This window comes from Ptychodera flava, chromosome 16 (assembly GCF_041260155.1).
Source record: "Ptychodera flava strain L36383 chromosome 16, AS_Pfla_20210202, whole genome shotgun sequence".
In the NCBI taxonomy this organism is placed as follows: domain Eukaryota; kingdom Metazoa; phylum Hemichordata; class Enteropneusta; family Ptychoderidae; genus Ptychodera; species Ptychodera flava.
In genome coordinates, this window is record NC_091943.1 from 39,132,191 (window position 1) to 39,263,039 (window position 130,849).

At 37.9% G+C, this 130,849-nt stretch overlaps 6 protein-coding genes across 7 annotated transcripts in view; 2 read left to right on the plus strand and 4 right to left on the minus strand.

Moving 5' to 3' along the window:
- The window catches only part of LOC139114809 (angiopoietin-related protein 7-like), a 14,686-nt gene extending 2,131 nt beyond the window's left edge, over positions 1-12,555 (minus strand). The window contains exons 1-3 of one of the 2 annotated variants that reach the window (XM_070676744.1): positions 11,806-12,555; positions 10,238-10,468; positions 9,160-9,311 (exon numbers count right to left, since the gene is read on the minus strand). In XM_070676744.1, coding sequence (XP_070532845.1) covers positions 9,160-9,311; positions 10,238-10,468; positions 11,806-12,541 — 1,119 coding nt within the window. In that variant the 5' untranslated portion in view covers positions 12,542-12,555. The remainder of the gene's footprint in view (positions 1-9,159; positions 9,312-10,237; positions 10,469-11,805) is intronic. The other variant, XM_070676743.1, reaches the window with a different exon arrangement.
- Positions 12,556-24,430: 11,875 nt separating this feature from the next.
- On the minus strand, positions 24,431-29,611 carry LOC139115036 (uncharacterized). Its single transcript, XM_070676943.1, has 5 exons — positions 28,941-29,611; positions 27,463-27,693; positions 26,709-26,860; positions 26,130-26,394; positions 24,431-25,089 (listed from the first exon to the last, which is right to left on the minus strand). The coding sequence occupies exons 1-5, from the start codon at positions 29,548-29,550 to the stop codon at positions 24,836-24,838; spliced, it is 1,512 nt and encodes a 503-aa protein (XP_070533044.1). The 5' UTR covers positions 29,551-29,611; the 3' UTR covers positions 24,431-24,835.
- An 11,937-nt stretch (positions 29,612-41,548) lies between these two features.
- LOC139114810 (zinc finger CCCH-type with G patch domain-containing protein-like) lies at positions 41,549-78,574 on the minus strand. The gene is made up of 13 exons (XM_070676745.1): positions 78,412-78,574; positions 73,939-74,041; positions 73,047-73,198; positions 67,703-67,954; positions 66,980-67,077; positions 62,491-62,553; positions 60,637-60,797; positions 56,726-56,919; positions 55,773-55,832; positions 55,165-55,332; positions 54,506-54,621; positions 50,835-50,917; positions 41,549-42,110 (listed from the first exon to the last, which is right to left on the minus strand). The coding sequence occupies exons 1-9, from the start codon at positions 78,457-78,459 to the stop codon at positions 55,806-55,808; spliced, it is 1,098 nt and encodes a 365-aa protein (XP_070532846.1). The 5' UTR covers positions 78,460-78,574; the 3' UTR covers positions 41,549-42,110; positions 50,835-50,917; positions 54,506-54,621; positions 55,165-55,332; positions 55,773-55,805.
- LOC139114013 (zinc finger CCCH-type with G patch domain-containing protein-like) lies at positions 50,430-55,635 on the minus strand. The gene is made up of 5 exons (XM_070675486.1): positions 55,626-55,635; positions 55,165-55,332; positions 54,506-54,621; positions 50,835-50,917; positions 50,430-50,478 (listed from the first exon to the last, which is right to left on the minus strand). Exons 1-5 carry the CDS (start codon positions 55,633-55,635, stop codon positions 50,430-50,432), a joined length of 426 nt encoding a protein of 141 aa, XP_070531587.1.
- Positions 78,575-88,940: 10,366 nt separating the features above from the next.
- Positions 88,941-93,855, plus strand: LOC139115037 (BMP-binding endothelial regulator protein-like). Its single transcript, XM_070676944.1, has 6 exons — positions 88,941-89,131; positions 89,637-89,673; positions 90,861-91,468; positions 92,106-92,350; positions 92,950-93,242; positions 93,599-93,855. The coding sequence occupies exons 3-6, from the start codon at positions 91,456-91,458 to the stop codon at positions 93,606-93,608; spliced, it is 561 nt and encodes a 186-aa protein (XP_070533045.1). The 5' UTR covers positions 88,941-89,131; positions 89,637-89,673; positions 90,861-91,455; the 3' UTR covers positions 93,609-93,855.
- Positions 93,856-111,153: 17,298 nt separating this feature from the next.
- Positions 111,154-120,967, plus strand: LOC139115038 (uncharacterized). The gene is made up of 6 exons (XM_070676945.1): positions 111,154-111,308; positions 111,840-111,876; positions 113,439-114,047; positions 115,910-116,154; positions 116,677-116,969; positions 119,683-120,967. The coding sequence occupies exons 1-6, from the start codon at positions 111,237-111,239 to the stop codon at positions 119,690-119,692; spliced, it is 1,266 nt and encodes a 421-aa protein (XP_070533046.1). The 5' UTR covers positions 111,154-111,236; the 3' UTR covers positions 119,693-120,967.
- The last annotated feature ends 9,882 nt before the right edge of the window (positions 120,968-130,849 follow it).

Genomic DNA, 130,849 nt, shown 5'->3' on the forward strand with positions numbered 1-130,849 from the left:
GTGTGGAATTATAAGCATTCATGTTCAAATAAAGTTTGCGGTCATCTGGCATACTAACCTAATCACATGTTCATAATGCATATTCCGTCGTCAGATGGTTTTTAAAGAAATATATAACTATCATATTCATAATTGTAAATTACAATAATAAAATAATTTGGCTTGTCATCAGGGTTAAAGTCCTTTTCTCTCCTGCAAAAATTACGAAGTAACTTTATTTGTCAGACCATACTTGACACTGGAAGCACTGTAAGAGGATGTCAAGTCTACAGTCTTACTAAAATTATCGCTGTGTAGAAGAGAAGCTTTATGAAATGTTAATTATATATTCATATTGCATGATAATAAAAATACTGTAATCATCTTAATACCAGGCGCCAAATGTAAAAAAATTAATTTACACAATCAAGCTTTTTTTAGAGATAGAAAAGATGGAAAATGTATATATAGAGAGGAATTATATATATATATATATATATATATATATATATATATATGTGTGTGTGTGTGTGTGTGTGCGTGTGTATACACACACATACAGATACATTGCCCCACACGTTTGCGTATGCATACATATACATAGTAAAAAATACGCGCACGCATATAGCGTATTCATTCATACATGTAGAATACATACATACATACATACACTCATACATTCATACATACATACATACATACATACATACATACATACATACATACATACATACATACATACATACATACATACATACATACATACATACATACATACATACATCCATCCATCGGACTTTGATACCGCTCGAAGATTTTACATCAAGCCTCGTTTTCGAGGCAGCTGCTGACGTTTACAGTATCTGACAGCGCTGCAAAATCTTATATACACAGCCTCGTTCTGAGGAAGTATCAGAACGAGGTTCTATATGTGAGAAATTTAGTCAGCTCAGCACAGCTGCAAAAAGTTTATATATATCAGCCTCGATCTGATGATACAACTACACACAGCAAAATTTTACATACAGTCTCGATCTGAGGGCACAGCTATAGCTGGGAAGTTTTATACACAGACTCGGTGGGTAAATTTACACATACAAACTCGTTCTGAAGACACACCACGCTGGGAAGTCTTATACACAGACTCGGTTGGAAAATTTTACATACAGCTAGCTGGGAAGTTTTATACACAGACTCGGTGGGAAAATTTTACATACAGCCAGCTGCGAAGTTTTATACACAGACTCGGTGGGAAAATTTTACATACAGCCAGCTGGGAAGTTTTATACACAGACTCGGTTGGAAAATTTTACATACAGCCAGCTGGGAAGTTTTATACACAGACTCGGTGGGAAAATTTTACATACAGCCAGCTGGGAAGTTTTATACACAGACTCGGTTGGAAAATTTTACATACAGCCAGCTGCGAAGTTTCATACACAGACTCGGTTGGAAAATTTTACATACATGTGCAGCCAGCTAGGAAGTTTTATACACAGACTCGGTTGGAAAATTTTACATACAGCCAGCTGCGAAGTTTTTATACACACACTCGGTTGGAAAATTTTACATACAGCCAGCTAGCTAGGAAGTTTTATACACAGACTCGGCGGGAAAATTTTACATACAGCTAGCTGGGAAGTTTTATACACAGACTCCATGGGACACTTTTACATACAGACTCGTCTTGATTGAGTGTAATACCTGGTGATGCTTGTGCTCAGAAAGCGTGATTGAACTCTGCCCGGTATCGTACGCGGCTAGACCCTGGCAAGACGAAAGCCAATACACGCATAGTGCTGGCGCTTGTGCTATTAAAGTGCATTTGAACTTTCCGGTTTATTTTGATCTAGTAAGGTATAGCCACAACAATGATCGTGGTATTGCTATCAGGTGAGATCACCACTGATCTTGGCTGCTCGCAGCCTAGCCCTGTGTACATGTCTGTGTGTTCCCCCGGGTGTGTTCCCGGCGTTATACGGCCGGGAACACACAGACCTGTATGCAGGGCTACTCGTCAACCATACAACGGCGTCAACCATACACCGATCGTTCACTGAGACCGCTGCAGTCCGTCAGCTGTGCAACGAACTTTCGCGGTCTACACAGTTACGAGAATAAAGACAAAAATTTAATACTGAAATCTTGGTGCAATAAACCCATGCACAATGATGGATGAAGGTAAATTTGAGTAAAAAAGACAATTCTTGGACTTTACTCGGGCATTTGACACAAGGAGCATGGAGGTACACGCGAGCATGTAGCTAAGGGACTAGTCAGTTGCGTAGCCAGGGGGGCGGTGGATTCATGGGGGTCACCCTGTTTTTGACTTTGGTGATGGGAGCACCATGTTTTTGAAATGCCCAATAAGGGGGGGGGTCAGTGTGTTTTTCAAGTTCAACAAGGGCTCATACTTGCATAAAATGCATTGTGCCAGCCACAAATTTCAGCATTGAGTTGCATTTTGGGCGCCCTTCGGGCACGTTCCTTTAATAATAATAAGACATATTTTTAGAGCCCTGTCCTAGTGCACAACTTTAGATATTTGACATATATATATTTGAGATATCTGTATGTTTAAAATTTTTCGGCGCGCCCTTGGGCGCATTTCTTTAAAATATCAAACATATTTTTCAGCATGCCCTTCATATGAAAAGCATGGCAAGTTCTTGATACTTTCTGTTTTCTCTATAAGAAGCAACATGCACTAATATTTCAATCACATTTTCCTTACAATAGTTTCTGGACATCTGCTTATGCATAAAGAGAGTTGGAATACGTACAGCTCATTCAAAATATTGTACTCAAACTTTAGAATATGACATTAAACTGGTCCAATAATCATTTTCATTCAAGGTAATACATAATTGACACTTTTAAGTTCCTATCTTACAACTGACATGACACCAATTTCATTAAAACACAGAATGACTGATTGTTGAAAATATACCCCCAAAATTATATATAGGCCTATATATATATATATATATATATATATATATATATATATATATATATATATATATATATATATATATATACTGAATTATTCAATTTATATTCCACCTTTTGTTAACCTTTGTTTCACACAGGGGGTCACCCTGTTTTTGAAAGTTGGAATGTTGGGTCACCCTGTTTTCGAAAGTTGGAATGGGGGGGGGGTTCAGCCACTTTTTGACGTCGGCAAAAAATAATCCACCGCCCCCTAGGCCGAAGACACTGACCAGTCCCTAATACAACGGTTGTGTTTACGAGAATTAGAAATGATCAGACACTCAAAACACCAGTAAATCAGCGACGCTCAACCGACAGAGTATATGAGATTCATTGAAGACGGCATGGAGCTAGGTCGCAAGAGATCTCTTTCTACCTCCATGCCATCTTCAATGAATCTCATGTACTCTATCGGCTGAGTGTCGCTGATTGACTGGTGAATTGGAATATCCACGTCGCTCGAGAGCTATCAGCTCTGGGACTATTCGCCCCATAGACGAGTATACAGAAGCGAGAAATACCCCAAGTCAGGAAATGAAATGGCTATTTCGTATACAAATATGCAGTCTGAAAGGAGCCTATGATATTTGCATAAAAGTTCGTGTTGTAGAGCCTCGTTTTCGTTACGCTGACCGCCACTGCAGTGAGGGATAAAATGCGGCGAAAGGGCGGGCTTTAAATATTGACGTGAAGCAAAACGTACAATAGCTAGAACTATAATTTTTGCTTTCAGTTGTAGCATACATACTAATGATCTGTTTTCCTAGGGTAAACTCACAAAAGTTGAGAAGATTTTATTTAAATCGCTACAAAGTGGGTGGCGAGGTCGACCCGCCAAATGCGGAAGTAAACTTCACCTTTTTCGTAAAACAGCTCGATAATGACCTTAGAGGTCTTAAGCCAAGCCGAAAATTTCAGATAATATTCATTTAACTATTATCAACATTTGGTGAAATTTTCATGACCGTGCGACCATGGACATGTATTTGCGGCAGTGTTGAATGTTTGCATGCAGTTACCATATCGCTGTATACGTAGATCTCGAGGGTCTGTGAGTATACTAGCCCTGCGTACGATGCTGTGTGTTCCGCTACAGCTAATAGCCCCGCTCACCGCGGGGCTACTAGCTGTAGCGGAACACACAGCATCGTACGCAGGGCTATGAGTATACGAACACCCGTCACGCTACGTACACTCCACGCTGTTTACTGCGACCAAACCACTTGTCGTTCACACGGCGCGGGCGTTACATGATTAATCTTTCATTTTTTTCAAAGTTTACTCCTATAATCGGGTCACTGATGTAATATATAAATGAAGTATATAATTAATGTCACATTATGACCATCAATACCGGTACTTTAAAAAAAACCAATTTTTTTGCTAGGGCCTACATGAGTTATAAAATGTGCCATGTCTAATTCGAGCACGCACCGTTGCCGGCAATGCTAGCAGGGACGGCCGCAGCGCGCAGCTGTTCACCGGCTATCATTCTAGCCGCATCTATATATTCACGTACTCGTGTGCGGGATACAGGGTAGCCGTATTTATCCACGGAGATTTTTTGCGGCCGATGTTATTTCCTACAGTTTTTGTATGATTGCTAGCTACTAGAATGCGAAAACGGAAAAAATCACTCATAAACGAAACAGCACTGCTAGTCAGTACGACGGGTGTCTTCCACTATACTAAGTGTACGGCCGCATACAGTGATAAACGTAGCCCTTCTATCGCGGTGTCACCGTAGTGTTTTTTTTTCCATTTGCGCTGTCCACGACTTTACCGAGAAGCCAGCCAGGCAGATTGTGTTGGCCAGTGAGGTAACACAAGCTTGCAGTCTGGCTTCCTCGTCACAATCGTGCAATCATTGAAAACATAAATAGAACCGAAAAATCTGCTAAGTTAGCCGGTTTAGGACCGAGAAAGAGCTGAGAGAGTCTACGTGTACACCTCACACTGCGCTGTACGCTGGTCGCCATGTTAGATTTAACACATGAACTGCGCTGCATAGTCAACTTCAACGAGACGTGTTTCAAAAACGGAGGCTTAAGCCACTGAGATTTTTTCAGATCGTATGGACCTACTCAAGATACGTCTCCTCCCTACTTCTCATGGAAATTTGACTTTGGATATGCTTTTGCGGCAGTGTTTAGTGAACGGCATTTTCGGTCGCTCGAAAACCATGAAAATAAGGCTAACGCAAAAACGAATCGATAAAATCCCACAAAAATTCATCGGCGAAAACTAACTAAGAGTACAATTCAGCCGCTAACTTGAAACAGGACGGATGCTAAACGAAGGCTGAGATATCTGCGGATAAAATTCTGGCGAAAAATGCCATAACCGTCACTCACTGGCTAGAGGGCGCTGTTCGAATTTGAACTAAATCCCTAATTATGCATGCAAATGAAGTACCCTCCTTTCAGACTTCGACGTTCGATTTTACCGTGAAAAGTAGCAAGTTCATGTATCATGTAACCGTCGACCGTTCCCTATCATTCTCAAATTCATACCTGGTACTTGATTTGCTTCACAAACGCTCGTTTTGTGTGATTTTCGGCCGAATTCGACGGACATGTCGTTAAAACATACGCGTGAGCAACATTCTGGTCACCTTACAGTGGACGTTGGGCACCTCCACTTTACTGACATTAGCGCCGCGTACCCATGAGGGGTGACTGGAAGGTTGTTCATGCCTTATGTTTTGGCGACGTGTCTTCTGAATTGGGACGAAAATCACACGAAAATTCATACCTGATACTTCATCTGCTTACAAAATGCTCATTCCTGTGATATCAGCCGAGTTCGAGAGACACCTGGCCAAAACATAAGCGTGAGCAACATTCCAGTCATCCCTCATGGGTAGGCGGCGCCAACGTCAGTAAGTGGAGGTACCCAAGAGGTGACCGGAATGTTGCTCACCCCCAGGTTTTGGCGAGGTGTCCGTCGAATTCGGCCGAAAATCACACGAAACAAGCGTTTTTGAATCAGATAAAGTATCAGGTATGAACTTTTAGAATGATAGGGAACGATCGACGGTTGCATGATAGATGAACTTGCTAATTTTCACAGTGAAATCGGACACGGAATGTTACATGGCGCGGTTTTTATATTTTATAGCCATTCTGTTTCCTGACTTGGGGTATTTCTCGCTTCTGTATACTCGTCTATGGGGCGAATAGTCCCAGAGCTGAATAGCTCTCGAGCGACTGTGGGAATATCTGATCATTTCTAATTCTCGTAAACACAACTAAGCACCATGCTCTGTGTACCGCCATTTCCTTGTGTCGAATGCCCCGAGGAAAGTCCAAGACCAAGAATTGCTGTCTTGTTGCACAAATTTGCCTTCATCCATCATAGTGCATGGGTTATTGCACCAAAATTTCCGAATTAAATTTTTGTCTTTATTCTCTTAACTCTGTAGACCGCGAAAGTAGGTTGCACAGCCGACTGCAGTGACCTGCAGTGAACGAGCACTGTGTGGTCGACGCCTAGCGCATGTCCTTTCTTCTAGGAACAGCCCAGATCAGTGGTGATCTCTCGTGATAGCAATTACACGGTCATTGTTGTCGCTAGCACAAAATAAACCGGAAAGTTCAAATGCACTTGAATAGCATAAGCGCTAGCACTATGCTAGCTCTTCATGGCAGAGCTGTGTGTTACCGGCGTTATACGGCCTCCCATAGTGGCTCTTGTGGTGGGAGGCCGTACAGCCCTGTCATGCAGAGCTAGCACTATGCGTGTATCAGCTTTAGTCCGGCTGCCATGGGTCTAGCCGCGTACGATACCGGGCAGAGTTCAATCACGCTTTCTGAGCACAAGCATCACCAGGTATTACACTCAATCCAAGACGAGTCTGTATGTAAAAGTGTCCCATGGAGTCTGTGTATAAAACTTCCCAGCTGGCTGTATGTAAAATTTTCCCACCGAGTCTGTGTATAAAACTTCCTAGCTAGCTGTATGTAAAATTTTCCCACCGAGTCTGTGTATAAAACTTCCCAGCTAGCTGTATGTAAAATTTTCCCCACCGAGTCTGTGTATATAAAACTTCCCAGCTGGCTGTATGTAAAATTTTCCAACCGAGTCTGTGTATAAAACTTCCCAGCGTGCTGTGTCTTCAGAACAAGTTTGTATATGTAAAATTTTCCCACCGAGTCTGTGTATAAACTTCCCAGCGTGCTGTGTCTTCAGAACGAGTTTGTATGTAAAATTTACCCACCGAGTCTGTGTATAAAACTTCCCAGCGTGCTGTGTCTTCAGAACGAGTCTGTATGTAAATTTACCACCGAGTCTGTGTATAAAACTTCCCAGCTATAGCTGTGCCCTCAGATCGAGACTGTATGTAAAATTTTGCTGTGTGTAGTTGTAGCATCAGATCGAGGCTGATATATAAACTTTTTGCAGCTGTGCTGAGCTGACTAAATTTCTCACATATAGAACCTCGTTCTGATACTTCCTCAGAACGAGGCTGTGTATATAAGATTTTGCAGCGCTGTCAGATACTGTAAACGTCAGCAACTGCCTCGAAAACGAGGCTTGATGTAAAATCTTCGAGCGGTATCGAAGATGGATGGATGTATGTATGTATGTATGTATGTATGTATGTATGTATGTATGTATGTATGTATGTATGTATGTATGTATGTATGTATGTATGTATGAATGTATGTGTGTATGTATGTATTCTACATGTATGAATGAATACGCTATATGTGTGCGCGTATTTTTTACTATGTATATGTATGCATACGCAAACGTGTGGGGCAATGTATCTGTATGTGTGTGTATACACACGCACACATATATATGTATATATATATATATATATATATATATATATATATATATATATATATATAATTCCTCTCTATATATACATTTTCCATCTTTTCTATCTCTAAAAAAAGCTTGATTGTGTAAATTAATTTTTTTACATTTGGCGCCTGGTATCTTAACAAATCTCTTGAGACAAAATATGTCTAATGAAAGCCTATTTGCATGTTATAAGATTATTATAAATGTGACACAAAACTATCAGAGCTCTTTTTTGTTCTCTAATTCGTAGCCACCAAGAGTATGGCAATGTTGTATGGACGGCACATTCTAAACGAAATCTAGAAAGAATCCAGAAGGCAGCGACTAGATACATGCTCAATTATCCTACTGGTGTTGATTATAAACAGAATTGTTTCTGTCAACCTTTTACCACTGTCATTACGCAGGGAGGTGCCTGACCTTGTGTTGTTTCATTAATGTATTACTGGACTATATTCTATGAACATACTCACAAGTTTGTTGAGTTTTCATCTTCTAACATTCACACCCGCCTCAGTGCTTATTCAAATACACTACGATTAAATCGCTATAATACTCTTTCTTACCGTCACATCTTTTTTTAATCGCATAGCCAGTTTAGGGAATAATTTACCCAGGGCATTACGGACCATCAATTCAATGCTTGCTTTTAACCGAGCCATAAAAAATGAATGATATCGGAACAAATTTCATAGTTCCTTTGATCCTCAAAACACCTGTACATCATGGACAGTCCACTGCTTTTGTAGTAAATGAAGACCTACATAAACATGGTTTTTAATATTTTTTCATCGTTGTTTTTTTACTTAAAAATGTATATTTTACGTCAGTTTCTATTTGCTTTTGGTGAAGTGTGATGTCGGGGACTGACTTTGTATAGGTGATTTGCACCTGTTTTGGTCACCCAATCCTATGCAGACCTTTTTACAGTTTACGTTGGAAAAATCTTAATAAACAAAATAATAAAATAAAATAAGATACTGGAGGTAATGCTTTTCCATGCCATATTTTCACAGACGCTTTCAGATTATTACTTTCAACATATTATCGTTTTTTCTGCACAGTGATGAATATAGAGGATCTTTGTGCGGGAAAGATATCAACTTGAAGATTGCTAAATGCGTATTTCGATTCATAGCATTGCAGAAGAATATTAATTCAACACGGAATTTTATATTGGTGAATGCGTAATTCATTGCATCAAAAACACTTTAATTAAGACGTTTTTCAATCAGAGAGAAGTTAAAAAGCAAAGTAGGATGCAAACTTGGATAATTCAAACTTCTTAAGATGGAAAATAAGACCGCTGAAAATAGTGTTCCTATAAGCTGAAGCTTTCTGGCTATGTCAAGTGTCAATATTTATCCTTACCGTCCATCCCCCTCCATCAGTATCCATGTCACAGAAAACATCGAAGAAACGGTAATCTCTCTCTGGTCTTATCGTAAACACACCGGAGCTCATACCTAACACATGATCACGTTGACTGTATTGTTGAATATCGTAACAATCCTTAGCGCCCTCTGCAGATGAGAGAGAGAGAGAGAGAGAGAGAGAGAGAGAGAGAGAGAGAGAGAGAGAGAGAGAGAGAGAGAGAGAGAGAGAGAGAGAGAGAGAGAGAGAATATTCAGAATAATTTGACTTCAGCCTGGAAGTTCTGCATTTGCTACCCAAAAGCTTCTCTACAACTACACTGTGCTGTAATATTGATAGACAATAAAACTAGTTACTTATAAAGTCCGTTCATGAAATCGGTCGAAGAATCATCATATTGTCGTCGTCATAGTTGTAGTAATCATCGTGTGTATGTCATATCTGATAAGGTGTAAGGAGTTGTGAAGGAGTTAGCCTAAGGTTTGCAATGACATTCAGAGTTTAGGTAGCTTTATGTCTTATAACTAGGACACTTCCTTGAACGGCAGGAGGTGGAAGCTTAGGAAGCTTAGGAAGAGAAAACTTTTCGTCCATTCCCCCTCGAGGATAGCAGAAATTTTCAAAGCCCCCCTCTGTTGGAAAGAATATTTGGAGCCTCTGCCAATATAAAAATGTAGAGCCCGAACTTCTTTTTCCCTGGCTCATTGTCTACCTTTTAGTACATCCATGATAGTCAACTGTTGCTGTCCTTTCGCTTGTCTACACTTTTACAATCAGCATTATAGCGTTTAGAAACACAAATTGCTCATGATCGTTAGACATTGAAACACCCCTGCTTCATTGAATAACTTCAGAAAATTAGTTTGTGCAAGAATTGTGAAAGAATTGTTTTCTGCTCTGTTCAGATTTATCGGTACGATGTGCATTGAGTGAAAGGTTGGAGCCCCCCCCCCCTCCCTCCCCAATGGTACTCTGGAATTTTCAAGGCCAACTGAACACCAAGTTTATTTTTCATGCCCCCATATTTTCTTCCAACTCCCCTACCATTAATTGTGTTCGCTCCCTTAGCTTTTACCTTTGATGTAATGTAGTTTGCTGTACAAGGAACGCGTCACGTAGTCAAATTCTTCGCTGCATATTTTATTTTCGTGCCAAAGTTGCAATATTTTTCGTTTCTGCTCGGCTGAAACGGACCGGAAACTGTCTTTCAGTGAATTCAACCGAACGATAACATCGTTGAGGACTTCAATGTCAGCCATGAAATCTTTCACCGTTATGTTCAAGTCCAGCAGCTCGTCATAGTATCCTATTGAAATCAGAAAACGTGATACGGTAAGATGTGCATCGCATCGGGGACAGATATATGTCAAATTGGTACTGTAAAAGTAGTTTCAGTTCTACCTCCTCGGGGCTCGTTGTGAAGCCCTTTGATTAAGAACAGTCTTCACCGTCATAGTATTTTGATTTTCCCCATATAGTTAACGCAGGGATGGCGGCCATTTTGAATTTCAAACCTCGATAAATGTTAGGCAATTTGTTTTTCTAGTACCAAATTTTGCTGGGTGACCCCTGATTTGTATCATTGATTGGATAAGAGAATGATTAAAAGTTTCAGTGAAGAAAGTTTGAGCAAACATTTCAGTCTTTCTCTTTCAAGCGCGCACTACTGTAAACTCTAATATGTAATGCAAGCATTAATTTTTATTTTACAAAATAACCGAAAATTTTGAAAAAATCTTCGATTGCTTCGTCTTATCCCCAGGGCCAGAAGGGAGCAAACTAATCGATAATTAAAACGAGCTGTATGTATTCCATGCCAAGGTATTTCAAGCAATCGTTCGCATCATGAATTTATCCTAAATCTGGTTATATTTATTAAGCTAGAAGATTTCTTCTTTTTTCAAGAAACATATTACACTCCAACTTTAAAAAGTCAAGCATATACGCGTATACGCGTTATATTTAAGCAATAAAGCACACCCAGCGATGGTATACCACGAGATTTTTGACCAGTTCACGACATCTATGTACGAGCGATAGCGAGTGTATATATGAAGTGAACTGGTCAAAATCGAGTGGTACACCGTCGATGGTGTGATTTATTACTATTATATCATAACAGTATATTGAAATTCTGGCGTGGAACATAAAAACAGATTTTTACTCAAACTTAGAGCTCGCGCGTATGCCAGCTGTGTATAATGCCAATCAATATACCACGGTTCTTTTGCGTCTCGACCAATCAGATCGCTGTATTTGCGTCATCAATATACTGTTATGATATAATACAAGATGTCTTTGCGAGATTTTTCTTCCGAGACAAAATGCGATGATTAATTGTGGATATACCTCATTGACATTTACAAATGTTAAAATTATGATATTGCCTATAGTAATCATCTGAAAGCCCTATTAACTGATTCAAAGACAAAATATTTTCAGAAGTATGATGAAAGGCAAGTCTAATTTAATTTATACCATGATATTATTTATATACCATGATGGTAAATTTCTATATGGTCTTTGGAATGTCAGAGGTCAGTCCCAATACAATCCTTTAACAAGCTCCCGTAGATAAACAGAGCTTGAATGACAGTTCTGTATAATTTCAATGCTATTACAATTGCATTTATGTTATCTTACCAGTACTCTGGTTATTTACATCCTCTGCTCTTTTTTCTAGTTTCTCATTTTCTTTTCGGAGATTGTGTTTTTCCGTTTGTGCATCATCAAGTAGTGAAAGCTGTTGATGTAAAATGGCTTGCAGTTCCTTCTTTACTCTTTCGTCTGCCTTAATTTGTTTCGAAATCGCTTTTAGTCCGTCCGTATACCGGCCACACAGGCATATGTCGGTGACTATATCACATAATTCTGGGCACTGTTCATCCTGTCGTACTGGAACTGAAAATAAGTAGGAACAGCTACTACCTACATTGTACACAGCGACCGCACTTTTACTATCACTGCAATCACTTACATTGCTCTGTATTTGTAACAAGAGATCAACAGCAGCGCTGCCACATATTCCATTCACTGCTTTACACAATGGAAGACAGTCGTCATCACCATAACCTCCTCCATCTATTGATATGGCGATGGTGTAAACGCAACTACCACGCTGTTTAAGAACGCCCTTATAAATGTCCCGCGTGTAGCTTATTTGGAGAATGTACACGGTGACAAAGAACAGCAAACAGCGATTTTTACTGGAGATCGTGTCCATACTTGTACACCAACTTACAAGTACTTGCTGTGTCTCACTTGTTTGATAAATGGCGGCTTGAAATATTTTAAATAGTGGGAAACAAAATGTCATGGGAACAGAAGGAATTAATTTAAAGGATGTATGAGACACATGGCCTGCTTGAAAGTGTGCCATGGGTCAGCATAGCATTGGAAATACACTTAAACAGGTTCTGAATACGATAGGAAAAAGTAATACATTACAGTAGATGTTTCGACCACGGGAAGTCGGCAAGGCAAAATAGAAACGGTCCTTAATTGTCTTCAGCAATGTGGTGCAATTCTTAACGGACCCCGCTTGTCGCAACAAAAGATTGTCAAATAAAGGAAACTACACAAGTTATCGATAGCATTTCCTTTTTCTTATTTGATTAAAAGAACGTCACGTGATGACAGCAAGGAAATAACTTTACAATATTGAAAATAATCTATACTTTAAGCGTGACCAAGTAACAAAAATATTTTAGCTTTAAAAAAATAACAAAAAGTGTCCATAGGCCCGACGACGAGAGCTCTCTTAACTTGAAACACGCTGGTCCACCGTGCCAACTCCGTCCGGACGCGTCAGTCCATAGAGAAACAGCCACCTAACAGCTCGAAGCACAAGTACAATTAAAGCTGCAAGCAGCGTTGGCGGGGCCCAAGCGATTAACATGGTTTCCAGTTCGTGCAGTGATTTTATTATGTGCAAAATTTCAGCTTGAAAACAGTCAAGTCCTTGTAAAGAAGAATTTTGAACATCATCTCATATTTACTGTCTGTTTCAATCGTAATCGTATGTTTTATGCAAAATACAATATGGCGGCAAAACCACGTGACCGATCAAATTGCCTTTCACAAACTTGAAAGAGCTCTCACTACGAATGACAAAAGTGGAATTTCATTGCCATCAGTGTTGTGGTTCTGGAGAATAAGATTTTAGAGATAAATTGCGATTTTTGCAAAATCAAATGTGGATTCTGAAACTGAGCACGGTGAGCTACCAAAAATGTCTTTCAAAAGTACAAGGCATATGATTAGATGCCACTCAAGGCTGAAATATTCCATCAAATTAATGTATTCATCTCTGAAATTGTGAGTGTAATAATTGCAAATTTGGTTGTAATTCCATTTAGTCATATATTTTTTCATTTCATCTTTAGTGTTCAACGTTTTACTTTTGTATAATTTTATGACAAGAATGTGAAAATATAGAAAATCAAGCATGGTGACCCCATCTTTTGTTTGTAATATTATCTTTGATAATTTTGACAATATTTATGTTCAGTTATACAACTGCGTTCGTGTTCTACTCTCTACAGCATGTTGAACTGTCCAGTATTCAGCTTGCTAGCACAGCCAGTGTACGTGTACCATGCATCAATGCTAACAACTGACTGTCAGTCTGGACTCTAATTAAACTATCACCTAATACATATTTATAATATATACTGTTTTTGTCGAGAAAGTGAACATTGTGTGTTTGAGCATGCTGTAGGGAGACAGCAAGAAACTGTAGTTGATATATTGGATCGAAATATTGCAAAAATCATCAACGGTTGGAGCTTGTGCCCTGTTACTAGGCTCAAGTCTGATTTTTTTACGACAAATCAAACATGTTTAGATTTTTGTCGAGATAAAAGTCATGGAATGTGACAAAATGGTTGTAGATTCTGTTAAATTATTACTAACATTACAACATTTGAATGACATAAAAATGGTATTCATTGTTCATTAAATTACCTACAAAAACTTGGAATCGGAAAATGTAAAACATAAAAGGAAACCAAAACATTTTTAAGTGCCCCCTACAGGTGGGGCAATATTTCAAGTTCCCTCTCTACTACCCTCAAAATTTTCGAATCACCGTTCCTGAATTTCTCCAGCCCCCCTCCCCTAACCGTTTTTTGTGAACGCAGCCTTGGTAATAAACCTGCAATCGCTATCAGTGCTGTACTGTACATGTCGCGCTTTAACAGCACGAAACCTGCTTCAGCACACCAGTTTTTCAAACGAATTAGATATCCATTTTCATACCAGTTCAAAAGTAAAATACTCATAGACTTGAGATATTTGTGCATGTCAGACTTTCGATACATTTGCTTTACGATTGAATTTAGCATGGAGCTTTGGTAGCTCCATGAATTTTAGCAAGCGATGCTCGGACGGTGTCCGTGGGGACTTATAGGTTTGGTCGTGTCCGTGCGTGTGTGCGTGCGTGCGTGCGTGCGTGCGTGCGTGCGTGCGTGCGTGTGTGCGTCCGTCCGTCCGTCCGTCCGTTCACACAGATATCTCAGAGATGCAAGGAGCGATTTCATTCAAACTTGGTACAAGAATTACTTCATATGTCATACAGATGCACGTCAATTTGTTTTGTGATACGATCCAATATGGCCGCCAGGCAGCCATTTTATTACGATTTTTTCATGTACAGAGCCATAACTCAGACACGTTTCAACCGATTTTATTCAAAGTTGGTACAAGGACATTGACCAATGTCATAGATGTGCACGTCAATTTGTTTTGTGATACGATCCAATATGGCCGCCAGGCGGCCATTTTGTAACGATTTTTTCATGTACAGAGCCATAACTCAGACATGTTTCAACCGATTTTATTCAAAGTTGGTATAAGGACATTAACCAATGTCATAGATATGCACGTCAATTTGTTTTGTGATACGATCCAATATGGCCGCCAGGCGGCCATTTTGTAACGATTTTTTTCATGTACAGAGCCATAACTCAGACATGTTTCAACCGATTTTATTCAAAGTTAGTACAAGGACATTGACCAATGTCATAGATATGTACGTCAATTTGTTTTGTGATACGATCCAATATGGCCGCCAGGCGGCCATTTTCTAACGATTTTTTCATGTACAGAGCCATAACTCAGACATATTTCAACTGATTTTATTCAAAGTTGGTACAAGGACATTGACCAATGTCATAGATATGCACGTCAATTTGTTTTGTGATACGATCCAATATGGCCGCCAGGCGGCTATTTTGTAACGATTTTTCATGTACAGAGCCATAAGTCAGGCATATCTCAACCGATTTTATTCAAAGTTGGTACAAGGACATTGACCAATGTCATAGATATGCACGTCAATTTGTTTTGTGATACAATCCAATATGGCCGCCAGGCAGCCATTTTCTGACGATTTTTTCATGTACAGAGCCATAAGTCAGGCATATCTCAACCGATTTTATTCAAAGTTGGTACAAGGACATTGACTTATGTCATACATATGTACGTCAATTTGTTTAATGATATGATCCAATATGGCTGCATGGCAGCCATATTGGTTACAATTTTTTCGTGTCCTTAGCCAAAACTTGGGCACGTCTCAACTGATTTTATTTACCGATTTTATTTAAACTTAGTACAGGGACATCGACCTATGTTATACATATGCACATTGATTTGTTTTGTGATACAATCCAATATGGCCGCCGTGTGGCCATTTTTTCCGATTTTTTCATGTCCGGAACCATAACTCAGACATGTATCAAGCAAATTTATTCAAAGTTGGTACAAGGACATTGACTTATTTATACATATGTATGTCGATTGGTTTCACGAGATGGTCCAATATGGCCACATGGTAGCAATTTCGTTATGGTTGTTTCATGTCGAGAGCCATAACTCTGGCAAGTCTCAACTGATCTTATTCAAAGTTGGTACATGTACATTGACTTATGTCGTACATATACTTGTTGATTTTTTAAACAGTAAGATCAAATATCGCTGCATGGCGGTGAATTTGTTACAATTTTCTTATGTACAGAGCCATAACTCAGACATATTGCCACCAGTATCATTCAAAGTTGGTACAAGGACATTGACCTATTTCATACATATGCTCCTCAATTTGTTTCACGTCATGTAGCAGTAACATGTCAATTATTGAAGTTTCGTAAATAGGCTGATATGTCAAGAAATACTGCATCAAATTCATGAAACTTTGTACAGATGTTAAGCTCACATTGCTTTAACATTGAAAAAGACATTTATCAGTGTCATTTTAATTAATTTGTAATTGCATAAGTAATGAACTTTCCTAATTAGGTGATATAGCCACAAATTAATACAACGTCAAATGTGATGAAACTTGATACAGATGTTGATCTCATAGTGTTGTAAATACTGCATCAAACTTTATGAAATATGGTACCAGTGATAATCTGTTAAGTGTTAGGATTGTATGCAAAAATGTTTTGCAACATCCTGTTGATTAATTCCTAGTAGACTCATTTTATGAACTTTAGGATGGTGGCCTACTTTGGTTTTATGTTTTCATCACCATAGAACTCATTCTTGGCCATTGAGTGCCATCTGTATCAAAGTATTTTATCACAGACCTAATTAATGAAGAGGACTCTATCCTCTCTGAGGACATGTAATCAAAGTACCCATTAACAAGTGGGGACTGTGTCATCAACGATGACTTGATATACATGAAAATTTCGTGTCAAAGATCATTTTCCCCATTTCCCATTTACATGACTTTAAAAAGTGTGTGTCATAGACAAATGGGAAATAGTATTACAATAAAAGTCCATTAATTGTGTGGTCACTTGTCAGCCATACAGACTGATGTGATGACAAGAAAAATAAAGTTTTTTTTCTTCCTCTGCGTCCTATTTTCTGCTAATGAGGAAATACATGAAAAAACACTGCAAAAAATACATCACGATAGTGCATTTATAAAACAGAACCGTACAAATAATTGACACTAACATTCAGATTAGAACTGTATACATATTTCACTCTTATATTACTCTGTGAAAACTGTGCAAATGCTGCACTTAAACCGCTGAACTGTTGCTGTACAAAAATAATAAAGCAACACTGCAGCTGTACATTTATCTCTGCGTGCATCATGATGTTGTCATTTTTTCCTGCGTTGTTGATTGAAGAATGAAAAAAGAAACCCGCGTCACCACATAATTTTTGAAATATATCTAGAATAAGAAAGAAACGTTTTATTTTCTTGGCGTAGTACATAGTTTTTTTAATGACCTGTACACTATGAATTTCAAAATGTTGGGTAGAACAAAAGGTGTTCTTCAAAACCTGAAAATTCCAAATATTAAAATGCAAAAGTTACTGGCAATAACAAAGTATGGAGTTGTTACTCAGGAAAACAAATGCTAAACATCGTGGTAAAAGTTGAAACTACAGTCTCTTTTATAAGATTACACGTTTTGCAGTAGAAGAGTGGGTAGCTGAACAAATCATAACAGCCTTGAGTACGAATCCTCCTTTTTAAGTGTCAAATAATACTAGTCCTGAGGCAAAAGTTAGGCGTATGCGATGCAGCTATATTTATAGTTACAAACCTGTAATCGCTATCAATGCTGTACTGCACATATCGCTATAGACAACGGCACGAAACCTGCTTCTGCATACCAGTTTTTCAAACGAATTAGATATCCATTCTCATAGCAGTTCAAAAGTAAAATACTCTTAGACTTGAGAAATGTGTGCATTATAGACTTTCGATAAATTTGCTTTACGCTTGAATTTAGCATGGAGCTTTGGTAGCTCGATGAATTTAACAAACGATGCTCGGACACTGGCAGCGCACAGCGCATCGATGACACTTGGGTCAGGGGTCATCATCAAAAACGTCAGTGCCTATTCACGGCCAGCTTGATATGAATCATGCCACGGATCGCGAAAATCACGGATCATATATCCAAATGTTCATGTCTAATACGTAAAGAGAACCCTAAAATATAAAACACATAATGATTTGATATGGAGAAACATCATTTTGTTTCACTGACGGTCAAGTTAAATGCTCAAATATCGCGACAAGACTTGCACATTTGCACAATATGAATGCGGAAGTACGTCGACTGTACTCTGCGGACGAGCGAGCGCCTTCTCTGAAAATCTGTTTACAATATCACGTCACAATACACTGAAAATTCTTGCGAAATCATTTTTAAGGAAGCCAATTCACACAAGTTCCTAACGTCAGTACAGATATTTTCTTGTTGGCAGCAATACACCACCAACATTTTCGTCGTTCAGGAGTGCCTTACTCGCTCTACGTTGAAAAAAAGCCGTATGCTTTTAACCATGCCGTTCCTAACTTTGCAAATTCCAGTCGACTTTCCTACTCTGATCATAATCTTTCTTTCCATTTCATAGCTTTACTTGCGCTTACAACCTGTGTTAGGGGTGGTTTCTCCCCAATATTGGTGGAGCTGCCTAAAGTCAAAAACGAAAGTTTGCCGTTTTGCTTAGTTTCACCGTCACTGCGATCCCCGCAGTGTTGATGATGACACTCACAGGCGTGCTGTTTGCATGGCAGGGCTGTGTGTTACCGGCGTTATACGGCCTCCCACCACATCGTATAACGCCGGTAACACACAGCCCTGTCATGCAGAGCTAGGTATTTGTATAAGTGTAGTTTATGCTATGTTCTGACGTTCTACGGAAGAGAACGTCGGAACGTAGCATAAACTACACTTATACAAACTACCAAGTAAACAGCACGCCTGTGACGACGTTGTACTGCACAGTGCACGGAGCAATCTGTAGGTACATTGTGCGAAGTTGTCCAACCCAAAACTTAGTAACATCTTAGTCAAATAGTCATGGTAAACATGGGTACTTTTGTTTGTTAGCTATTTCGTAACAATTTTATTCATTACTGTATGTGTTACAAATACGATCTTCTGACGCATAAGGTCGGGGATGCACAGAGATAAAGTATTACTTCTCAAGTTGAATGCAGGACAGCGCGTGGACAGACAAAGTGATGACGTCATCTGCAATTTTCGATCCGCAAGTTTGGATAATTTTTGCCTAAATCTTCTCGGCAAACGCTACTTTTTTCTCGCATTTGCGATTTTGCGAGCAGGCAGCGGAAACACTGCCTGCGTCATTGCGAACAAAGGAAGGCCACAACGCACTTATTTTCAAGCAGGCGATTTATGTTTGTTTTTCAGATTTCGTCCATTGAAAATCCTACCAGCACGCGAACGGCAAACAAAGAATTTATTGTATGGCACCTAATGTAGAGTGTTTGGATAACATACACAAGAACGTTCTAAATTACTCATGGAGTTGATCGTTGAAACTGAATAGTGACAGTAGTGGTACTTGGAGCAAAAGTTTCTAGCATTGTTGTTTCAGAACGTTGGTGTCACTCAAGTCCACGTGTTTAAATATTCAAACCTGGAATTGAGGAAGTGCATATTTACTGAGTGTTTCCACTGTAATAAGCTGCGCAAACAAACATTCTGAACAGCTACACTAACAACTGATATGGTCGCACCTATTTAGACCTAGAACAATGGCAAGAGCGTCCAGCTCTGATTAACCATTTTACCTGCAGGCTGTGAGTGACGATTTTGCAGTTCGCCGGCATTGAGTCGATAGCCTGTTATTTCAGCAACAGTGACGCAATACATTTTTCTACAAGTATTTTACTTCTCACTTTCCGATTTCAAAATGTTTATGACAAACAGCCTATAATGTTTATCATACCCTTACTTCATAATATTGACATTTTAGTTTCAATTAGATCTCAACGTCACCACGAACTTCATTACACAAGGTGTTGTTTTAATCGATGTGTATCAGCAATTTTGATGTGGTCTTGTTTACATTTTTAATCAGCTACATGCTCTCCGTTACACAACACACCAGGGCCATTCCATGCATGTCAGATAGAGAAACATAAAAAAATCACCACACCTTGCAATGTCATATATCTTACTTTTTTATTCGTGATGAACAAGTGAGCGTGCATTCAGACACCTACATACAAAATTACCCGAATAGCTTCATTTATGATCCTTGACACTCACAAAACAGCTGTGTGTAGACCCCAGTAATTGTGGCAGGACCTTGTCCCGCTCTATTTCAGTCAATCACAGCAGTCGGCCACCCCTAAAGTTAGTGGCACGCTCTTCTAAGTACTTCCGTGGCAGTATACTTGACAACGTCATCCTGGCGTACAAAACCTGGGCGCTGAAGTTACTATACACAATGGGCCGAGATTAGGGTTCGTGCGACTGCTAGTTGAATTTGACAGCGGGCATTGCAGTCTGTTGTTCCGTCTTTGACTCTCAAGTGTACAATATAACATACATCACTGATCGATCTTCTGACTGACGAGGTTTTAAACTGCTGCCTTATGAACATTGGGGCGACTTAACCGATCCAATACCTTTCGCAAACTTGAAAGTGCTCGCACTAAGAAAGATATGAAGTAACATTTCAGTTAAATCTGTGTGTTGGTTTTTGAGAAGAAAATTTTTAAGGATAAATTGCGATTTTCGCTATATCCACTACAGCGAACAAACCTCCTGACTGACCCAAACGCCTTTCGGAAATTAGAAAGAACTACCACTAGGGATTATGAGTGTAAAATTTTAGTTCAATCTGTGTATTGGTTCTGGAGGAAAATATTTTAAAAGATTAAATTACGAGTTTTGCAAAATCAAATATGGCGGCAAAACCATGTGACCTATCCGAATGCCTTTCACAAACCTGAAAGAGATATTACAATAGATGATACATGTAAAATTGCAGTCTACTCGGTGTGTTGGTTCTAGAGAAGAAGATTTTTTAAAGATGAAATTACGATTTTCGCAAAATCCAATATGGCGGCCAAACCACGTGACCGATCAAAACGCCTTTCACAAACTTGAAAGAGATCACTGTAAGCATGACATGAGTAAAATTCCAGCTTAATCAGTGTTTTGGTTCTGGAGAAGAAGATTTTTAAAGATTAAATTACGATTTTTTGCACAATCCAATATGGCGGCCAAACCACGTGACCAATCAAAACGCTTTTCGCAAACTTGAAAGAGATCACACTGTAGATGACATTTATTAAATTTTAGTTCAATTGGTGAATTTGTTCTGGAGAAGAAGATTTTTAAAGATTAAATTGTGATTTCAAAAAATCCAATATGGCGGCCAAACCACGTGACCGATCGAAATGTCTTTTGCAAACTTAAAAGAGATCACTGTAAGGATGACATGAGTAAAATTTGAGCTTAATCGATGATTCGGTTCTGGAGAAGAAGATTTTTAAAGATTAAATGACTATTTTAGAAAATCCAATATAATGGCCAAGGTCACGTGACCGCATCGATTTTATTTGCAAATTCTAGAGACCTTAGGTCATGCTTACTATACAAAAAATTCAAATCGACTAGACCCCTAGGTCTTCTGGAGAAGCCATTTTTTGGTTTTTGGAAAATCCAATATGGCCACTAGGTCACGTAACCAACCAAAATTTCAAGGGTCAGTGCACGAGTACTAATTGATACCTACTAGCCCTGCAAATTTTAGAAGTTTTCGTTCAGCCGTTTTAGAGATCTAGGTCGACAAAGAATCGGCAGAAGAAGAAGAAAAAGAGGAAGAAGAGGAAGTAGTAGAACTTGAGCAATAACAATAGGGTCCCAGCCGGTCGCCTTGGGCCCCTAATAATCTACGTACGTAGAAGTCACAGCATGGAACTCCTACCACTAGGACTGTAATGTACTCACAGGAACTCTGATACCAGAACTTCCTCAGGCGTTAACAGGCACACAAAGTTTCTAGACTGCAGTCTCAATTTCGGCACCAGCAGGAAAAGTCAATAAAGTCGGCTCGGTCTTCAAAACTGGGAAAACTCAGTGGACGTGGACTTCCGACGATCCCAGCACTTACGGAAAGTCAAAGTGACGTGCAATGCACGCGTATACATACGAAAAAAATGCATTATTCATTAACACCTGGTCACGCATCGCAAATAAGCAAAAGAAAACGAAAAGAATTCAAACTATGCTACCCGGTCACTAGAAAAATGACAGAGGGAGTTCCCTTCTTAAGAGTAGAAAATACTTTACCCGTCTCAATAATGTTGATAATTGAACACTTCATTTATTGTTGCAGCAAATCTAATATAATCTATTATAAAGCATAGAGATCTAAGTTAACGTAATGAGACACACTGAAAACTAAAGCGCCTTTAAGGGATGGACCAATTCATATCCAGGGGGTCTAGAAGATTCACTTGGCAGCATTTCTACTCCCTGTTTCACTTGAAACTGTTTTCAACTGTACGTATTCTGGCAACTTTTTTTTTTTTTTTGCTTTCCCTCGCAAAAGAGGATATTTCCCCTCAGGCAAGCGCGCGCCGAACTGTTCGTGCTGTTTCGATGGTTTTTTTTTATATTTACTTGATGCAAGCGAACATGGAAAAGAAATGTAGGCTACAGCAGCAGAAAGTTGGCATGTACTTATAGGCATACGGAATCTACTTCAGGAAACTTGAAAGTTTGAAAGATAATAGAAACAAACTGTACTTCATTAGGATTACTGATAGAATGCTACAAAGAAGTCACTGAGGACTTCCAAAAAACCATTACAACTGTCAAGCGATTAAGTTTGCTCTAAGTGGTGGGCTAAAAGCAGTCAGAAGGAACCCAATCGGGTTTTGAAAGATTCTGTACTGTGCAAAGAGGGAGCGGAAGGATATTCACTGAAGTGACACAATTTTTCCTATTACTCTTGGAGGTAGAGCGGATGTCCGCTCCTCACACAGAAAAAATTGAATATTACAAATGCAGTCATTTGGTGGCCATTATGGAGTGTTAAACATGTCAACATAGAACAGTAAAAATCCCTACTGGGATTGAGAAACTGTTTAGCATCGATCCCTTTGTTAATGCCAAGCAGTCGCAATACAGTTTCTGTGTATGTATATGGTATAAAGTGTTTTGGATATCTAAAGTATAAACACGATTGGAACTAATTTTGGATAATTGGATCTTCATATTTTTCAAGTTTCTCAAAAGTGTGAGGTGCCATATATATGAATGTGACAATATTACAAATTACTCATAAAAACAAGTGTGCAACTTTAAAGGAAAGCAGATGAGCTTACATTTGCAGGTTAAATCGACCTTACTTCTCCATTCAATTATCCGAAATTAGTTCCAAAGGCGTTTATATGTGATAAATGGACTCAATTTCAGGGTATGGCTATTCATTTTGATATGCAGCCACTAGTTTTGAAATTATTACGTGTATCCTGTAACATGTTTTGAAAGACAAAACCAATCATTAAAATAAGCATATTACGACGTTTCAGCTATTTGAAGGCAGATGTTTGTGTCTTAAGTTGTTAGAAGAAGAAGAAATCCGGAAACGTTCAATGTTGACGGTAGTTGCGTGAACCCCCTAATGCACAACAGAAGAGGGTATGTTGACCTATTTGTTGACCAGTCATGATAAGCAAGGTCAATAATTGTAAATAACAACAATAAACAACAGATATCCTGTACAGGCTACTTAGACAAGCGGAATTGAGTATTTCAGATGTTTTAGGGAGTAAGGGTTAGAAACTGTAGCACAAACAAAACAAACGAATAAATAATACTACTTAATGTGTCAAATTGAAAACTGGGTAAGTTCTTACATGTAAAAACAGGTCTGGTGTTACCGATGCAAATACCAGGTTCATTCCACATTTCATGTCAGTTATACATTTGACTTTGATTTGTCACAGTGACGCCATTAAAGTCCTGTACTAATATGTAACAGCTGGTGATGTGTTACCATGCTTTAAAAATTGACAGAAAGTAATCTGAGTGATTATTTTTGTACAAACCGATGTTTTGCTCCAATAATCGGTGATTTTCCGCAATTTACTTCATTCAACGATCAACAGTCTCATTTTGTACGAGTTACTACAGTCTCTGAAAAATCCCAATCAATGGATTTTTTGCGAATAAAAATCTGTCCGGTACATGGTACATGCTTGTGTCAAGGAAACTCTAGACTGAACAGTTGCAGCTGGCTAAAGGCAATCTATCTTACGGCCAACTAATGCTGATATGGTGAAGGGTTATCCTGACACCGATTAAGGCCAGTGCATACGCATAACGTAAGCTGTACCACGATCACCGGCCAATCTCAAACCACAAAATAAATTTACCCTAATTGGTTTTTCACGAATGTGTACATGTAAGTTAATGAAAAGCGCGTGTTTGCGAAGAGAGTGAAACAACAAAGTATATTTTATTGTACTTGAGCATTTAATTCTTCAGAGAAAAAAGATGTAATAATACTTTTGATATATCGTGAGATGTAGACAATCTGATAACGGCAAAGTCTTGCAAAAATTACAACTGTCATTTCAAGCACACGGGTAACAGCTACTAAAATAGCTTTTTATATGAACCATGAGGCATCTGTATCACGGTAAAATTTTAGTGTTCGTCATCAGAAAGAGTGAAGGTATTCTTATGTTGTCGATATTATACGTTTTTTTCTAATAAGTGTGAAAAGACTCTGGTTTTTGTCACTTTCAAATTCGTGACTACATTTATTGGTCACCTGTAAACGCTTCAGCCATAAAAAGGTTTCATAAGTCGGTTCCTTCAACTCGCGGATCATACAAAATGCGATATCAACTCGTACGTTAAAAGACAGGTCGTATTTTTATTTCTGTATGCTTAAGTGAGTAGTTCCAACCTTGGAAATCGTACCAGAATACACCCTTGCCGAGTTGTTGGTGATATCCGTGCAGATATTGACCATTGAGATTTGAGAAACCACAGTCACTAAACCACCATGCTCCACTACGGTTAGTCTCAGCACAGTTACCACTGCTGATATCGTTGTCTCGGTCTTTGGTGCTGAATGCAAGGCCATTGTCATTCCGCAAAGAATTCCCTAAAGTTGGAAAGACAGTGAATACGGTATAATGTTATTCTTCTGTGCACAAACAGCCAATCGGCAAAGTTTTATTTTTCCGTCGATTTTACCACATAATCATAGGATAAAAAAACATCTGTAAAATTGTTAAGTCCCACCCCCATCTTACAAGATTCCTTATCATCTTAGACAGTGAATAGAAATACCAGAATATTTGAAGTTGAACTTTCTTTCGTCAAAGTCCTTTCCAGGAAACATCCACCTACCTATTTTTTGTTTTGCACATTCAATTTGTATAGACTCATTTACAGTCAAAAGTCGATTGAAAAGAAATCTAAATAAAATGACGCTTCACAGGGATATATATATCAGGCAACTGTAGAATAATTTTTGATATATTTGTATTTATGTAATAAGAATTTGACTATGACGATTGAGCAACATATCAAGTGTGTGAAACCAAAATAGATAATGGGTGTTAGGACTGGTGTTTGGACAAAGTTATATAAATCTGTCAAAATTATAATAACGTCATAGCATCTTGGGTATTGTGATTGTGAAAGCCACGTTTAAGTACAGTGTTGCCAAATACCAGTAACAATCATATCCCAAATAAAATCATAAAATATATAAATCGTATAATGTAGGTCATGTCATATGACATATCTTAGATAGGATTACTCACAAATTAAGACATTCATCTCATATATATCAAATAACTGTATGCTAGCATTTCTTCCTGAGATATACACGACATTCATCGGTCAGTGGTAAAACTTTACAACCTCTTGATGAACACGAGATTCAATACAAAAACATTGCTTAAATTATGGCAAATCTGTTGTCATTAATTTCATGTATATTGACCGATATGACCTTCGAACAAGAACATCCCAGCATGCTTTGCGTGGTCCAGGAGACATTCTGCATGCATGTCCATTCATGTAACGTTTGAAATCTCTTTTACACACGTCACAGAGTTGAATTTTCTCATTGCGTATTCAGTTTTATGTGAACTTGGCACATTTTGAAAAGTAATTAATCTTAAACTTCCTAACCTGCATCTCCTGTGTATGAGCCAAGAAACATACTGTATTGAATATCTTCGTTACCAATGGCAAAGTCATCATACTTTGCAAATCTTGTTTCGTTTTCAAAGTTTTCCAAATCCGCTCTGAGTTCGTATCGTTGTCCCTGATTGGTCAGACGATGAATCTTGTCATTACCCAACCAGAACTCTCCGTTCAGATCACCGAATCCGTTCTTGTAGTCTTCCCAGCCTCTGTAGAAATCTACAGACCCGTCTTGACGTCGCTGGATGATCTATACAATTACAATTGGCACAATGTACAATTGATATGTACAATCTGATACGATATCAAGTATGAAAAAATGACCTGTGCGTGGGAATTCTATACTTATGTCGGTTATATTTATGTGAAAAGAGAAACCACTTCGTGCTCACGAGATTAATTTTTTTTGACAAAATTTCCACTATTACGGGCTTTCATACACAATCCACCGATCTTGAATGAACATAAAAGTTCTAACCAAACATTAGCTCGACGAAATCTTAAAAACAATACAGCTTGTAACAAATTTCAATAAACTTTATGAATGGTTGGCACATTTCTTACCGTCCATCCTCCTCCGTCTGTGCTCATGTCACAGAAAACTTCAAATGGTGCTTCATCGTTATTAGGGTTGATCGTGAAAATGCCTGAATAGACATCAGAACCATGAACTCGACGACCATTGACTCTGATATCTTGGCAGTTTGTGGCGCTCTCTACAGAAGTGGCAGTCGGGCAGTCAGATATAAACCGAGAGACAGAAAAGGTGAAAGAGATAGAGAGACGGGTGAGAAAAAGCTATTAAATATACCAGAGAAATCATTTTTCATCGAAAACGCTATTGTTAAATAGTTGATGGAGATGGAAAGTCAGATCGTTGCAATCTTTAGGACTCTCGTTAGGACTTTCAAAAAGTTCGATATGACGACATTGTGACCAAATATGACACCTTGGTCACTGATTAGCGCTAGCATTCCCGGCTTTGACTTACTACAGTGATTCATATCCTGTATCTTTTCATACAATATTTAGACAATTTGGGGATCAATCCTGACGGGTGTAGCATGCTAGCAGGGTACGCTTACCCATTCCGGACACCTGGTACCACCACTAACTATCAGTGGTTCAGGATAGCCCTACTTAAATTTGTAAATCACAATTGTCCCATGGACCTGGTAATATATTACCTTGAATGGAATTTTTTTTTTGGGACCGGTTTAATGTCATATTACACATTTGTAGTTAGATCATGTTGTATGTTAACCATACTGTGATCATTAGAACTAAATAAAACTATCATTTTTACTTCAACGCTTACCTTCAATGAAGCGTAGCATAGATTCTTGTCTACTGTTCACTTGTTTAAGTGTCCTTCTACACATGTCATGTTTCTCTCCAAGTTTTACGATTGTTCGATTTTGTTCGGCAACAATGAATTCAAACCGTTCCTCCAATATATTTAACCCCGCAATACTGTCATTCAGATCTTTGATGTCGTTTATAACGTCTTTGAAGGAGGTATTCAAGTCGGTTAGGTCTTCGTAGTACCCTATAATATTTCAAAACAATTCATTGTCTATTGGTGAGTCATTGCTTCTAAATAAGAAAAACACGCGACGTAATCCGGGATCCTTTTTAATGAAGGAGCCAGGGAAAATGGTAAATTTGAAACTGGTTTTCTCATTGACAAAAGTTGTGCTCATGCAACATCTTTCAAGTTGTGCGAAAAAACTGTACAATAACATGACATAACGCGTCATGTGACATCTAGACCCCTCTAATAAAACATATTTCTACCAGTCACGAAAAAAGCAATTTCTACAATTGTTTAAAACAAGGTATATCGGAATACTGCGAATGTCATTGTAAGAAAAGATATCTACGCTTTCTAATTCGGAGATATCTGGTTAAGCCATAAGAACAGAATAATTCAATAAGTCAATATCATACTAATTCCACAATTCTAGCAATTAATTTCAAACCGGGTCAAACTACTTGAATGTTTTCACAAGCCTTGATTATTGAAAACAAATAGTCTTTGCCAGGATCACAGTTGATATTGTTGGCTTACGATTACAGACCTGGTTAACGTTTTGACATATTTCGACTGTGCTATCTTTGGAGACGGCTCTAATCAGAAGTCTTGATTCTAATTAATCTGAGTCATTTCTTTCATTATTATAATTTTGACTTGAGACATTAAACGAAACGAAGAAACTAATGATGTAAATTCAATATAAATCTTATTCGCCATCAGGAGAGGACGAAATTTCCTGTCCCAAAATTTTCGAATCCAATCTACAATATATATATATAGCTATATATATATATATATATATATATATATATATATATATATATATATATATATATATGTGTGTGTGTGTGTGTGTGTGTGTGTGTGTGTGTGTGTGTATGTATGTATGTATGTATGTATGTATGTATGTACGTACGTACGTACGTACGTGTGTGTGTGTGTGTGTATGTATGTATGTATGTATGAGTATGTATGTATGTATGTATGTATGTATGTATGTATGTATGTATGTATGTATGTATACAGATATATACAGTATACAGATGTCCTCTTGGGACATTACAGTGCTCGATGCTAAGCAGAGCGTTATAAATTCTAAATAATAAGAATTATATATATATATATATATATATATATATAATATAGATAGAGAGAGAGAGAGAGAGAGAGAGAGAGAGAGAGAGGAGAGAGCGGAGAGAGAGAGAGAGAGAGACACATAGACACACACAAAGGTTTTCGACCTGAGTAAATCAATTTACCATAAGAAACGTTCTGTCTGTACTCCACAATGGATTTCCAGTGGTCAATACTTGATTGAAGATTGAGTTTCTCTCTATCTATATCACTAAGCTGTGCTTTATGATATTGGATTATTCCTTGAAGATTCTTGTTTTCTTTTTCAGTTTCCCCGATCATGTTCCACAACTCACTAATATACTCATCACACAAACACAGGTCCCTTGTTGCGTCGCAGACTTCCGGACACGTTTCTCCTCGTGGACTTGATACCAGAAATACGTAGGAACAACTGTTAAGATCTGCATCGATCCAACCAGAGGTGACTTTACCCTTGCCACAGTCGTAGATATTATTCTGGATGTGAAGTAACTGCCAAAAGGCTGCATTACCACTATCACGACACGTCTCGTTAAAAGTTTGACACAATGGAGTGCAAAAGCCATCACCATTGGCCCATACAGGTTTTGGTATCAAATGCGTACACACGCATGTGTCAGACTCTCCATATCTGTTACAGTGATCGTCGGCAGATTTGCAAGTTAATGCCAGATAGACTGTAAGAATGAAAAGAAAGCGACGACAGTAGATAGGTTTTGTTTCTAGCCCGATATGCATGTCTGAACTCTGCATATACTCTAAGAGTATAACTGAATACAGAATTAGGTGAACAGCTTGTCATACCAAGCTTGAAAGAAGGTTGGTGACAAATGTGATAAGCAAACTCGCAATTACGCAGACATAAGGAATCAATTTAAATGGTGTACCGAGGATGTGAGGTCATTTTTCAAGTTTGTTTTGGTGACGGTAAATACATTAGGGGTAGCCATTTGATATTTGGTGGTCTATAAGACAACTCTTGAAAAAAATCCTTCGCAGAAATCAATGTAAATAAGCACAGTCAGACGACCTGATAAAAATAGCTGGCAAGCTAACACCCTGCAAAGGGAAAACATCATTTGAACGAACCTTCCGGTACTAGCCTTAAAGTTTTCATAATCGACTCGCTCTTCGTTATTATTTGCTGAAATAATTGTAGACTAAAGCGGGCAATTCAAATCAGTTAACAAACATGGATGTCAAAGAAACGTAGCAGTAATTAGAGGATGACAGTCTCGGTTTCGCTGTAGGGTAATCTACAAAACGAAGACCTAACAGGGGGGGGGGGAGTTTTAAATGCAACAGGGGTGAATTAACTTTGAAATTAATCCAAGCTTTAGTTATACTCAAATCTTGAGAAACATTGATACAGTTAACTGTAACTAGTTACGGTACTTATCAATAATTACAGTAAAATGATCATTGAAGCCTGACCTTGCGGTTTCTTAATAATTTACCTTCACTATGAACGCATGGACTTTGTGTACGAATATCGCCCTAGAACGTCAAATAACTGACGGGTTGCTACCATTGTTACTAGAGATATCTTTGTATACAGTACTCGTGCTTTGCGTAGTAATGGAGAAAACAACCCTATTTCTCAGGGATCTATAAAATGACCAAACGTTGGGAGAATTGGACCTTGTAGCTTTAACGAGATGATAGTCCCTGAGGCTAAAAAATTAAACTGTGCTGTTCCGATAACATGCTTTTCAAAAATAGCGTAGGTTGGTCGACAAGGATTTTTTTCCAAAAATATTTTTATTTTTAAATATGCTTTTTCAGGGATTCAGGGCGATCTCAAACACTGGCCACAGCATTTCCAGCAAAACGTATCATACATATAAAAAGAACATATAGGACGTCCTCGTTCAAGCAAAATCAAATGCCAAGTAATGAACACGTGATTTTACGGGTTTTCTTTCTTTTTTACTTCCGTGTTTACGTAGCTCTAAAAAGTTTAGGGTCAGCAGGCAAAAAATAGGGTAGGTCGGGTTATCGGAACAGCACAATTTTTTTCTTTGGCCTTACATGGATGAGATCAAGAATCTCAGGACAAAACCATGGAGCGGCCTGTACTTTTTCAAACGTCTGACAACATAAGGAGCGTGTGCATCACAAACATTATTGAAAGTACTAGTCCACTCGACGGTTGCCGGGTGGGATTGATCCAAAATTGGCATTGTCCGTAGATCGCAGTCTTTGAGATATTGGACAAGCTATTGTTTCTAGGCTGCAGATTTCCATGGTTGTGATTTCAAAGCAGTGAAACATCTGGTCGAGGCGACTGGGAGCATACGTCAGCATTTTCCGCAGACCTTTGACACTCAGGTAAATGTCATCTCGATACAATGCTGATGAGTGTGTCAATTTTATTATCGCGTCATTGAAATGCATGCGTTGTCATTGTCAACAAAAGTAGCATGTTGACGCTGGAGAGCACTGATTTTATCGATATGTGCTCGTGAATTCGCGAGCATTATCTGTTTGAGGAGGAAAACTGAGAACAGTTACGTGGTGATTCGATTTTGAGCTCTCAAGAGTGATATAAATTATAACATTCCGATATGACGTCATCGGTTGATTTGCCATTGCTGATGTCATTTGTACCGACTTGAATGACAATTTCTCTGTAGTCCCTGTTTGGGATCGATAATTGAGAACGAATGTCTTCAATAGTAAGCACCAGGTATAGATCTTACAGTAACATCACGACTTTAAGCTGATATGAAACCAAGTATATAATAATTCACAATCAGTAGAGTCTGCTTTTGAAATGACTACAGCTGCATTCGTTGTCACGTGAAGTCTGTGTAACTTTGTCATCAGTTTGTATTGATCATGTCGTTGTTTGATTTCTAGTTTCCGGCATGTTTATAGCAGCATTGTCACGTCAGTTCGAAGAGTTCGTTGCAGTTCGAAGCCATGATTTTAATTCAGCATTCTCTTCGCGTACCATAGCTAGTTCGTCCTTCAGACTAGAGTTATGCAAGAGATCGGCGTTTGGGTTTGGAAGTTCAGGAAATTCTCCTCTTAGGAGAGCGATATTTTTTATGATGAGTTTGCACTCTTTGCAAGGCCAGAAATAACGATTTGTCTCCTCAACCACCACATTCCTCCACACATGTCAAATGGTACCACTTAAAGCACAGACAGCATCTTATCATGTTATCGTGGCCAGATCTAGCTTTTTTCTTCTTGTTTGTGGTGGAGTGCATTTCGATCTCTGAGTTTTTGCTTCTATCGGACATTTTTTCTTCGATTTGCGTGACTTTTAACAGTATGAAGGACGTGAGTATCTGAAAACTGGTGAGCAAGACAGGGTTGCTTCAGTCTCGTCATCAGAAAATTCTGGTTCTGAGTTACTAAAAGTCTTCATCAGAGATTGAATGGAAGATGTCAATGGAAGATGTCAATAAACCAATGATAGAGCTTGATGGATTTATTTCATTCCAAAATCCACTCCGTATGCCTCTTCTTACCATACGATTTTCTCGTCACATAAAAAATGCTCAGTCCGATCACGACAGGCCTGTACTGATCACTTCATCATAAATAGCTCCTCCGAACCACACCGCAAAGGTTGTACGATTCTCCACTCGAACACAATTCAGCTTCTGGCCATCTTGATTTTTTCTGGGTTACTTATCTTACAGTGAAATGTTGCTCCCCGCCTCCCCTGTGAAAGGAACGACTGCTCCTATAATTCTGCTCCAAAGACGTCGTCGGTCTGCCTGCAAGGTGGATGGGAATTTTCGGTCAAATCTAATGAATAATTTAGGGCTCACATTTTACAATTGATAAATTGGACGGGGTCATATTTAAGAAATGTGATTTTGAGGGAGAAGGTCGCTTTTTTGCATTTCATTTGTAGCTTAAGTTTCACCGACCCCCCCTCCCGTAAAAACGAATGCTCCCTAACTGAGCATTAGTCAAACAGTGTGTTACTTAAAGCGTCCCTCCCCAGCTGAATAAATTTAACAATCGATCGAGCATTGCTCTGGCAAAAATTCATCCGATTTCAGGTAGCTTGCATCTCCTTGCAGTATAGATCAGGAAAATTTATTCCAGTAGATGAAGTTCTGATATTCAGTTACAGTCATGTCAGACCCTCCATTGCTGCAAATGTGAACGTTTTAACAAGAGTGGTCATAATAGTTGAGATATTTGAGGTTCAAGGATTGCTCTAGTTTAGTTTCCTTGTTAGTGAGTTATATCTTGGAATGTCTTCAACAGTGTATACGTAAAGTAACGAACCGTCCCTCGGTAACTCATAGATCGATCTAACAATGGAACTCAAAGGATAAGTGTACCAATCACAGGCGATGTAGCGATTGAAATTTTTTGCAGCCGAAAATCGAATGCAACGGTAGAAGGGAATGGCCGTTATGATTTGATTGCCCACGATATACTTTGATTATATGAGAATTGAATGAATCAACAGCTGCAAGATCTAAACATATTGTTGGTAATGACGGCGTAAAAAGTGACTGGCCTGTGAGACAAAATTTTGAAACCTATTCTCGACGATATTCCTGACATAGATAGCATCATTGTCTAACGTATTACAAGCTGGAGAAAGCAGCGAAGCGAGCATTCATTTTTTACGGGGGGGGGGGGGGTCAAATATTTCAAATTTTACAAAGGTTTGTATGGAAGTGTGGCAAAAAATAACAACAGGATTGATCGACAAGTATATAAAACAGAATACGACATGACATTATTGTGTTTGAACAGGTGATAAAAGTAGAATGAGCACTTTTGTTCACAAAATAAAATTTTCATGTTGACCAAGAGAAATAAGTACCATTCGAATGTTCGCTATACAACCTTCATAACACTTTGAAAAGTTTGGTAAACAGCGCCAATGTTTGAAAATATGGTGTTATATGGAGTGTTGCACAGATTTTTGGACTTTGTGATTATATACATTTAAACAACCAGGAGTATAACAAATATGAATAAGGGAACAAGTGCTTTTTAATCAGTTATTCCGACGAGCCACTTTGACTGACTGTCGAGTTCACTGAGGTAAACCGCATCTTTCGTACTACTCGGTTCTAATGGTTACTTTGACTGATAGATAGTAAGTCAGTCTTCTGTCAACTATTTATTCACCAGTCAGAGGACAATGGTGTGCCAGTGACTGTATATCAGTGTCAGAATCGACAAACCAAAACAGGAAAGCAAACTAGGTTTCATATACAGTACTTTGAAAGCACAATTATACTGCGGGCATTTCTGTTATATTCCTCAGTGTAACTGTTATTAGATGGAAAAGTAAGGCATGGGGACGACATTGATACTTCAGATAATGACAAAATACAGCGCCATCATCAATATTGCACTTTTTTACTTATGTACACGCAACAAATATTGAGCGATTGTTTACATTACACTGTTAATGGGGATTTCCTATCAAAATTACAAACACATGGAAAAATACATATTTTATATGTTGGTGGCCTTTTAAAAATATTAAATGGGGTCGCATGACCTTACTTTGCATATTTTGGACAAGTGTTTCATGGTGATTCTTAAACTATATGGTTATGAGAGATAGGCTTTGATTATTTTAGAAGTCCGACGTCATGCAACATGGTACTTCCAAATATCAACTCCACCCCAGGGACTTAGGGTGCAACTGGTTAATCAATAAAATCAATGAATAATTGAGGGTGGGGTCACATTTTACAATTGATAAATTAGACAGGTGTAATATTTAGAAATTTAATTTTGAGGAAGGGGTATCTTTTTTTGCATTTCATTTGAAGCTTAAGTGCCACCGACCCCCTCCCCATAAAAACGAATGCTCCCTAAGTGAACATTAGGCAAACAGTGTGTTAATTAAAGCGCCCTCTTCCCGTAAATAATAAAAGATTACCTTCCCGTCAATGATGAAAGCTTCCTTCGTCAAACAGCGTGTTATTTATATCACCGTAGGCGATTTGTTCTACTTGAAGTATAGACAGTGTGGTTGAAATACTCTACAATCTCTGGTACCGAGTGTACACAACTGCCTGCTGTCTGTTCATTAATGAGAGCACTTACTTCTGCATGCTCTAACCACTATTTTTACCTTAAAAAGTTTGATTTATTTCAAGAAAGCATGTGTGAATACAGAATTCAACTAGACATATTGACAAGCAGAGATATCATATCATCAAAGCAAAGCTAAAAGGAAATTTAATAAAAGAGAAATTAAATGTTTTACGAGATGTTGGAAATATGCTGAAAATATTGTGTTGAGATTTGAAGAGAAATATGGTCTTTATTCGACCATAATGGAGCAATACATAACTCGGCCATTTTTAAAAAAAATGCAGTCTTGCTTTTTTCCAAATACATTATTATTTCCTTTTTGTATATTGTCAACCAAACGTTCAACTGAGAGGGAATGTACTGTTTGAAACCTGAATGAGTTTCTCTAAACCAGTGTTCCATGTCTCGGCTCATATGATCAACTGGGGAAGCAATCCGGTCACTTTTTGAATGTTAAATTGCAGTTTATGAAAGCGTACGCTCACTTGACCGCCGCTCAATAGAAAATTGAAAAATGTACTATCCACCCGTTCGTTTTCACCTCTTCCAACACCCCACTAGGATATCTCTCCGCCTTTCCCTGTGAAATAAATTCATTCTTAACCAAAAAGCTGTTCACTGCCCTTCTTTTGCGCATCTGCTTTTGTCCTCTGAATCGGCTAACTCTAAAAAAACTCCAAAGTTATTGTAAGTGCGTCACCCTTCATTCCTTCATACTTGTTCTCGCAGGCAACATTAACGAACACGCCCTTTTTCCAACTTGCTTGTAAATGTTATAGGGAAGCCATACAGTCTCTCGCATTAAGAACGGGGTATTGTCAGGTTTGTTGGTATTACATCAGCAATACAGGGCTTCAGCGCCAAGCAGTAACGTTTACCTTTTGGTTTAGGAAAGACATATTAACGAGCTCGGGGAAGATAAGCATTTAATTTTGCGGCTTTCTTCTAACCCTTAGCCATATAAAGTGAATTTTCAATGCGTAATCCATATCTTACCACTTAATAAACTTTCAATAGTGACAATATCCCCATTAGGTTTAGGGCTCCGCTGTCCGTCGTCGTCAACATTTTTCATTCCAAGCGTCTTCGGAACTGCTCGTTCGATTGCATGGATATTTGTATGAAGCGGTGACTTCAGTCAAATTTCTTCAAATTATGGTAAAGAGGTCCCTCAGGATGACCATAAGGGAGCCGTCATTATTTACGGCCTGGCGGAGGGGGGGGGGGGGGTCGGAGGAATTTCATCGGAAACTCCGAAATTTCGAGTAACCCCCCTTCCAACCATGGTGAATTTGAGTAACCCCATTCTCTAACTCAGAAATTATGACTGACCCCCACTCCATCTAGAAAAGTTAAATACCAATACATGTATTTGCAAAATTTACAAAAATACAGCAATGGTCGACCTTTCATATCCTGGTGTACCCTGCTAGATTATTATAAATTGAAAGCAAAATCAATTCCAAATTGTTTCTTTTGGCACGCATCAAAAAATTTCTTCCTCTCCACTCACGCAAGCTATTTTATTACTGTTTCATATCACTACAAATCAATTACTGTTCTAATGTTTGGAGCTTTACTTCCAGTAGCAATATCTATGCATTAGAGCGTCTTCAGAGACGTGCAATGAGACAAGTTTCTTGACACTGTTCCGCCTCTTTCCACTTTTCAAATGTATACTCAGCTTCATTGGCTGCCCATTAGCTTGAAACTCCGTTGTAACCGTATGGCCCAAATTTACAGAGCAACTCACAATCTAACCCCTGGCTATGTAACCAATAATTATATCCCTTCCAGATCACTTCGTTCTTCCAATCAGAACCTCCTTAGGAGGTACGCTACCATTCCAAAAAATGTTGGGACATTATTGAAGTTGACTTTTCTGAAATAATCTTATGTGTACATTGCAAAGATATGAAAAAATATGGGGTACCCATACAAATTTTTGAAAAAACACATGCCAAGCCAGAAGAATCTTTATTTTATCGCAAACGATTAACAGATCCCAGTGTGCTACCACATTTTTGCATTGCCAGGACAGCTGAATTAGGACAATCAACTAAAATTTGTGATGTCTTGTCTTAAAATTAAATATTAGACCCATAATTTATCATATAAATGTAAAATTATTCTTTTTAAAAGATAAACTTCATATAAATGCACAAAATAATTTTCAAAATGTTAAAAAGTACAGCAATATTTATCAAACAGACAGTGTTCTTTGATTTAGAAGCATAAAAAGTTGGGGTCACCACGCAAATTTTCTTACTAAACAGCAAAAAGTGACGAAAAAAGGTGATTTTGTTAGACCTGAGATTTGACCCTCTAGCTTACTGATATTATGTCAGAGCTACAATTGTTATTATTCTCTACTGATCTTTCAAAATAAAAATAACTGTCGATTTTTCAGTGCAAAAATATCATTTCGGTTGTTTTGATTCATAAAAACTTCTGAAAAAAATATAATAAGGTCACTAGCATGATTTTTTGCTATTTTGTCCTGTTATTCACGCTAACCAGGTTAGGTAGTCTGAAAGGAGCAGGTACACTTCTTTATTAAAACATCTTGTCTGTTGCGGGTGTGGATCAATACAACAATCTCCCCAAATCAATCATAGTTTTTAGGAAATCTTGTGAGGCAACTTTCTGTATTCTATTTACTTGTCTGATGCCTCTTTGTATTTTTTTTTTATATTTGTACTTCTGCGTTTTTTGTGTTTTCAAGTTAGTGCTGTAATATGATTTTCTTTTGTCTATTCGACCTCCATGAAAAGAGCTGTTTCACCTATGGAGTTATCGAGTTTAAATTAAGATTAATTTAATAATAATAATTATTAGTTATCTCATGACGGTTGAAAAAAGGTGAAACAAACAAAATGAAATCCAAAGTGACAACAAAATACAGATATAAAAGCTCATGCTATAACCAGTATCAAACCATATACCATAGTATTGTTTAATTCGGATGGGTATCATGACACGGTTTTCACTAGGATATCTGATTGGGCAGAATTTGAAAGTACGGGGGGGGGGGGGGGACACGCGAGAGGCTGAGGGGGAAAGCGTCAGAGGGGTCCGTTCCCTATCCTGCATGGAAAATTTGAGAAATAGATATGTGCAATGGTGCAGTCTGAGAGGTGTTTTCAATCTGTTTTTTACTGAGTAAAACTTATAGAACACCCCAAGGGGAGAGAGCACGAGAGGGGAGTGTCCCCTTCCTATCGAAAAATTGTGAAATTAATGTGTGTAATGGTGAAATCTGAGAGGTGTTTCAATTTATTTTGCACTCAGTAAAATTGTTTGAAAATGACATTGAACACTAATATTTTTATTACATTTTTGCATGATTAGTGTTTGAGTAACAATATTCAACAACCAAACAATGACAATACATTTTATAAAAAACAGTTCTCAGTTTGCCAGAGACTGAAGACCAAAGAATATGCAGGAATGGAAAATGTGTGACCTTCTTGTGTCATTTCTCCATCTGCCAGCTTCTAATGAAAAGCCTGATTACGGCGTGGTTAAATTTCAAAATGGTAATTGAACTGAAGTCAATTAAAATATATGATTGTGTAATAATAAAGGATGAATTCACAACAGTTCAGTTTTTGCTTGATCCTGTGGAAAAGTTATTTTATTGTACTGGGCCAAAGTTCAGACAAATGATAAAACAGCAGGTACTTTGGATATTGGCCATGAGGAAATTCCTAAAAAGGCATGAAAAGTTGCCAGAATTCTCGAGTTGAAATCATAAACAGCAAGAGGATCAGGTAGAAAAGTAGCGCTACGTATCTCATCAATCTTCCCACTCCTTCCCCTGGCATGGAATGGTCAATCCCTAAGCTGAGTTTCCTTTTCTTTGCTGTTTGCATGAACCTCCTGTCGGGGAAACCCATCCTATGATTACAACATTGAAGAGCATTCTTACCAGCCACACCATTTCTACTCCATGAGATTTGAAGTTGAGGTCATGCCAATTTTCAGCCAATGATCGGCCTTCATTTGTTAACCCCATTGGTTAACTTTGGGGACATCGTTCTTTTGAAAACCAATCATGTATATGTACTGATTAAAAGTACAGTTCGTTTGCCATCTGAGCACTAGGGCAGCAAGTCAACTTCGGATACGCACACAAGCTGACTATGGTGAGCTTTATACAGTGGTCATCCCCAATGATAAAAGTCCATAGTGTGTGCTTCAATGATCAAGGTCCACACTCAACACCTTACAATGTAAACAAAGCCAGAAATCAAATGTTCACAATGTCTGTTGCCATCACTTGAAATAATTTTGGATAAAAACCTGCTATGGTAAAGTGATTCAAAATTTGAAATCAGCAAACTAGACACTTAGTGTAGTATTCATTGGCTTACAATGCAACATTACTGTTAACAATCCCTGACATGAAACCTTAGTTTATGTCAAAGGCTAGGAGAGATACATTGCATCAGACATTGCCACATGGTCCTTGTGTTAGGGACCGTCTCAGATTGTCGCAGAAGTTCAAAAAGCGAAATTATTCGTTTAGGGGGGGGGGGAGGGGGTTTGACCTCCATTCAATTAGTGAACTTCACTTTCGCACTTTTATTTTGTGATCACAAGTTTTCGTGTGTTTATTTTAAATTAAAGAAAAACTGCACACTCGTGCCAACAAATTTGTAACTGTTTCCATCTCGTTTGTGCCCCAAACACAATTTACCGATAGGAGCATTGTATTCTAAACATTTCATTCATCAAATTATACAAAGACAAAAAGTATCATTTTTTTAAAAAGTTGCTATTTATAAGCGTCTGCTCTAACCACTAGATGTCTTTATTCTCACTTGTTATGCACCTGGTCATAGTCGTTTTAATATGATTGAACATGCCTGGGCCCCCTTGTCAAAGTTTTTCGCTTATTTACCGCCCTTACCAAGTACAAATTGCGTGTTCACAAAGACAAAGAACAGCACAAGAGATGCAAAAAGGGAAAGTAAAATAAAATGAAACTTTTATGCGGTAAAATGCCCTGTTAGTACTCAAATCTGATCGTTTACTTTAATTGTAATGTGGCAAGGGGAATACGTCTTTAGTAGCTATAGCAAAATGCAACATTGTACTCTCAGGCAGACATGAACATTTCGCACTTTTGAAGTTTCGTTTAGAGGGAGGGGGGAGGGTTTTGATCTAAACGAAGAAATTTCGTTTCTTGAACTTCTGCGACAATCTGAGACGGTCCCTTACAGATGCAGTACTGATGTAACGTAAGGAAAGTTGACAGCAGTACATGACACTTAGCACTGGATTTCATGAAATTATTGACTTCATGGGGCCACAGAACCTGTAAAATCTTGATATGTCAGCTTTATGTATGTTTTAAGGTGCAGAATTGAGTAGAGTGGTCAAGTATGGTAAACGGAAGCTTGTCACAGGTCAAACTTATCAATCTAAATGTTGATTTAGTGACATTTTTGATGATTACAGTGATTTGCATAGAATGGAGGATGAAACCACTTGCATCCCTTGTCTGTGTACAGGGAAGAGCATTATGGGTAACCATGTTTTACAGTGAAGTATGAATTAAGATGCAGTGAAGTATGAATTAAGATACAGTGAAGTATGAATTAAGATACAATGAAGTATGAATTAAGATTATGAACTGCAGATAAAAATCGATTGATTATTAAAGGGGAAGTTCACCAAGGATGATTTTTACATATGTGCTAGCTTTGTGGTCACTTACCCCGGAAAAGCTATTTTCGCCATTTATAACTTGCAAGATTTTTTACAAAAAACGATTGAAATAGTACAAGAAGTTGCCCGTGTAATTTGAATCATGGGAAAAAGCGCCAAGCTTGGAGCTTGCATAATGTGATATGGAAGGGACCATTTTCCCATGGGTATGGCATTGTCCACTCATCCATGCTTCAACCAGGCTGTGCGTATTTACATAATTTTTGTTTATACTGAGTATCCTTGCATAAACAATGAATCACTTATAATAAACTTTCCACTGTCAGATTTTGTGTTGCTGTTTACTACTGTGTTACTGTGAGTGGACAATGTGGGGGCCATACCCGTCCGAAGATGGTCCCTTCCATATCACATTATGCAAGCTCCAAGTTTGGAGCTTTTTTCCCCATGATTCAAATTACATGGGCAACTTCCTGTACTATTTTATCGTTTTTTGCAGAAAATCCTGCGAGTTATAAATAGTGAAAATAGATTTTCCTGGGTAAATGACCACAGAGCTACCACATATCTTAAAATCATCCTTGGTGAACTTCCCCTTTAATTCAAATAAGTCTGTGGATTCTAATTCATGATACGAAAATAATAATAATAGTAATAATTTTCAGTTTCTTTTTCATTTTATATCAACTACACACTCCAAGAAACTTATAATTGTATGACTACAAAGATAACAATGTGAAAGCAATGTAATGACAGACTGATGTTTTGATAACACCTTGGTTTTATGGCACCATGTGAATCAAACAACCATAACTCCATTGCTATGGTATACCCATAGACTTGGCATTGATCTTCATCAAGAAATGGACTACTACAGCATAGAGTATTTCAAGGCTGACAGCTCTTCCCAGAAACAAAAATACACAGACAGACAGGTAAATACACAAAGGAATATAGATCTCCTGATCACAAAAGTTGTTGCATTGATTAGGAAAAGACAACATTGGAAATAATCACACATGGAACACTGCTCTGCTTTTTAAAGTGGTTTAATTCAGAACATTCTTGATGCATCACAAAGAAAAATTTCATTGGGAATTCCAACATATCAAGGAATACTGAATAAAATTTGAAAAGATACCTACAACCAAGGAAATGAAACTGGCTGTGGATCATTCCTTCCCAACCATACAACCCTCCTCTGGAACACCCTAGCTGCTGATACTGTACTGTTTATGTTTGTTTGCTCCTTACACAAATCATTGATCCGCTGTCATCGTACTCTTTAATGTAAATCACCAGTTTTATCTTTAATGATGACACAAAATGGTATCACAGCAACAAAATGAATGTCAATTTTCTCTGTCTTTAAACTTTATTGTATATTTGAATATAGTAAATATCTTGGATAGTCCAGTCAACAATGTACTGTCATACATCAACAGTAACCTTGGCACTAAAAAATAGTCAATTTTTTATGTTCTTTTCTTGTGTGTTGTTGCTTTTTAATTTTCTTTTCTTTTTCATTGAGTGATATCATCAGCCTTTCTGTAGCAGCAATCTTCTCATCCACATGGGTTGTCATGGCTCGGTCTCTGAAAAACAATAATTTTAAATACTGTAACCTTGAAATGACTTTCATATACATGTATTGCTGATTACAGCTTGGTTTCATGCGATCACCTGGTTGCACAGCCGATGTCAATGAATCTACATCACAAATCTCCTTTTCATACAACAGTGTATTTCTCCTGAAATGGCAATATCGCCCTCAAGTATCAACCATTTAAAGAAAAAAGAAAGATTTGTGCATGCACACTACTTCCTTATCCTAAATGGCTGCAGGCTGTGTGGATGCATGTAATTTTGAATTCATATTTGACAAAACCTTACGGTACAGTCATGTCATAGCCGGATCAATTTTGTGCAAAGGTGTCTAGAAAAAAACTCAAATCCATTTCAAACGGAAAAAAGAGGATGCATCAGACATAACCTGAGAGGTATCAGCTTGAGGACATTACAAAGCTTTGCATATTGTCAGTTACCCAGACTGCTTTGCAGGGTTCTAATCCAGCCACCCCTGCACAGTCTGTGGAAAGCCCATTCAAAAATCTATGAGCAAGATGGCGCGATATGGAAAAAAGCAATGCATCCTGGGAGCAAATGATGTACAATGCAGTGTTCTCCCCAGGATTTTAGAAAAGGACGTAGGTAAAATTTGCATAAATCTAAATAAAATTTGAATAGTTATTTGCATAAAATTTGAATATATTTTCAACCAGACAAGAATAATATAATAAAAACAATATAATAATTACATCATAGATCAGTTGCTCCAAGGATGCATCAATCTTGTCTGTATCACTCAATCTTACTTGGAGAGTTTTTGTAAGGGCGGTTGGATGAGAGTCCCACAGAGCAGTCTAGGTAACGAAGACTAAGTTTTGCATGAACACTATTTTAAACAAGTGTTCAAACAAAAAACCCCAGCAATATCTTTGAAAATATCAAAATATTGGACAGTGAATCATTGAATTTGGATTCTAGCATTCATGACCTTACAGATAGTCATGTTACCAGGCAACACCCTGTAAGTGAGTGGAAGCCTTCCAAAGCTCAATCATACGCCACTTTGATCCAAAAGCAGATAAAGTCATGTGGTTACCACCAAACTTGCAATAGTATGTTGACAAATACTTAATCAAGTATGTCAACGATCAGACTATAAAAGAAAGCGTAATGGAACCCAGCCAATTCTGGACTCTGTGGTGTTCAAGGTATCTAAAGTTGACAGTTATATTGATACCATTTTCCAAGCCAAAGGCCACAGTGTCCTGGGGGTATCAACAACTACAAGTGTAAAACCAGACAAAAATGGTTGAATACCATGTACACATACCATGGGAACTTTAGCCCAGTTATGGAATACTACGCACTCCATCAAAAGTGATGATATAGATAAGTCACTAAATCTAAATGATACAGTGGATTTGCTGGATAAAACAGTGAAGCTTGTTGGACAAACAAATGCAGCAATACATTAACCACAGACAACCTCAATGCTTATCAAGCTAAACCAAGAACATCAAACAAGACAAACATGTCACAAAAAAAGTACAGTGACTGTCTGCAAAAATTGGACAAAGGCCTTTTTTGGAGAAAAGTCTCAATGGGTCATAAAAAGTGGCAAATAAAGGAAGACAGTATGAAAACTTGCTGACAAACTGGGCATCATCTGGACAGTAACTTTAAAATCAAAATAGCGCCAATGGCACTTGATCACAACTGGCACATTGTGAAACTACTCATAATTAATGAGGTACAATATGTGGCATCATGCGGTGTCCCATCATACCATATATGAAGGTGTAGCACTTGTGGTTACTGAGTTATGGACAAATATGTATATTTCAGGTCCAATGTCACTGAGGTCATGTGACATTTTGTCAAAAAATTGAACTGCTAAGTCATCCCTTTATACCAAAAATCAGACCTCGAGCTCTATTGGCTCGCTCAAAATTAGATATGCACATAATTAATGAGGTACAATATGTGGCGTCATAAGGTGTCCCATCATACCATATATGAAGGGTGTAGCACTTGTGGTTACTGAGTTACGGACAAATATATATATTTGAGGTCAAAGGTCACCTAGGTCACGTGACATTTTGTCAAAATATTTGATATATCTGCGTGAACGGAGGAGGGACATGACCCAATCTATAAGGCCCCTGGACTTCATCCGTGGGGACTAAAACTGTGTCACTGAATCCTTTTTGCAATATGAATATGATGAGAAACTAAATTTTTATTTTACTTGGCCTTATACATGGGATTCTACAGGTATCTACGACCCCTTATAAACAGGAAGTGAGATGAATATGAGACTCTCAAATTGAAGAAGATACTAAATGCGACCTCATTTGCGATTATATCTGAGACTCTCATTCATTACAGTAAACAGTAAATGCGACTTGATCTGAGACTGTACCTGAGACTCTCAATTACCTTTCACATGACAAGTGCGACTGGCGCTGAGACTAGAACAAGTAGCAATCGAGACACCAGACCACGGTTTGTGGAAGGACCGTGCACACAGGTCCTTGAAAAAAATGATCACGGAGTACGGCGTGTCGACATCGACGTATGCCTTACCTCAGCTTCTTTCCCCTTCATTTCTCATCTTACTGTATATTATGGAAAATAAAGGTCAATAAAACAAATACTCTTTATCAATCATGTATATTCGAACTACGCGGTTGCATGACGCACCGTATAGACACGGTCCCTGGAGGACCGTGGTATAGAGAGTAAGGCCTATGATTACGGAAAGGTAAGTCAGTTCTTACAATCGATTTAGCTGGTGTATTTATATAACACATTGAGAATATTGATAAAATATGGCGAATAAAACCGATAAATGGGTACTAAGACATAAAACTAGCGAAAATAGAGAAAGACTGGACTAACGTCAGATACGCACACGCCGTATCGGCTATTGTTGATGCCATACTGTTTATCGAACCTTCAACGTCACGCCCAGTCATGACGTACTTTTACCTTTGACCTTCATGAAGTTTCACATTCATTTGAAAATTTCGTATTACTTTTTGACTTCATGATGTCCAGCTTGCTTTGTAATTCGAAACATATTGAAACACTTGCTCATTTTGCTGTTGATTTCCATAATAGTTCGAAGAATTCATACATCGACGAATTTGCAAATTTCGTGTCGCGTCGAACAGCTGCAGTCGCGTCGACAGCTATCGAGCACGAACGATGAAACAAACAAAATTTCATTTCTGTGAGAAACTCCACGATGACGTTTCGGAGATCAAATGGGAAATACCATATTCTCTTTGCTCCGATTGATCCGCCAATTGATGGTAGATTTCACCTCATCAGATGTTCGGAAATCTATCGTCAGTTCACGGAGCTTTTTTCGTCTTTCATTTTACTTTAACAAAAAATATTTCGAGTTGTATAAAGAGTACCAAGGAAGCGTGAAATCACATTGAGTGCGTTTTGTCATCAGCTGTCAGCTAGTCGTTTTCCAAAAGTGGCTTTTTGGAGTACATGACTCTTTCGGAGGGCATGAAAAGGATAGGTGTGTATAACTCTTGAACTATTCCAATAACCGTTGTTAGTGCGAGAATGACGTGTATCAGCTTAAGCCAATCACTGATTGAGCGCATATTTTTCATATGGAAGGCCCGGGAGGCTCAAAGAAAATGTACGTCATCCATTAACCTCAGTCAAAATTAGCACTTTCTCACTTGTCAATGGACCCACAAAGCGAGATCGCCTGAACTGGGAAGTGATATGTAAATGAGTATGACTCGATGACGTTCCCGTCGGCAAACGTTTCATCTAACTAATAACAAAAGTTTAGTATTTTCTGTAAATCGATAAGCCTTTCGAACACGATTGATTCGGATATCTGAACCTCAACAGTAGCTACGCAGCTCGAAAGTTATCGTCCGACAGGACAGGAACATTGGTCAAAGCCGGATTTCGCATGGTAGCTATGGAAACAAGCTGTTCATTCTCAGAAAGCATGCAATGTACTTCGTACTGCTGATACTGTCATGGTCCGTGGGCTGTAGCCGTCCCTACACACCGTCAATTGCCTAACAATCACAGGATTCAATCACGTGTGTCATCAAATTTTGATACATGAATTCTACCAATCATCAACATTAAAAAAAACAATGGTTGCGGCTACGGGTTCAAGGACATTCACGACGAGGCACCATCATTGTCGCAGAATTGTTTTGACTAGTTTTATATGGGCGATCTGCGTACTGTCGCTCATCAAACCGACAAATGTTCGCTTAGATAAAAATATGATGTACGAAAAGTTTTTTTATTCAACTAACTGAGTCATCGCCTTTGTTACTGCCTAAACATCCCCGGGTATTTTTTCGGAGAGGCTGCAACATGGATATCCTCTAATGCATAGAGTACGGCTGTTCATCCAATGTATTTATTCACTGTTTCGCAAAACATCTCGTCAGATATGTGCTTTGGCGATCGGACCAAGTTTTTGTACGTTGGTCAGAAATAAATGACAATATAGGTTTGGATATCATCTGTAGAATGAGGACATAGTATTGAAGATGAAATTACTTTCATCGATCGACAAAGAAGAGAAAGAATGAGTCAGTGAATATCGATTCATAGACGGGAGAATCGAGACAGTCCACTGTCTATAGTTTAATCAATTGTGAACAAAAGTATTTCGATTAATTGACTAATAATGCAAACAGAAAGGAAATTTCATTCAACTTGAAAAAGTCACCGCTTTTCCTTGACATCGGATTCCATGGCAATGGAGCAACACACGATGTCGTTTAGGTCCTCAAAACTCTTTTAAAACGGCAAGACGATAATAATTAGAGGTTATAAACGACAGCAAAATCTAAAAGAACTTGAATCTGAACTTTTCATGACAGTTCTGTGGAAGAAACGATTAGAAATGGCGGCGTTTCTAGGTACAGCGTCTACGCAAGAACGCGCTATGGCTTGAGTGACATACCAGCGGGCACAGGCGCTCGAGCTGGGTAGTCTGCTAAATAGATCGCTTTTCGGCTCGATCTATCGATCCCGTAGTCGACATGCCCGCACTGCAACCTAAATGAGTGTTTAGGTTGCAGTCGTGGGCATATCGACTACAGGATCGATAGATCGAGCCGAGAATCGATCTATTTAGCAGACTACCAAGCTACAGAGCGCCTGTGCTTGCGGGTCTGCACTGCGGTCGTTCCATCTAATTACAATGCTGTGCCGCGCCGTATCTAACATGTTTACATCGCAAACGTTTACCGATTCACACCTGTATCGCGTCCTTTTTTGATTGACATCTTACAGACCTTTGTTATCCAGCAATCCCGCACCCCACTCGTCTTTGATGGAAAGTAACTCAAATAATCACCGCAATTCCGACACGTCTGAGACAATTGCAAATCAAGAAAACGATCAAAACTTGTGAAACGCAGTCACTACCCTACGTAACTAATGCCTTCATGTTTGTGTTTTGCCGAACACTCAGTCCCTGGCAAAACTGATCTTTGGATGCGCCAAAAGGTGTTAACTTGCATGTTGTTTTAGGAAAGTATGTATATTATAAAATAAAAATGAATAGATGAGTATTTTCTATAAAAGCTCGGTTACATTTAGCTTCGATCAGATCCCACCCGTCCGTTCAGACTGTTGTGAAACGATATTCGTCATGTCTTTTGAGCTGAACAAGGGTGAACTTTTGAGCTGGCAGGTTCTCCAGCGTGTGCCGATGCCACGCGAACGACGGACCTTCCACATTACGTCAGGAAGTGAGTCAGTCACATGTCAGTAGCAAGAACAGTCGCACTTGCTGTTTGTAACGTTAAATGAGAGTCTCAGACACGGTCTCAAATTCACTCGCAAATATACATCCCCGAGCGAAATGCGAGTCTCAATTACAGTCGCAAACGTGATCGCACTTTGACTCTTCTATGAACTGAGAGTCTCAGAATCACTCGTATTTCTTATTCATTTGGGGTCGTACATACCTCATCATTGATTCTATGGACAGCTGACTTATACATGGTAGTCTATGGTGGTGTAAACTAAAAAGTCCTCTAACATGGCCAAATTTGATGGCATTGTGAAACAAATCGACGTGCATCTGTATGGGGTAGGTACTATCCTTGTGCAAAGTTTGAAAGAAATTAACCAGGGCATGTCTGAGATATCTGCGTGAACGGACGGATGGACGCATGCATGCACACACAGACGCACCCACGGACATGACCAAACCCATAAGTCCCCCCGGACGGTGTCCGTAGAGACTGATTAGACAGACCACGAAGTCAATGAGCAACATATAGCTGAAAGACTATTTTTCACATTGCGATTTTAAGCCCATTTTTATGAGAAAAGGGACATGTATATGTATATGGAGCAATAAGCAGAAGACATATTTGTAAATTGTTTGTATAGTGACAATCATATATGCATCTCTTGAAATTTTGTGGTTATAAGGTATAACAGTAGTGTAAGAATAATTAGGTTAGAATAAGAGACCGTTCAGTTTTTACAGCCCGGGGGGGCAAAATCCAGGGGGGTTCATCATAATTTTGGAATCCGCGAAGGGGGGGGGTCATCACTTTTTACTGTTCAGTAAAGTTTATTTCGTGCAATGGCCATGATCAACCCTCTTTTTACCAGCGGGCCACCTTTGGTTGCCCACAAGAATAAAGTTGACTTTATGTAATGGCCCATGACCCTCTTAACTGGCGGGCTAATAAAGTTTACTTTTTTTTTAGTCTATGGAAATGAAGTTAAAAAATTGCCTTACAGTTGTCCTAAGTAACAGACGTTTGCATGGATGTGGCTGAGAAGTTTGTGCACTGGCATCTCTGCTACACGAATAAAGTGCGCCGCGTACCGGAGTTCAAATCCACCGTGCGGGTAAATTTGACATATGGTTTTGGTTATTTTTCAGCGGGGGGTGGGGGGGTCATCAATTTTTATCGTCTGACAAAGGGGGGTTCATCATTTTTTCGAACAAAATGCAGGGGGGTCTATATTTTTTGAACACCGGCGACAAGATTTTGCCGCCCCCCCCCAGGCCGTAAAAACTGAACGGTCCCTAAGTTAGTAAACCTAAGTTGACAGTAATTAAGATTACAAAATTATACACTAAGCTGAGGAAATCTGAATGAAATAAATATTGAAAAGTAGCAAGTCATGGTCATCTTTTGTCTAATACCTTATGTAAGTTCATGAACTTTACATAAATCTTGCTATAAATTTGTTGCTAATGGGCAATAACTGTGTTTCAGATCATTTGAGAGCAATCCATCCATGACAGGTTTAAATTGTAATATACTTCTATTTAAAGGAGAGAAACTTCTCAAATAATTTTTTCCCTGTAATTTCCTGTGAGAACACATGGACAGATGCTCAGGACTCTATGCTGGTGCTACCTTGATAACTAACCTACAACTTGTAACGGCATTGTCTAACCTGTTCACCCCAATTTCCTGTAGACAGGTCCACACTCACCATTGATAACAATGGGTTTGGGCCATACCATGGTAGTGAAAGACTGTAACATGTGAGGTCGTGGATACTTAATCTCTGGAATGTCAAAGTCTGTATATTGACTCAAGGATGTGTACATAACAAATGCTTATGGTCATCTCAAAAGTGAGAATCTAAACTATGAAATATGTTTTTTTATTGCTTTTGATACCCAAAAGAGCATAGAAATCTCTTATACTTCAAATCAGCCATCCTGCATATTCTAACATTCATCAAAACCTCATTTCTGTTCCACAACTCATAAAACAGTCCACAATGCAGGATTGGTGTACATTCCAAAACTACATATATGAAAGACCCCTAAAATCAATTAGTTAAAAAGGGGGGTTAGAAATTTCCCAAAACTATATAACCGCCGCTCCGTTTGGCTCCATTTTCCGAATTGGAATCTTGGAACCACTCTGAATATCGGTACCAAATATCAACGCAGTCTGTTCAGCAGTTTTTGGCTTTTTGTCGTTTACGGAAATGGACGACATCTTTCACCGGTTGAAACTACCCCTATATCACAACTTCCAGTTGTGTAATCAAAAATCACTGATTAGTTTCAGTGTTAAACATTTAATGAGGCTCTACAGAATTTAATTCAGTTGAAGTTGGATTTTATACCTCTAGATCTAGGGCTTAAATAATACTCCTTTGATGCCCTGGCTGATGGAGTGTGCTGTAGTATTTTGTCAATGTTGTCAAGAACTGCATCCATTCAGTCACAGGAAGTATAAAGTACATGCACAGACCTTTCTCTTTTTTGTGTGAATGACTGACACTTGAGGGCGATATTGCCATTTCAGGAGAACTGCACTTTTACATCTTAAGTTGGTTTTGGCTTATGGAATTATGATTCCATTTCCCACACCTTTGGTGTGCTTAAGAAATCTTCAATTCAAAAACACAAACGCAGTTTACAAAGTGATCTGATAATACCAATTAGAATACTTCTGGAGAAACATTCATAACTATAAACTTGATTACTTTGACATCCAGATATATCATAGAATGCCAAGTTTCAATGTTTCCCTACTAACTGTGAACTGTTAAGTAGAATAGTTGTGCAGTAGATGACAGGACAGTAACTCAATCTATTCAAAAAGCTGTCAATCACTTTTCAGATCATTCACAGTGTATGGTGGTTCTCCATACAGGTGCCAACACCATCAAAACCTGATGGGTTTTGGACTCCCAGAATATGTTTAATTCAAAACATTAACAAGGAATGAACAGATTAAACTTACTTTCCAGCATTTCTTTTCCTGGCTTCTTTTAGTCTTGTCAATTCTTTTTCTAAATCTTTCATATCTTCATGTGTCTTCATGAGCTGAAAGAAAGTTAGAAAGGACTGATTATATTGGCTTGTATGGTGTATTCAAAATATAACAGCAATATATTGACTGATTGCATTGGCTAGCATAAAGTAGTCAAAATTTATCAACAGCATATTGACTGATTACATTGGCTAGTATGGTGTATTCCAAATTTAACAAAGCTTTAAAGACAGATTACATTAGCTACCATGGAATATTTGAAAGATAAAAAGCTATATATTGACTGGTTATATTGGCTTCCGTGGAATATTGACAGAGCTATATTGAGTCTTATTCAAGTCAAGTTTTTGCCCAAGTTTGGTAAGGATGTTTGCTGTGTCAGTGAAATAATTCACTTAAACTATGTAAGATCATAGTGTATTTAGAGTCATATATGCTACTATGGTTGAAACTCTCTAAGTTAGTGTATTACAAAAGCAGTCATGAATTAATCAGCTTGTATGTCTGTACTTGTAAATATCAGAATTTTGTCAGTTTTATCTGTTTTGTTTTCTTTTCCTTGAAGGTGTTTGAGGTGTCAACTTTCTAACACAGGCATATGGTAGAGACAGAGTAGGACTGGCTGGCATACAGACATATAACAGAGACAGACTAGGACTGGCTGGCATACAGACATATGGTAGAGACAGACTAGGACTGGCTTGCATATACAGGCATATGGGAGAGACAGAGTAGGACTGGCTGGCATACAGGCATATGGTAGAGACAGACTAGGACTGGCTGGCATACAGGCATATGGTAGAGACAGACTAGGACTGGCTGGCATACAGACATATGGTAGAGACAGACTAGGACTGACAGACATATGGTAGAGACAGACTAGGACTGGCTGGCATACAGACATATGGTAGAGACAGACTAGGACTGGCTGGCATACAGACATATGGTAGAGACAGACTAGGACTGGCTGGCATACAGACATATGGTAGAGACAGACTAGGACTGGCTGGCATACAGACATATGGTAGAGACAGACTAGGACTGGCTGGCATACAGACATATGGTAGAGACAGACTAGGACTGGCTGGCATACAGACATACATGTATGGTAGAGACAGAATAGGACTGGCAGACATATGGTAGAGACAGACTAGGACTGGCTGGCATACAGACATATGGTAGAGACAGACTAGGACTGGCTGGCATACAGACATATGGTAGAGACAGACTAGGACTGGCTGGCATACACATATGGTAGAGACAGACTAGGACTGGCTGGCATAAGGCATATTGTAGAGCACAGTCCCTAAGACTGGCTGGCATACAGGCATATGGTACAGACAGACTAGGACTGGCTGGCATACAGGCATATGGTAGAGATAGACTAGGACTGGCAAACATATGGTAGAGACAGACTAGGACTGGCTTGTATATACAGGCATATGGGAGAGACAGAGTAGGACTGGCTGGCATACAGGCATATGGTAGAGACAGACTAGGACTGGCTGGCATACAGGCATATGGTAGAGACAGACTAGGACTGGCTGGCATACAGACATATGGTAAGAGACAGACTGGGGTTGGCTGGCATACAGGTATATGGTAGAGACAGACTAGGACTGGCAGACATATGGTAGAGACAGAGTAGGACTGGCTGGCATACAGGCATATGGTAGAGACAGACTAGGACTGGCTGGCATACAGACATATGGTAGAGACAGAGTAGGACTGGCTGGCATACAGGCATATGTGGGAGAATCAACTGCTGGCAATGTGCTGGTAAAGCACAGCTAGACGTAGAACAGATCACAAAGGGACTCCAGGGTTTGAACATTCTCTCTGTTTATGAATTGCCCAGTACCATGTATATGTGTTTGTCCATTACAATGTACGTACAGAAATGATGGAAAGAGTTATGAAACCAACTTCTTGGGTACCACTGATTTGGACAGAAAGAACATGAATTCATCCTCTTATGTTATTAGGAAATAGTTTTCCCTGTAAATTTAAAACAGTTTACATGCAGTGATGATATATTCATACTGCACAACATAAATACGACTAATGTCTGTATGACCCAGTAGATCAAAATGAGGTCAATCACTTTTAAACAATGACTATACAGGGAGAGAAGCGTATCTCTTCTCATCTCTTGATTGGCTAGTTTGCTGGAACTTACAAATTACTTATAATTCTTGGTGTTAACAAACACAATAACAGGTTCTTAAAAAATAGAGCAATAATGCGTTAAAGATTTGACAATGCTGGAATTTACATTATCTTCGAGCTTTTTATGTTCCTTACAATGGTTTGGAAAGAAATGGTTTTTAAAACTGAGTTGATCTGAAAACTGCTTGTACATTTTCTTTCAGTGTAATCAATGTGTATGTGTTTAGACTTATATGAAATTTGTAAACATATTGAGTGCATGCTAAAGACGGTTTCTTTGTCCATTTTATCACTGGTTTCTTGATGGTTATTCACTGCTCCTTTGTATTCCCACATGTAAACCCATTGTGAGTTGGACCAACACAGTTTGAGACAGGATGTGTGCAGAATTAGGCTTTGTCATACAACAAAATAATGTTATTTGTTTTCAGTAGTCTGACGCCTTGCAATACAAACAATACACACTGCCTTCATGTTACCTACCACTACAATTCACACTGCCTTCATGTGACCTACCAATACAATTCACACTGCCTTCATGTGACCTACCACTACAATTCACACTGCCTTCATGTGACCTACCACTACAATTCACACTGCCTTCATGTGACCTACCACTACAAGTCACACTGCAAGCATGTGACCTACCACTACAATTTACACTGCTTTCATGTGACCTACCAATACAATTCACACTGCCTTCATGTGACCTACCACTAAAATTCACACTGCCTTCATGTGACCTACCACTACAAGTCACACTGCCTTCATGTGACCTACCACTACAAGTCACACTGCCTTCATGTGACCTACCAATACAATTCACACTGCCTTCATGTGACCTACCAATACAATTCACACTGCCTTCATGTGACCTACCAATACAATTCACACTGCCTTCATGTTGACCTACCAATACAATTCACACTGCCTTCATGTGACCTACCAACACAATTCACACTGCCTTCATGTGACCTACCACTACAATTCACACTGCCTTCATGTGACCAACCACTACAATTCACACTGCCTTCATGTGACCTACCAATACAATTCACACTGCCTTCATGTGACCTACCACTACAATTCACACTGCCTTCATGTGACCTACCAATACAATTCACACTGCCTTCATGTGACCTACCAATACAATTCACACTGCCTTCATGTGACCTACCAATACAATTCACACTGCCAGCATGTGACCTACCAATACAATTCACACTGCCTCATGTGACCTACCACTATAATTCACACTGCCTTCATGTGACCTACCAATACAATTCACACTGCCTTCATGTGACCTACCAATACAATTCACACTGCCTTCATGTGACCTACCACTACAATTCACACTGCCTTCATGTGACCAACCACTACAATTCACACTGCCTTCATGTGAACTACCGATATTCTGAAATCATGAGAAAACACCATCAAACTATTAATCTTTCAATGATGACAGGTCTTACCTGAATATTTAAATTTCTACTAGAATGCTCCTTTTCCCTTTTTCCACTTGAATTTTCATTTCTGTTTCTCTGTGCACTGGGTTCTTTGTTGATGGGAACACTTGTATCTCTCTCAGCTGAGGGAAAGAAGTCACATTATAGAATTACTGAATCATGGGATATGTCACATTTTATTAAAATCTCTGAACAAGGAGACGGTAATAAATGTGAATGGGTTGTTTATTTCAATGCATGGTATGAAAAGTGTACTGCGATCATTAAAGTAACCACCATACCAAAATCATGATTGTTGATATTGTTGTTGGATTGGCTTGTATCGTTTTTAACAAGTATGTGTAGATGGTTTTGTTCCATTACTTGCAAGGAAATGGCTGAAGAATATCACATACAGTGTGCTGCAATTGCAATTAATAGTGGAGCCTTAGCTTTGAAAATAAATTGCATTGATCAGGTTGCCTTAAATCACAGAAAGCTCTTGGTATACTTGGGTGATATTTAGCAAGAACAGGGTGGTCATGAATTAAAAACAATCCAATGAGATTACAAATTCATAAATGCATTATCTAGCCCTTCATCTTCACACTGACAAAACTTTTGAAGACATCTGTGTAACTGACACAAAACGACTGTCTGCAGGGATACTAAAATTTAAATCTCACCATTACTGCCACCAAGTTTCCTGTTAAGAAAGTCAAACACATCATGCACCCTTCTTTCAATGTTTTTGTCTTGTAATCTCTTGACATTTTTCCTCTTTTTCTTCATTGTCTTTAGGATTCCAAGTTTCTTCTTTTCACGGAGTTCCGCACACACATCCAATGATCTGCCTGCAATACATGTAGCATGGATCAGTAAAGTCAGTCAAGATAGTTGTCTTCAATGAAATGCAGACCTGACTGATCAAAGACTAAATTGTTTTGACAAGAATTATGCGAGTTGAATGACTGATGCACCATAAAATTACTGAACTGAACACTTCTGTTACGGTTGGAGTTTATAGTTATGCAGACTACACACAAATCAAAGAACAATTTAAAATCAAAATCACAGAATCAAAAAACACATTTGTCTGGTGCTACTTCAGTTTATCTTCTCTGTAGGACAACATTTAACGACCAACTTTTCAGCATACTTGTGATTCTAAACATGGAAATCTCTATCAAAATTTTGCTGCCATTTCAAGAGACATAAACAGGCCTGATTTTGTTCCTTTCATGGCATTAGTTGTAGTGAGTGATATGGATGTGTGAATCATTTAAAATATTACCTGATGGTAACACTACAGCTTCCACCGGTTCCACTATACCTTGACTTCTCTAGCCAGAGCCTTTATTGTGTAAAGATCAAATACAAACATACCGCTGTAATATAATACTATGGTCAACATGAAGTAAGATATCCAAAGAAATTTTCTTCCACAAATTGAACAGGATAACAACATATCAGTATATTTGATGTGAGTAACATTACCACAAGCTGAAACAATATGAATGTAAAGTCACTTTTTTCTACAATGAGTGACAAATATTATATATTACATGGGTTTTTGTGCCCGAGAGCAGGTGACAATTTGCCCCAATGCCAGGAGCTCAAATTGTCTACTGCTCTCGGGCACATAAACCCATGTATTCAGGTAATAATATTTTTATTACATATCTCTTCTTCTAAGTAAACGCTATACGACAGATAGTTACTTGCAGGGCATATTCTCAAACAAGTTTACCATTATCAACCAGCATCAAACATACCGGTATTTTAACGAAAGTCAAAATAGCAGTGGATATTTTACATTTAGCTTTAAGCGTCTACTTTGACGTCAAAATCGTTGAAGGGCTTCACTGGACCGGGTAACTATGGAAACCGATCAATACATCATTCACACAACCCCCTAACTCCCGGGATGTTCCTATCGAAATCATTGCACTGATTTGCACTCACATCAAGGCACGTAATAATTGGTTCAAAGTATCACTGTACTCAACATAAAGATAACACCATTATAACGCAGACCACAAAATTGTCAAGAATTCTGTTGATCATCAGGATCAGTCTCACACACACACATGCACAGACACACAGACATACACATACACACACTAGACACACAGCAGACATGTAAAACAAACACATACTGTATCTCAAACGCAAAACATCTATGTTTTCTTCAGAAATGACTTTGATAATACAGGGGCCTATATATTTGTCATACAAAGCATTCACTAACCCAACTTTGTATCCCATTTTGGCCATAAGCTTGGAACCAATCCCTTTGGTATGTGCCTCCCAGTCTCCTAAAGCCCTGGTTGCTCCAGTTGATTTCCAATCTGCCTCCTCCCTCTCCTCCTCCTCCTCATCTTTCATTTCATGATAATGTAGCATCTCCTCATCACTTTCAGAATCTCCATCATCGGATTCTGAAAAATAGTGACAATATCACTGTTTGCTCCCATATAGTTATCAAAACAAACCAACAATTGTAAGAAACATGGACATACATACAGACAAACTGACATACACAGACTGGCACAGAGTGATGACATTGGCCCCAAAGTGTGCCTTGGCCCATGGAGAGTGATAAAGATATAACAAACAGCTGAATGTAAAAAATAGTTAAGTACATGTACCGGTATAGGCGTACAGGCACCTAGGGTGAATATGTTACAGCAATTTGATTAGTTTCTTTTCCTTTTCTACTTCTGTGATAATTTTTAAGACAATCAATCTGCAAGGCAGTTTATGTATTGACAAATATGTTATCTTTTACAAGCACAAAGCAAACTGTTCTTGATTTTTCATTTACAATATTTGACATAGACTGAAATACATAACATGCAACTACTGTTTACACTTTGCCCATACAGTACACCAGATACATGGGGAGATTTCAACATACAATCATCAACTCAGAAACCGTACAGAAAAAAGTAAACATTGTTTTCTTCCAGAAACAGCTGGTGCATCCACATGGTTAAATGCGTGCAAAAATCTCAAACAAATTTTCTGAAATTTTGAGAAACAAATTTTTTGACCAAAAATGAGAAAAATTGTGCCCCAAAATACAAAATTGCAGATTTCATCCTAATTTCAATATATCTTATCAACATAAATCCTAGGAACCTGTACACTAAATATCAAAGCTACCAGATCAGCTGTTTTAGGAGAAAAAATTTGACCAAAAAAGGCAAAAATATTGCCCCAAAAACAAAAAAAATTGCCAGTTTCAACATAACTTCAATACATTATATTGAGATAAATCTTAGATAACTGTATACCAAATATCAAAGCTATCAGATCAGCATTTTATTGATAAAACAATTGTTCATCAAAAATTAGGAAAATTGCCCCAAAATTACAAATATGATAATATCAATAAAACTTGTACAAACTTGACTGAGGTCATCCTGAGGAACATGAATATAAACTTTCAGAGCAATCAGACAAGTCAGTGTTCGCGTGACTTTTTTCTCCTCGCGTACGGCATACGCATTAGTCTGCTAAAATTGCGTAATGGCTGGATTTGAGTGCGTAATTTCACTTCCGCACTCGATTGATGAAAAAACTGACTGCAAAATACAATGTGCCGTTGAATAAACCTACACTACATATTCGGATTGTACGATGTAACATTATTTTAATGAAAACAGTTAACGAACAACTTGAACAATGTTTGAAACGTAACAGCGAAGGTTAGACATGCGACCGTCAAAACACATCGGGCAACCCAAAGTTAGAGTTATGGCAGCTTATCCAGACGGTTTTCTGGACGTTTCGGCACCAAGTCGTTTCGGCCCAAGACGTTTCGGCCTTCGAATTTCAGGCCCCAAGACGTTTCGGCACCGCTGAAGGCTACCTGTGGGAACTAGTGCTGGAGCGTAATGTTACCAATCAAAGTACTAAAAAGTACAGTGTCAACTATATTCACGTACATGCTTTAATATTTGTGAGAACATGGGAAGAGACCGTAAGAAAAAACTTCATATCATTTTCAAATCTGTGACACAAGTTTATCGATATCAATAGCCGCCGACACGGCAAAAGTTTGAAAGCGGTGACGAAACAGCACGGCAAAATTCACACAAAATGCACATAAAGTACTGGTCAGAACGCAAAGGTCACGCTTACGAATATGACGGATCGGTCAATTACTGAATGCCGAAACGTCTTGGGTTGCAGTGCCGAAGTGACTTAGGCCGGAAATTGAGAGGCCGAAACGACTTGGGCCGAAACGACTTGGTGCCGGAACGACCAGTTACCATCCAGACACTTCTGCAGTGTTTAAAATTCATCGGGATTCCGACGAGCTCTACCGATGAATCATTTTTTTTCACGGACTCGTAGAGCAAAGTTGAAAGAAAACAGATTTGTCTGCTTCGACGCCATGCTGCATGTGTGCTTGATCAAAATTTGGGAACAGCGAGACGCGATGATCGTGCACGGTTGGCATTTATATAATTTGTCGCAACATTTCTGTCAATCACTCACTTTCAGAAACTATCGCTCGCCTGAAAATTAGCAACGTAATTCATTGGCACAGCTGACATGATAACGTGCCTAACGTGATAACGTGTGGACTACGATGCCGATTTTTCAGACAACGCCCAGAGAATCCGAAACTTTCCACACAAAATGAGTGATTGACAGAAATGTGTTGCAACAAATTTAGTCTGGTTGTCGCCTAAGCTCAGTCGTGGGGAGTGCTTTCGGTGTTATCCTTTGCGTATAGAAAACGCATAACGATGAAAAAAATGCGTAGAGAGTCAATTTCAATGCGTATATACGCACGATTTTTGCGTAAACGCGAACTCTGCATGTGATTTCAAAAAACAAAATTTTTTTACTAAAAACGGAAAAAAATACCATAAAAATACAAATATGCAAATTTCACCCCAATTTCTGCATACTAAGTTTCAACCAAATCTGACCAATTCTTAATGAGTTTTAGCCATTTGCAGGATTTTTCTTTTTTTCTCATCATTTGCATATTTTTGGCACTGACGTGTTCATTTGAACAAATTCACATCTCCACCCCTAGGTGCACTTGCACACCAAATACTAAGGCAGTAGGTGCTGCGGTTCAGGAGTTTTTGACATGGACGGACAGACAGACATACAGACACGTCATTTTGCAACCTTATAAGAATACCTCCCATTTGCATATATACATATGCACATATGGGAGCTAAAAATTGTCACACTTTGGAAAAAGTGCTATAAGTACTCTATAAGTATCGTAATTTATATACCCTTTTCGACACAAACAAGAAAGTATGACAATATGGTTGGGGGTCAAAGGTCAACTTAACTGTGATTGGTCAAAATGTAGCATATGTGCAGCAAAACCCAATCAATACAACACCACAGATGATTGTTCCACTAACTCACATCATATTATTTGCTGAAGAGTAAAAGCAATGTGTTTGTCGGTCTACTCAACACTTTCCACAGCTTGCAACAAGAAACACTTGACTCTTTATTCCCTAGATGCATTATAAGCCGGTGGGGGATACCAAAAACACAAGTAAACTTGTAGCTACCCTCCAGTAGTGACAATAATAATACAATAAATTGTAACCACTCTCAGATACCGTTGTACAAATTGAAGTGTCTTTGTTAACTGAGGATGGATTTATGATGTCAGCATATGGCCTTTTTTGTTGAGATGTATGAAAAGAACTGATCAAGATGTTCACAAGTTTGAGACGAAATTTGATGACATTTACATCTGAATTTGTTGTTCTTCTCTGACACAGAAATATTATTGATTCAACATAGTCTACTTAGAAGTAGACTGACTTGCCATGTACAAGTACTTGTCAGTTCAACCAACTCTATATCAGAATGTTCATCCTTTCTTACAAATATAGATTCACAAACTTTCATGTACCATACAGGTATGACTATGAGTGCACTAACTCAAAGGATGATGACCTACAAAATATACATGCACCTAAATTCCGAGGCTGAATATCTGATAGGATGACTAAGCTTGACACTGACCTAAAGTATGAGAGAATCAACCCAAAGGGTGATGATCTAATGTGATGAACTAAACTTGACACTGACCTACAAGTACAAGAGAATCAACTACAAGTGTGATGATCTAATGTGATAAACTAAACTTGAACACTGACCTATAGGTATGAGAGAATCAACTCCAAGGGTGATGATCTGATGTGATAAATTGAGCTTGACACTGTACAGATGAGCTTCTGAGTCCACAGTTTCAATTTTTGCTTTGTACCAGATTCCATTGTCTTGCAAGGCTAAACATCTATTCCCTGATTGGAGTAAACTGAGGAAGAATGTATTAATATTCAGTGTGTTTGTTAAGGGTGGTAGGCAGGTAAATGTTACCAGGGTTCCCTACTCATTTTAGAAGGGTTCCCCTTGTTATATCAAGAAGATCTATCTGATCATGGGACAGCAGAAATGTTATCTGCAAGGTTCCTGAATCAGTTATCAATGTTTACCAACCCTAGCAGTAACATCTATATTTGAAATGTTTAAGGTTCCACAACAAGTAATTAACCTTTTTAATCTAATAATTGACTGGTGTATAATAAGCTCAGAACCCCCCCTTAATTATACATTTTCCAAAAGCCTAGATATAGGGGAACATTTTGGTAACCACAGTGTCGCCATTATTTACATAATTATCACGTGACAGGTAATTTGCACAACCTTTCAAAAATCGGTTTTCCCTTTGTTTTGTCTCAATACTTCAAAATATCTGACTCAAACTTGCTGGAATGCAAGCTGTCACAACGCTCTTTCAAAGTGTGTCTCACATTTTTATATCTTGCTTAGTTTTTGGTGGGCACAATTTCAAAGAAATCATCTGGGGTTAAATTCACAGCTCTGATAGTTTTTCTGGCATTTAAATTGTTTTAGAAGGTTTAAAAAAAAATTGAGACTCACTTGGAAGATCCTAGGACAGCTGGCACTCACACAAATTTTAGCCACATATCCCAAAGCATTGTAACAAAACAAAGTGAAAACCGATATTTGAAAGTTACGAAAATTACCTGTCACATGATAGTTATGTAAACAATGGTGACACTATGGTAACCAAAATGTGTCCCTATATCTAGGCTTTCCAAAAATATATGATTTATGGGGGTTCTGAGCTTATTGACCACTAGAGAATTGTTGGTTTAACAAGGTCAATAACTTGTCTTGGAACCTTAATATAATAATAAATTGCTTTAGTGCAATGATGACCCTGGTTCTCAGAAGGTACATGTATGCAACTTGTTTGTCAATAGAAAACTGAGAATGTGTTCTTCCATACAACAAATATGTTTTCAGAAGACTTACACATAATTACATGTAGAGACAAACTTTCACACAGTTCAAATCTAGTAATAGTCATCTATTGAAGTTTTTCAGCAATGTAATACATATGATATCTGAATAGCACTGATGTGATATCTGAATAGCTCTGATGTGATATCTGAATACCACTGATGTGATATCTGAATAGCTCTGATGTACATGTAATATCTGAATACCACTGATGTGATGTCTGAATACCACTGATGTGATATCTGAATACCACTGATGTGATATCCGAATACCACTGATGTGATATCTGAATACCACTGATGTGATATCTGAATACCACTGATGTGATATCTGAATACCACTGATGTGATATCTGAATACCACTAATGTGATATCTGAATACCACTGATGTGATATCTGAATACCACTGATGTGATATCTGAATACCACTGATGTGATATCTGAATACCACTGATGTGATATCTGAATACCACTGATGTGATATCTGAATACCACTGATGTGATATCTGAATACCACTGATGTGATATCTGAATACCACTGATGTGATATCTGAATACCACTGATGTGATATCTGAATACCACTGATGTGATATCTGAATACAACTGTCTTAATGATGTCAGATTCATTGAAGCAAAAGACAAATGACTAGAGCTAGGTATTGTTGTCATGACAACTTACCCAAAATCTGGATCTTTAAAAGGCTCTATATCTTCAACATTGACAACATAGCCATGTGAAAACCTGGTAAAAAAAATTTTCAAATTAAGAAAATGTATTTCAAGGGGAACAAAGTGACTGTCTTTGCATGTTGTTATCAATTTTATTTTTACCGAGAGTCTGTAGTACAGGATGAAACTTTGAGTTATGATATAAAGAGTGGTCAACAGTGCATATCTTCAAACTCACTAAGAGACACTGAGCAGTCCTAACACTGAATAGAATACTGCAAAACATGTCTTTTTTAGCTAGCATGCCTTTAGCAAATTCTTCTAGAGTCAAGACTTGACTGGTTCAGCAGATCATTTAAACATTGCCATACAGTACATAATGGTCAAAGTATCCTGTTGTCTTAACTAAATAAAAAAACTAACTCTTTCAATTTATATTGGCCATTAAGTATGCAGTGAATTGAAAGTATTTTACAGTAAACAGTATGCTGAGCAGAGAGTTGCTGCTCACACATGTAAAGCTCTTTGTAAACCTCAGATGTGAAATGGAAAACTTTATTACAAACTAATATCATGCATGATTTACATTGATACAAATGAATTCATGGTTGATGGTGCCTGTAGTTTCCAAAAGGTATTCATGGATGTAAAAATCATGAAAAACTGATGTTGTCCCTCAGACCTCTACACACAACCATTGCCTTTGTTATCCCTATGCATAGTACCATAATTTACAAACACAATAAATGAATGATATCAAACTGACAAAATTATCTAAATGTACACACAATATCCTAAAGGCTGTACCCAGTATTGTTGTGACATTTTCTGGCTGTCAAGCACTCAACTGATCATACATGCAAGTGTAATACTATTACTAATAGGTCACATGTCTGGCCAAATCATAGAAAATGGCCACCTGTAATAACGTTTTATATAACAAAGATGAAAAATGAATATAAGGCTTAAATTTTCAACCTATTGTACAAATAATTTATTTCCATCCTTTAATTAATTTTTGTTTTATTCTGGCTCCGATCATTGAATGTATGATGTGAGTATAAAAGGGATTTTACTGTCATTTCTGCAAATGATATGGTTTCCTTTTAACATGTAAAAATTAAAACAACATGTCAGTCTGTACCCTTAAAGACAAGTAGTCTATCAAACCACACAAAATTTTCTTGCTTACTTTCTTTGTAAATGTCATTAGTTGTAATAAATTGCCTATACGGCAAATCATAATGAGGTGCCTAACGTACAAATTTTGTTATAAAATTTCCTGCTTATGCAGACCATCTTTTTGACAGATTAACACTTTAAAACAGCTAGCATATATTACACCTATCAACTGCCAATCAACTCAAAGGGCCACTGATTCACCAATTAACTCAAAGGGCCTATGAATTCACTAATCAACTGCCAGTCAACTAAAAGGGCCACTGAATTCACCAATCAACTCAAAGGACCAATGAATACACCAATCAACTGCCAATCAACTCAAAGGGTCACTGAATTCACCAATCAACTCAAAGGGCCAATGAATTCACCAATCAACTGCCATTCAACTCAAAGGGTCACTGAACTCAATAATTAACTCAAAGAGTCACTGAATTCACCAATCATCTCAAAGGGACACTGAATTCACCAATCAACTCAAAGGGCCACTGAATTCACCAATCAACTCAAAGGGCCACTGAATTCACCAATCAACTCAAAGGACCAAAGAATTCACCAATCAACTGCCAATCAACTCAAAGGGTCACTGACTTCACCATTCAACTCAAAGGGCCAAAGAATTCACCAATCAACTGCCAATCAACTCAAAGGGTCACTGAACTCAACAATTAACTCAAAGAGTCACTGAATTCACCAATCAACTCAAAGGACCAATGAATTCACCAATCAACTCAAAGGGTCACTGGATTCAACAATCAACTCAAAGGACCAAAGAATTCACCAATCAACTCAAAGAGCCAATGAATTCACCAATCAACTGCCAGTCAACTCAAAGGGCCTAAGAAATCACTGATCAACTCAAAGGGCCAATGAATTCACCAATCAACTCAAAGAGCCACTGAATTCACCAATCAACTCAAAGGGTCACTGAATTCACCAATCAACTCAAAGGGCCACTGAATTCACCAATCAACTGCCAATCAACTCAAAGGGCCACTGAATTCACCAATCAACTCAAAGGGCCAAAGAATTCACCAATCAACTGCCAATCAACTCAAAGGGTCACTGAATTCACCAATCAACTCAAAGAGCCAATGAATTCACCAATCAACTGCCATTCAACTCAAAGGGTCACTGAACTCAACAATCAACTCACAGGACCACTGAATTCACCAATCAACTGCCAGTCAACTCAAAGGCGCACTGAATTCACCAATTAACTAAAAAGGGCCAAAGAATTCACCAATCAATTGCCAATCAACTCAAAGGGCCACTGAATTCACCAATCAACTGCCAGTCAACTCAAAGGGCCACTGAATTCACCAATTAACTCAAAGGGCCAAAAAGAATTCACCAATCAATTGCAAATCAACTCAAAGGGTCACTGAATTCACCAATCAGCTCAAAGAGCCAATGAATTCACTAATCAACTGCCAATCAACTCAAAGGGTCACTGAACTCAATAATTAACTCAAAGAGTCACTGAATTCACCAATCAACTCAAAGGGCCACTGAATTCACCAATCAACTCAAAGGGTCACTGAATTCACCAATCAACTCAAAGGGCCACTGAATTCACCAATCAACTCAAAGGGCCAAAGAATTCACCAATCAACTGCCAATCAACTCAAAGGATCACTGAATTCACCAATCAGCTCAAAGAGCCAATGAATTCACCAATCAACTGCCAATCAATCAAAGGGTCACTGAACTCAACAATTAACTCAAGAGTCACTGAATTCACCAATCAACTCAAAGGGTCACTGAATTCACCAATCAACTCAAAGGGTCACTGAATTCACCAATCAACTCAAAGGGTCACTGAATTCACCAATCAAGTCAAAGAGCCAATGAATTCACCAATCAACTGCCAGTCAACTCAAAGGGCCTAAGAAATCACTGATCAACTCAAAGGGCTAATGAATTAAGGAATCAACTCAAAGAGCCACTGAATTCACCAATCAACTCAAAGGGTCACTGAATTCACCAATCAACTCAAAGGACCACTGAATTCACCAATCAACTGCCAATCAACTCAAAGGGCCACTGAATTCACCAATCAACTCAAAGGGCCAAAGAATTCACCAATCAACTGCCAATCAACTCAAAGGGTCACTGAATTCACCAATCAACTCAAAGGGCCAATGAATTCACCAATCAACTGCCATTCAACTCAAAGGGTCACTGAACTCAACAATCAACTCACAGGACCACTGAATTCACCAATCAACTGCCAATCAACTCAAAGGGCCAAAGAAATCACTAATCTACTCAAAGGGCTAATGAATTCACGAATCAACTCAAAGAGTCACTGAATCACCAATCAACTCAAAGGACCACTGAATTCACCAATTAACTAAAAAGGGCCAAAGAATTCACCAATCAATTGCCAATCAACTCAAAGGGCCACTGAATTCACCAATCAACTGCCAGTCAACTCAAAGGACCACTGAATTCACCAATTAACTCAAAGGGCCAAAGAATTCACCAATCAATTGCCAATCAACTCAAAGGGTCACTGAATTCACAATCAGCTCAAAGAGCCAATGAATTCACTAATCAACTGCCAATCAACTCAAAGGGTCACTGAACTCAACAATCAACTCAAAGGGCCAATGAATTCACCAATCAACTGCCAATCAACTCAAAGGGCCAAAGAAATCACTAATCTACTCAAAGGGCCAATGAATTCACCAATCAACTCAAAGAGCCACTGAATTCACCAATCAACTCAAAGGGCCAAAGAATTCACCAATCAACTGCCAGTCAATCCAAAGGCCACTGAATTCACCAATTAACTCAAAGGGCCAAAGAATTCACCAATCAACTGCCAATCAACTCAAAGGGTCACTGAATTCACCAATCAACTCAAAGGGCCAATGAATTCACCAATCAACTCAAAGGGTCACTGAATTCAACAATCAACTCAAAGAGTCACTGAATTCACCAATTAACTCATGGGCCAATGAATTCAACAATCAACTCAAAGGGTCACTGAATTCACCAATCAACTCAAAGGGTCACTGAATTCACCAATCAACTCAAAGGGCCAAAGAATTCACCAATCAACTCAGAGGGCCAATGAATTCACCAATCAACTCAGAGGGCCAAAGAATTCACCAATCAACTCAAAGAGCCACTGAATTCACCAATCAACTCAAAGGGCCAATGAATTCACCAATCAACTCAAAGGGCCACTAAATTCACCAATCAACTCAAAGGGCCAATGAATTCACTAGTATTGACAGAGCAAACTCAGTTGGTGCTGTATGCCCTCTTCATAATGCAAAGATGTGTTAAAGTTGAAAGGTCACACTCACCTGCATTTTTCTTCAAATCTGCACTTGCCATCAAGAAAGTACGGGCATGGTAACATCGACTTGTCTGTGGGATTACAAAACAGAACCCGAACTTTGGACTAAACCCACACACCAAAAAAAAAGAAAAATAAGGTTTATGAGGACATAAAACCATTCTTTGTCTTTTTGGACACAATGCTCCCCTAACATTATCAAAAATCACACAATATTGTCTACCGAAGGAGAAAGGACTTTTTGACACATTTTCCCCTTTAAGACAGGAATCCAGACACTTTTTTCTCATCACAACGGATACTATAATGGTTGGAATACACTTTTTATCATTGGCATTCACACGTAAATTTAAGCATCTTTACAAACCATAACAGTGGACATTTACACTATAGCTTGACATATTGTCAATATATTAAAACCATCTATATAACCATCTTTGGATGATTATATATATATATATATAATATATATATATATATATATATATATATATATATATATATATATATATATATATATATATATATATATATATATATATATATATATAATATATATATATATATATATATATATATATATACCGGTATACATACACACACATTAAAACGTACTGTATCCTCGATATTCACATGGACTTTATGGATACATACATGTATGGGTTGATTGTATTTCATATGCATGGCATTTCAATCTGACCATTTACAACCAGCATGTATCAATACTCACTTGATCATAATCTGTTTCTGCAACTGATTCAATATGAAGTATGACAGCATTTTGATAGTGTACAGCACCCCATCCTGGATGGTATGGCACTCTACACTTTGTACCTATCAGTTCATCAAGACTATCATCATCCTCCGCAGCATCCTTCTCCTCCTCCTCCTCCTCCTCATCTGTATGATCACTTCCTCCCTCTTTGTGTTCATATTCCCTCAGACTACTCTCACCTTGTTGTTGGTCTGTTTCTTGGCCTTCCTGTGGATATTACAATTTAAATATGAGAATTGAGTCAAAGACAGAGTTTGTATTCTACATGTGAATCGTCAGACACACAATAGCTTGTACACTATCAAAATGCTAGTGAAACTTTAACCTACTGGCTTCATCAGGGTGTAGTTCATTATCTATATTCTCTTGTGTTGGGATAAACACACCACTAAAACCAATCTAATTTATGGACCAAAGCGTAAGCACAGAAAGTTTCATAAACTTTGCTTATTGTTCCTGCACTTGAGCAAAGAGTACAGCTTAAAATATATTGGTTAAGTGTTAACATGTTCTCAAATTACAAGAACAGTATAGAAGAACTGCATGTGGAAATTAAATTCTCACTGACATGATAGCTGAGTTCATAAGACATACACAGGAGACACTTATCGATCACTTTGGATCACACCATGGTGACGCAGACATGCAGCCCGTAATTGACGGGCACTCGCTGCGGAATGAGTTTCAACAGATGAAATTCACGTTATGAGCGCATGGCCACCCTAATTTCACCGAGTCATGTCGTTTACTTATTCATGAGTACACAGAAATGTTTCCTGCATTTCGAAAAATTATTGGCATGTATTTCACTCGTTATCCCCATGTTTTCAGTACCATGTGAAAGGGGTTTCAGCTGTCAGGATCATAACGGCAAGGCGTAGCAGATTGTCTGATGACAACGTTGATAACTTGATGTTGCTGTCGATGGAAGGGCCTCGTGTCGTCGACTTCCCGTATGAAAGGGCTAGAGAGATTTTCGCTTCTAGAGCACGCAGACACCCGACAAAATTTTAGATGTTATCAGACTCTGAGCTTTGTGACTTTTGCTTGGTGACTTCATAGTTAGTTTCGATTTATAACTCTGTGGAGCGATATAACAATATCTGAACCATGGATTTCCTCTTTTTGGTAGAGCCAAGAAAGGAATTTGGTAAAAACAAAAATGTACCAGACTTGTTTGGACCATATAATTGTTTGGTAAACATAAAATCACTTCAAAAGTTGTTAGGTCTGTTTATGTTACAATGTATGTTTTGAAATGTTTTGCAACAGTTAGTACCTAATGTACCGGTATGTGATAGGATTACATTGTACGCATTTAAATCAGGTTAGTACGCATTTTCAGTGACCTCATGCGTAGGGCATACGCATTGTAAAAAAAACTGCCGGAAACACTGGGATTTCCTCTTTTTGGTAGAGCCAAGAAAGGGCTTTGGAAAAACAAAAGTGTACTAGACTTGTTTGGACTATATAATTGTTTGGTAAATGTAAAATCACTTCAAAAGTTATTAGGTCTGTTTTGAATACAACATATGTTTTGAAATGTTTGCAACAGTTAGTACCTCATGTATGTGATAGGATTACATTGTACGCATTTAAATCAGGTTAGTACGCATTTTTAGTGACCACATTATCATGCGTAGGGCAAACGCACGGTAAAAATAACTACCAGAAACACTGTTATTCCTTTGAAAAAAATCTGTGTTGGCAACATGCTGCTTCACCTTAATTCACAGGATGTTGCTGAACGTTTTTGTATCCTATTATAACACTGACAGATTATCACCTGTACCACAAAACACCACAAATTCATTATGTATGCAAATTAGAAATTAATTTCAACAATACTGCTAAATAGCATTCTATTACAGCACTGTGAGATAAACATCTGTAGCAAGTTTATGAAATTTGATATTCCATTGATGAGCCTATCAAACTATAAAAGAAGGTCATTAAATATGCAAATTAAAAATTAACTAATATGACACAGAGCAACTTCTTTATTCACTATTAAAGAAACATTTGTACCAAGTTTCATAAAATTTGGTGAAGCATTTCTTGACATATCAGCCCAATTATGAAAATTCATTCTATATGCAAATCAGCAATTAATTGACATGACAATGCCACATGTCTTTGCATGCTGTTACAACACTTTGAGATCAACATGTTTGCTAAGTTTCATCAAATTTGCTGCAGCATTTCTTGACATATCACACTATACATGAAAATTCATCAAATACACAAATATCTTTGTACATTTATAAGAGCTAAAGATCTGTACCAAGATTCATCAAATTTGCTGTAGTAGTTCTAGACATATCACCCTAATTTCAAACATTCATCAAATATGCAAAAAGCAATAATTGACATGATCCTGCCAAATGTCTTTGTACACTGATTGTTTTAATGACTCAGTTTGCAATATTTGGATATCTTTCTTGGTGTGAATGCCTTTGCTAAGATGATCAAGTAGGGCAACAAAGTCATGGTCATCTTATAGTCTAATACCTTGTGTAATTTATGGACTTTACATAAATATTGCTATAGATTTGTTGCTAATGGGCAATAACTGTGTTTCAGATCATTTGAGAGCAATCCATCCATGACAGGTTTTAATTGTAATATATCTTCATTTAAAGGAGAAAAAATTCTCAAATAATTATTTGTTCCCTGTAATTTCCTGTGGGAACACAGGGACTGACGCTTGCTCGTGATAGCTTGATAACTAACTTAAAACTTGTAACTTTATTGTTTAAGAGTAAAGACTGTAACATGTGACATCGTGGATACTTAACCTCTGGAATGTGAATGTCAAAGTCTGTATATTGACTCACGGATGTTTACTTGATTGAAGTGAGCAGATGTGAGATAAAAGTCACCAGTACACGTGTATTTTTTTAAACCTGAGGATATCTGATTATTCGCTCTGTAAATATTCCTTATCAGCGATCTAAGCGATCTCACATTTACACGTCAATCAACAAGGTATAAAGTTAGATTGGGTCAAGTGTCCTCAGCGGTATTCACTGGACCAGAGAACAATCGCCAGCTTGCAATGGCAGACACAAATATCGGGCAGCTGCTGTCTACGTAGCCCTTAGTACAATGCTGTGTGATTTCCCAGCATTTTACTGATGTGGTGGGAGGCCGTATAACGCCGGGAACACGCAGCATCGTATGCAGGGCTACTGTCTATGCTCTTTTTGTTTTCAATCACGGGGAGGGACTATGTTTCAATCGACCGACCGAGATGCCATCGGTGAAGACATTTACAAGAAGAGACTTTTGATGGCCTTACTCTGCCTGATGTTGATATCCATTCCATAAAGACTTATGAGTAGCTGTCGAAGAAAACGAGCAAGTTTATGTTTCCTTTTCCTAACTCCGATCATGAATCCCACACTGCACCCTTTTACAGACGATATGGACAAACACACAAACAAAACACTATCATACTCATTAAAATAAACTTCCCTACACCTATTCTAAACGAAACAAACACTATTGTAACACTAACAATGGGATCGTAACGCGGGGATCCTATTTCACACATATCCGAAATGAAACAAACACCAATGCAACACAAACTTTGGATAGAAAGGTGGGGCATCCATTTTTCTGCCTTTTCCACTACGACGGTTGTTGTGGGACAAGGTTTTGAATTGGGCTCACAACCGTTTGATTTTGTCTTGACATTGCTCCGCGGTTCTCTCAAATCTCGTCTCCCTGGCCTTTGCAGCAATGACTTCATAAACTTGCCTATCCCTCGACCATGGACGTAAAAAATCATACCTCGACCGTCCATCATATCGAAGATGTTTTCATGTCTCCAGATAGAAATGAGTACTTTGATTTCGTCCTGTGACCAATTGCTGCCGCGATAGCCTGAACTTCTTGCTCAAACACCATCCATTGTGGTAATGACTGCAGGCCGAAGACAAGATATAGTTCGGGTTTAGTTCGGTGTTCTGGTCAGACGTGGGCCATTGTTTAGTACGGAGCACCGAACCTGGACCATCCCTTCCACATTGAATTTATTTAGTTCTTTAGTTCGGTGTTGTCTGGTCACACATCCAACTGACACAGGTTTAACTTTAATCCAGTGTCAGCTCCAGAGTAAACACACACGTATAAATCCCACTAATATGTTGAGACACAACATCAATAAAAATCTTCAGGAAGTCTTTTGTTGTCTCAAGATGTTATGTGGCGTATAAATAGGTCAAGTAGTTAGTCATGTGACTAAGTTATATGACAAATGCCAAGGTCATCTCAAATGTGAGAATCTAAAATATGAAATATGTTTTTTATTTGTTGCCCAAAAGAGTCTGGAAATTTCTGATACTTCCATTCAGTGCATCCTCCATGTTTCTAGCATTCATCTAACACACATTTCCATTCTGAAGCTCATAAAACACTCCAAAATGCAGGATTGGTGTACTTTCCAAAAATACTATAAGGTTATTACGAAAATACCGCAAAGGATGCATGAGGACATTGGCGCAGTGTATCGCCCGACACGAAGGCGCAAATGTCCGCATGCATCCTTTGCGGTATTTTCGTAATAACCTTATTAATATACATCTTACATTTCTGATCGGGGCATCAAAATGTCGGAGTAGTGACCGTTTTAGTGCAATGTCAACAATTTTTCTTCTGATTTTATCGCGCCAGTGTGGAACGCTACCTCGGACGCGCTTCTTCAAGTTTTGGAGTGTGTGCACTACACACACACGTACGTACGTACGTACAGAGCGTGCGCGAGACTTGTTCTGGCACTCGTCCAAGGGGTCCCTTGAAACCGTTCTACAGTGAACGCGCAGATACAGCCGCATGGAATGGGGCGCCTTCAAACCGTACGTGTTATGGAACGAGCTTTCCGTACGGTTTTTTTGCGCAGGCAAAATTCTACTGTTCTCGATGGTAGATGTATAATAATGGTACATATATGGAAGGCCCCTAAAAATCAATTTTAACAAATCGAAACCTTGAACATGGCCTAAACATCTGTAACAAATATCAATGCGGTCTGTTCAGCAGCTTTTGACTTTTTGTCGTTTACGGAAAATTTTCAATGGACGACGTCAACCCAAGCCCATCACAATAACATGATGACCTACGGTCATTATGTTAAAAAATTGGCTGACCAGTGAGAGATAAAATACTAATATTTTATTTCTTGCTGGTCGGTCAATTTTTCACTGTATTCATTTTCACTTGCTGCAGTTTTATCTCTCTTTTGAGGTCGTTTGTAATTTTTAGGAACGTATTCTATAGTTTGGTAGTATTATCTTACCTTTGACAAGTCTTTCAGTTGTACTCCAGAACCACCAGCACTCTGACTAATCTGTTGATTAGTTGAACTTTGACCTCTCTGATTACCAGTGCCTGTTTCAAAACTGTCTAGCAGACTCATTAACTTGCTTTTCTTCACTGAAAGCAGACTGGCTAATTGACCAGAGAAAATATATGTAAACCCTTGTCAGGTCAAGTCCTTGAAAATCAGAGTGAAATACAAGATGCCCTGATAATAACTGGGACAGCACACTGCAAGTACAGTGTACAGATACCTTATGGTATCACTATAAAATCAAATACATGTAAGTAAAATAATCCATGTTACGTTTGCTTGAAGACGTGTTGATGAACAAGATGTTTATGTATATTTTAGGATTCACATATACCTATGGTGAAGCCTGAGAAAGTACACTGTACACATGCAGTGTAGATAGCATTTTTGTTTTACATTGGACCTGACTGGTAAACCTGACAGGAAGAATGAAAACGGAATGTAAATCTAGCTATGTTTAACAATTGCTTTTATGAAAGCATCATAAAAATTATGTGACAGTGACTGCAATTGTTTCTTTGTTTTAGCAAGACACCAAATGTGACATCTTGTATTATCTATCGTTATTTGATTTATGATGCATAAAAATTCCTGCCTTAGGTTGAAATAATGCTGATAAACACATTTTCACAGAAAGTGTGCACTTTGGAAAACCATTGCATATATATACAATTTGCATGTCAAAATGTTAGCTGGACTGAGGAGGAACATATAGTATGTGTAATGACAGCCAGACTATTACAAACCCATGATGCAATAATATGTAAAACTGTAGTACTCTTTCCTTGAAATGATTCTCATACAGAATACAGTGTTGCATGTAGGTCAATATATGTACCTTCAGTAAGCTGCACCAATTCTGTCAAGTCATTCTGAAGTTGGACCAGATCTTCTTGTCCATCACTTCCTGCACTCTGTAGCACCAACTCAACTTGTCTAAGCTGTAAATGTAATAGAAAAGACAGAAATTTGTCTTGGATTATAGGTTGTATACAGGATGCTTCTTGCCTTACTATGCAATGTCACTGACTTTGAGTCATCATTGCAGAAGTTAAAACTTTAATTTCTCAGTGAGCATCTACAGCATACTAGTTCAGCCATCATCAAACACTGTAAAAGTACGTTGATATTTTGAATTGTTTATGAAAATAGTGATCACCTCCATGAGTTATAGCTATTGAAGCAACATGAAGTTAATCATTTTGTTTCAGAGTTTATGCAAAGCAGCTCAAGTTTCAAATTTTGTTCCAAACTTAGTTACAAGTCAGGATTAAAATTTTATTTTTCATTGTTTGTAGTTTATATCACAAGTATTAAGTCTTCATGAAAATTAATGAAGTCAACAACAAATTTGATATTTCTGTTCAATAACCAATATATACAAGAGGAACAGCATTCATATATGGACAAACACACTAACAAAACACTATTATACTCATTAAAATAAACTTCCCTACACCTATTCTAAACGAAACAAACACTATTGTAACACTAACAATGGGATCGTAACGCGGGATCCTATTTCACCCATATCCGAAAGTCCTACACCAGCTAATTTTTTAAGAGCGGAATAACGACTGTCTTTTCATTTATTTTGGGTATCCGTTACAGGCAGTGTCAATATTTTCATGAGTCACCGGGAAAAGCGTCCTTGTTGAACTTTATGTCTATGGGAAGGGAAGGGGATTAAGGAGAAAACGTGTAGCTTTACATCTGGAGGACACCGCGACATTGCACTTTTATATGATATCGGATATTTACGGCTACTAGACTATACAATATCGAAGTTAGATTGGTAAGGCCAGATCTGAAAATGTGGTGAAATATATTTCGGATATTTATCCGCGATTTGACAAATCTTGTATTGTCTTGTATCGAAGTCAAAGTCAAAATACGGAAGTCGGGATCGGGTCGGGTAAGATCTGTACAGTGTATCTGCGATTTCTCAGACCCGGTGTGCTGAGGCAGAAGGCAAGTCATTCTAGTATCGTCTAGTATGATCCTGGGGGGGGGGGGGGGGGGGTACTGTTGATATTTTCATTTGGGGTGTGCCACCCAAGTTGAAAACATCTACTCATGTATCTTCCAAAAATACAACCCCCTGTTAAGGAATTCTAGGACAAATTTTGGGAATTTTCACCGGTATTCTGTTAGATGTGAAATTTTCCTAAGCATAGTGCATTTACACAGTCACCTGTGGTCTATCTGCTCTGGGCCTATGCGCCCATGGAATGGACATGTGTACAGACCAGTATACCTGAGAAGAAGAAAGTCAGGAAACAGAATCGCTATAAAAACCATGCCATGTCATCTTCCGCGTTCGATTTTACTGTGAAAACTAGTAAGTTCACCTATCATGTAACCGTCAATCGTTCCCTATCATTCTCAAAATTCATACCTGGTTCTTACTTTGCATCAAAAACGCTCATTTCTAGTATCATGTAGTATTGATATTAGCGTCTCGAAATTGCCGATAAATATCGGGGATTTCACATACCTGGCGTGCCAAGACACAAGGCAAGTCATTCTAGATGTATCGTTTAGTATCGATATTAGCATCCCAAAATCGCTGATATGCCAGATTTTGATACAAGATGGTAAATATCCAGAATTCAGAAATTGCTCAAAGTCGCGCCTTCATGGAAAATTTATGTACGTCGTGAAATCTAAAGCTACAGTCCTTTGCAAGTCAATGTTCACTCATATTTATGTGTAGTAACATGTCATGTCAATGAAAATTCACTGTCCTGTCTAAATAGAACTAAGAAGTCGAAACTTGTAGTACATCGAAGCACAGACATATGACGCGACTTTGACCTTGGAAAACATCCAAAGTATCATGGGAAAAATGTTTATTACTCGACTGGAAATTAGTACACTGGAAATAAACAGGTTTGAGTTCAAAAGGTTGTACTTCCGACTTCCGCTCTGATGGACGACATCGGACCACGGTCAACTCAATAGTGTAGGTTGGTTTTCTGGCTCAAGGCGACCGTTTTAGACGGCTTAAATTGGCATGTAGCAGTTCATCAGTAAAGTGATACTACCGGGGGTATTGATAGTCGTTAAATTTCAATGGACTTCTCTACCTGCTCAGATTTGTGTTTTTTCGTGACACTGTGTCTGTGATCTTCACCCCTTTTCTTACATGTATTTTACTGCGTGTGGGACAGCTGTGGTGTTTACTTAATCAATTAATCCGCTGATACGGACACCCATTAGCCAGTTGGCAACATTTGCAGAACAATTAAAGTGGTATGTACACAGGTTGGACTTGTAGGAAATAACGAAGTCAGTCAGATGGTTTGAAGTCAAATTTAATCTTTATTTAAAATCTCAGAGTCAAAAATTAATAAAATAACTTGTAAGCTTACCTGTAATAAACAAAGCAGTCAGGTGGTTTGTAGTCAAAATCTTTACTTGAAATATTAGTCAAAATTAATAAGTTAAAATAAACCTGTGCATAAAGAGCCCCACCCCTCCCCCACCCCAGGGACTCCTGTCCCCTGTGCTAATATGTCCAGTGTACTGTGCGACCACAGATGCATGTCCACAGTGCAACCCAGCCATGTGTGTATGTTGGGAGTGCTCTAATGTTGGGAGTAGCATGGAGGTAAAAATCCACTACTTCCATAGGAGTAGGAAGGCAGCATAGCCAACAGTTGACTAGGGCACACATGACATACACGTAGGACGGTAGGGCTAGGTACGGAGAGACTGTGATACTGGTACATCTTCGACCATGTGGATCGAAAACAGCACTGCAGCTACCATGGAGCATGAAGGCCTAAAGAACTCTTAAATCTAAAAATGTATAAATTTTCGTAAAAATCCAAACAAGTAGGCCTTGTAACGGGGCAGAAGCTGCAACTGTTTTATTTCAATATTTCTATGCAATATATCAAAACACAAAATTCAGTTTGTTGACAAAATATATATCCATGCATGGAGGTAGATAGTGGTCCAAATTTGGACCGCGCACAAAAAAACTACCTTTTCTAACTGCTTTCGGCCGAAGTCAACTCGATTACGATCTATGCCTACTGGAATAACTCAACCGCTCACAGTTTGCATAGTCGTAAACCACGCGCCTCTTTACGGCAACAGCTGGCAAGCGAGAATGACAGTTTGCAAAAAATTGTTCACCTGACGTCCCAAACCGTTTGTTTGCCAGCGATGCACGGTCAAGGGCCCAGTGGCTCGCCATACGTTCATGCAAAATGTGGCAGGCCACCCTTGTCCTCTTGGTGTCATGTCCTGGAATTCATCCATTTGAAACTGTTACACATTTGGGACAAAGTCTCCCGATCGGAGATTTTTGTCATTTTTGAGAAAAACTGTCATCGAGTAGCTGCATCTAAATACACGTAACATTTCTAAGAAGTCTCCCGATTGGGAGAGAATCTCCCTTTTGGTATAGTGTGCCTTGCTGTTAAACGCCGGGAATGCACAGCATCGTACGCGGGGCTAGGAAGTACAAGTTAAGGTACGTTACCCGGGGTCCAGACACTTCGCACCAAAACCACTTCGCCCCACACAACTTCGTCCCAAAACCATTTCGCACCAAGACCACCTCGTCCAAAGTACTACCTCGTCCAACGCCACTTCGCCCCAGTACCACCTCGTACTAAAACCACTTCACTAAAGTATAGTTCCGTCAACTCGTCGCTAAAACATCGATGCCATGATGTATCATAACGTTGTTTTTACCTGCAACTTGGCTACCACGAACCATTCATTCTTCCATGAAACATACGGTAGAAACACGCAAACTACTTAATGGTACATTTCAGGTGCCGTGCGCGTTATTGTACGATGCGATGTCATTTTCTCGAAATGTGTACAATTTCAAGATTTCAGTCCTGGGAATGATAGAAAGGTGATTAAAACTTCACTGGTTTTGGGCAACGTGATTTTTGGGGCGAAGAGGTTTTGGTACGAGGTTGTTTTGGTGCGAAGTGGTTTTGAAGCGAAATGGTATGGGACGAGATGGTATGGTGCGAAGTGGTTTTGGTGCGAAGTGTCTGGGAACCCGTTACCCACTTCCTCGATTGTGATGTGTCGGAAGTAAACAGCGCACTGCAACTGATTGATGTGATCTATAGCTGTACTGATTTTTCTTTGTTTTGTATTAAATTTCAACCTACATGACTTAGCTGCAGTTCAGTTCCCTGAGGGTTGAGGGCAAGAAATTAATGTCGTGTACTGTGAGCATAGACCCTCGAATTTATGGACCCTCGAGAAAAACTCGAGGGTCTATGGTGTGAGCAGATAAGTGTTTGTAAACTTTTCTGAAAACAATAACACATACCTGTTGTTTGTAAGTAGCAAGCGAAGCTTCAATTTGTTCCTCATCCATTGCTGATGTACTGTTCTGCGACCGTTTGCATATGTGCAGTCAACAACAAACAGAGTGAACAACGCCATGGAAATTACTTCATGGTGGCTGCCATTTTGAACAGCGCCCTCTAAGTGAGATTCGCGCGCGATTCGTCTCTTCGGTTTTCATTGGACGCATAAATTTCAAGCTGGGATTTGGACCATTCCATTTGACATTCTGAGATGGGGGCTTCGAAGATTGACTCTGAAACATTTTTTTTTTTTTGACCTGCTTCACCCAGACTTACTTTTTTCAACTGTGCACAGTCACTTGTGATCGGTCTATTCCGCTCGGCGTATATGCCCCATAGACGTGTGCCTGAGAAAAACCAAAGTCAGGAAACCAAATGGCTATTTCCTTATTATCCCGTCGATACTGGTGTACCTCAAGGTTCTGTCCTTGGACCTATACTTTTCAATATTTTCACATCTCCCCTCGGTGATTTGATTTCTAAACACGGCTGTAAATACCACTTTTATGCAGATGACTCAAGCATGTATATGGTTTTTTTTCCGAGAGCACACTATGATGTTACAATCACAAATCTTGAAGCATGTATCTCTGATGTCAGAAACTGGATGTTTTCTAACTTCTTGTGTCTAAATGATGACAAAACTGAATTTGTAATTTTTTCTTCATGTAATGATCCCTCTGATAGTGGATCAAGTAAAATTCGTATTGGTGATGCATTGATTCCAGCTCAGTGTAATGCAAAGTCCCCGGGTGTTCTTCTTGATTCATGTCTTTCTATGAAAACCCACATCGGCTCGATCTGTCAGTCCACTATGTTTCACATTCGTCGCATTGCCCTCATCCGTAAATATTTGTCTAGGACTACTACTGAACAGTTGGTTCATGCTCTAATATCCCCCCCCCCCCGTATCGACATGTGTAATTCTTTGCTGTACGGTATACCTCAATATTCAATTAGTCGAACACGTACAAATCATTGCTGCCAGGATTGTTACCCTTTCCAATCGTCATTCTCACACTACTCCACTTTTACAGGAATTGCACTGGTTGCCAGTTCATCAAAGGATTACTTTTAAAATCTTGATAATCACTTTCAGATGTCGTCATGGTTATGCCCCCAAATATCTCACAGAAATATTAAGTCTTTACACCCCAAGACGTAATCTATGTTCGGCAGAACATTTTAAGTTGTGTTCGGTCAGAGTTAGTACAAAGGAATATGGTGACAGAGCTTTTAGTGTTGCTGCTCCCAAATTGTGGAACGCTCTTCCGCTGAGCATTCGTTTGTGTTCAAACTTTAATAGCTTTAAGCGTTTGCTAAAAATCTACCTTTTTAGACTTGAATTTTTAAATTAGATTTTTAGGTTGTGTTTGATTTTAATTTGTTTTAATATCTGAAATTTCAATTTTGTAGACATTTAAAAATTGCTTTTGTACATTTACTTTGTTTTTTAAAGTGTATTTTAACCGTCTCAGATCACTGTTTTTATGTGGATCTAGACGCTTCAAAATGTCATTGTGAATGAGTTTAGCGATGCGACGAGAATGGATATCAATCTTAGAATAAATGTCTGTATCAGTCAACCATGTTTTTTGTTGGTGATCAATTAAGTTGCCAATCTTTGTGATGCCAGACTTGATAAAATAATCTATTTTTAACGTCTCTCTCGTGAAGGTGAAGGATTTCCTTATTGTAAAACAGCGGCTCTTGAAGGACCTCGTCAATGTTTTTAAAATTTGTTTACAAAATTTTTGATAGTGAATACCAGCATGTCAGCAAGTCATTATGAAAGTTGGGAATGCAAATGAAAGGGGAATCAATGTCAACTGCAAGAAGATTTTTAGAGTAACAGAGGCTTTGAACTTGACTGAAATAATGATCAACAAAACGGAAAATAGGATGGTCATAGTCGGAGTAGAGATATCTTTGAACAAACTGGAGACGAAAAGACTTGACACGAGACGGTAAATGAACGAGACCTTGTCCTCCTTCATTGATAGGAAGGTATAACTTTTCTGCAGGGATCCAATGTTTTCCTTGCCAAAAGAAATCAAGGAGGCGAGACTGAACGTAGGCCACCGTGCCGGCTGGAGGGCAAAGTGAAGAACAACGGTACACAAATTTGCTTGCTAGTAAGTTATTGATAATCAAAACTCTCCCACGATACGATATGTTTCGAGCGTGTTGATTCCAGTAGTCGATATCATTTGAAAGTTTATCAACCAGTTCAGTCCAATTTCTGCTTTCAAAATGCTGGTCGTTACCAAGATACACCCCGAGGCATTTAAGACCGTTGCTATTCCAGGTGATGTTGAGAGGGCTATCCTTCCTTCCCTCCAACTTCCAACCCAAAGACTCTCCGTCTTACCAATATTTGTCTTAGAGTTTGATGCTTTATTATAAGTATTAAGCCAGCGGTGAAGTTTACTAAAATCATCATTACGAGTTATTATAAAATCAACATCATCTGCATACGCGGAGAGAGTACAAGTTGTATGAGACACTGGAATGGTAAGACCTTTGATATCACTTTTAGTCCGGATTTTATTGAGCAAAGGTTCTATGGCAATAATGTAAAGTTGTGCGGAAAGGGAACAGCCCTGGCGGATTCCTCGATTAAAAGAAATAGGGGCAGTGAGATTGTTATTGACCCGGACTAAACTCTGTGCATTGGTGTATAAAAGTTTAATGTAGTTGATGAAATTTTGGCCGAAACCAAAAGCCTCTAAAGTGTGAAAAAGGTAAGAGAGGTTTTTAACTGTATTTGTGAGCTCGTCATATATGATTTGATTATCCAAAACATCTTTGTCTGTCTCATTAAGTTGTGGCAAACTATCATGCAGGAGTTTTCAGAGTTCTTATCAATCGGGCCCGGGGAATACAGATCCTGATAAAACGCATATGTAAGGTTTCTTATTTCCTTTTGATCTTCAGTAAGTGAACCGTCCTCCCTCTGTAGATGGATAATAGGCTTTCTTTTCCCATTATTGATTTCAATATCACGGAAAAAATTATTGGGAGTATCATTCGTACTGATATGTCTATGTTTGGCGCGAATGGCCGCCCCTTTAGTGTCATAGTCAAGAATTTCCTTAAGAAGATCTTTCTTAGCTTTATAAATAGCATGGACGGACGGGTCTTGGAAGAGAGAATTTTCTAGCTGGCGAATTTCTTTTTCAAGGTTGCGTTTCAAAATATTTCTTTCCGTATTTTTGTGATAACAATATTGCTGGGTTAGCTGCTTGACTTTGTTTTTTCCAATATCCCACCAATGTTGAATCCTATGATAATTAGACTTCTTTTCACGCCAATTTCCCCAGAACAAGGAAATAAGGTCAACATAATCATTATCATTTAAAATATCTGTGTTCATATGCCACACTGGATTATGGTGATTAGTGCATTTCTGAGAAAGAACTATTTTCACGGCAGAGTGATCAGTAAAACAGAGAGACGAATTAATAATATTGCAGCAGTTTATTGCAGAATGCTCTTTAATATAAATTCTGTCAAGCCTGGCATAACTGTTATCGCGGGACCAAGTGAAATAATGAAGGGAAATGTTTTGATTACGCCACGCATCAACTAATTCAAAACGATGAATAATTTTGTTGAGGAGTTGTGAAGTACGAGGGTCGGGCTCTCTGCCAGAACGGTCAATATCAGAATCAATTGTGCAATTGAAGTCTCCACCCAAGAAAATCGGGTCATTGTTAAGGGAATCAAGATGCGTTTTAAGTATTTTAAAACAATGGAAACGTTCCGTAGAATTCGAGGGGCATAAACATTGATTACATGCACTGGTTTATCATTGATAAGCACGTGTGCGTGAAGGAGGTGCGTGAAGGAGATGACCATTCATTAATTCTTTCGTGTCAAGGATGTCAATTTTCTGTTTGGTGAGAACAGAATCGCAACTCCCCCTTGATTTGTACCTTTATGAGAAAAAAATGACTTTTCCGTTCCAAATAACTTGCCAAATTCTTTCGTCACTTTCCAACGTATGTGTTTCTTGGAGGAGCTGAAAATCAGTAGGAACCTCATTTTTGAGATATTCGAGAACTTGATATCTCTTGAGTGCGTCTCGGCAGCCTCGGACATTTAATGTCAACCCAGAAATGGTTGCCATAGCAGTCAATAAAATGAAAAAGAGACTAAACATAGCGGAGAAAGTTAATGGACGAATTTACCAGTGGTTTTAATATGCTGCTTTACTTTAGAGCTAATTTTTTGAACACGTGCTTTTTGAGCTCCAGTTAAAGGTTGGGATTTACGATATTTATTGAAAGCTGTGATTAAAAGTTTAAGATCCGGACAAAACTCGATGCATCTGGTAATTATTTTCTTTGAGTGAAGAGTATCCTCAAGGAACTCTTCAATTGATTGAGAGGACGGCAACTGACGGTTATTTTCAAAGGTCTGGGAAATATCGGATAGTTCTGATGTCATAGACGTCGTTTCATCGTGATCATCTTCTTGACGAGGAGTAGCAAAAAGATCTTGAGAGATACTGACGTCTTCACTAAAGAGAGTTGATGGACCGGGAAGAGACGAATCAGAAAGCTGAACGGAAATTGATTGTTGAGAATCAGACGTAGTGGGGTAATCTGAGGCTGGCGAAAAGGTGGGAGAGGGTGGGAAAGGTGAAGGAGGGGTTAGTACCCTCTCTTCGACACTAAAGTTGGCTTTATTGGCAGGAATAATCTCTGATGGGAGCGCCTTTTCGTTAGCAGATTTTTTATCGTTTGCACGAGGGTTTTCTTTGATGTCGGTTTCTATCTCATTAACGTTTTCTATTGAAGTGTCGCCATTGTTAAGTTTCAGTAATGTGTCACCTTTTTGAGATAGATTCGCCATCGGTATTTTTATCAGTAGTGATGCATGATGACCGAGCTCCCACCGTGCATGTTATCGCTTACGTCATCACTTTTGTCATTATTGGCTACTTCATTGTCAATAACAGGTGTACCATAGCGTTGAATATTTTCCATCATTACATATTCATTTTCGTCAACCATATCAGTGGCGTTTTCGATATTGTAACCATCTTTCTCGCTCGTTTTTTCCTGATTATCTTTAGCATTTTCCTTTTCAACGATTGTCTCAGACCCAGGACAATTGCTTTTTATATGACCAATCTTATGACAGTTAAAACATCTCAATTCATCAAATGACAAATAAATACGATAAGTTTTGTCCTCAAACGTAACATGGTAACATCCCCATAATTCATCATCAGTGACTGTTGGCAGAATATACATTTGACGTCGGAAAGATTTGACATGTTTCAATCTTTCCGACTTGCAACCTAAAGGAATGGTCTTAACCCCACCAACAACTCTACCACACTTGTTTAGTTCATTTATGAGAACTTGGTTTGGAATGAAGGGAGGTACTCCCGAAAGTATGACCTTTGTTGCGGGTTTCACCAAGGGTTCTGTCGAAACCCAACAACCATCCAGTTCAAATCCGTCTAAACAAACGGTTTCGACCCAACTAGTTGACATTAAAAACACAATTACTGCACCATTGACACGAGACGCAGCGATAATATTTCCAGGTCCCGTGATTTTTGCAATTTCTTCTACATATATCTCAACTCTCACACCCTCAACAGATGAACATTTCAAACCATGCTTTCGAGTGAGACATCTGAACACCTGGCTTGTGGACGCCATCTTGCCTCACTGGCCTTGCCCGGCCTCGGCAAAGATAGAATCCAACAAAATCGACCACAAATCCGACCAAAAACAACAAAAATGACAACTAACCGAAAGTAGAACTCGATGACAACACAAATCAGTGAAGATTGGCGAGGGATGTCTTCTCAGTCAACCAAAATCTTGCGTTGATACGGAGCACCTCACACACGTCTTCACTGCAGTAGTAGTAGTAGTAGTAGTAGTAGTAGTAGTTAGTGGTAGTGGTGGTGGTGGTGGTGGTGGTGGTGGTAGTGTTCTTACGTATTAGGCTTTGTTAAATAGTTCACATCAAACACATAGTACATACACGTATGACACTAATCACACTCAAATACCTGCTCGCAGTAACTGGATGTACAAAGTATATGTAGTGAACGCACTGAATACAATCCGTTTCCAATTGTTCAACAACTATCAGGCGTACAAATACAAGCATGACAGAGTAATTCACAGTTTCATACTCCATATTACTGTGCAGGATATTTTTGACGAAGGGAGATAACAAAATTCTAAAAAAATAATTTTGCAAATGCTTACTTACACGTAATCATTTAATAGTTGTCGGAAAATCAATAAAATCCCGTTCTATTTCCCTTTATATCTGAATATGGAATCTAGGTCATCATTTGACCTCACGGCAATATATGTATTTCTCATTTTTGAACCTAAAACGAGGGGTTTATAATTTTACAGATAGGAGGAAGGACAATCAACCAACTGAAAAAATTATGTAGAAAGTGAAAATTACTGTAATGTATATTGCTATTATCCTTTGCATGAGTATATAGTACAAGGTTTACTGGACTTATAACTGGACTACACCGTGAATTAGTGACATATACACGTATTAAGCATTTAAAGGCCTATGTCAGGCGTCACATTGTCTTGTCAGGAAATTTGCTTACTAGATTACAATTTCAACGGAAAATAAAGAGCTATGATCCTTTTACAGACCAGAACAGACTCGATCCCGGGGATTAAGTCTCTGGTCTTTCAAACTTTTCTAAACTTACTTCAGGGAATTATTGATGTCATCAAACATTCAGTGCTAGCTTCGTTTAAGGTTCTGGTCTCTGAACAAGGTTAGCAGTTTTAGAGTCAGTTAAGTGTGACTGTATTCCCGTAATGGCCATCATGGTTAACTATTTAACGTTTCTCGCCGTATCCCCCTTTGCAGTACATACATACTGGTATATGCATACGTATGTCAAAACACACACACATACATACATACATACCGAGGCAGACACACAGACAGATACGTACATACACACACGCGCGCACGCACTCTTCTACCAGTTTACCGTCCACATTTAATCTTCGAAATGGAAAGTCAAGTCATTAGTACAGAAAGGGTGTCACGAATGGCAAAAAGCAAGTGTAAATTGTGCATGTTGTAGAAAACTACCCCTACCTCCCACCAACCTAAATATCAAAACTGCTATTGATGCAGAGTAAAATTTACGACATCGAAATGCCCTGCCTTGCGATGTTATTACATGTGCAATGATAGTGTTATTCTACACAATGACAAGATTGCTGAATAATCTGTGTACAGCTGTATCAGCCTTGAATCAACATTTTGCATTTTCATAAGAATTTTAAGACAGTTCTCACTGATTTGATTGAAGGGTGCTTATTCCGTGTCATTTATTTTGTTAGTTCCGCTATCTATCAACAACGAACCAATGTGGAACCAATGCTCCATTCCTAAACGTCTGCAATGAAATTTCATGTCAAAGTGACTCTATGCCCTCGCCGGGGACATTGAAGAGTAATTGTACGAAATACAAAAAAGTGAAAGGTCAAAATCGTTTTTATCTGTTAAACTCAGAAGCGGACATGACAAGCTGTTACCAAACTGTCAATCATGGAATTAGCCAGCTGACACACTTATAGAAAAACAGTGCATTGTATGGTGAGATTATGTCTTATACCGTCGTGGACCATTTCATAATATAGTAACTAGATGGTCGAAGATTACGGCCTGACATGAAAGGAGGGCATGTGGACCGTAAAAAATTAAGGATGGCATGTTAATTTTACAATGCCTTTATGAAAAAAGTTTTATGACAGCGACTTATAAACGCGACTTACCTATGCACTCGCGAGCCATCAGATTTAACGTAAATACAACACTTGACCTCTTCATTATGTGAGTTTAATTCAAAACGTTAACAGCTTTATCGACGGGGAGCTTTATACGTTTTCAAGTCTCAAAATAACTCAATGTGACAATCAATTTTGCACTTAAGATCTCCTGAATCAAATAGGAAGATTCTTAAACGGACGGGCACACACTAATTTTGATTCTTTGTGGAGAGAGAGAGAGAGAGAGAGAGAGAGAGAGAGAGAGAGAGAGAGAGAGAGAGAGAGAGAGAGAGAGAGAGAGAGAGAGAGAGAGAGAGAGAGAGAGAGAGAGAGAGAGAGAGAGAGAATTTGTTGGGTTGATGTCCACCATAAAGCATCTGTAAAGATTTGGTTGATTTCAAGATTTCGGAATTTCGTTTGTTTGCATTTTGGTAAATGTCAAACTAGTTATTGAAAGTGAGCAATATATATATATATATATATATATATATATATATATATATATATATATATATATATATATATATATATATATATATATATGGTCAAAGAAATCAAATCTCACAGTGACATATGACGTACGAAGCTCGTGGTTTTATAACATAACAACAGCCTCCTTGACACTCTTCCCTGTATTGTAATTAAAACTATATGATTATATTTCTATTGAAAAGAATAACAACAATATTATAATATTTCAATTTCAAGTCAAATACATAATAATAAAATTTGAAATATATTTATCAGAGGAAAACCTTACGGAACAAGGTACAATTAGTCACACAACACATAGAATGCATCATCTAACACCATGACTGAAGATTTCTTTGCAGCACATGTCAAATTTCATTGCAATTAGGGAAAGGAACATCGTTTCATAAGGTCGTCATTTAGGAGAATGGAATGAAAAGATCCAGAAACAATATATCGAAAAGCATTTACCATTTTGTACCATTAGATTATTACAAGTGTTCCAGGCTAACTAGATTTCTCCGAATATCTTGTTTGTTGTTCTTGAAGGTAATGACACTGTTGCCTAGTATTCCTGGCATGGACACAGTTTTGTCGTACATGTGCATAACGACGTAGGCCCGACGGCTTTGGTGCGTGCCTGGCTATTATAAATCCTCGCTGCCAAGCAGTTATTGATGCAGCTTTACTAGATAGTCAGAGCGCCTGTATAAAATCTACAAATCGCCAATACCAGTTACATGCTAGTGATGTCTGAGTAGCGAACGTAACTGATATTAAGAAGCATTTTGTGAAACAAAAATAAATGCATAATACATGACAGATTTATTGCCGTACATTATTAGAACTTTGTCATCCTATGTCCTCGAGAATTTCTCCACCGTCTACACGCATGCCCTGGTATGCGATGAATGGCACAAAGTAGAAACTTTGAATTTGTTATACCAAAGTGTAATGTCGCAATTTTCCATCTAGTAATACATTATTCTCTTTATTGCTACAAAACAGTCTTAAAGGGAGCAAGAACGTAATAAGATAAATTTACTGTCAAACAATGGGAAGAATAAACAGCCGCTAACCAGATTAGCATAGTCTTAGACGAGTGCAACACTTTTTACAATTGAGCGAGTTCTTTTGAATTCTAAATAGTCGATAGCCTATTCCATTTGTTTGCTCAAAGTCATCGATTTAGTTTCATTTTGATGCATGCAATATTCAAGACTATATTGGATTACCATCTTGTCCGCATCATGCTCGGCAGAGAAAATGCATTACTGATGAGACAAAGTGAGCAAAGTCAGTACAATATGCTGGAACTGAAAATAAGCAATAACATGGGCCATAATGTTTTATTTTGAGTGAAGTCTGCACCAACCATCAACTTGGCACGTCAATCTTAATCCGTTTTTCTAATACTCAATGACGGATCATGTCGTAAATGGAATTCGAATTATTTTTGAATCCATTTACGTTCGGAGTTGTCGACGATACCTGAAGGGTATTGATGCAATCAGTTACTGTAATAAAAACCAACAAGGCATTCTAGTCGAAAGGTTTTCAAGTTACGTTCATGAATCAGGCATTGCTCATGTGCGATAAAATCACATTTCTCACAAAAAAAGGAGGGTTGAAAGACAATGGCACTCTAATGTCCTCATAATACCAGTCTTTAATTTATTTGCGCGATAAATGTTATTTCGTATTTCGGAGGATCGGTTCGGGAGTTGGAATGTGGCTTAAGTTGTGTCGGTTCCTTCTGGTACGCAACGTTTTAGAAAACAAACGAACAAACTAACCAAGAGTTCTTACACAGAAAAGTGAACAGCACACTTTCATCAGCTGTTCTTGATAGCTTCAAACAAAGCAAATAACTTTCACCAATGATTCAAGTTTCAGCTGTCTAAATGCTACATAACCTGCCATGTACGAGCAATTCCCTTTACGTATATACTAAATATCTCAACATCGAACTAGGGGGTACTTGATCAGCCTCAGGAGAAAATGTTTATCTTTGTGTGTACCATATTAAGACTTCGGTTGAAAAATATTATGGTGACACAAATCCGATCACTGATGTACGCATTTTTTGGTTTGGTTGTTTGCTTGTTCAGCTGTGCTTGGGTTTTAAATTGAACCGAAAAGTGAAGTATTCTACACCAATTATGCCACTAGGAGCTGTCGCAAACTTAATATATTCTAAATCCTTCCACCATACTGAATGCAACGCAACCCTAGATCATGATCAGTCTGTGAACAGGTACGGAGACTTAAGAAAGAGAGTACACGGAAGTACGACAAAGTCCCATTTATTGAAGTTATCGAGTGCTGTGTTCAGAAGACGATGAGTATGTCGCCTAGAATAACCATTCTAGTCAGTCTTCTGGTGGCCTTGGCCTATGTGAGTTACAGTCAAGTAAGTTATATCTTTTCCCATTTAAGATGGTAAGATTTTATCTGGATGAATGTAGTGCTCTGAAAGATTTGTGAATTTTGCAGATTTATTTATTTCATGGAGGCAACCCTTATCACAGCCAGTGTTGCAAGTCCTGCCGATAAGTTGCCAACCCTAACGAATTCGTAATTTGTCAGATTTGTGAAACAAAATGTCACTCATATACGTCCCTCAAAATGTTGCACCAAAGATGGATAGGAAATAAGACCACAGCAGATTTCGCATCGCCATTTACAGTTGTAAAATTCTAGACATAATGGATTGCTTCGTTAAACACTCAAACCTGTCAACTACATCTCAACCTCAAAGAATGATGGTTCTATAACACAGCTAAGTTGTTCCTAATATAGTCGTGACCCAACTGCGTTGCTTAAAGTGCTATGCATGTGTGCACAGCAGTGTGGTACATGCAGTTAACATTCCACATGAAATGTTGAAAATAAGTTGGTCCTGATTACTTTTTCAGGGGTATAATTTGGGTGAGTCTTCCTTGAGAAAAAGAGGTAAGTTCGATATTCCATTTTGAACGCATCCCACGTGAGAAGAACAGATTGTACGTGGAAACCCGAGTGTAGTATCTGATGAACTATCTACAACAAATTCATTTCATCGTATCGCTGTACCTCATCAATATATAAGTAAATACTATGCAGGGAAATTTATTTATTTAGTTAGTTATTTTCTTGAGGTCGTTGCTGTTGTTTCTCTCGAAAAATGAATTCCAATACGTATCAATGTTTGGCTATTGTTACTTTACTCAAGTAATAAGCTTATCTTCACCGGCGAGTAACCAGACTTTCGAATTAATACCAGAAATTGAAATTTAATTATTTTCAATACTTACAAGAAAATATGAATAGTTGTTAGCAAATACTTTTAATGAATAGTTGTTAGCAAACACTTCTAATAATATTTAAATGGCAAAGATAATATATTTGAAAAAAATTGATAAATTAACGTGTAGTATAAGAAAGAAGAGTTTTGCAGCGACTGAGGCAAAAGCAATACGCCAATTCTTGTATAATGATAGACGAACGAGTGTCTGTGTGATTTGCTTTATGGGAAATGTTTTTTCCTTCTTTAATTTTTTGTAACCCATGTGAAACACAATAATACAGATATAAATAGGGAAAAATAGCTCGCTGGGTTGGTTACAAATGACAGGGAAAGTTCTTTGGAAGAATGAACGAGTTAGTTGAAGAGAACAGTTTCAAATGAAAAAGAACGATATCGAAATTCGAACTTTATCAATTTGATCATAAAATCGTTAATTCAGAAATCTGTACAACACTGTCAATGTTAAGTACATCTCCGTGTGTAAATTTTCACCAAAGTAGGCTTTCATGGGGAGCTAAAGGAGAGAGAGAGAGAGAGAGAGAGAGAGAGAGAGAGAGAGAGAGAGAGAGGAGAGAGAGAGAGAGAGAGAGAGAGAGAGAGAGAGAGAGAGACTCACTTTGGAGAGTTTCTACTCAATAATTACATATTTACTTTATTTAGTGCCTACTGGAGAAACCCAGCACTTGCAAAACGTAAAAATATTGATACGGTTAGAAATGCCAGTAACATAAAACCTAAAGTTTCGAACACGTCATTAGTGAAATTAAATTTTATACAACTTATGGCTACTCTTGTAAATTTACCATATCAAAATATCTTAGACAATATGATCTTGCCTGCTTTTGCTTTCCAGATGATACGGAAGGAAATACATTTGATTTCCAGACACCACAGAACAACGTTACCCTCAATCGAAGTCTGCCTGATTTGCAAGCATTTACTGTGTGTGTATGGGTGAAAAGCAGTGATACAACTAGAACCACTACTGTGTTCTCTTACGCCACCACTACGTCATCATTCAATGAACTAACGTTTCACAACCAACCCAATCTCTACGTATACTTAAAAGGCGGCTCCAGAACAACGAGGTTGGAATGGCGAGATGGTACGTGGCATCATATCTGCGCAACATGGTCTTCAGATGACGGAGTACTCAGGGCTTATGACAACGGTCAGAACGTTGTAGAGAGAGAGGATTTCAGACGGGAAACACCATCGACGGTGGTGGCATTCTAATTCTTGGACAGGACCAAGACGAATTCGGATCCGAGTTTGAGGAAGAACAAGCATTTATTGGTGAATTGACAGAATTGCAAATCTGGTCAAGAGTTCTCAGTGCCAGCGAAGTGAATAAGGTGTATAAGGAATGCAGCATTAATGGTGACGTATTTGCCTGGGACATCTCTGCTTTCACTGTGGAAGGAGATGCCACCAAGATCACTAGTGACATGGATGTATGTCGTAAGTTGTCATTTAATATAATCGATGTATAAATTTAAGTGTTGTATTAAGCCCCGTTTATTCGATTTAATTCCACCCCAGCATATGATGAAGGGGGAAATCACATGTCTTCAAAGCTAAAACTGTATATTTTAAAAACTTGATTTTATCTTGATACCACGCTTCGATTTTGTTGAGTGACTGTGGTTTTATCAAGGCATATAAAATCATGAGTTACAGTTTGTAAAGTGTGTCTTACTAAAAGTTGGTATTTGAAATGGCCGGCGTCATTTCAAAACAGTAAGTCTTACCTTTATAAGTTGTTTATAAGTTTTTTCATCAAGAAGTAGCAAAGTATTGACTTCGGGATATCATTAACTTCTATTTTATACAGTATGAAAACGAGTGAATGAATAGTTAATAATTATTCATGTCATATTTTGGATTTCATTTAAGTTGTAGCACTTATCCTTAAACTGTTACATTTATTACATTCCACCTTCGTACTCTTCTTCCTCGACATTCTAAATTAACATTTTACTTTCTTTTAACTGCAGTAATCGTTTCTGTTACCTGATTTGAAATGAACCATTTTTAACCACCAGTAACATGTCGGCGAAAGTTCTCTAATTTCGGTATTTTTCTGTATTTTTGCCAGGTTTGAATGCAAGTGGTAAGAGAGATCCGCATCTGAGCACATTTAGTGGTAAGAAATATAGCTTCCAGGGGTATTGTAGTTATACACTCGTTAGGGACTGCTCGAGAAATACTCCCTATTTTGACATATCTGCTGATTTTCGTGGTCGTTTCCAACCAACGCAACCTCCAACAAGAATGGTGTCTGTCACAGTCAGAATCGATGAGGGAGATGCCTACACCTTTCTCGAAGACCATACTATTCTTGTAAGTTGTTTTGCTCATACCTTAAGTTCTAGCTAGTGATTGTACGATGTATGGAACTTAAGTAATAGATATAATGACTTTATACCTGAAGTAACTTATTTTACACACACACACACACACACACACACACACACACACACACACACGCACACACAGACACAGACACACATCCTATATGTGTATTTAGCTCTACTCTAGTATTGAGCACTCTACTCCAGCTGATCTTCAACTAAACAAGTGTATATAGATAGATAGATAGATAGATAGATAGATAGATAGATAGATAGATAGATTAGATAGATAGATTGACAGAGGTAGATAGAGATAGATTGATAGATAGAGATATATTTATTTACAATTCTGTTGTAATGATTGCGATAAGCTATTTTGAAGCCAAAAACTAAATCAGTGGAAACTAATAAGTCATAATAATATACATGATATTTGCATTTATGTAGGGTGGGAATCCGACCCCTTCACAGGGTTTGTAATCGATAACGAGATATTTGCCATCACGCTAAATATCGCCGCTGTTCGACCCTACAATATTTACATCTGATAATTTGCAGCTCATAACGCACTATTTCTTTGTTATATAGGTAAATGACCGACCAGTTCCTGAAAAATTACTGCTTATTGGGGAAGATAATGGTTACATTCAACATGTCGATGGCACCGTGGAAATGCACCTCAAAAAAGATGACGTGTTTCTGAAATGGAATGGCAAGAATCATGAGGCCTCTGTATCGATTGGCAACAAAGACTTAGCCGGCAAACTGTGTGGAATGTTTGGTGATGGAAGCAAGGTCAAAGGTCATGACTTATTGAAGTCAGACGGTACAAAGACCTTTAACACTACGGAGTTTGCGGAGAGCTGGGTCATCAAAGGAAGGTTTGTGTCGATATTCATTTTGTCCTACAGCTTCGTTACGTCATTAATGACGCACTTGAGGCCATAGCAGCCAGCAAATCTATTTGCTTTACTTACAGAGGTTTTAGTTACAAAAACAAGAATTTTCGACTTCGCATATCAATGTCCAATCCTAAAATTGTTACACTAATTAGAGAGCGTTAGTTCGTCTGTGTTTGCATAAGTTTAAGTAATGAATACCCTGAATGCTAACATATCGGACATGCAGTGTATAGCCTTCCAAGGAAAGCCCATGCCTCTTGTAAACGCATTTACCTCTCCAAGCGACAGTTATGTTTCCTGTTTTTATTATGATCATTGTATTTTTTATATTTCAGCTGCCCTTAAAACGTCGACATGGCTGTTTTAGAAATGACATTTCGACAAGCGGCCAGTAACTGATCGTCCTGAAAATTCTACTGTAACGTTTATTGAGTATATAATATCTGAGATTAGTTGTCGGCTAGTCAAAGCGAATCCTGTTTTAAATCTTCTATTTACCTAGATTACATATTGGAAATTTGGCGTTGTCATTTGGCAACGACTACATATTCGGGGTTTTTGGAATTATCCGATAATAAAGGCATGAAATAGCAATATTTATATATTTTCTCGTCATACTTATGATATACTGAGTGACACTAGATGTTGCGAATCCATGTAATACAATTTTCCTGTCAATGTCAACGTTTGCCTTTCTGTCTTTGATTGTACGTTTCTGTTGCTGAGTCTGATGCAGTTGTAACATCCCAAGTATCTGTATCAATCTCAATATGATGTTGTAAAGTTTTATTTTGTCCTTCCCCTTTGTTAAGAATATTCATATTCCTCCAAGACTTTCGAAATTCCTCACACAAAAGGTTAATACATTCGGCGGTCGATTACTCGATATAGACCAAACATCCCAAACATCATGTGTGAAATATGCCACTATTTATATGTAATATGTCAAACGGTCGTTCTGCGCTTGTTACCTGACGCCCACAATAGGGTATAATGTATTATAGCCACATGTACAAGCGATGATGTGATGATTTCATTTTTATTTTATGCAGTTATACCACTCTCCGCCTCGTGCCCATTGTTCTAACCATGCTCTCTAATTTCCATAACCGAATATTTTATTATATACCACCTGGCTTTCTTTTGTTTAAAAAGTGTCCGATTTACAAGTTCTTTTGTTTAAAAGTGTCCGATTTACTAGTAAATCGGACAGTTCTTTTGTTAAAAACTGTCCGGTTTACTAGTAAATCGGACACTTTTAAACAAAAGAACTTGTAAAATGGACACTTTTTAAACAAAAGAAAGTCACGTGGCGACGAGTAAAAAAAACAAATGCGAGACATTATACCAGAAGAAATTTATTTCACCATCAAGTACAGAGTAAAGACACTTTAAAAGAATCACCGGTCTGAATTAATTTTGCACGACTGTACATCTCAAAACCAATTACAGGTCACCGTGAAATAACGGTATTGATTGCAAATATCACTTCTGTGTTAAGGTTATTGTTATCACGATCATTCGAAGCTGAAATTTAAGACTTCCAAGTCAGTTATTAACACTGAATGTAGAGGTTTCAGTCGCCTTTGGTAAAGTTAAATCTAGCTACAGGCAAACACACACGCAGTACCACAGTCATTGTGGATCTACACGTATTTTTTTTTGTACTTGCAGTTTCTCTTGCGCCTTTCTCTGACGTGGCTGTGTAGCTTGGTCTTCCGATTGTGGCCGTTAGCACTGGCGTGACAGGGGGACTTTTCTTTTCCATCTTGGCTTTGGTAGTTGAAGTGCACCGGATACAGCTTTCATTTGTACTTCATCCGCCATATCGATATATGTAGAGCGACTCGGCAATATCGTGTATGCTGCTCAAAGTTTTCGACCCAAATGAGCAAAGCGTGACTCTAACGTCGATCTGCAAACACCTTTTCACTTCATTCAACCAACCAATCAATCAAACATAATTCATACAATTCAAATCAAACCAGGTGCGCAACCACGTCATCGCACTACTATAGCAACACATGTCAACTTTGTTTTATCCAATCATGGGTTAGTTTTTATACTTTCGTTCAACAAAGTGTCAAAACGCGTCAATGTTTTCCTGCCAAAGTTTCAACTTGCACTGCACTAAAATTACAAATAAAAACATTCGGCGTGCAAACAAGGCTCTAAAACTCGGCAAATTCGTGGTATAACACGGTCAGCGAACTCGTAGTCGGCGGTTTACGGAATTTAACGGTACAGTTTGCCATAAAACTCCTCGGCCCTGCGGGCCTCGGAGTTTTACTGGCAAACTGTACCGTTAAATTCCGTAAACCGCCTCCTACTCGTCCGCTTACCTATAGTTATACCACTCTCCGCCTCGTGCCATTGTTCTAACCACGCTTAAAGTGTCGTGGCCATTTTCTAATCTTTTTTTAAATGTCCGATTTACAAGTTCTTTTGTTTAAAAGTATCCGATGTTCCTAGTAAATCGGACAGTTCTTTTTTGTTAAAAACTGTACGGTTTACTAGTAAATCGGACACTTTTAAACAAAAGAACTTGTAAAATGGACACTTTTTAAACAAAAGAAAATCACATGGCGACGACTAAAAAAAACAAATGCGAGACATTAACCAGAAGAAATTTATTTCACCATCAAGTACAGAGTAAAGACACTTTAAAAGAATCACCGGACTAAATTAATTTTTCATGACTGTACATCTCAAAATCAATTACAGGTCACCGTGAAATAACGGATTTGATTGCAAATATCACTTCTGTGTTAGGGTTATTGTTATCATGATCATTCGAAGCTGAAATTTAAGACTTCAAAGTCAGTTGTCAAACACTGAATGTGGAGATTTCAGTCGCCTTTGGTAAATTTAAATCTAGCTATAGGAAACACACGCAGTACCACAGTCATTGTGGATCTAGACATATTGTTTTTATGTACTTGCAGTTTCTGTTGCGCCTTTCTCTGACGTGGCTGTGTAGCTTGGTCTTCCGATTGTGGCCGTTAGCACTGGCGTGACAGGGGACTTTTCTTTTCCATCTTTGGCTTTGGTAGTTGAGTGCACCGGATACAGCTTTCATTTGTACTTCATCCGCCATATCGAACTACGTAGAGCGACTCGGCAATTGCATGTATGCTGCTCAAAGTTTTCGACCCAAATGAGCAGAGCGTGACTCTAACGTCGATCTGCAAACACCTTTTCACTTCATTCAACCAACCAATCAAGCAAACATAATTCATACAATTCAAATAAAACCAGGTGCTCAACCACGTCATCGCACTACAATAGCAACACATGTCAACTTTGTTTTATCCAATCATGGGTTATTTTTTATACTTTCATTCAACAAGGTGTCAAAACGCGTCAATGTTTTCCTGCCAAAGTTTCAACGTGCACTGCACTAAAATTACAAATAAAAACTTTCGGCGTGCAAACAAGGCTCTAAAACTCGGCAAATTCGTGGTATAACACGGTAAGCGAACTCGTAGTCGGCGGTTTACGGAATTTAACGGTACAGTTTGCCATAAAACTCCTCGGCCCTGCGGGCCTCGGAGTTTTACTGGCAAACTGTACCGTTAAATTCCGTAAACCGCCTCCTACTCGTCCGCTTACCTATAGATATAACCAACGCAATCCATCGTAATCCATTTAATGAGGGAATAAAAAGCCAATTCTCCACGGTCCATCATCTAATCTGTAATATCTTCTCACTTCCACGGCCCGTATGATGCTAAAGCAGAGTGTTATAAATAATAACACAAATTACTTCAAGTGCAAAATAAAGATATCTGTTACTTAATTTTTATGCATCCTGCAATCTTCAGACAGAAGAAGTGAAAGGGTTCTTAGCTCGTCACTCTCGTTTATATGTTCGGGAAGTACCATTTTATTTACAGGTGGTGTTAAAATTTGATAAAAGTATATTTCTTTTGGTGGCGACATTTTGAAACTAACTCAGAGTGTTTGTTTAACAGCATAGATTTGTCAGCATTGATAGTAATAATTATAATAATAATAATAACAAGGCAGTATTGCTGAAGGCAATGAGTACTTGGGCCGTGATAGAGTAATTTTGAGGACAATATATACTACTATTCAAATATGGTCTTGAATTTCCTCCTCTCAATTAGGCATTTGATTAACTGGTTATTAAACGAAGCGATGGCATGACAACAGCAAAATATGTCTAGCAACTTTTGTGGAGTTTGAGGCAGGGGTTCTTTATTTATAGTGGAAATTGCTTAAACTCCTTATATATTCAAATTACAGCAAATTTTTTTTGTTCTCGATGGTAGATGTCTAATATTTAGATGGGCATATTTAGATTTCTACCCTATAGTTATCCCTATATACCAAAAATCGGACATCCAGCTCTATTGGCTTGCTCAGAATTAGACATGCGCATAATTAATGAGGTACAATATGTGGTGTCATAAGGTGTCCCATCATACCAAATATGAAGGATGTAGCACTTGTGGTTACTGAGTTGTGGACAAATATATATATTTGAGGTCAAAGGTCATTGAGGTCACGTGACATTTGTCAAAATAATTGTATTGCTAAGTTATTCCTATATACCAAAAATCAGACCTCTAGCTCTATTGGCTCGCTCAAAATTAGATATGCGCATAATTAATGAGGTACAATATGTGGTGTCATAAGGTGTCTTATCATACCAAATATGAAGGATGTAGCACTTGTGGTTACTGAGTTGTGGACAGATATATATATATTTGAGGTCAAAGGTCATAGAGGTCATGTCACATTTTGTCATAATAATTGTATTGCTAAGTTATTCCTATATACCAAAAATCAGACCTCTAGCTCTATTGGCTCGCTCAAAATAAGATATGCGCATAATTAATGAGGTACAATATATGGTGTCATAAGGTGTCCTATCATACCAAATATGAAGGGTGTAGCACTTGTGGTTACTGAGTTGTGGACAAATATGTATATTTGAGGTCAAAGGTCATTGAGGTCACGTGACGTTTTGTCAAACAAATCATATTGTTAACTTATCCCTATATACCAAAAATCAGACCTCTAGCTCTATTGGCTCGCATAAAATTAGATATGCGCATAATTAATGGGGTACAATATGTGGCGTCATAAGGTGTCCCATCATACCAAATATGAAAGGTTTAGCACTTGTGGTTACTGAGTTATGGACAATAATGTATATTTGAGGTCAAAGGTCACCAAGGTCACATGATATTTTGTCAAAGAGGTCTGAGATATCTGCGTGAACCGATGGACTCACTGATGGACTCACGGACGGATATGACCCAATCTATAAGCCCCCTGGACTTTATCCGTGGGGACAAAAAACTGTGTCACTGCATCCTTTAGGCAATATGAATACGATGAGAAACTAAATTTTTATTTTTCTTGGCCTTATACATTGGAGTCTATGGAGAACTGCCTTATACATGGGAGTCTATGGAGGTGTAAACTAAAAAGTCCTCTAACACGGCCAAATTCGATCGCATTGTGAAACAAATCGACGTGCATCTGTATGGGGTCGGGTACTATTCTTGTGCAAAGTTTGAAAGAAATTGACCTGGGCATGTCTGAGATATCTGCGTGAACGGACGGACGGACGGACTGACATGACCAAACCTATAACTCCCCCAGGACTTCGTCCGTGGGCACTAAAAACAACTCAACAGTTATTACAGCTACACCGGCGGTAGGTTCATATCCAGAGCCCCGTACGGTCTGCCGCCGTCGCTTGAAAACAATCTCATAAACCTGGCAACTGTGTATGGGCAGCTGGATACTTGACTTCCCGGAGAAGGCGAGCTGTCACGTTCAAGCTCAGGATTATTTGTCGATCAAATTTCAGTAAATTTACCTTACCTAGATGAAATTTTGTCTATAGGCTGAAATTTCGCCGAAGTTTGACAAAATTGCATAGATTTTTCAGGTTCATATCCGACATTTTTGAGTTTAGAGTGCAGACAGAATGGAAATAAGTTTTGAGGCAACATGGCTGCGACCCCATGTTGACCCTAGCCCTGCGTAGGATGCTATGTGCTACAGCTAACACACAGCATCGTACGCAGGGCTAGCGAGAGAGTTGCCGACATCGACGGTTATTTACGAGAAGTGAATAAAAGACTGTCATTTTTGGAAGCGATCGAGTAGCTGAGGTAGGCTGGGATACGACTTGGGCCCAAGAACGCTGAATTTCGGCAGTAATTTGGCTTTTTACGTCAAGTCCCAAAATGGATTTGAAGTCACCGACCCTACGTACGGGTCTTTGCAGGGCTGTAGCTGTGGTGAGCGGGGCGATCAGCTGTAGCGGAACACACAGCATCGTACGCAGGGCTAGTTGACCCCAAGTGAAAATGTGTTCGCGATCAAATCTTCCTATATTTTTTTCAGAATTTTCGACAAAATCATTGCTTCTTAAATCTTTTGTAAAATATAAAATACTAAAATAAAAATGCGATGTGCCATGTCTCCAGATTTCTAAAATATCGTTCGTTGACCGTTCGACGGAATATTCATTTCGCAAACTTGTGACGCAGTTGAAATTCAATACTGACCGCCAAATAATCTTAATGAGACGAGATCATTCTAGACATCCTCCAAATTATCCAACCATTCGCGTTAGAGTTCAGCTCGCTTAGAGTATCATAACATTCTTCGGCCTTCGTTTAGATCGACCCTAATCTCTCCCATTTGGGAAATAAATACACAAGCTACCTTGACAAAACTCCGTGCACCATCCAGGACCAAACGCACTACAAATCTGTCTTGACGTCATCATCTCCTTACATGGTAATCGGAATACCGTATTTTTTTAGCAAAGGAGACACAGAATACGTCGGAGTATTCAGTTTCAAAACGTATTACATTGTGTGATGTTGTCCAAAAAAGGTAATGTTACTGCAGTGGTATAAATTACAAAACACAAAAGTTCAAATCAGTTTATTTTGGACTGGCTTTACCCAATATTTCATATTGTTTCTTATGCCAGATTTGACCACTTGCTTACTGGCGACCCCTTTACATGCAAATTTTGTGTCAAATGGTGTGTTCTCCTGGAAAAACAAACGTACGATTTCTATATGAAGGAGGCGAAATTTGCCCTCAAAACTCGAAACCACCCCTTTTATATGGGGTGTACCTAGCTATTTTGAACGAGCTTCTCGAATCTGCAGCTCTATTTCGAAATGATGGTCTGGTTTTCTCAGCTCAAGGATAAGTGTTCTCCATCGCTGTGGGCATTACTATTCTCAACTGGGGGTACAGTTTCCAGTCGTAATGATTTCATTGTGTCCGGGATATAAAACCTTTCCTTTTTACACTTTTGCTTTGATTAAAACTAGTCCACATCTTGTCAGCGATTAAACATGTTTCAAGTTTAAATGTTAAATTCTGGTCTCGAGCCCTCTTGTTCGACCAAACTGAAATTACCCCTCCCACTTTGGCTCGTCCAGTGGGTGTAGCAAGGGTCGTGCCATCGCCTAGGAAACGGAGGGTGCATTAATTGTTGCATTTCGATGCACATTTTGATTATATTCAGAAGATTTTGTGGCAAAAACTCAGATAGAGAAGCATTAATATTCACATCTCACTTATTCAAGACTGGCTGAGAGCAGCACTTCCATTCAGTTAACATCATTACGCCATTTATTATGCCAAGAAAGATGAAGCCAAGACATTTTGCCCTCCCTGGTCTCAGCCAGAAATGGTTATACCTTACAGAGTTTTTTCCCACGGAATGAAAACAAATGTACTTGGGCTGAGGCCCAAGTACAATAATAATAATAATAATAATTTATTCATTTATAAAGCGACTAAATCCACACAAATAGTGTGATCAGAGACGCTGTGTAAAATACAATCAATTTTTAAAAAGTGACAAGAATTAAAAACAAAAATAAATCAGTACAATGGATGAGTTCAGTTAAAAGCAGAATTAAAAAGAAATGTTTGAAGACTTGATTTAAAACTATAGGCAGGCTTGGGGAGCGACGAACCTCAATTGGAAGGTTGTTCCATAAAAAGGGGGGCAGTAATACTGAAGGCACGGTCCCCATATTTCTTTGTGCGCGACCTGCTTTGACACAATTTAAATTGGTCAACGGACCTTAGATTACGGGTTGGGAATTACAAATTAACCATGCTAGAAAGATAACTTGGACCGAGTGAATGGATACATTTATAGGTGAGGATAAGAATCTTAAAAACAATACGTTGAGAAACAGGCAGCCAATGCAACTGAAACAAAATCGGGGTGATATGCTCAGTGACTCTTGAGCGAGTTACAATTCTAGCAGCTATATTCTGGATACGTTGAATGCGATTAATTGAGTATTGCGGAAGACCATAGAGAAGAGAATTACATGAATACAAAATGTGTAGCTTTTCTGATATACAAAGATTACATCGCTCACTTATGTTAGAATAACTCTGTGGTCGGTATATCTATCAAAACACGAATTTTCCCGATTTTGTACAGTGCCAAAAAGGCAGCTTTACAAGTGTTATTTGTTTGACTTGCCATAGAACACCAAGATCTTTTACTGTGATTGATGGGGTAACATCGAACGTACCGATATTGAGACTGTCAAGTTTAGTCACATCTCTTATAAAACGCGATGAAAAGTGAACTACCTCAGTTTTTCATCGTTTAGGATCAGCGTATTTGACCTCATCAAACTTAACATCGTCTGGACTATTACAAACATCATAAATCTGAGAATCGTCAGCGTAAAGCACGTAATCTAGGCCATGGGAAGAAATGATATCATCAAGAGGAGTTGTGCACGTGCAAAGAGTAAAAAGTAAAGGTCCTAGGACAGAACCTTGTGGGACACCAAATCGTAGAACAGCATCTTGCGATATCGTGGAATTAATACAAACACGTTGAACACGGCCTGTCAAATAGGAACGAAACCACTGTAAGGCTGAACCTGTTATTCCAAAACGACACTGTAATCTATTGAGAAGAATTTCATGGTCCAGAGTATCAAAAGCAGCTGATAAATCCAGCATAACCAAAATGAAATCCTTTCGTGAATCTAATGCTGTCATGATATCATTATGAACCCCTAAGCAATGCAGTTTCAGTACTGTGATTTTCACGATAAGCTGACTGGCATTTTGCATACAATTTATTTTTTTCAATTGATCCGCAAATACGCTCTAAACATTTGGACAGAAAACATAAATTTGAAAGTGGCCTATAATTTTTAAGAAAGTTGTTGTTAAGACTGGATTTCTTTCTCAAAGGCTTTATAAATGCAGTTTTAAAAACGTGCGGAACAGTACCTGATAAAAGCAAGCTGTTAAAAAGATGAGTTATAAACGGTGCAATTTCATAAATACAATTTTTAAAAACTTCAGTTGGTAAAATATCTAAACTGCACGATTTAGAAGATGATTTTCAAACTAACTTTAAAAATCATTGTCATTGACCGGGCTGAAAGATGATAACGAATAGTTGAAAAACGGATAAATCGCATTGTCAATCACTGGAACTAGGCGCTGGGCCGTCTCTGTATTTCTATACTTTCTGCTTGAAGAATTTCAAGAAAACATCATTAGGAGGGATATTATCGGCTAAATTGTTGCACTGGTCTTCTTCGATCCAGTCAGCTCATCAACGATCGCGAAAAGTCCTTTAGAGTCCGCAGTATTTATTCCATCCCGATAGTAATCAGACTTTACTTCATCCGCTCGTCGATTGTATTGTAATCGCGCAGAAATGAATATTTCATGATGCAAAACGAGACGAGAGCACAACCACTCTCGTCTATGTTGGCGGAGCTTCCTCCTCATAGTCATCAGTTCTTCACTATACCACGGTGTCCCCGGCTTGTCAGTGAATGTTTTATACGTTATCGGCACCAGATCACTGAGAAGTTCAGAAACAGTCGCATTATTTCCTGTACAAAGATCGTCTACATCCATAGTTTGATTAAATTGTTACAGTAGACTGACAACGCCAGAGATATCTTTGACTTCAACTGTTCGCGATCGCGCGATCAATCGATCGAAAATTTCGTCTTGACCTAGTCACTTTTACATTTGGTGGTCGAGAAACAGTCATCTTAAATGAACCAGACTGTGGTCCGACGCAAGTATGTCCGAAACACCAACTTCGGCCAATAATCGATCATATGAGCGTGTTATCAGCAGATCGAGAATGTGTCGAGACACGTGGGTTGGTTGTTTTACATACTGCTGAAGATTCTTTGAATTCAGTTGATCAATGACTTTACTTTTATCAGATGACTCTGGATCATTCATATGAAAATTGAAATCTCCGGCAATCAATAAGTGTAAAGGTATTGGAACGACGATGTCCAGTAGAACTGAAAATTCTGATCGGAAATCGTTCTTTGAATTCAAGTTTTTCTTGGATTTCGGTGGACGATAGAGTATGATCAGACGTAAGCATGTACAACCAGATCGTAGACAAATATGAAGCGATTCAAAGGAATTAAAGGCATGTATTTTTTTGTCAGTTACTGTCAAGTTAGACCGTAAAAGAAGTGCAACTGCTCCGCCTCGGTGATTAGATCGTGACTATTGATGGTCAGAAAAGCCAGTAAGGCCAAAGTAATTAAATTCTTTGTTTTGCGTCCCCACCCGCTTAGGTTTTTAAGGTTTTCATGGAAAACACACTGTGTATTTGAATCATTCTCGCAGGCCAGAGCAATAATTTCCGCTCCGCTGACCTACGCGGGCGTTGGGTGATAAGACTTGCCGAAGAGGGCGTGGTGTACGACGATGATTTGAATAGGAAATTTTAGGACATAATCGCTTAGCTTTTCTGAACTAAAATTTTGTTACAATTCTTTATTTGCTGCAATCAAATTACATTGTGTTAATTTTCTTGTGTGTGTTTTTCAGCCGCTTAGACGCGTACCTTTTCCCATTTAGAGTGGACGCAAAACAAAGAATTTAATTACTTTGGCCTAATGGAAGATAACAATTCTGCAATAACAGGGTCGTCCTTGTTCTTGAGCCACGTCTCATGAGAAAATCAAACTTTTCTTCTATCAGTGTTGTAGCGATGCTACCAATCTTAGCGGTCAATGAGCGCGCATTCCATATATATAGTGCACCTGTTAATTCTCAGTTTGGTTCCATTTGAAGATTTTTTGGGGGATATTCACCAAATTATAGAAAGATTTCCTGATCGGCTTGATGGTTTCTGTCCGAGTATTCGATACTATAGTTTCAATGGGCCACTTTGTACGGTGACGGAATCCAGCTTTGGTTCCGCAAGGATGAGATGCATGTTGAATTTTGCGTCACTGTGGTATTGTTCCATCCCATTGACAGCAAGGCACTATACGTGACATCTTCAGAACGCTAGAAGACTTGGCCAACGCCATGATGACCGACAACGAACACAAGGTCCAGAAACACAGTCAAAAACGATAAAAAACAGCAACATGTCCGATATTAGACAGCACAGATGGAGATATAAACGATATAGATGTAGAATAAAACAATACGGTTACTAAAACTGCTGAAAAACTAAAAGTTGAAGAGCGCAACAAAACACGTCTTGGCGGCCGGGATAATCGCCCTCCTGTATCTCAGACACTTCTTTAAAACTTGGTACAAGGATAATACACTAAGGCACACATATGAAAGTCAATTAAGCAATCACCTCGGCCGCAGTCATACATGAGATTTGGTAAAATTTGCGACATATTACACGATCTAGCTGATATGCGAGTGCTATATGCAGCAAATTGTGCCGAAATCGTGTGTATACCTGACTGCGACCGGGGTTATTGCTATTAGGCCAAAATAAAAATATGTGCTGTTCCGATTACCCGACCTACCCCAATTTTATCCCCCCGACCCTAGACTTTTTAGAGCTTCGTAAACCCGGAAGTAAAAATAATGATATGAAAAAACGTGAAACGCATGAAATTACAGCTAGTTTTCAATCGGGTTCGAACCCACAACATACAGCATCAGTCGCCTAGCATGAAACTAATTTTAGTTCGATTTTGATACTTTTTGATCTACTTCAATAAAATGTTGTTGAAACAATACCACGCGTAAATTTCCGTACGCTGATTTTGCATATGAATGCCTATCAGCAAGTTGAGAGTTACGTTCACAAAAGTTCGTTGCCCTAGCCCATGGAGGTAGCCTAGCCCGATAAGGTTTCTGTGTCACATCATCTCTGCACGATCGAGAAAAGGAGACAAACTGAAGGTTTTATGCATAATATGAATGTCCATAACATTGAAAATAATTCTGATAGCAAAATTGACACGAAACATTGGACTTAATATTGGACTTTACTGGTACAGAAACGTGCTCAGTGCAGACTGAACAAGCATGAACAAGCTGTGGTGTCAATGGGCACATGGGCCCGGTTTTTGAATTCAGTGAACAGACACTGACTCATTTTTCAGAGCAAATAAACCCTAAAATTAACTGTCGGTGACAACCAACCTTTCTGTTTGTTATTTTCCCCATTCTAAAATGACTGAAAAAAGCAACTGGAGCAAATCTGACATCGAGAAAAACTCAACTCCGCATTCAAATCAAAACAAAGGATCTGACCCTCTAAGTTGTTCGTTTTAGCTCTACTGAGTCTGCGCACAAAACTACAAGACCAGCTAGGTCACTACAAAAACACAGCTCACTGGTTTGCAAAGGGCAATGTTGATCCAAACTTACAGTAGTGAGGGATGATATACGCACAGTAAAAACGTGACAAACAAGCACATTATTTTTTCAGAAGCTACAAAACATTCTTTTATAACTACAATAGATTTTTTTCTTGGCTTGTGTAGTGCAGACAGTGCAGTAAAAAATGAAAAAATCCCTTGAAGGTACAATGGGAATGGCTGGCTGTTGTTAATTTTGATGTTTGAATGTACATTAAGCCCTATGAAAGCAAACTTACAGAATATGTGCAAAAAAACGTACAGAATATTTAAACATGAGGGAATATGCTACAATTTTTAGGGATATTAAAACTTATGAATATTAATGAGCGGTCCGCCTCTCTTGGAAGCCCTATACATTCACAACAGTGACACCCAAATTTGTTGACTTTGAAAAAATCTTATAGAGGATGGTGTTTGGAGCCAGCAGCTTGGATTGTGTAAACAAGTGATTTATGGCTTGTAGTATGTACATCACAAGTGACATCACTGCAACATTAAAACTTACATAAGATGTCCTCAAATGTTTCAGTTAAATCCCCCCAAAATTTTAAAATCCCCCTGAAAAATTCCAGGAGAGGGGGACCAATCCCCCCTGGTATAGTATCCTAGATGAAACACTGCATTGATGACCGTAAATATTGTGTTGTGTCAGTTCTTACAAGTCAGACTTACCTGTGGATAAACAGTTCACTTTCCTGTCAAAGAATTGTAATTTAGCCATATCAATTTCCGTGGCAGTCTAATAAACCACAAATTTCAATTCTACTGATGAATATTTTATTTTAATAAATTGGTATTCAATTTGAGTGCGTTTCATGAGGAAATTGTTCACTGTTAGTTTGTTTGAACGCGTACAAAATGCACATTGAGAAATAAAAAAAAATGAAAAAAAAAAAAAAAAATTTCCCTACCTACCTACCCTATTTTTGAAAACCATGTAATCGGAACAGCACAATTTTTTTTTTTTTGGCCTTATATCAATTTGTGTCTCTATCGTCTTTTTGGCGTTTTCCTGTCACTATAATAAAATGCGGAAAATGGGTGCCGGAGAGATCGAAAGCTGCAAATTCACCTTCCGAGACCGAGCGTTTGTATGTTTGGATTGCACTGATAACAGATATATAGTATCCAACGACAACACATGCAGACGATAAAAAAGTGACAGTGCAAGTATTTAAGGTGCCAAAAGTAAAGTGAGGCATTTTAAAAAAGATTATGAGAAAGTCTACATTTATGAGAACAAAATACCATTTTTGAATTAACCATTTATTTAATTTATCCATTTATATATTGCTCCAACAATGTCCCTAAAAGCTAAATGCTCTCCCTTTATTGGTTTCCGCATTAACCCTCTTTTTAAGGGGCCCGTTTTAGCACTGCTACAATAGTGTTGTAGCATCGATGAAATGAGCTCTCGTCCAATCAGAATGGTACATGGTAGTATTATATAATGTAAATCGTTTTTCTACATGATCCAATATGACAGCCATTCCGCAATTTTGTTTTCATTTATGTCCGTTCGCCCGGAGGATCTGCGCATGCGTCAGCCTCGCTAACCTCGTGGAAGACGGCTCCAGAAAATAGCTAGAAATTCATCCTGAGGAAGATAGTAGAGGATAAGGAAAATGCCACAAAGGAATCCGAAAGGTAATAAAGGGACTGGAAGGGACGGAAGAAAGGTCAGAAGAGTTGATGAAATGCTCACAACAGACCAAGAGCGAACCGACCTTCGGGACCAAATAATCCAAGATGGCGACCTCCGACGTGCAATGCAGCTGCCAAGCAAGGAACGATCGGACGTTACGACGAAACTGCTATTCTCTATCAATGCAACCATTGCAAAGATAGAACCAATGAAGACAATGCTCGAAGAAACTAACAAAAAGGCGGAGGACCTAGAACACTCGCTCAATCAAGTATACGAACCTATTACTGTATAGATTTTTCTTTAAACATTGCAAAACCATGAAAGCACAGCTAATAATGACAAACTGCCTATTGTTAACTATTATTAGAGTCATAACAAAAGGGCATCTTTAACAGAAAATCCTTGACACAAGGGAAAATAGTTGCATCAATGAGAATGAAAAATATCTTGTTAGTTTTTTCTTTTCTAAAGTATGTCACTGTATCAAATATATTGTGAAATATTAGTGCATGCTGCTTTCTTATAGGCCTACTGAATTCTCATAGAGAAAACAGAAACGTATCAGAAACTTGTAATGCTTTTCATATGAACTGCAGATTTCATAATGATTAGTTCACTTTGCAAAACAGACTTTCAATTTCGGACATAAAGATATTTCTGACATATATCTCTGATATATTAAAGTAGCACGCCTGATGGGCACGTAAAAAATATCAAACACCCAGATATTTCTGATATATATGTCTGATATATGAAAGTCATGCGGTTATAGGGCGTGTTGAATAACATGTCTGATATTTAAAATTATGTATTATAGCCAAAACATGGGACTATGTGCCCGAGGGTAGGTGACCATTCGCCCGACGTAAGGAGGGCAAATGGTCTCCCGTCCCGAGGGTAAAAGGTCCCTTGTTGGGCTATAGTGTTTTTACAACATGTTTCTCTTACAGTTTTCACTCAAAATTTTTACGTTTATTGGCAAATGATAATCAAATACATTTTTTCCATCTTGGACGAAAATCCGTTAAAAATTGGATGATTTTCTTCATCGAAAGGCGCATTGATATATTTAAATTACTGTTATGCGGTTTATCATTTTTATGCAAATTTTCTAAAAAGAGAACTTCCTATATACAAAACATGAAATTTCAACATTTTTATATCCAAAGGTTGTCAAGTTGAAAAAAGTTCATTCAAGTGATGACTATATGCGGCCCGCGACGTCCTTAACAGGCATGGTGTTTAATACATGGTACGTTGTTACAGTAACCATTTGTTTCTTTCAAAGACAGCCAAAAGCTTTTCGTAATGCTATTATAACCTATAGCGTTTTGTTGAAGGTCAAATGAATACCAGTAAATACGGTAATATACATATTTCTCATTTAAACCTAAAACGAGCGAGGGGTTTATTAGGCCCTACCTTACAAATGGAAGGAAGGGCTATCAACCAACTAACAAAAATCATACAGAAAAAGAACATTTCTGTACTTCTACTTTTTGCAGGAGTACAGGGTTTACTGGACTTACGACTTAACTGCACTGCGAATTGGTGACGTACATACTTTCCTAAATTTACTCCAGGAATTCTTGATGTCATCAACATTCCCTGATAGCTTCTTATAAGGTAGTATGCACCTCGAAAGTGAAAGACTTAAACTTTTGCACCAACTTTCCTCAAGGGATCTTTCAATCATTCTCTTTCAAAATCAAGAATAAAAATAGGGGGTCACCGTGCAAATTTTGTACTAGAGAAACAAATTACCCAAGATTTACCGATATTAGAAATTCAAAATGGCCGCCATCCCTGTTAACTCTATGGAGAAAAAATAAAAAAAAATTGAATTTCGAAAAACTAAGACGGTGAAAAGTTTTCTTTTACCAAGACCTTAAAAATGAACCCCCACATGTGGTATATCAGAAGAGAATTGTAAACGTTTGAGAGTCCGAATGTCTGTCCCCGAGGTGCGTTCTACCTTAAGGCGATGGTGTTTGAACAACCGGGTTTTTTTTCAGTCAGTGACTGTATAACCCGAAATGGCCATAATGGTTAACGACTGATGAACCTGTTACTACCTAGCTTTTATTTTCGTATTCCTCTGCGCAGTACATACATATATGCATATAGCCTACATCTATCCATCCGTCAACACACACATACAGACATAGACACACAGGCACACTCCCAAACACACACGCTCTTCTACCAGTTTACCTCCCACATTTAACCTCTCAAATGAAAAGTCAAGTCATAAGTACAGAAAGTGTAAAACAAGTGGCAAAAAGCATATAAAGTGTATATTGTGCATGTTGTAGAAAATGACTGAAACCTCTCACCGACCTCATCTAAAATGCTATTCATGCAGAGTAAATTAATAATATCAAAGTGAAGAATGATACTATTATTATATAGAATGACACGATTCCTGAATACTCTTCTAGGGGATCAAGTAGCGTTGAAATAAATGTTCGCATACTGCAGCCTTGAATCAAACCTTTGCGTTTTCATAAGAATTTTAATACAGTTCTCACTGGTTGATTGACGGGCGCTTATGCTATGTTATTTATTTTGTTTGTTCCGCTATCTATCAACAACGAACAAATGTTGAACCAATGCTCCATTCCGAAATGCTTGCATTGAAATTTTCATGTCAAGGTGACACTATGCCCTCGTAGGGGTCAAAATCGCGTTTGTCTGTTAAACTCAGAGGCGGATATGACAAGCTGTCACCAAACAGTCTGTTATGGAATTAGCCAGCTTACATACTTATAGAAAAGAGCGCATTGTATGATGAGATTATGTGTTACAGTGTCATGGACCATTTCATTATAAAGTGACAAGATGGTTGGTTGAAGATATCAGTGTGATATGAAAGGAGGGCACGTGGACCGCAAAAGGGAAAGGATGACATGTTAATGTTACAATTCCTTGATGAAAAACAGATTTATGACAGCGACTTATAAACGCAATTTATTTGCGCATTCGCAATCCATCAGATTTAACGTAAATACAACATTTGACCTCTTCATTATCGTAACTAAGTTTTAATTCAAAACTTTTACATCTTTATCGGCGGGGAGCCTTTATACGATGTTTTCAAGTCTCAAAATAACTCAATGTAACTATCAACACCTATTGCTTGTCAGCGTAGGTATAACGAGGCAGTAGATACAAGACCGTATATTGGAAGTAAAGACTTAAAAGGCTGGACATCGCAACAGTGGAAACATACATGTAAGACATATGTAGTCCAGTAATTTACGCTAACTCAATATCTCAATACTGAACTGGAGTATTTAATCAGCCTCGCGAGAAAATGTTTATCTTTGTGTGTACCATATTAACATTTTGGTTGAAACATATTGTGATGACTACAAATCCGATCACTGACGTACGCTCCTTTTTTGTTTGGTTGTTTGTTTGTTCAGCTGTGCTTGCTTTTTAAATTGAACCAAAAAGTGAAGTATTCTACACCAATTATGCCACTAGGAGCTGTCGCAAACTTAATATATTCAAAGTCTTGCCACCATACTTAATGCAACGCAACCCTAGATCATGATCAGTCTGTGAACACGTACGGAGACTTTAAAAAGAGAGTGCACGAAAGTACGAAAAGTCCCATTTACTAAAGTTATCGAACGCTGTGTTAAGAAGACGATGAGTATGTCGCCTAGAATAACCATTCTAGTCAGTCTTCTGGTGGCCTTGGCCTATGTTAGTTACAGTCAAGTAAGTTATATCTCGTACTCAGAGTCTGTAAGATGGTAAGATTTACTCTGCATGAACGTAGAGGTCTAAAAGATTGATGAATTTTGCAGATTTATTTATTTCATGGAGGCAATCTCTATCACAGCCATTGTTGCAGGTCCTGCCGATTAGTTCACAACCCTCATGAATTTGTAATTTGTCAGATTTGTGAAACAAAATGTCACTCATATACGTCCCTCAAAATGTTGCACTAAAGATGAATAAGAAATAAGACCACAGCAGATTTCGCATCGCCATTTACAGTTGTAAAATTCTAGACATAAGGGCTGCCGTTTCATTTAATAATAGCTTAGTTAAACACTCAAACCTGTCATTCACTACATCTCAACCTCAAAGAATGATGGTTCTATAGCACAGCTAAGTTGTTCCTAATATAGTCGTGACCCAACTGCGTTGCTTAAGGTGCTATGAATGTGTGCACAGCAGTGTGGTACATGCAGTTAACATTCCACATGAAATGTTGAAAATAAGTTTGTCCTCATTACTTTTCAGGGGTATAATTTGGGCGAGTCTTCCTTGAGAAAAAGAGGTAAGTCCGATATTCCACTATGAACGCATCTCACGTGAGAAGAACAGATTGTACGTGGAAACCTGAGTGTAGTATCTGATAAACTATCTGCAACAAATTCATTTCATCATAATGTATCGCTGTACCTCATCAATATATAAGTAAATACTATGCAGGGAAATTTATTGATTTAATGATTGATTGATTGATTTTGTTTATTTATTTATTTATTTAGTTATTTATTTAGTTATTTACTTATTTAAGGTCGTTGATGTTGTTGCTCTCGAAAAATGAATTCCCGTACTAATGTTTGGATACTGTTACTTTACTCAAGTAATATCTTCACAATACAAGACTAACCGGCGAGTAACTAGACTTTCGAATTAATACCAGAAATTGAAATTGAATTATTTTCAATACTTATAAGAAAATAAGAACATTTGTTAACAAACACTTATAATGAGTCAGCCGTTTATTTTTCACCGTTTTTCTCTGGATATCATCATACCGAGATACTATCTTTAAGGGAACGAAACAGAGTTGCAGGCAATTGTCAGTTTTAAAGATACAGTACTTAAAGTAAAACAGAAAGTGAAACGGGATATTACCATTATTACCAGAATTTCCATGTATGCTTTTAGTAAAGCTGCACCAACCAATATTTGTTTATTGTTTGAATGCTTTGTGGGCAGTGTTTCCAAATTGATCCTAACATGAGGTTATTAATGATTTGGGAGTTTGCAGTCTTTGTTAATCAAAATAATGTGACGTTTGACATCATGCATGACTGACTTAATTATGCATAAATTGCCAAAAACGCATAAAGAGGTCATTCACGAACCTTTTGCAAAAATAATGTTCAAATGGCTGTTGAAATATTGGAAAAAACTTGAAATTAACGACGTAGTGTTATGTAAGCTAAGAAAGAAGAATTTTACAATGACTGAGGCAAAAGCAATACGCTGATTAGTGTATAATGATAGACCAACGAGTGCCTGTGTAATTAACTTTATGGGAAATGTATTTTCCTTTGTAATATTTTTGTATCCCTTGTGAAACACACGAATACGATTATTAATTAATATGAAAAAATTGCTGGATAGATTCGTTACGAATGACCGGGAAAGTTCCTTGGAAGAATGATCGAGTAAGTCGAAGAGAACAGATTCAAATGAAAAACAACGCCATCGACATTCGAACTTTATGAATACGGTCATAAAGTCGATTCATAAATCCATACAACTTTGTCAATGTCGATTACATTTCTGTGTGAAAATTTCCAACAAAGAAGGCTTTCATAGAGAGCTAAAGAATAAATTGAGAGAGAGAGCTTTGCTTTGGAGTGTTTTCTACTCTGTAAAATACATGTTAACTTTATTTAGTGCCTACTTGAGTGACTAAACCCAGCACTTGCAAAACGTAAAAATGGTTGATGCTGTTAGAAATGCTAGAGTAACATAACAACTGAAGTTTCGAACACGTCATTTGTGAACTTATATGTAAAACAACGTAGGCCAACTATTGTAAATTTGCTACATCAAATTATTGAAGACAATATGATCTTGCCTTCTTTTGCTTTTCAGATGGTAACGAAGGAAACACATTTAATTTCCAGACACCACAGAACAAGGTTACTCTCAATCGAAGTCTGCCTGATTTGCAATCATTTACTGTGTGTGTATGGGTGAAAAGCAGTGATACAACTAGAACCACTACTGTGTTCTCTTACGCCACCACTACGTCATCATTCAATGAACTAACGTTTCACAACCAACCCAATCTCTACGTATACTTAAAAGGCGGCTCCAGAACAACGAGGTTGGAATGGCGAGATGGTACGTGGCATCATATCTGCGCAACATGGTCTTCAGATGACGGAGTACTCAGGGCTTATGACAACGGTCAGAACGTTGTAGAGAGAGAAGATTTCCAGACGGGAAACACCATCGACGGTGGTGGCATTCTAATTCTTGGACAAGAGCAAGATGGTTTTGGATCCAGGTTTGAGGAAGAACAAGCATTTATTGGTGAATTGACAGAATTACAAATCTGGTCAAGAGTTCTCAGTGCCAGCGAAGTGAATAAGGTGTATAAGGAATGCAGCATTAATGGTGACGTATTTGCCTGGGACATCTCTGCTTTCACTGTGGAAGGAGATGCCACAGGGATCACTAGTGACATGGATGTATGCCGTAAGTTATCGTATAATTTTTTTTGATGAATAAATTAAGGTGTTGTAAATTTAATACTTGTTTATTCGACTTAAGTGTAATAACATGTCAAAAAATATATAATCCCGAAAAAACCTCGGAATACATCCATCCATCAAACCATCAATTTCTATCTATCTTTCTATCTATCTATCTTTCTATCTATCTATCTGTCTTTCTGTTTTACTGTCTGTCTATCTCTCCATCTCTCCATCTCTCTCTCTCTCTCTCTCTCTCTCTCTCTCTCTCTATCTATCTATCTATCTATCTATCTATCTATCTGTCCATCTGTCTGTCTGTCTGTCTGTCTGTCTGTCTATCTATCTAATCTATCTATCTGTCTATCTATCCGTCTATCGCATATCTTTGTGTCATTGCATAATAATCGGAACAAATGTCCACAATGAACTTATATCCGGATGAATTTAATTACTATCTTTCATAATACGATTCTTGGACCAACCTGTATTAGCCTAATCGGTTGACCCTTGGGAAATAATTCATCAGCTAAGTAATGAGAGTCCTACATTTTACAGCTTATTCACTTTACTATAATCAACACTTTTTGAAGCATGCTTTAAGTAGGTAATTTTACTATCAGAATCGAATTCACAGCCTACGGCAACCAGGCTCACCTAGCAAAGAAGTCAGCGATCAAAACAATGAGGCAACAATATTTACATGTATAAATATAATGGTTCATTAACATGGTAAAGGTGGAGATCTGTGAAGTATGCGCTCACGTATACTTACACTCTAACATAAAATCACAATCCCTCCACCCACTGTTACACAATGCTTCACCAACTAAACCAAAACGACGAATACATCACTCGATACCTCCGTTACAATTTTGAAGATATTTGAAACTCACACACGATCACGAACACGAAGCATGAGCAAGGAAAATTACCCTTACACCTAAGTTCCCTACGTCTTAAAACAAATTATGAGGAACATACTTGATGGATAGCTTTGTTTAGTATTCAATGCGAGATGATCTTTGGGCTTGATATCATGATAAAATCAGCTTGCTATATTAACTGAATATATTGCACGAGCGGTCGATGACATGTAGTCTCCTTAATTCCACCCCAACATATGATGAAGGGGGAAATCAGATGTCTTCAAAGATAAAACTTTACATCTACAAACTTGATTCTTGTCATGCTACCACGACAAATTATTTTCTGTAAAGTATGTTTTACCGGAAGCTGGCAGTTGAAATGACGGGCGTGATTTCAAACCAGTGAGTTCAGTCTTACTTTTATAAGTTGTCTGCTTCTTATGCTGTTTTCTCATCAAGAAGTAGCAACGTATTGACTTCGGGATATCAGTCACTTCTTTTTTATACAGTATGAAAATGAGTGAATGAATAGTTAATAATTATTCATGAATATTTTGCATTTCATTCAAGTTGTAATGTTTATTCCCAAAACGATTACACTGATTACACAATCACAGTGTTTCATCCAGGATGGCATCAACAGGGCGATTTTCCCCCTTTACCAGAAAATGTAAGGGGGATTTACTAGTTCATGTGTTCTACTTGTATCTCTAAGGTTCGACTGGCACAATTTCATGGGAGCTGATCGCTCTTAACAAATTACTAGAGCGATGCCAGCATGTCAACAGAGGGGAACCCCCCGACCCACTCTCTAGATGAAACACCGCAATCAACCTTCATAATTAAGTCTTTGTCCCGGACATTTTACTTCAACTTTTACTTTCTTTTAATTGCAGTACAACGTTCCTGTTGCTAATTTGAAATAATCCATTCTTAATTACCAGTTACATGTCGGCGAACGTTTTGTAATTACGGTATTTTTTTTTGTATTTGCTAGGTTTAAATGCAAATGGTAAGAGAGATCCGCATCTGAGCACATTTAGTGGTAAGAAATATAGCTTCCAAGGGTATTGTAGTTATACACTCGTTAGGGACTGCTCGAGAAATACTCCCTATTTTGACATATCTGCTGATTTTCGTGGTCGTTTCCGACCAACGCAACCTCCAACAAGAATGGTGTCTGTCACAGTCAGAATCGATGAGGGAGATGCCTACACCTTTCTCGAAGACCATACTATTCTTGTAAGTTGTTGTGCGCGCGCACACACACACGATATATATATATATATATATATATATATATATATATATATATATATATATATATATATATATATATATATATATATATTATTTATATATATATATTTATATATATTTATATATATATATTTATTTATGTATATGTGTGTGTGTGTATTCATTAAAATTATCAGATATTTACTTATATCTTTATTTAATTGTTTGCTTGTTTGTTTGTTTACTTTTCACCTATTTATTTATTTATTTATTTATTTATTATTAATCTGTTGTGATGAGTATGATTAGCTATTCTGAAGCAAAAAACTAAATGTACGGAAACTAATAAGTCGTTACACTCATACCTGATCTTTGCATTTGTAGGATGGGAATCCGACCCCTTCACAGGGTTTGTAATCGATAACGAGATATTTGCCATCACGCTAAATATCGCCGCTGTTCGACCCTACAATATTTACATCTGATAATTTGCAGCTCGTGACGCACTATTTCCATGTTATATAGGTAAATGACCGACCAGTTCCTGAAAAATTACTGCTTATTGGGGAAGATAATGGTTACATTCAACATGTCGATGGCACCGTGGAAATGCACCTCAAAAAAGATGACGTGTTTCTGAAATGGAATGGCAAGAATCATGAGGCCTCTGTATCGATTGGTAACAAAGACTTAGCCGGCAAACTGTGTGGAATGTTTGGTGATGGAAGCAAGGTCAAAGGTCATGACTTATTGAAGTCAGACGGTACAAAGACCATGAACACCACGGAGTTTGCGGAGAGCTGGGTCATCGAAGGAAGGTTTGTGTCGATATTCATTTTGTTCTTCCTCTTCGTAACGTCATTAATGACGCACTTGAGGCCATAGCAACCAGCAAGTCTACCCGCTTTACTTACAAACTGAGAATTTGTTTACAAAAACAAAATTTTTGACTTCGGATATAAATTTTAAATCCTAAAATTGCTACACTTATTTGAGAGTTTTTGTTCGTCTGTGTTAGCATACGTTTAGGTTATTAATGTGAATGCTAACATATTGGACATGTAGTATTTATAGCCATGAACCCCATTGCCACTAGACTGTCGACAGTTTCTTATTCTTTTTTTTGCTCAAGTGTTCACACACGTGAACATATGTCGCAGCGATATTTGTCTGTCTGTCTGTCTGTCTCTCCGTCTGTCTGTGCGCTCGATATCTCAAAAACGGCTGATTAGATCAGAATCAAATTTCGTACATAGATTTAGTTTGCAAATGGCAAGAACTGATCAGTTTTTGGTGGGTGTGACTTGCTTACTTTTTGCTCATTTGCATAATTAATGATTTTAGAAAAAACGGCTATACATTGAGAACGACTGCACACAATTTGATGAGACTTGCTACAAATGTTGATCACACCAAGATATATTAGCAGTGGGAACCATTAAGGGGTGCGATGAAAGATAGTTGCTAATTTGCATATTTAATGAACTTTCCTAATTAGGGATATATATCTGATTTGACTTGATCAAAATTGACCTAACTTGGTATGTATATTTAAGATACTATGATATTAACATTATTGAAAGTCATAAAGCATTGTAACTTCAGCCAATTCCTAATTTGCATATTTAATGAACTTTACTAATAAAGGAGATATATCTTATTTGACTGGACCAAAGTTGATGAAACTTGCTACATATATTGAAGGTACTATGATACAATATTGTTTAACTTCAGCAATATCTATTTTGAATATTTAATGAACTTTCCTAATTAGGGATATACATCTGAATTAACTTGATTGCAGTTGTGGAAGCATGCTTTGTACATCATGTACGTTCTTTGTCATGTCCTTTGCGTTATTTTTTTGTTTGTCTGTTTTTTATATGTATTTTTATGTTTTGTGGAGCCTGCAATTGGGAATATATTGCTGTTGGTTATCCGAATAAATAAATAAATAAATAAATGAAACATACTATGATATAACATTATTGAAAGTCAAAAGACATTTAACATTCAGCCAATTCCTAATTTGCATATTAAATGAATTTTCCTAATTAGGGATATATATCTGAATTGTCATAATCAAAATTGATGAAACTTGCTATGTACATTAAAGACACTATTATACAATATTATTAGAGTTGTTTAGCATTTTCTTATCAGCATATTCCTAATTTGCATATTTAATGAACTTTCCTAATTAGTGATACATACCTAAATTAACTTGACCAAAGTTGATGAAACTTGTTATTTACATTGAAGATACTATGATACAACATTATTGAAAATCATTAAGCATTTTTATTTCAGCGAATTCCTAATTTGCATATTTAATGAACTTTGCTGATTAGGGATATATCTGAATTAACGTCACCAAAGTTGACAAAACTTTCTACATATATTGAAGATACTATGATACAACATTATTGAAAATCATTAAGCATTTTTTCTTCAGCCAATTCCTAATTTGCATATTTAATGAACTTTGCTAATTAGGGATATATATATCTGAATTGTCTGGACCAAAGTTCATGAAACTTGCTACATATATTAAAGATTCTATGATGCAATATTATTGAAAATCATTAAGCATTTTTACTTCAGCCAATTCCTTATTTGCATATTCAATGAACTTTCTTAATTAGGGATATTTATCTGAATTGACTCGACCAAAGTTGACGCAACTTTCTATATACATGAACGATATTGTGATACAACATTATTGAAAGTCATGAAGCATTTTTTCTTCAGCCAATTCCTAATTTGCATTTTCAATTATCTTTTCTGATCACGGATATATACTGAAGTTGGCAAAACATGCTATGTACATTGATGATTATACCAGGTTATAACAATATTGAAAGTCATTTCACATTTTCATGTCAGCTAATTTATAATTTGCATATCTAATGAGCTTTCACAGTTCGGTATATATGGCTTAAAGGACTTGGCCAAACACTTGCTATATAAAGTGGCGATACACTGACAGCAGTCAACGAAAGTTAATATTTTAATTTCAGCTAATTACATATTTGTATACTTCATGGCCTTTTACAATTAATGTGGTAAATATTGTTCATTATGTAGATCATAATACTTTCAATGAAGTTGCAAACATGTGGGAAAGGTTCAAATTCAAACATTACTGCAATATATAATGCAACACGTAAGCATTTGCAGTTCATATCTGATCTTATCTTTTATTGGTATAGTCTCTCGCACATACAAAAGGGGTCGCACTTGAAGCGCCACAAGCATGACCAAGAGTGCCGTCAGGCACGTCGGCACTCATGGTTATACCCACTGCATTCCCTATCCTTGTATGTGCGAGAGACCACACAAATAATAGAAGATAAATGGTAAAAGGGACTATCGACTGCTATTGGTCCAAGAGGTGCAGAAACCAATGGGAAACTCATTCTTGAATTCAATATTGACAGCCCAAATTGCAACTTGTACTCGTATTTACACCTCCAAGCGACAGTAATGTGCCCTATTTTGATCATGTTCATTGTATTTTTTATATTTCAGCTGTCCTTAAAACGTCGACATGGCTGTTTTAGGAAAATGACATTTCGACAACAGGCCAAGAACTAATGGACCTAAAAATTCTACTGTAACGTTTGTTGAGTGTATAATAGAGAGGGTAAGTTGCACGTAAAACCCGGTACGTCTGACGGCGCGCTTTGCCGTGCTCATATCCGTGTTTAAGTGCAACTTTTATTGATATAGTTGTGCGATTCCGATGATTTTACTGCATTTTCTCTCAGAAAACATTCAAATTTCGTGTAATTTTTAGGAGTATTAATTTCTCTGCATGATGACTATTCTTATACCTCTTTCTGCCATCGATTAAATCGGCCGATTTTCTTTAATACGGTTATTTATAAGGTTTAAGGAATTTTTTTGAGGCGTTAGACTACAACATTATGTTCATGTCAGGAAATCATCGCCAGTGCTTCTTTTACTGGTGCAAACTCTACGAAATATTCTTAAATCAAAGATTTTTCTTATTTACAATTATAATTTACGAGGCTGCTTGTCTAAATTCACTGAAAATATCAAGAAACTCTAAAAATACTACACGCAAGTATGACTACGTGTAGAAGTGTTGTTCGCCATCCCGAAGGTTTGTGCTACATGTATGCGACGCCTGGTCACCTCGTGACAAAGTCGCTATATGCGTAATGATGGAACGCAATTATCTGTAACTAAACTTCTATATATAAGATTAGTTGTAGGTTAGTCAAAGCATATCTTGTTTTCATTCTTCTATGTACCAATATTACTTATTTGAAATTTCGTCTTGTCACGGTTTAGCAACGACTGTTTCTTTCTATAAAAAATATGAAGATTTAATCAATGCTTAAGTTTACATATTCAGGTTTTGGGGAAGTATCCGATAATGAAGTTATAAAAGAGCAATATTGAGGCACTCTTCCACCATACTTATGATATACTGAGTGACGCTGTAGAGGCTACGGATCCTTATAATACCATTTTCCTGTCAATGTCGACGTTTGCCTTTCTGTCTTTGATCAAACGTTTCCGTTGCTGAGTCTGATGCACTTGTAATATCCCATGTATCTGTATTAACTTCGGTTTGATGGTCAAAAGGTCGTTTTGTTAGTTTTACCTCACGCCCACAGTAGGGTATCATGATGCATTACATCCACATGTACAAGGGATAATGTGATGATTTCGTTTTTATTTCATGCAGATAACCAACGCAATCCACCGTAATCTGTCTGTCTGTCTGTCTGTCTCTCTCACTCTCTCTCTCTCTCTCTCTCTCTCTCTCTCTCTCTCTCTCTCTCTCTCTATATATATATATATATATATATATATATATATATATATATATATATATATATATATATATATATATATATATATATTATATATATATAACTCATTTATATCGATATAGCTCGTGCTCGGAAATTTCATGGATGCGCACGATTCATCGATGACATATGTCTCCTAAATGATGGTGGAGAGTTTAGTTGATCGTATGAGCAAATTTATCCTGCACAGCTCAAGTTGAAGTGTGAGCATCATGGACAACATGCTACATATCTTGAATTGGACATATCCATAGTGGATGGAATATTTGTCAATAAACTCTTTGACAAGGGCGACGATTTCAAGTTTTTCATAGTGAGAATGCCAGATCGCGAAAGTAACATCCCTTCATACATCTTTTATGGCTCTGTATTGTCAGAATATCTCCGCTTTGCTCATGCAACACTTCTAATAGCAGAATTTCTTCCGAAAGTTGCCAGCCTGTGCAACAGGATGCTATCTCAAGGCGGAGAACGAGATAAAATCATAAGACAGTTTCATAAAGCCATGTCAACAACACCATAAAGACATACGTAACATCAGGTGTGGTGGTACCTGATCAGTAATGCTTTGGGAGCCAAGACAGTTGAGTGTATTATTTTCAAATCCCCGAAACAGTCGCCTTGGTAAATAACTGATGAACACTTATAGAGCTTTTGATGATATTCATTCTTTGCTACATGATAATTGTTATAAACTAATCCTGCTGATGTTATTTCTTCATCATTCATCTGACACCATCTTAGAGAACACATAATGATCCACTCTTTGCATTTGCATGACGTTACTATACACCATTGCTCTACTTATTTCCTTCCGAGTGAATTTAAACTGTATGACTACTTCTGACTATATTGTATATATATATATATATATATATATATATATATATATATATATATATATATATATATATATATATATATATATATATATTCCGTTGTAGCAAAGCTAGAGAATCCTGAAACCATGGTAATTCTATCTACAATTCAGCACTATCTAGTCAGGTGGTATTTATTCGTCATCAACGTCACGTTTTGACAAAATAAGTACAAGGAATCTCTCTCCTCACCAGATGTGTTCAATAATGCACAACAATAACCATCACTGCCTACATTTATGGCATAAATTCCTTATAGTGTCTGTAAAGTCAAAGTAAACTTAGGTGCCTAGAACAGTACAAGCATGCTGCTAACTTTCGAGGCCACTAAAGCTTGTTTTTTCACTTTAGCGTTTAATTAAAGTCTTGGTAGAGATGACACTACCTACGTTTAAATTTATTGATACATTGGATCTCAAGATGTTTACTCCATGACAGTGTATTTCAGAAAAGTTTATGTCACGTCTTCATTTGTGCTCTTTACTTGGAATTATAGTAAGTTTGCTTTTTTCGAAATGCTGATTACATCTGTAACAAAATGTCAATTCTTCCCACTGTTTTTTATAAGCCTTCTTTCATGGCATGCCTAACCCGCAATGTGTCAACGTCATTTGTAACATTCTGGTAAATTCAGTCTGTTTCTATTGTTGATGACCTTGAAGAGTCTGTGTCATCTCTGTCGATTTCTAGTGAGTACGTGTCGGAAGAATCACTGTTTGAGAAATCAGCGTAGGGTGCCCTCAACGTGATTTTGTCTTCCGTTCTCCCGGCTTCGCAACTACGTATTCCATAACTCACGTTAAGTACAGGCTTGCGTCCGACATTTTGCTTACTTTTTCGGCACTGACTTATCTGCAGCTTTGGCTGCTTCGTTGTTTCGTGAGAACTATTCATTATTCGATTTCTCGTTGATTCATTGCTCCGCCAACCATCTATCTTATTCTCTTTTGTTTGATTGTCATGTTCCCTCGGTATTCCGCGGTATCCCGATTTCCCTAGCCTCTGTTGACGCCAAGGAAGAGTGACATATCTGTAACTACTGACAGTGTTGTTTGCATTACGTCCTCGTTGACAGGTTGTTGTTGGTATGGCTTTCGTCATCCGATTTCTTTGGTTATCGTGATTCCGCCTTATTTGTGTTGTCTGATGCGATCTATTTTCATAGGTATTTTTTATCTGCAAAGAATACTGAGGAGGCAGAACGTAGACTGGTTTGTGATTTTCTCGTTGTTGTTGCTCTGAACGGAACGCTCTTTGGTTGTTGGTAGCCCTTGGTATTGCATGATCATTTCTGATAAAAATTGCCCTTCTATTCTTCTTTCCGCGCCGTTCATTCCAATTCCTGAAACACCTTCTGTCATCGGTTTTATGAATGCAAATGTTCTGATTGTGATCAACGACCATCGACATGTCATTTGACTTCACCAATGGTTTATTTGTTATCGCGTTAAAAGCTCCCAACCTTTTCTTGGCAAACCTTTCATTTAACCGTGATATGACTCGACTGTGCGTCGCTTCACCATTGGCCGTCACATTATGTGAGGCCCTAAAGTCTGCCAGTATTTTCCTCTCGGTTGAACGAAAGTTACCACTTTGTGATCTCTTCGCATAACTAGTTGACGCCGAAGTACTGTAGCCCTTGTTTTTCATCTGATGCATGTGGTTATCCGACATGTTGGCACTTTGCGTTTGGTAGTTGGGTTTTTTCAAATTGTTTTGATAATCGTCATTGTTACAGTCCCGTCTTTGCCAGTTAATGCTGAATATTCCGTCATACATGTCATACAAGCGATTCTGACCAAAGTCACATGCATAGCCATCAACTCTGCGATGTATGTGCATTCTATCACGGTTAGGATAACATTTCACGTGTACTTGTCTTCTCTTGATGTCACTATTTGTTACATCTTTGTCGCAGAAACTGTCTTCGTTGTGTACATTACCGTTGCAGGCGCCGTTCTTTCTGTGTAGTCGCTGTCTGTAATTGCATTGGTTTTGATTGGTTTGGCTAGGATGTGGACGCCGCTGTCGTCCAATGTACGATTCGTCTCTGCATCTATGGGACGATTCCTGAAAGCATTTACAGGGCTGAGTACTTACACACTGATACGTACGGTAGCCATTTCTATACCGATACCAGTTTCCAAATCTGTCTGCAATGCTTCTCATGAAAGTTTGTTGACCTGTTGATGATAACGACGTCAATTGATTTCTTCTCTTGTTCACAGGATAGTATCGATGTCTCGAGTGTTGTCTTGACGCATTTCTCTTCTTTGTGTTATCTCTGAATTCATTATCGGTAATATTCTTTCCATATACACCTGATGAGAGTGGAATTCTTTTTTTCTCGTCAGTCTGGTTACTAAGCTTACCGTCTCCTCTATTTTCGTCACACTCCACCTCGTCAAAGTCTAAATATATAAGCCCCTCATACTCGTTACACTGTCCTGATCGTTCAGAGTTCATAGACTTTAGCCAGTCCTTTTTGCTTCCGATTCTAGCAAAACGACGTTGACTGCAGCCTGGGGCTCGTTTTGATGAAACGCTGTTTCCTTGATAATGTCGCTGAAAGAGTCTGGAGTTGAAACATTTATCTTCTCCATGTTGATCGGAAACAACGTGGCGTACAGAGTCAGTTTCTTCCGGGACGCTCATGATTGCAAAGTGTGAACAAAACAATTGAACGTAAAAGCGAAGATAGTTTTGACGACAGGTAGATATAGTTTGAGAACTTGCTGAGGAAATGTATTTTGTCATGATGATTCTAATATTCCCTTGCTCAACGATTATCAACCGAACAGTATCCATGCATAATAGTTCTACTCTGGAATAAAAAAGGACGCGATGTGTTCTATAGACTCAGAACGCCCGAAAGATCACGTGGTAGCGGTACAAACAAACCCATGCGTATAAACGCGTATACATGTATTCCTATGCTACTTTGCACAGTCATGCGGGTTTGTTTGTACTTTGGTCCATCCGAATTCCGGGTTTGATCTTATAGTCCTGTTTCAAAATGATATACGATTTATTTCCTAGACACATGTATCGGCCACAGTGATTGGTTCCTGCGGTCCTATAATAACCGCTTACAGATCACTTATTGGCTGGACCCTTTCCCATAGGTCTCATTAACATGTAATGTTCATCTTACGGCACTGTGATTTGTTGCCTTGTGTCTTCGTACTAGCCTCGTTCTGTAGTGTTCGCTGCATCGTAAATTGAGTTTCCCATGTACTTCCTGGATACCGTTGTGGTAACAAGTCATTTAAAGTGTTTGTACCAGGTACGTCGTTCGATCATAACGTACAAAGACAAAGACAGAAGGCTGAGGTCGCCTGAGAAACATTTACTGGTTCAAAACATGCATGTCGATTTTTGACTCTGAATACTTGCAAAAAAACGACGCAGTTTTTAGGTGATATTTTGACGGGCTGATATCACAGGGAGCTCAGTGACTTTAGCTGGGGTACAATGAAATAGTAGATAATAAAGAATTAACAAATTGTTATTATTATTATTATTATTATTATTTGTCACACCTTGTAAGAGTTTGAATACGCAGACCTAGAATAAGTTAACCCCAATCACGCTTCTCATCGTCAAGCTATGCGCTATCTCAATATCTGAGTTTATGCGTAAAGAGAACGAAAGAGTATGAGCCAACTGAGACCTGTTATACATCTATTATTACCAGCCTACATACACGTACCAGTACACAGCAATTATTATTGCTCTACTTGAGCCTCACTCTAAGCTTTTGTAAAACTCTTGAGTTGGAAAATTCCTTTGCCGTGCAGAGCAACTCCTTAGAGCAGAATATAACTAATTAAGGAAAGATATAAGGATGTACCACTCTTAGCTCTTAAAATGTGAAGCATGTCCCAGAAAGATCCAGTCTTACATTGTGGTTGACGTGGGTGTTTAGAGTCAATATTATCCACACGTCTTTCTCGACCCAAAAATATTGAAAATTGGTCATACATTTTATTCCCCTATACTGTTCGCTTGGAACAAACTTAAGCATTCTGTGCGCTTCAACAACAACGTTTTATCCACTGTTTATGTGGGATCATAGTTATAATGGTTTGCAGCAGCTGCCGCATCAGGATAAATCCACAGATACAAAGATTGATGTATGCTGTACCTACACAAGAACCTAGATACTTGTATCCGATAAATAATAAAATACATCCATCCATCCTTCCGCACATACAATATAAACAAACTATCATGTATTAATGCATTCATTCATGACATTGTCGAGGTCATACCAAATGTTTTTGTGTCATTTTGATCCCGTATCCCGTACAGCAGCTTTTACGATAAAGTGTGCAAGTCGTGTTTATCAGTACGTGCTGAAAACATTTTACTGATAAGAGAATTGGTGATTATCTACATCGATGAAGAATGAGAGATTTGCTTGATTCACTTACAGGGCAAGTAAGAGAGATTATTTACGTTATCTCAGTTAATACTCACAGTGAATCATGGGTAGGGTTGATTGGATGTAACGTGACACTGGCGCCAGTTGGAATGTCTTTGACATGTCACTTGAAATTTCAACGATATGCTCATAACGTGTGAAAGGCGAATATCATACTACGTCGATCATCGACATATGGGCCTTATTATCTAGGTTTTCTGTCATTCGGATTGCAAGTGCAATAAGGGAGCGTTCAGTTATTACAACCGGGGGCGGGCCGGCAAATTCTTCCTGCGCATCAGTCAAAATAAGAGAACCCCCCTACCCATTGCACCAAGATGACAAAAATGTCATGACCCCCCCCCCCAACATTGCTTGAGTAAAGCTGCATACACAACACCTCAGGGGGGAATGGTGCGATAGAATAAAAAAAAGAGCTTAGATTTTTTCAAATGACCTTCCTTACAAACTCACAAGGTGTTAATGCTCAGCTTTCCCCTTCTGACTTGCTATAATTTTGAAATTACCCCTCAAAGTGATTGGACAGAAATTACCGGTGGATCGCGATATTTTTGCGCAAGCCTGTGTGTACAAAATTTTGATATTTGGATTTAATAGAAAATCAGCTGTTGATAATGTTGATTCAGTATACATGGTAATGTATGAGAAAACTATGTAATACTTTTTCAATGCAAAACTATATCTATGCATTTATAGATATATGATAATTTACATAAATGAACTTAAATGAAATTGGGGGATTGTTACAACTGTCATGTGGAAAAAAAGTTTGACCTTAGAATTTCACCAAAAATGTTCATCCACTATATACATGGGAGTCAATGATAAAATTGTGAAACATTTTTTTTCCAATGAAAAACTTGGTATACTTGTGCATATACAGACGTTCAACAATTAACATAATTGTACTTGATTAGAATATGATGGTTACAGGTGCATATTATGTGTACAAGAAATCTGATTATGGAATTTCACTGAAAATATTCATCCACTATACATGGGAGTCTATGAAGAAAGTATGAGTAATTTTTTTCCAATACAAAAATAGGTTAATCTGTGCATTTATGTACTCTCGATTATTAATATCAATGCACTTGATTAGATTAGGGTGGTAACAAATGGATGTGTTTGCCAGAAATTGGATTTTGGAATTATACTTAAATGTAGATTCACTGTACATGGGAGTCTAAAAGGAAAATATGAATAATTTCTTCGCAATATAAAAATATCAAAATCTGTGTATTTATAGACATTTGATAATCCATTTTAAAGTACTCAGTTAGCCTCGGATGGTTATGTGTGCAAGAAATCGGATTTTGGAATTTCACCGAAATGTTGATTTACTATACATTTGAGTCTATGAGAAAACTAAGAATAATTTTTTCACAATGTTTAACTATAAAATTAATTTGTGCTTTTATAAACGTTCGATAATTGATACAAATGTACTTGATTCAAATAGGATATTTAAAAGTTCAGATGTGGACAACAATTATAATATTGGAATTTCACCATCCAGTATTATTTAACTTTTCATGGTACTAGTAGTCTCAGTACAGGTAACTGTTAAATAATTTCCCTGACAAAACTTGCTATATCTCTAATATGTAAGTAATAGGAATTATTCATTGCCCTCAGTGCAGTGAGCTAGATTTACAATAAGACAAGCCTCAGAGTTGTCAATTCAAGAAGTTCATTTGACAGATAGTTATACTTTTGTTCAGATTTACAGTTTTATCACATGAACTGGCCCGAATTCCCGCCTGTGTGACGTAGAACAGGACGGATAAGAAATCCGAATTACCCCTGTTGTACGTCATCAACCGGAACTTTTTTCTTTTATGTACCGTTCATACATGCAGGCGTCGTCGCGACACGAATAGATTTGTTGTGATCGATGCCGTGCTAGCTCGAACGTTATTTTTACAAAAAGGTGACCCGATAAATCCAGACATGGAAACATAGAAGGCATATTTGTCGAACGAAATTTCAAGTCGCTAAAACAATAGCTTTTCCTGAGAATCGAATGAAGATACCGATGATCGTTATTTTAATGGCTCAGTAACGTCTCCGCTCCAGTCGAGTCGTGTGGACGTCGTACCTGGCGATCCCGGTTGGCGATAAAACCGAAACGTACACCTCAAACTGAATAAATGAGTATAGTATAATCTTCGGGAGAGCGACATAGGAGGCACAAGCCTAAAGTCATTCGACTAACAACGATCAATTTCCTTAATCACACAAAAACTCCGTAAAGTCTCGCTCGGAATCAAACTTGCAGCGCGGCATAATGCTGTAGCGAAGACATAAGCTGTCGAGCTGTGTGCAGCGCTGTGGAATCCCATGTACTTCGAAAGTTGACTCAGACAACACTCAAAACAGAAATCCGTCAACAAAATTAGGATGTATCCATGGACGAGATATGTGTCAATGCAAACATCAAAGTTCGTAAGGGACTGGACACAAATTACAGGGGGGGGGGGTGGGCCGGTGTTTTTTGGGGGTGGGTCGCCATTTTTCGTGCAAGCATTTTTGAAGGGTCATAAAATTTTGTGCAAGCCTATGGGGGAGGGTCACCTTTTTTCATGCATCAAAGCTGAAATTGCATGTGCACGTTATGGAATACTGAAAAAAGAAAAAATACCTCCTGGCACTTTCATTTTCTGCCATTACCATTTTCGGCGCGCCCTTCGGGCGCAAATTTCAGGTATAATAAACAATGTGTTGATGATCCAAGCAGCCACATTGATTTAAGTTGTCATGATTTCTACTTATTCAACACTATTGTGCATAACTGTCCCCTATAATGACTCTTTCAATAACAATTTGGGAGATTACTTATTTGACATCATTCTCCCATTGACAATACATTGGGTATAGGTCGGTGTCAAACGTTCATGTCGCTGTATGTACATTTTTTAATTTTTGAGGACATTGACAGAATACAAACTGTTCAGAATAGTGCATAGTGTCATCAATAACAACTGGAAGCTTCAGGTCGAACAACTTTTGAATAACAATTTAGGATCAGATAACCTATGAGTTATTTGTAGTTTCCTCATAGCCTACAATGTATAGTGAATCAACATTTTGGTGAAATTCCAAAATCAAATTTCTTGCACAACCATTGACTTGAAACCACTCTAGTCTAATCATGAATATTAATACTAATGATTAGGTGTACATAAATGCACAGGTTTACCAAGTTTTGTATTGGAAAAAAATTATTCATAGTTTCATCATAGACTGCCATGTATAGTGAATGGACATTTCAGTGAAATTCCAAGATCAAATTTCTTGCACACCCATTGACTTGAAACTACTCTAGTCTAATCATGAACATTAATACCAATAATCAAGTGTACATAAATGCACAGATTTTCCTATTTTTGTATTGGAAAAAAATTATTCATAGTTTCATCATAGACTGCCATGTATAGTGAATCGACATTTAAGTGATATGCCAAAATCAAATTTCTTGCACAACCTTGACTTGAAACCACTCTAGTCTAATCATGAACATTAGTACCAATAATTGAGTGTACATAAATGCACAGATTTACCTATTTTTGTATTGGAAAAAAATTATTCATAGGGTTTCACCTAGACTGCCATGTATAGTGAATCAACATTTCGGTGAAATTCCAAAATCAAATTTCTTGCACACACATGGACTTGTAACCACTCTAGTCTAATCAAGAACATAAATATCAATAATCAAGCATACATAAATACACAGATCTGCCAAGTTTTGTATTTAAAAAAATTATTCATAGTTTCTTCATAGACTACAATGTATAATGGATCCACATTTCATGCGAATTCCAAAAACAAAGTTATTGTACACAGATGCACGTGTTACCACCCTCTTCTAATCAAGCACAATTATGTCAATTATTCAGGGTCATATATACACAAATAGTGCATATTTTTAATTCTGAAATTTTTTTTTACAGTTTTGTCATAGACTCCCATGTATAGTGGATCAACATTTTATGCGAAATTCCAAAAACAAAGTTATTGTACACAGATGCACATTTTACCACCCTCTTCTAATCAAGCACAATTATGTCAATAAACTGGGTCCATATATGCACAAATAGTGCAAATTTTTAATTCTGAAAATTTTTTGACAGTTTTGTCATAGACTCCCATGTATAGTTTTGTCATAGACTCCCATGTATAGTGGATCAACATTTTGAGAGAAATTCCAAAATCAAATATCTTGTTCACATGTGCACTTGTAAACAACCCATGCTAATCAAGTATATCTATATCAGTTATTAAACATCTGTATATGAACAGATATAGCTAGTTTTTATACTGAAAAATACACGTTCGTAGTTTTCTTATAGTCGACTACATGTATAGTGAATCAACATTATCGATAAAATCTAAAAATTACATTTTTTGTACAGGCATGCACTTTTTACCTGCCACTTCAAGCAAAGTACATTTACATGAATTATCACACACATATGATTTGATATTTTTTGGACAACGCGTTATATTGGCCACATTTTGCC

What these genes read in the sequence shown, in the direction of transcription:
- LOC139115036 (XM_070676943.1), bottom strand. Translation starts at nt 29,550, where the DNA reads ATGCAGAGTTCAGACATGCATATCGGGCTAGAAACAAAACCTATCTAC. An exon ending in CAGACAGAACGTTTCTTATG is followed by an intron (nt 27,694 to 28,940) that starts GTAAATTGATTT and finishes GAAATATTATAG; the next exon opens with GGTACTACGAAGACCTAACC. An exon ending in CTCATACACAGGAGATGCAG is followed by an intron (nt 25,090 to 26,129) that starts GTTAGGAAGTTT and finishes TTCCAACTTTAG; the next exon opens with GGAATTCTTTGCGGAATGAC.
- LOC139114013 (XM_070675486.1), bottom strand. An exon ending in GAAACTTGGTGGCAGTAATG is followed by an intron (nt 54,622 to 55,164) that starts GTGAGATTTAAA and finishes TCTTTCCCTCAG; the next exon opens with CTGAGAGAGATACAAGTGTT. An exon ending in AGGAAAAGAAATGCTGGAAA is followed by an intron (nt 50,479 to 50,834) that starts GTAAGTTTAATC and finishes TTTGAATTGAAG; the next exon opens with ATTTCTTAAGCACACCAAAG.
- LOC139114810 (XM_070676745.1), bottom strand. Translation starts at nt 78,459, where the DNA reads ATGGATGAGGAACAAATTGAAGCTTCGCTTGCTACTTACAAACAACAG. An exon ending in AACTGAAAGACTTGTCAAAG is followed by an intron (nt 67,955 to 73,046) that starts GTAAGATAATAC and finishes TAATATCCACAG; the next exon opens with GAAGGCCAAGAAACAGACCA. An exon ending in CAGAAACAGATTATGATCAA is followed by an intron (nt 67,078 to 67,702) that starts GTGAGTATTGAT and finishes GTGTGGGTTTAG; the next exon opens with TCCAAAGTTCGGGTTCTGTT.
- LOC139115037 (XM_070676944.1), top strand. An exon ending in TCGAAGACCATACTATTCTT is followed by an intron (nt 92,351 to 92,949) that starts GTAAGTTGTTTT and finishes TTTGTTATATAG; the next exon opens with GTAAATGACCGACCAGTTCC.
- LOC139115038 (XM_070676945.1), top strand. Translation starts at nt 111,237, where the DNA reads ATGAGTATGTCGCCTAGAATAACCATTCTAGTCAGTCTTCTGGTGGCC. An exon ending in GTCTTCCTTGAGAAAAAGAG is followed by an intron (nt 111,877 to 113,438) that starts GTAAGTCCGATA and finishes TTTGCTTTTCAG; the next exon opens with ATGGTAACGAAGGAAACACA. An exon ending in TCGAAGACCATACTATTCTT is followed by an intron (nt 116,155 to 116,676) that starts GTAAGTTGTTGT and finishes CATGTTATATAG; the next exon opens with GTAAATGACCGACCAGTTCC.